The sequence below is a fragment of the Gopherus evgoodei genome, chromosome 1 (genome assembly GCF_007399415.2).
Source record: "Gopherus evgoodei ecotype Sinaloan lineage chromosome 1, rGopEvg1_v1.p, whole genome shotgun sequence".
NCBI classification, from domain to species: Eukaryota; Metazoa; Chordata; order Testudines; family Testudinidae; genus Gopherus; species Gopherus evgoodei.
The window spans coordinates 367,961,326-368,093,255 of NC_044322.1; the positions used below are offsets into that span (position 1 = coordinate 367,961,326).

Sequence of the window (131,930 nt, forward strand, 5' to 3'; positions counted from 1 at the left end):
GTCGGTTGTCCTTGACGCTGGGCGTTGCCCTTGGGAGGGGGTTCTCCCAATTCCCCCTTTGGGAGGTCCCAGGATGACTCTCTCTCTGCATCGCGGCGGGCCTGTTACTTTGGGACTCCTCCCTGCCACTCCCCGACCGGCTCCTCACAAACTCATCAGCCAGCCGCCCTGCATGTCGCGGGTTCTCTGGCTTTTGGTCCCTCAACCACAGCTTCAGGTCGAATGGCCACCGCTCATACAGTTGCTCCAGTACCAGCAGTTTAACCAAGTCCCTCTTCGTCTGGGCCCCATCTGCCCACTTGCTGGCGTATCCCTCCATGCGGACGGCTAGCTGCAGATGAGACCTCAGGGGTTTTATCCTGACTCCAGAACCTCTCCCGGTACATCTCAGGAGTCAGCCCAAACTCGCGCAGCAGGGCCTGCTTGAATAGTTCCTAGTTCCCTTTCTCCTCCTCTCCCAGCTGGCGGTACAATGCCACGGCCTTGGGGTCCAGTAAAGGGGTGAGAACCTGGAGCCTGTCTGCCGGAGCTACCAGGTGCAGCTCGCAGGCCATCTCAAAGGCATCCAGGAAGTCATCCATGTCCTCCCCCTCCGTATGCTGGGCCAGGATGCACTTCTCAAAGCTCCACACAGTCCTGGGCCCCCCCTCACTCACTGTAGCCGGGGGCTCGCTGCCCCTCAGCCTCGCCAGTTCCAGCTCATGCTGACGCTGTCGCTCTTCCTCCTCCAGTTCCCGCTGTCTTTGTCTCTCATGTTCTCTCTGTTGCTCATGATCCTCCAGCTCTCTCAGTTTTAGCTCTCTCCCCCATTCCAGCCGCTTCTGATCCATGGATGCCAAGCGTCGCCAGGAGGATCCCCTGCTGGCCGGGGGGGGGGGGGTCACGGTGCCCTCGGTATAACACTGGGATCCTCCTCGCCCTTCCCCTAGGCCTAGGAAGGGGGGGTCTCGGGAAGCCCTCATCCGCCGGCTGACCACTCCCAGCGGGGACAGACACTGGTGCCCGCGCTGCATCTGCCCGGCTGCTTCTCTCAGAGACAGGGCTCCGTTCATTCATGCGGTCGCCCTGCTCCAGCTGGGCAATCAGCTGGTCCTTGGTGAGCCTCCCCAGGCGCAACCCCCTCTGCTTGCACAGCTCCAGCAGGTCACACTTGCGCCGCTTGGCATACATCTTCCTGCTGGCCACTCACAGGCTGGGGTGCTCACCGCTCCCCACGGTTTCCAGGGGGACCCCTAGTGCACCAGCCCTTCGTGAGGTCACCACCTCTCTGCCAGGGTCGAGCTGCAGACTCCTCCGCCCCTGGGACCGCTCGCTGCAATCCCCCGGGGGACCCTGTTACTGCAAAGTCCTTCTCACTGGGCACACACTCCCCGGGGTTAACCACCCCTTCATTTTACTGCTCCCCAGTCACTTACTGCAGGAAGCTCTGTCCACGGGGTGCATTATCTCCCGCCGCTGCCACCAGTTGTCACGGAGTGTGGGGGAGTCCGGCCCTGCACCCCTCTTCCTGGGACCCACAGTGACTCTCAGCCAGCCAGTAAAACAGAAGGTTTATTGGACAACAGGAACGCAGGTTACAGCAGAGCTTGGAGGCCCAATTAGGGCCCCTCAATCGAGTCCTTCTGGGGTTCAGGGTCTTTGGATCCCAGCTTAGGATTCCCTTAATTCCAACCACCCAGCCCAAAACTGAAACTGACCTGCCCCTCCTCCAGCCGGCCCCTTCCTTTGTCCATCTTCCCTGGCAAAGGTGCTGACACCCCTCCCCCCCACCTGGCTCAGGTCCTGTCCCTCACCTGAAGTCCTCCCCAGCTCTCCCGTTCCCCACACAGACAGACCCTACTCCATCACACAACGGTTGGGGTTTTTCGCACTTGGCTGGTGGTGGTGTTCACCATGGCGAGGTCAGAGAGAAATTGTAATCTTGGGGGTTTATTACCAGCCTGGAGTGGCCAGTGTTAATCCTTGTGCTGCCACCCCCCATCCGTACTCAAAGTGCCAGAGTGGGACTCAGCCTTGACACCTGTGAATATGTCCCCATTGACCTCCCACCTTCCACTCCCACTGGGGTCAGAGGGCCTGAGCCCAGCAGGTACAAGCAGACCTAGCTGCTGGGCTTGGGGAGAAGCTCGTCTGCCATCCCTCCCGGGCCAGCTCTGACCCAGGAGCTGGCTGGGTGACCGCTTCCTCTCCGAGCCTGCATTACCGGCTGTCTTCTCTTTGCCAGCGCTGGCTTGGGCCAAGATTTCCTTTCATCTTAGGCATCGCACCAACTTGTGTCCTTTTGCACTGCTAATTACATCTCAGGTCCCATGGAGGGGGTCTGCTTTTGTAGGCACCCTCCATTGGCTTCCTAGAGTCCCCTCTCTGAGAGGTCGCTGGGTGACTCTCCCTCTGAATCCCTGCCTTGGGTCTCCCCACATCCCAGGTCTGCTGTTTATAAATTCATTTGCCAGCGTACCTGGTCCACTAGCCACATGTCCAGGCTTGGATCCTAGGATTGGCCCTGGGGCCCCAGAAGGGCTGTGTCTGTCCTCCCTCACCAGCCCTTGGTCTCTGGCCAGCTCAGTGGTGGGAGAACAGCCCCTGCTCCCTGGGGACAGAGCCCTCTCAGCTGTGCCTGAGGCCGACTCGCCTCCCCGGTCCTGGGAAGGACGCTTGTGGCGCAGCCTTGGCTGGGGCTGGAGTCCCATCCTTGGGATCTGGCTTTGCCAGGCACAGCAGCAGCTGCCTTGAGGCTTCCTGGAACGAGAGCTACTGAACGCTGGCTCGGATTCCAGGACAAGCGTGATGACAGGTAAGAAAGATGCAGCGGTGTGACCGTGGGCCATGCCCAGCCAAGACAAACACGGAGAGGTTGGCAGGCCCTGCGCTGGGCCGGGAGACGAGCCAGGATGCTGCCGTTAGAGACAGGCTGGGTAGAGACAGAGCCACAGAAATGTACCGGGCTGTAACTCCGGCGGCCCCAGCGCTGTGATCCTGGGGCCCTGGCTGCAGCAGAGCATTTAGGGGCTGGCCAGCATCTCGTAGGTGGGATCAGAACAGGGAGGGCACAGCTCAGCTGTTTTGAGTGTCAGGTCCCAGACTCCAGAGCCAGGGTCCATCACTGGAGTGCTGCCGCAGCCCCTTGTCCTTCCAAGCATGATGGTAAGGTGCGGTTTGCAGGGTGGGGCTCCTGGCCAGGACCGGCTCTGAGGACGTGGGGAATCTGCGTCTGGATGAGTGAGGAATCCTGGTCAATCTGATGAAACTTCTGCGTCACCGACTGCCCATTGAGTGTGAGTCAGCCATGGGCCGGCAGAGCCCTGACCCTATTCCCCGACCCCAGAAACAAAGTCATTAACCTTAGTGACGGGACTGTCACCAGACAACAGGTCTGCTACAAAGGGTGCCAGTGTTGGGCAAATTCCAAAGGGATTCCAATATCAAAAAGGGACAATCCAGGGAACTGCTGTTACCCTGCCTTGGGGCCGGGGTGCAAGGCTGGATGTGTCAGTAAACAGGTTACACACAATCCCTGCCAGCCTGCATGGTTTCCTGGAAGGTCAGGCTGTCAGACAAAGCGGGGGGATACTGGAGTCGTGCTGCCGGATGACGGGCTGGTTGACAAAGGCACCACACTTTACACTTGGCTGCCGCCACGGCATGTGACTTAGCAGCACAAGACATCCTGCCTTGCATGGAAGGAACGGGGCACATGCTAGCTGGATTAGACGCTGGCCCCCTGCCAGATCTGTCAGTGGGGAGCAGCAGGGAGCCAGGCCAGCGCAGCGGGTTCCCCAGGGAGCAGGCCGGGGGCCAACGCTAGGCACTGCTTTTATGAACCAGCTAGAGGATGATTTAGGCTTGCTGCTGGTCAAGTGTGCGGAGGACACACAGGCTGGTACAGAATGAGCTGAATCCCCTGGTTAAATGGTCACAGCTCATCCACAGGCAGCTCCAGTCCCCTCTTCTGCTGGGCAGGCCCTGGGGACTCTGAGTGGGGAGCAGAAGGCAACACCCCAAAAGTACTGACGCTCCCGCCAGAGTCTCCCCAACTCCCCAGTACAGCCGTTTGTTTCCACTCCTGGCAGCTGAGAGCAGCTTTCTGAACTGCGACAGGGTGAGATACAGACTAACATGGCTACCCCGATATAGGGTGAGTGATCCCTGCCCCCAGGGGTACTGGGCGTCCCTCCCCAACCTTAGAAAGAGGGGAGTGCACATGGGACATGGATCTCTGACACGCCTGGGGGCAGATCAGCAAACAGGCATGGGACTGTCTGAGCTGGAGGCTGGCGCCAGCCATGGAGCAGGACCCACACTCCCAGCACGGCTGCAGCTGACGAGAGCCTCGCACGACTAAGGGGAGCAACCTCGCTCCAGTGCAGCCTGCTAGGGCATCTGCAGCAAGCGCCCTGCCTCCAGCACTCGGGGTGCACTTCCCGGAGGCTGTGGCAGGGCTGGAGAGCAGCGGAGGGGTCCAGAAACCATCCAGGGGCTGGAAAATAAGCCCTCTGGGGCGAGGCTTTGGGAGCCCGACCTGTCCAGAGAGGCAGTTGGGAGATGACTCCATCGCTGAGCCCACCTCACCCTGGCCAGGCAAGTGGGGGGCTCCTCAGCCTGGCCCACAAAGAAACAGGATCCAAGGGCTGGAAGTTGGAATCAGCCAATGGCCCCTTGAAATGAGACTGGCTCCGAGGGGAGCAAACCTTGGAGCAGCTGATGGGGCACGTGGCTTGGAGGCTGGAGGAGATTTGAGGCCTTTGTGAAGGCCCTGATCCATCCGGCTCCTGGGATTCTCCATGGGTGTGTGAGAGACAGAGAGAGAGAGTCAGGATGAGCACAGAGGGCTCTGCTGGCCTTAGTGTCTATGAAGCTGAGCCAGGAGCCCAAAGGGACTGCGGTGACAGGGCAGGGGTTTAACAAGCCGCAGGAAGCTGGAGGCAGGGCAGAGGAAGGGGGCAGGGGGGCAGAGCAAAAAGTGGGGCAGGGTTTCATTTTCAACAGAAAAATTCTGGCTGCTAGGAACTGCAACTTCCTTAATCAAGCCACGTTCACCACATCCCTCATTTACAGCAAACTGCCCGCCAGCTACCGTGGAGATGTGTCTCCAGGAATCTTTCAAAGCAACAACTCATCTTTCACTGAATTCAGCCCTTACCCTCTTCACCTGGGGCTCGCTCCAAGGGAACATTTTCCTGAGCAGTAACAGGCTCCGTCAGGGTCTCACTCACCTCCAGAACTACCTCTGGCACAACTGATACATTCGCAAGTAGCATAAACTGAGAAGCTCCACAGACAAAGAACTGGAGAAAACCTTTTCCTCACCAGACAAGCAATCGGAGACCTTTCCTCTGACCCAGCACCCAGGACTGGCTTCACATGACACCTGGAAAGTGAGACAGGTCCTTTCCCGGGAGAGCTGCCACTCCCAATAGGTCTGCGGCTCTTCTCCACAAACTGTGCCTTACTACGCCGGTGCTTTGCCACCACAGCCCAGCCAAGGAAGCGGGCCGTCAGCGAGGACAGGCTCCATGTTTCGGAGCAGCCCGGCAAAGGGGGACCCTGGACCTCAACGAGGCCTTGGCCCAGAGGCGGCTCCCGTGATGAGGACACTGAGGCAGAGGAGGGGGTCCCGGCGTTCCTGCTTTGCCTAGAACTGTCTAAAGGAACGAGTGGCTGTGTGCTCTGGTGGCTGCTAACCCAGAGAGCCCTTGGGGATTTCTGAGCCTGCGCCCAGGGCATGGGCCAGAGGGGCCCAGGGAGGAGGACACTGCTGCACCCTGCCCAGGCCCTAGGAAGTGCACAGCACATGCGCCTGGCCCATTCAGACCCACATCTAGCCTGGTGACACCTCCCAGCCCCAGGGAGGGGGGAGGGGGTTTCTGTGCATGACCCCTCCCTGGGAGTTGGCAGCCCCTGGAAAGCTCAGGGAACCCTGCCGAGAGAAGGGCTGAGCACCAGGCCTAGAGCCCGGCTCTCCTGCCCCCCAGGCGGGGCCCTCACCCTGGGTCACGCTGCCTCTCCAAACACCCCACTTCTGACACCAGCCTGGGGGAGGCAGCGCCACACAGAGCACAGTGTCCGCGCTGGGGTGGGGGAAATGCCACAGCAGTGCTGAAGGGCAGGCGTGCTCCGGGATCAGTGCATGCACAGCTCCCCCGGTGCGAGCTCCCCGTGCGAGGGGCAGACAGCAGGAGCGCACGAGTCAGTGGGTTTAGCTCCTGCTCAGAGCCACGATTCCCAGGTTCCAATAACTTGCTGGGTGACTTTAGGGCACAACCTTGCATGCTCTGTGCCTCAATTTCCCCATATGAGATTGGCAGGACAGCTGGCAGCCCGCTGGACAAAGCCCAGAGGGGAGTTGCTGTTGGGGTTTCACCTCCTCACCCCTGCTGGGGGGTTGCAGCAGCCATCCCTCACTGGCAGTCTGGGCCCCCGCACACGGGGGCCTTGCTGGGCCCTGTGGGGCTGCCCTGCTCTGTCATCAGCAACCCCCCCTTGGTTCTGCATGCAAGGGGTGGGGGCTCCCCCCAAGGTACCAGGCCTGGGGAGCTGGGCATGCTGAACGCAAACGCCCAGGTATCTCTACTCACTGCCCTAGATGGGCACCGTGTTAACCCTTCAGAGCTGTTAACACGCTGCGGGCGTGGGGAGGGCCCGGAGCACAGCTGGAGCAACGCTAGTTATAGGCACAGAAGGTGCCAGCCCAGGGGCCCAGCCAGCCCCATTCTCTCTGTCGGGGCCAGAAGCCCCACAATGGACATGACTGGGGACATTCCCCTCCCCATCCAGGGAGGGGCAACGCGGGCTGCAAAGCAGGGCGTTTCTCTTGTCTCCTAGCTGGTGAGGCTCTGATTATCCATCCTTGTTTGAACCCTGCTAAGTGCTTCGCTGCAGAGTATCTAGTGGCCGAGAGTTCCACAGGCCACGGTAGTCCCTTCGATGGGATTTCAGCCATTCATCGATGCTCCGGCCAGAAGGGACCATTCTGAGCACCCTGCCTGTCCTCCCACAGAACAATCTCATTCGCCGAATGGCCCCTGGTTCTCGTGGGAAGGGGGGGGGGGTCAGAGTTTCCCCCCATCCCATCCCCTTGTACTCACCCCACTGTCAGGAGTTCCCAGGCCTCAGTCAGGTAGTCCAGGACAGCACCCAGCTCTCTCCCTGCCAGGTTGCCAGTTCTCAGGCCCAAGGTTCCCGGCTGTCTGGGCCGGATCCTGCTCAGAGGCCCCGAGTCCAGGCAGCGGGATGCCGGCCACTGGTGGAGGGGGAGCAGCTAGCGAGTTTGCTCAAAAACAAGCAGGACCTGCTCTGGGCTCAGTCTGCCTGACTCAGACAGCCCCAGCACGATCCCCGCCCCAGCCATGCAGCGAGACCGAGACCCCCCGTGAGGTTGCTGGTGCCAGCACTCAGCCAGCACTAGGGACCCGGCTGCCAGCAGCCCCTTGACATGTCTGGGCGGCAGAGAAAATGAAACTTACTCTGGATCAAATGGAGACAACAGCAGGATGGGAAAATTCCCTGCGCCAACCACAGCCCCCTGCCAGCCCAGCCGTAGGCTTCCCCGCAAGCTCAGCTGGTGCCCCTCACTCCCGACCCGCAGCCCCGGGGGTTCTCTGAAGAGAGACAGCCAGCTGGGACAGCCAGCCGTGGGGTGTTGTGATGAACCCCCGACTCACAATGGGTCGCTCAGGCCCAGTCAAGCCCAGCCCAGGAAGGCCAGCGCCATCGTCAAAGCAGAGTTTACTCCCCCAGCGCTGGGGCAGAGACAGTCACAGCATAAGGCCTGTATGGCCTGTGGAGAGGGGCCCCCATGACGATTGACAGACCTTGCCCCCCTCAGGTACCCCAGTGTCCGCTCCCCACCCTGGTCCCACAGCTCTGCCAGGCCCCAGCCCTGCTCCTCTCGCTCTGAGCGCCTGGGAACAGGCGGGGGGCCCATGGGCCCTACAGGGACGGCCCGGGCTGGGCCCAGCCACATATTGCCAGGGTTGATCCTGCGCCAGGCCCTGGCCAGGGAATGAGGGTTAAGCCAGCAGCCACTGGCTCCCCGCGGGCAGGGGCATTCGCCGGACCCCACTGCTGGGTGCCAGTCCCCTGCCAGCGGGAGAACCAGGGCACACGAGGGAGAAAAACACCCCGTTAGCTAGAGTCCAGCAGAACAGTCCCTGCCATGGGGGGTGGGGTGGGCGAGGCCAGGCCAGACCCCTCCCCCCATCACAGTGCCCCAGATGAGCAAAGACGAGTCCTGGTTCTTCCCAGGTTAAAAAAAGTGAAGATTTAAATTAATACAAATCTGAGAAACCAAAAGAAGAGGATGGGCCCCCCCACCGCGGGGTGGCAGAGGGTGCAGGCACCGCCCGGCACACACGGAGCCCCTTGTGGGGGGCAGGCTGGCACTGCTCTGTGGTGTGACAGTCCCCCCCGGCGGCTCTGGGGTGCTCAGCTCTCAAACCACTTGCTCCTCTTCGCCCCAGGGGCGCTCGGGGCACTGCCCAAGATCTTCCGCTTGTACTGCTCCACCAGCTGGTCAAAGCGGGCCTCCGCCCGGCCCCCCACCAGCTTCCGCCTCTTCCCCGGCGCCTGCGAGGGACAGAGAGGGCGAGGCCTGGCTCAGCACCAGTCTCCCGAACCGGGGCAGAGGAGCCAGAGCCAGGGGCTGCAGGTGCCAGCTCAGGACACGTCCCCCACCAGCTGAGGCAGTAGCGGGAGGGCCAGTTCCTGTGCCCAGCAGGAGCTGCCGTGGGGCACGGAGAGTTTCTGCGCCCCCACCCTTGGGAAGTGGTGCACTGGGGGGGTGTCCCAGGGACAGGCCCAGAAGGGTTAGCGGGGCGGGGAGGAAGGAATCCTGCAGGGGTCGGAGTGAGCGGGCTGGAGGGGGCAGGTGGGGCGAGGGGAGGGGGCTCCCGAGGTTTTGAGGAAGGAGGTTGGGATCCCTCAGTGATGGACAGGGCGCGCACTGCCCAAGGAACGGCCCGGCGGGCACAGGATGGGTACTGGGACGGGTGGGAGGAGAGGGAGGTGGGCTGGGAGGTGACATGCAGCAGGAAACGCAGCCAGGCCAAGGCACAACTGGGCCAACAAGCGTCTCTCAGCGCTCGCTGTGATGGGACGTGCCAGATCCGACGGGCAGGGGGCTCTGGGTGCCGCCCCCACGAACCCGCAGGGCGCCCGGCCCGGCTGTTTGCAGGAATCCAACCCCAGCAGGACGCTCTCCCCTACATCCAATCCTGCTGCGGCAGCCCCCCCAGATGGACAGGACCGGGCACCCCGGGTCTGCCCTGCCCGAACCCCCCTCACCTGTCTGGGCGCCACTCTTTGCTTCTCGTGCCGTCGCTGGCTGGTCTGGGCCTTCGGCTTCTTCGGGGCTGCCGGCTTGCCCCTGTCGCGCTGCCTGGGGTCAGAGCCGAGAGCGTGAGCAACGGGCCCTGAGCCTGGCGCTTTCCCACTGCCCCCCTGCCCTCCAGGCCTGCTGGTCCCAGACCAGGGAGAGACCAGACCCCCTCGCGCACACACCACCTCCCCGGGCCCGGCTCCTACCTGATCTTGGGCCCCCGGTGAGTCGGCAGCGTCAGAACCTTCCTACGCTTCTTCCCGTCCGGCAGCTCCACCTGCTCCACCTCCGCCTTGGTCTGGAACCCAGCCCACGGGGTGCCGGCCCCCTGCCCCTCGGGGCTCCGCTTCCTGGGATTCTGCTGCCCCACGGCACCTGCGGCATATCCCTGCCCCTTGGGGCCCAGGGCGTCTTTCTGCCCCTTGGTGCCCTGCGTCCTGGGGCCCCTCGGGTCCTTCTGCCTCTGGGGACCTGGGGCACCTCCCTGCCCCTTGGGGCCCAGGGCATCTTTCTGCCCCTTGGGGCCCTGCGTTCCGGGGCCCCTCGGGTCCTTCTGCCTCTGAGGACCTGTGGCGTCTCCCTGCCCCTTGGGGCCCCGCTTTCTAGGGTTCTTCTGTCCCTTGGGGCCCGGGGGCAGCTTCTGAGGCATCTCCGTAGGCCCAGTCCCCCGGGGAGGTCCTTGCCCCTCTGCTGCTTGCTTCTCCCTCAGCTTTTGCTGCACAAAACAGAAGGTGAGTGTCCCCTGCCGGCGCGCGCGGGTCATTCGGGGATCCTGGCCCCAGCACTGCCAGGACCAGCTGCCCCAAGTCCCCCACCCCCACCCCGGCACAGCTGGCTGCTGGCACCCGCCTGGGTGGGAGCTGCCACCGACGCAGCAGGTACCATCACACCAGGACGCCAGGCTGGGTGGGCCAGGGCTGCTCCCCACACCCGAACCCTGTGATGCCAGCCCCGACCCTGTGCCCCCCAGCACATCACCCCCACCCCGGGCTTGTGATGCCATCCCTGTCCCTCCCCCGGCCACTGCTGACTCCCCACGCCCCCGACACCAGCCCCAACCCCGTACCCCCCGCCATTGGCCTCCCCCCATCCCTCCCTGCACCAACCAGTGTGCGCCCCCAGCCACTGCCCTCCCCCGCAGCCCTGCGACATCAGCCCCCCAACCCCATCCCGCGCCCTCCAGCCAGCTGCACTTCCCCGCGGGACAGGGAACGTGCCCCCTGTCCCCAGGGGTGCATGCGGGATCGCAGCCAGGGAGGAGCTGTGACACCTACCAGGCTGCGCTGGGCCCGCTGCTCCTTCAGCTCCAGCTTCCTGCGGTCCTCCAGCGAGAACTCCACGATGGGGCGCTGTGGGGCAGAGCCCGGTCAGCGCACAGGGACAGGTACTGAGTGGGAAGTGTCCCCTGCCAGACCCCCAGTGTGCTCCTCCCCACCCCACAGCCAGTGCACCCCCCTGCAGCTGGGACCCCCAGCCCCCTGCCAGACCCCCAGTGTGCTCCTCGCCACCCCACAGCCAGTGCATCCCCCTGCAGCCAGGACCCCCAGGCCCCTGCCAGACCCCCGCCAGACCCCCAGTGTGCTCCTCGCCACCCCACAGCCAGTGCACCCCCCTGCAGCTGGGACCCCCAGCCCCCTGCCAGACCCCCAGTGCGTGCTCCTTGCCACCCCACAGCCAGTGCACCCCCCTGCAGCCGGGACCCCCAGGTCCCTGGCAGACCCCCAGTGCGGGCTCTTCGCCACCCCACAGCCAGTGCGCCCCCCTGCAGCCGGGACCCCCAGCCCCCTGCCAGACCCCCAGTGCAGGCTCCTCGCCACCCCCAGCCCCCTGCCAGACCCCCAGTGTGGGCTCCTCGCCGCCCCACAGCCAGTGCACCCCCCTGCAGCCGGGACCCCCAGGCCGACCCCCAGTGCGGGCTCCTTGCCGCCCTACAGCAGGTGCGTTTCACCCCCACCCCACGCTTCCCCCTTCCAGCCGGGAGCCCCTCACCCCGACTGGCACCTAATGTGGGCACCTCACCCACCTCCATACCTGGTGCATTCCACCCCCGCCCCACACACCTCCAGCCCTCAGCTCTCTGGGTGCTGGGACACCAGCCCCCAGGAGCTGCCAAGGACCCTGCAGTCGGCCCACGCGGGCGGCCCCCACCTTGTGCGGCCCGAAGAGCTGTGGGTTGTTGTTGGTGTGGCGCAGGGCAGCCAGCGCGTGCTCGTGCTTCTCGAACTCCACGAAGGCGTAGCCCAGAGACTGGCCCTGGCCCTTCTCCACCGGCGCCGTCCGGTTCCGCATCACCCGGCACTGCAGAGACAGGAGAGACGCATCCGGGATCTGCTGGGAGCCCCCACGGCACATGGCCCAACCCACAGGCCCTCGCTAATGCCCCAGTATGGGCCTGCCAGCTTCCCTTTGCAGCTCTGGACTGACCTGGCCACCCATGGGTCAGGGGAGCCCCTCGCACTGGGACCCCTAGAGCAGCCCCCGCACCCCCCTCCGAACCTGCCACTGACCCGCCTGGGACCCCAGGGGCCCCTCGGCCGAGCAGGAGCCTGGAGTTCTGAGCACATCACTGCGCAAAACGCTCAGCCCAGCCGCAGCCTGGGGGCTCCTGCGAACCTCGTCCACACCCCGCTCCTCACCGCCCCACGGCCAGCGTCCCCCCTCCAGCCGGGAACCCCAGCACGGCTCCTCACCGCCCCACGGCCAGCGTCCCCCCTCCAGCCGGGAACCCCAGCGCGGCTCCTCACCGCCCCACGGCCAGCGTCCCCCCTCCAGCCGGGAACCCCAGTGCGGGCTCCTCACCGCCCCACGGCCAGCGTCCCCCCTCCAGCCGGGAACCCCAGCGCGGCTCCTCACCGCCCCACGGCCAGCGTCCCCCCTCCAGCCGGGAACCCCAGCGCGGCTCCTCACCGCCCCACGGCCAGCGTCCCCCCTCCAGCCGGGAACCCCAGCGCGGCTCCTCACCGCCCCACGGCCAGCGTCCCCCCTCCAGCCGGGAACCCCAGCGGGGCTCCTCACCGCCCCACGGCCAGCGTCCCCCCTCCAGCCGGGAACCCCAGCGCGGGCTCCTCACCGCCCCACGGCCAGCGTCCCCCCTCCAGCCGGGAACCCCAGCGCGGGCTCCTCACCGCCCCACGGCCAGCGTCCCCCCTCCAGCCGGGAACCCCAGCGCGGCTCCTCACCGCCCCACGGCCAGCGTCCCCCCTCCAGCCGGGAACCCCAGCGCGGGCTCCTCACCGCCCCACGGCCAGCGTCCCCCCTCCAGCCAGGAACCCCAGCGCGGCTCCTCACCGCCCCACGGCCAGCGTCCCCCCTCCAGCCGGGAACCCCAGCGCGGGCTCCTCACCGCCCCACGGCCAGCGTCCCCCCTCCAGCCGGGAACCCCAGCAGAGCTCCTCACCGCCCCACAGCCAGCGTCCCCGCTCCAGCCGGGAACCCCAGCGGAGCTCCTCACCGCCCCACGGCCAGCGTCCCCCCTCCAGCCGGGAACCCCAGCGCGGCTCCTCACCGCCCCACGGCCAGCGTCCCCCCTCCAGCCGGGAACCCCAGCGGGGCTCCTCACTGCCCCACGGCCAGCGTCCCCCCTCCAGCCGGGAACCACAGCACGGCTCCTCACCGCCCCACGGCCAGCGTCCACCCTCCAGCCGGGAACCCCAGCGCGGGCTCCTCACCGCCCCAAGGCCAGCGTCCCCCCTCCAGCCGGGAATCCCAGCGCGGGCTCCTCACCGCCCCACGGCCAGCGTCCCCCCTCCAGCCGGGAACCCCAGCGCGGCTCCTCACCGCCCCACGACCAGCGTCCCCCCTCCAGCCGGGAACCCCAGCGCAGGCTACTCACCGCCCCACGGTCAGCGCCCCCGCCCCCAGCCGGGAACCCTAGCGCGGGCTCCTCACCGCCCCACGGCCAGCGTCCCCACTCCAGGCGGGAAACCAAAACTCCAGCACGGGCCCCTCACCGCCCCACAGCCAGTGTTCCCCGTCCAGCCGGGAACCCCAGCGGGGCTCCTCATCGCCCCACAGCCAGCGATCCCCCCCTCCAGCCGGGATCCTCAAAAGCCCAGCACGGGCCCCTCACTGACCCACAGCCAGCGTCCCCCCTCCAGCCGGTAACCCCAGCGGGGCTCCTCACCACCCCACAGCCAGCATCCCCCCTCCAGCCGGGACCCCAAAGCCCCAGCACGGGCTCCTCACCGCCCCACGGCCAACATCCCCCCTCCAGCCGCGAACCCCAGCGGGGCTCCTCACCGCCCCACGGCCAGCGTCCCCCCTCCAGCCGGGAACCCCAGCGCGGCTCCTCACCGCCCCACGGCCAGCGTCGCCCCTCCAGCCGGGAACCCCAGCACGGCTCCTCACCGCCCCACGGCCAGCTTCCCATGTCCAGCTGGGAACCCCAGCACGGCTCCTCACCGCCCCACGGCCAGCTTCCCATGTCCAGCTGGGAACCCCAGCACGGCTCCTCACCGCCCCACGGCCAGCGTCCCCCCTCCAGCCGGGAACCCCAGCGGGGCTCCTCACCGCCCCACAGCCAGTGATCCCCCCCTCCAGCCGGGACCCCCAAAACCCAAGCACGGGCTCCTCACCGCCCCACAGCCAGCGTTCCCCCTCCAGCCGGGAACCCCAGTGGGGCTCCTCACTGCCCCAGAGCCAGCGATCCCCCCCTCCAGCCGGGACCCCCAAAACCCAAGCACGGGCTCCTCACCGCCCCATAGCCAGCGTTCCCCCTCCAGTCGGGAACCCCAGCGGGGGCTGTTCACCGCCCCAGTGTCACTTCCTGTCTTCAGGCTCCAACTGCCACATGCCCATTTTCCTTGTCGCCGCCTCCACAGCCACCGACCCGCTCTCGACCGGCCGTGGCGACAGCACCGCACCCCCCCAGCGCCACCCCACGCCGCAGTGGTGCGCACCTGGCCCGATCACCCCTCTGTACTTGCTGCTCCTGCCAGGATCAGCACTGCCGGCGGATGCACACAGGGCTCTGTGCGCGGGCACCATGACACACACGCCAAACAGCTCAGGTTGGCACGCGCGGCCCCCGAATCAATCCAGGCCCCGCCCCAGTGCAGCCGAGGGCTGAGCTAGCAGCTCACTGCAGTTCCCGCAGAGAACACCTGGTGTCACCTGCGATCCACCTGGCAGGGGCTGGGCGATACGGGAGCCGGCTCAGCCCCCCAGCACTCCCCCACATAGCCTCCCAAATCAGATCCCTCTTCCCCCCAATAATTCCCCAGCTCAGTAGCCTGTCCAGCTGCTCCCCCCAGCAGGGATTCACCTCCTTGATGCGCAGGCCCGGTCCCCCACCGGCGGCGCGCAGCAGGAGCTGCCGGAGCTGCTTGTCGTCCACGGCCTTGGGCAGGTTGTGGATGCAGAGCCGCGTGCGGGACACGAAGATGTTCTGGTCCTTCAGCTTCTGGCGTTTCAGCTCCTCAAACTGGGAGAGGGCAGGTGCCGGGAGGGGGTTACAGGGCAGGCCCAGCACAGCGTCCCCGGCCACAGAGCCCTGCCCTCCGCTACAGCCAGGGGACAGAGGGCCCAGAGCAACTCCCCCCACCGCCAACCTCGTGCCCCCTGTAGGGGGCCCCGCACCCTCCCACTGCCAGCCCCGTGCACCCTGTGGGGGCCCCGCGCCCTCCCACCGCCAGCCCCGTGGGGGCCCCGTGCCCTCCCGCCGCCAGCCCTGTGCACCCCGTGGGGGCCCCGTGCCCTCCCACCGCCAGCCCAATGCACCCCGTGGGGGCCCCGTGCCCTCCCGCCGCCAGCCCCGTGCACCCCATGGGGGCCCTGTGTCATCCTGCTGCCAGTCCAGCGCCCTGTGCCATCCTGCCGCCAGGTGGCTCTTGCCAAGCAAAGCCTGTGCCTGTTGTACCTCCCCTGGGAGTGGGCAGCCGGAGCCCACTGGCAGGGATGCCCCCACCCACTCACCCGCACTCTCTTGGCCATGTCAGACGTGCTGACACCCTCGGCGGCCTGGGTGCCGGCCCGGATTACTGCAAGGAGAGGGAGGAGCCATTAGAGCCGCCCCAGGGACCGCTCGGGGCCCCACGGTCAGTGCCCCACAGCGAGGAGTTACGCGTCCTGACGGGGCCCACCAGAGAGAGGCAGCAGAAGCTGGGACGCAGACTCCCGCCAGCTAGGAGCTGGTGGGCAACAAGGAGAAACTGGATCTTTTCTGCTCTCTGGCCTGAGGGGCAAAGAGATGCCCACTCTGCTTGGCGTGGGTCAGCCCTCGAGGACACAGGGAGCTGCTTAGCCTCTTTGGAAACTGGAGAGGGTTTCAACCTGTTTTCAACCTTATCAGTCCCTTTCCTTAGCTACTAACCGTCAGTCAGCATGTTACAGGCCTGACTACCCCCGGCCCGGGGAAGTGACTGGCCTTCTGGGCCTGGGAGGAAGCTGAAGATTGCTGGGATAGTTGGCGGAAGGGACCAGTGTGAGGCAGGAGGGAGCGGGGCGGACTGACCGGGAATGTGTCTAGTTTTACTGGCACTGTCTGCATGGGGGATGGGAGAGCAGGGGGTGATACCTGAGCCAGGAGGGGGTGGGCCCAGGTGACACCTTTGCCGAGGAGGAGCCGGGGGAGGGGAGTGAGTCAGCTGGAGGGGGGGTTCAGTTTTGGGCTGGCTGGCAAGAGGCAGGAACCCCAAGTCTGGGGTCTAAGCTCCTTGCCCCCCAGAGGGACCCGACTGAGGGGTCCTGGTTGTACCTACAAGCCTTGCCTGAGACTGTGTTCCTGTCGTCTAATAAACCTTCTGCGTTACTGGCTGGCTGAGAGTCACGGTGAATCGCAGGAAAAGGGGGTGCAGGGCCCTGACTCCCCCACACCCTGTGACAACCAGCTATCGCCCAGCCCAGCTCCCCGGGGGACAGACTGGCAGGGCCCTGGGGGACTGCCTGGGACCACGTGCTTGGACTGCTTTGTGCTTGTTCCAGGGGGTGAAATCTAATCACAGGACATGCTGACAGGCTGGGGCGTCGCCTGCCCTGAGCTCGGCTCTCCCAGCCGGGAGTCACTCCAGGACTGCATGAACTAGCCGGGGCACTGGGGGGTGCAGTACGTCCCCTTCCAGGTCCCGGGTGTGTTCACAACTGAGAGGGGGAGACTCAGCAGAGGGGTCCCGGGACCCTGGCACTAGGAGGCACACAGAGGGTTTCCCAGGGAGCCAGGCAGCACAGCAGAGGGGGATCTGTCTGGCCCTTTCCAGCAGGCAGCAGTGCCCATCGCCCCGGAGCCAGGTAACTCACAGCCTTCCCGAGCCAGGTACAGGTTGCGGGTGCCCGTCGGCTTCTTCACCTTCTGGGCTCGCAGCTTCTGGGCCTCGTCGCGGCTCACGGCCAGGTCCAGGTGCAGCCGGCGCCCGCCCAGCCGCAGTCCCCCGCCCTGCGAGGGAGCCAGACAGCCAATGAGATGCTGGGGATGGGGCAGCGGGGGGGAGCCAGGGAGGAGGGGAGAAGTCAGTCCTCCTCCCACCCCTATGGAGGATGCACTGGGGTGCGTTCAGAGCCACGTGCGCCCCTACCGAGGGGGGGCAGGGCTCTCCCCCCACCTCAGCCATGTCAGATGTGGGCCCACCGGAGTGCCAATGGTCTCGGGACTCCCCTGCACCCCACTCACCTCGCTGTCGTCCTGGGCAGCCTCAAGGCATTTCTGGGCGGCCTCCTGGGTGGTGAACTGGGCGAAGGCGCAGCCTGGAAAGAGACGCGGGGTGAGATCCCAGCCGGGCACGAACCAGGGCAGCCAGGACACGGTGCCAGGCACAGCCTGTCCCACCAGGGCCTCCATGGAGCGAGCTATGGGTCCCACCCCCGGCACTGCGCACCCCTCTGCTCTCCAGCACTGCATGCCCTACTGCCCCACCCTCTAACACTGCATGCCCCCCTGCTCCCCAGCACTGCACACTCTCCTGCCCCACCCGCTTGCACTGCGCACCCCCCAGCACTGCGCACTGCCCTGCTCCGCCTCCCGGCTCTACGCACTCCCTGCTCCCCAGCACTCGGACCTCCCCTGCCCTGCGCTCCGGCACTGCACATCCCCCTACACCACAGCACCCAGGCCTCCCCTGCCCCACCCCCTTCCACTGCGAACCCCCCTGCTCCCCAGCACTCGGACCTCCCCTGCCCCACGCTCCGGCACTGGGCACCCCCCTGCGCCACAGCACCCAGGCCTCCCCTGCCCCACTCCCTGGCACTGCACAGCCCCTGCCTGCCAATACATCCCTCCCCAGTCCCTCCCGCCAGCTCCCTGCCAGGGACATGGCTGCAGCAGAGGCCTGAATGACGCACTGGCAGCGACGGGGGGGGGGGGCCTGTTTCCTGGGGGGCCCTGGCAGGGTCTCCCTTGGCCCGAGGGAGGTGTTACCTCTGGAGTGCTCCGTGTCCGGGTGCAGGACAATGCGGACGTACTTGAGGTCCCCAAACTGCTCCAGCATCTCACCCAGCTCCTCCTCCTCCGTGTCAAAGGCCAGGTTCCTGCCGGGTGCACCAAACGTGAGGCCGTGCCACTGCCTGCAGCTCCCCCAGCAGGACCTACTGCCCGCCACTGACCCAGCCGCCCACGTGGCCCCAGCAGCCTCAGAGGAGATGGTGGCAGCCAGCTGCCCTGCATGCCCAGGCCAGGCCCTGCCCTCTACCAGGGGCTCTCCAGGAAGGGGTGTAAGTGCCCCGCTCCCCACAGACACCCCCTAAGAAGGGGAGAGGAGACACTGACTGTTCCCAACAGCAGGGCGGGGAGAAAGAAGGGTCCCGTGGCACAGGAGGGCACAGCAGGGGGAATGGAGGGTCCCGCAGCAGGGGATGTGTTGGAGGGGTTCCCCAGCTCAGAAAGGCGCAGTGGGCCAAGAGGAGGGTCCTGTGGCAGGGGAAGGGGAGGACCCTGCGGCACAGAGTGGGTACAGCGGGCAGAGGGGAGGGTCCTGCAGCACAGAGGAAGCGCAGGGAGGGCGGCAGGGTTAGCATGCTCAGCCCTGGCAGAGCCCAACTCTGATGGGCAGAGCACAGCTCACTTCACACTCCTGCCATGGGGCCAAGGAAACGGTCGGTGGGGGAGTCTCCCCCAGGCAGGGAGCGGAGTGGGGAAAAGCAGAGTGTTCCGGGGAGCGGGGTGGGACTCCTGGTGTCAGCCCAGGAGCAGGGGGAACTGTGGCAGTCACCTCCACACACATACAAGCTCCGGGTCAAACACCCCGCTATTCCCTGGGAAAGAGCATGTCCCCAAGGCTAGGCAGTGAGCCCCATATCCGCACTCTGGTACCCCCACACTTCCCAGCAGCAGGCAGCTTCCCCTGCCTCTCAGAGGCCTGTGCACCCCCCGCCCAGAGCTCCGGCCGTCAGAGGTGCTCATTCCGCGCCAGGCGGTCTCGTGCCAGGTCACTAACCCACCTGATAAAGACAGTCCTCCCCTCGGTGACGTCAGACGGCTGCTTCAGGCCCTTCTTCCTCTTCCTGGCCACGTTGGCATCTAGAACAAAGCGAGGTAGAGTCCTGGGGACCGGGTGGGGGCCATCCGGGGCAGCTGCTTCTCACCACGGCAAACCCATCAGCCATGCAGTCAGTGCCCCAGGCACATGATCGCTCCGGTGAGCTCGGCAACCGGGCCCCAGACTGGGCAAGGAACAGGCTGGGTTCTCCGCTCCCCCTGCCAGTCGCTGGGGCGTGACAACGCGGGAGGGTCCCTGCCAAACCTTCCCTCTCACTAACGCAGCAGGCTGCGGGAGGAACCACTGGGCATGGCTGGCACAGCCTGTGACGTTATTCTTATAATCTGGGACCATATAGAACATGGTTGCAACCAAGGTCCTGTAGTGGCACCAAATCTTATGTAAAGGTGGTCATATAAGGTGTCTATGACTAGGCTATGGGTTGCTGGTTAGGATTATGCTGTCTGTATGCGTGTGTCATTTTGTAGTTCAAGTTATGAATATTGGCTGTACACTGTCTGTATTTCAAAAGCGTGCTGTGCTTCTGAGAAACATCCCAAACAAATTGGTGTTAGCTCTGCCTAGCCTGCTAGATGGGCCATTAAGGACCATCAGCTACACAACTGACCCATTGAGAGGAGGCAGATATGCCTTGTAACCCAGCAAAGTATGCAGGGACTTGCCCATGTGACTCCAGACTCCATTTTGCTGTAATTTCCACAGTAAGGACAAATTGGTTCTTACACCTGGAGGCGCCCATATAAGGCTCATGCCCTGTCTCCATCTTGTTTTCAGTCCTCCTTCTTACCTCTGGAGGGACTTTGCTACAAGCTGAAGCTCTACACAAGGGCCTGATGACCCATCCCAGTGGGGGATGTTCTCCAGAGACTTGATTTGAACCTGCAGTTTACTCCATCACTGCCACAAGCCTGAACTAAGAACTTTGCCATCACTGGATGGAATTGATTCCATTTAACCAATTCTAGCTCTCATCTCTATCTTTTTCCTTTTATGAATAAACCTTTAGATTCTAGAGGATTGGCAACAGCGTGATTTGTGGGTAAGATCTGATGTGTGTATTGACCTGGGTCTGGGGCTTGATTCTTCGGGATCGAAAGAACCTTTTTCCTTTATTGAAGTGTTGGCTTTCATAACCATTCATCCCAGGACGGTTGCACTGGTGGTGATACTGGGAGTCTGGAGTGTCTAAGGAAATTGCTTGTGTGACTTGTGGTTAGCCAGTGGGGTGAGACCAAAGTCCTCTTTGTCTGGCTGGTTTGGTTTGCCTTAGAGGTGGAAAGCCCCCAGCCTTGGGCTGTAACTGCCCTGTTTGAAGCGATTTGTCCTGAATTGGCACTCTCAGTTGGGTCCCGCCAGAACCGCATCATCACACAGCCCTTTCACCCCTCTGGGCTAGGCGGGTCCCCTGGGTACAGCCTATGGGGGGGAGGGGGTGTTAAAGGGTAAGGAGATATTAACCAAGGCAAGGGCAAAGCACCCCGTGTGCTACCCCCTGGGTCACTTAGGGAGACAGTGGCAGAACCAGGAACAGAACCCACAGCTCCAGTCTATCACTCAGGGACCCCTGGATGCCCTCAGCAGGGGAACAGGGGACGCACAGTTTTACGGGGACCCCATGGCTGGATACAGGCACAGTAAGTCCCCACAGGGCGGCACGCGAGGCCTATGTCGAGAAACGCGCTGGATAGACTTCAGGAGGAGCTGTGCTCCGTGTGACACTCAAGTGTCCGGGCTCTAGAACAGATGGGATGGTTTGACCGGACACATGACCGCTGGTTCCCAATATTCCCGCCTGCTGCCGCTTGCCCCCTCCTCTGGGCTGTTGTCGCTATGATCCTAGTGAAGCGCTGCGTGGGACGCCGAACACTGACCTGCGGCGATGTGGGCACGCTGGGCTGTGCTGGTCCCTGGGGAGCAGTGGATCTGGGAATGCTGCGAGTGGCCAGAGCAGGGGCTGGGGTTGCCTGTTGCTAAGCGCAGAGGGACAGCGAGGCCTAGTGGGGAGCTGACCCGCAGCCGGCACACACAAGGCTCCCGCACACTAAGGCCAGTGGGAAGTGAGGCACCTCCCAGCCCCAGGTAGCCCCAGGACACCTCACGGAGGCCCAGTCCGGAGCCCTGCCTGCCCAGGGTTGCCCTCCAGGTGCCCAGTTCAACGCTGGCCAAGCAGCAGCTGCTCCACGACTCACGTCACCGCCCCTCAGTCCGAGCTGGCTGGGACCACTCGTCCCATTGCTCCCACGTGCGTGTTCCCGTCACTGCTACGACTCACCGCTCAGAGGGTCAGGGCTCCTGGCCAACTGGGCGAGTCCTGGCGCGTGGGGTTCAGCCATGGGGCACGTACGCAGGGCTCGGGCTGGCGAGCAGCCACTCCCAGCAGGCCGGCAGCCCCCAGGAGATCCCAGCTCCTTTGTCCTAGCCAGCAGCCAGGCTAGGTCCAAGCAAAGCGCCCCAACGTGGTAACTGAACAAACCTTCATCGTCCTCCTCTGAGCCTGCAGTGCTCTCGCCCGAGCCCTCAGGCTCTTCCCTCTCCGCCTCGCTCCCATCCTCTGCCTCGCCCGCAGCCTCGCCCACCTCCTCCTCGCTGCTGTCTGCGCGGGCGGCAGCGGTGCCCTTCCCGAGCCTGTAATAGCGAGAGCCAGGCTGAGCATCCAGGAGAGCCGCTGCCCCGCTGGCAAGGAGCAGAGTTGGGAGGGCAGCACATGCTGGCGGGGGGCCTGGGGGGCCAGAGGCCCAGCTGCTGCTAGTGCAGCACCCAGGGTCCTACGCAGTTCGAGGCGGCAAACTCCCGAGCAAAGAATGGGGGCGAAGGAGAAAAATAGAGGGGACAGAGCAGCACCGCAGGGAAAGCCAGGCCCTGCCAGCCATCCCGGCCATCGCCATGGGAACCATGCCCAGCACCATAGGCAGAGCCAGGCTCTGCCATCACCATGGGAACCATGCCCAGCACCATAGGCAGAGCCAGGCCCTGCTAGCCAGCCCGGCCATCACCATGGGAACCATGCCCAGCACCACGGGCAAAGCCAGGCTCTGCCATCACCATGGGAACCATACCCAGCACCATAGGCAGAGCCAGGCCCTGCTAGCCAGCCCGGCCATCACCATGGGAACCATGCCCAGCACCACAGGCAGAGCCAGGCCCCACCAGCCCAGCCATCACCATGGGAACCACGCCCCGCACCACGGGCAGAGCCAGGCCCTGCCATTGCCATGGGACACACGCCTACCACCCTGGGCAGAGCCAGGCCCCGGCAGCCCGGCACCCTGGGCAAAGCCAGGCCCCGGCAGCCCGGCCATTGCCTTGGGACACACACCCAGTACCATGGGCAGAGCCAGGCCCCGGCAGCCCGGCCATTGCCTTGGGACACGACCAGCACCACAGTCTCCAGGTGCCTCCATCAAAGAGTTTAAGGGGAGATGTGACAAGTGGAAACCATCTCGGAGGAAGGAGTTAGGAGCATGGGGGTCGACCACAGCAAGTGAGCCCCCAGGAGCTGCCAACGAGAACGACCCTATGGTGTCATAAAGCAGCCCTGGCTCATGGAGCTGTGCTGCACCATGACCCGCTGCCCGAGGGCCATGTCCTGGTCACACAGGTCGCTGATGGGACACACAGAGGTGTGGGGTCAGCACAGATAAGGCTCCCCATGAAGACACCCCAGATCCAGCCAGCCGCACCCTCTGCAGCCCAGGAGCAGGTCAGTCACTCACTCACCGTCCTGGCACCCATGAGCTGGACAGCTCCTCCGATCCCAGCGCTTCACCTTCCTCTTCCTCCTCACTGGCGTTCTCAGAGCCAGAGTCCTGCTGTTGGGCTTGGCTGTGTTTCTCCTCCCTGTTCCCTGGGGTGAGAATCGCCAAGGGAGATGAGCCAGCTCCACGCAGGGCAACAGCGCCCCCACTCCCAGAAATCGGGTTTCATTACCCTCATTTCCCTCAGGGCAGTCAGAGCCACTGCGGCTAACAACGGCACAGGAAGAGCCACACGTGGCAGGGAGAGAAATTCAGCCAGGAACAAGATGGTTCCTCCCCATGTGATCCAGCCTCACAGGCACTCAGGGACATAACACCTGTGGCAGGGAAGGGCCACTGACTGCCCTGTGTTATTGACGGGAAACTGAGGCAGGGTCACACAGCGGCTGTGGCAGAGCTGGGAACAGACTCTAGCTCTCCTGAGCCCCATGCCAGCGCTCTAGTCACTGGGCCACCCTCTTCCTGAACCGCAAGGCAGAACAGCCCGCGAGCCCCAGGTCCTGTCCCAGTGCCATTCGGCTCACCCGTGCTGCGGTACTGGTGGAGAGATGGGATGGGGAGGCCCAAGGTAGTGGAGTCGGCCAGGCAGGACAGCTCAGTGCCCCAGCTTTGGTTCTCAGGACTCTCAGGGGTGTTTCGGAGGTGTTCAGGTGCACTGCCCCTTGCGGCCGTTATCACTGGGCACTCAGCCCGTGTACTCCGAACAGCACCCAGCCCACGTCCCCCCAGCTCCCCTGCCTGACACAAGGAGGTAAACAGTGACGAAGCGGGGGATTTTCTTAGTGCTTTGATGAACACTGTGTTGGTCTCGGTTTCCCTGTATGCTGCGTGTGTAACAAGGGGGTGGGAGAAGGAGTCTGTTGATACAGAAGATCAGGTGTGACCTCGCCTAGCAGCTGGGACCCCGGACAACGGGCTGGAGATTAGATTCTCTACCAACTGGTGACGGGAGGAGCAGCCTAGCGTGGAAACTGGCCAGTAGGACCGTGGATGAGGAGAGAGGACCCTGTGACCTGACCAGCTGATTCCAGCCAGTGAGGGCACAAGGATGGAAGAGAGCGGACCCAGGCAACCTGTTTGCCTGGGACTGAAGGCAAGGCATGGAGGCAGGGCTTGCAGGCAGGTGACAGAGGGTGGTTGGGAGGAAGGAGATTGCTGCTGGACTGGAGACAAAGAGTGGCCTGAGCCCCCTGGATGGGGACAGACCCAGAACGACTGGGCTGAGAGTTGCTAGGCCCGTGGGCCCGGAGAACTGCCTGTGCTGGGTTCAGACGCCCAACAAACCCTTCAGTTTTATGCTGGCTGAGAGTCACTGCAGCTAGAGACCGGGGGCGGGGGAGACAAAGCTCCCTCTGGGTGTGGAGGCCCCAGGGGTCCAGCGCGATTGAGAGTGAGAGAGAGGCCTGCTGAAGGCTCACAGGTACAGTCCCAAAGAGCCTAATGCCGGACAAAGTGTAACCTTCATGGAAGGCCGTCACACTGAGGGAGGTTCCTCCCAGAGACTGTATGGAGATGAGAGAGCCAGGGCCTGTGAGTCCATGACAGTAACCAACCAGGCAGCACCCACCCAGCCACGTCATGGAGCAGTAACTTCCACATGCCTGTGAAAAGCAGCCGCCCATCCCAGGGCGGGTAGCCGTGCTGCCAACGCCCGGACGGCTGCAGGTCACTCACCGGAGGGAGGTCCTGCCTGCATGGCTCGGTACTTATCCTTGGCCACCGCCCAGTCCACGGCCACCGTGCGCCCTGTGGGAGACAAGGAGAGCTGCCAGGAGAGCCAGGCCCAGCTCGCTGGGCGAGCAGCACTGAGATGGGCTAACCCAGCCAGCTAGAGCAGAGCCCAGGGGACAGTGCCAGGAGGTGCCTTCACTACTCCCCCTCCGGAGCCAAGTGCAGGACGTGCCCCCAGAACCGAGCCGCAGCTCCAGCGCAGGGGAACGGTTTGGCAGTTCCACAGAGCCGCTGCCTCAGCTTTCCTTCAGGGCTGATGACAGCTGGGCTCCAATGAACCCTGGGAGGCCAGTATAAGACTCTGCAGTGGACAAACCACGGGCGCCTTCCCCGGAATCCCAACGCCGCAGGCTAGCTCTGGAGGAGCCTGGTGCATGGCGGGGGACAAGGGGGCCCTCACCTTTGATCTCCTTCATGTTCATCCCTTTCAGGGCCTTCCCCGCTTGCAGGATGTTCTTGAACTGAACGAAGGCAAAGCCCCGCATCTTCCCGTCTGTAAAAGATCAAGGCTCAGGGCTCAGAGTGCACTGGGCCAAGGGCAGGGAGCCAAGGGCTCAGCAATCCCCTTCAGGACATGCCCAGGGGATGCCCCAGAAGCTCAGTCTAGGCATGCTGGGAAGACTCAGACACTGTCCAGTCTAGCAGACCCCAACCTGGCATGCGCCAGCCCCACCTTCCCCCATTCCTGCTTCTTGTTTAGCACATACAAGGATCCTGTGGTAGAAACGCTGCCGCTTGGGACACGGACACAAGCCCCAGGGAAGAGCCTTCGCCAGCCCGTGGAGGACACAGGAGCTACCAAGAAGGCAGCACAGTCAAGCAGCCAGGCTGCTGTGCTGGGAATCCGAGAGCTGGGGTCTCTTCCTGCTGCCTTGTGGTGCCCTGGAGGGAGGTGCTCCCCGTCTGTAACATGGGGGTCTCGCTTGGAAAGGGCTTCACCAACAGGCCTGGTGTCTAAGATACCAATGGCCGGGACGATCATGTGCCAGCTCTGACGTTTGGCATCCAAACAAATGACCTGAGCCCCCAGAGGCCCCTGATTTCCCCCGTGTGGAGACATGGGCTCCCCCTCGCTGGTAGCCGACTAAGCCCTACCTGTTTTCCTGGGAATGTTCACCTCCAGGACAGCTCCAAAGGGAGAGAACAGAGCCTTCAGGTCATCCTCTGAGCACTGGGGAGAACGGGGGGGTCAGACTGAGGAAGCAGGAGCAACGCAGCTGGAGGCCTCACCCCAAACACACGCAGCTGGGCTGAGCGAGGGGGGTTACAAGCCCTCTCCCACCAGGTAACTAAGCTTCTGAGCTCACCAGGAACACAGGGGCTGGTGTAGTGCTCTGCGCTGCCAGCTCCATGGGGTGATGGGCTGGGGGGGGCCGGGCAGCACTGTGCGCAGCCCGCTAGGAAGGGACGGTGCCCTTGGTGCCCACTGTGGATTATCCATGAACGGCTCTGAAGCCAGTTCCAGCCCATGCCAGTAGAAAAGCAGCGACGGTGCCAGATTACAAACCCCAGAACCCTTCAGAAGTGACTCCCAGCAAGTGCCACCTCCCGCCTCATTTCACTGCTCAGCTGTAGCTCCGTGCCAGACACAGACAGTATCAGAGCCACTGCACGTCCGAGCCTGAGCCCTGGGCTGTCATCTCGCCTTGCAGAGCCGCCTGGCACACCGCAGGGCCAGTGATCCTGCTCATCGCTCCTACCTTAAAGCTCAGGTTGCGGATGATCAACCTGGCTTTCTTGGGGGCCCCTTTTGGCTTTTTCGGCTTCTGCTCTTCTGGACGGGTCTCCGGGGTGTCTAATGAACAGAGAGCAGTGCAAGTGAGCACAATACTGCAGGGCCTGCCGGCTGTGCTGCCATGTGGCTCCCTTCAACACATGTATCTGCAGGCATGAGTTACTGAACCCAGGGCAGTCTCTGGAGAACCCTGAGCCCTGACCAACACCCACCCCACTCTCCCCCCAGCCTAGGGGCCTGGACACCCCAGCCATGTACCGGGCAGAGATCACAACGAAGGACACAGCAGCCACGGGACGAGAGGTTTCTTCCCCAGCAGCACTATGACACTAGGGCCGCCCTTGGCTGGCCGGCGTGGCAAGGGAGCTAGGGAGGAGCTCTCCGCAGACAGGTGCCCATGTCACAAAGCACACTAGCACAAGGGGGACTAACTGGCCCTGGCACCGTCCCCTCCACAGGGGCATTCCTGCCAGGGCAGAGCTGAGACACATTGGGGGGGCAAGGGGGACTCGCATAGACACTGCCCGCAGCGCCCCCACGCGGTGGGCAGAGAGAAGAGTCCGTCTCCAGCAACACAGAGCCAGCACCCACGCCGACAGGCGCCAAGCTCCCAGAGAGCAGTTTGCTTTGCAACGCCAGGATCTGTGCTACCAGCGCCACCATGACAGAGCCACTGTTCCCAACTCACCCAGCTGCCGCTGCTTCTTCTCCCTCAGCTTCTTCTTCGCAACAGCCACCTTGATCTCATGGCCTTCGAAGGTGGTGACCTCCCTGAGGGCTCGCTGGGCATCCTCCAGCAGGGAGAACGTAACATAGCCAAACCCACGGCAGGTTTCACTGCCTGCAAAAGACAGGCAGCGTGACCGGCACCTCACCAGGCTCTGCCAAGGGCCCCTGGGGGCAGGTGAGGGGCTCTGGGTGTTCTAAGACACCAGGTTTTGCAGTGACAAGGCCCCTTTGCAGGAAGCCACAAAGCTGCTGAAACCCTTTTCTGCTAGGATGGGTCCAAGCTTCTTCCTGACTCTCAGGGCTGCCTAGCGGCCACAGAGCAACAGGAGGGATGACACGGGGTGTGAGGGCTGGGACAGGGTCTCCCAGGGCCAAGGATCCACTCCCCTCCCTGCCTGGAACAACTCATGGAGACTCCAGGAGATGAACTCGAGACTCACCTTCTCCCCCAATCCCCTGAGATCTTCCAGATGCAGCCCCCTGCACACACACCCCTCACCCCCCCAACACTCCAGGCCTCCCCTGCACTCCCCACCAGGCCTGGGTCCCACTCCCCCATCAGAGGAACCGGGCTCTTTCCCTGCCCCAACTGGGGGCCCCAAGACCCAGTTCCCTGCTTGCTCCCTGGGGACCCCGGCACTCCCTACCCGAGCTCAGCCTGCTCCCTTCTCCCACCCTATCCCACCCTCAGGGGCGCACAGCTCCTGCTTCCCCCTGGCTTGCTCCCCGCTCCCCAGGCCCTCACCCCATAGCGCCAGCTGCCCCCAACCACCACCCCCCCGCCCCACCTTTGCGGGTCACCACGAAGCAGCGCCTGAGCGGGCCGAGCCGGCCGAAGAGCTGCTCCAGGCCGGGGCCGCGGGCCGAGGCGGGCAGGCCGCGCACCAGCAGGGTCAGGCCGGCCATGGCCCGGGCTCCGCGCCGCTCAGCGCCCGCCCCGCACGCGCTGCCCCCTGGGCGCCGCCATCTTGCGAGTCCGGCGCGAAACGGCTCCGGCCGGGAACGCGCGGCCGCCGCGGGGTTCCGGGCCTGGGGGGCGGGGCCGTGCCCCGCTGGGGGGAGGGGCGGCCCTGCATTTCGGTGGGTGAATTTACTGGGGACCTTTGACCCTGGTCTCCCATAAGGGGGGGAGGGGAGCTTCCCTGAAAGGGGGCGAAACCAGGATACCCCCCACCCCCCATTAATTAATGGTACCGCTCTCGTGGCTGTAAAGCCCATCTAGGGCACCCCAGGCATGGGGCTGGGGCAGGGGCAGGGGCAGGGGCAGGGGCAGGGGCAGGGGCCGGAGCCGTGCAGCGCAGCAGCAGCGGGTGAGTGGAGAGGGGCAGGGCCGGGAGGAGACCCCCAGCCAGGGGATGTGAACCCCCCAGGCTGGGGAGAGGGCCACCCTGGGGCTCTGCAGGGTGCTGCTCCCTCGCACACACACCCCTTTGCCAAGGGGCTGGCTAAGCTGACGTTTATACAATGCAGCCTCTAATTGGGAGTGACTCCAGTGTGGGGCCAACCAGGCGACACCCAGAGCCTGATTTTAACAGGCCGAGAACACGCATGTTCCCAGGGACGTCAGCTGGAAACCAGGCTCCCGGTGCCTGAAGTGGGGCTCAAAGCGCCCAGTGTGCCGGCCCGATGCGAGACCCTCGCTCCAGCCTGATCTCCCCCACGGCCCCGGCTGAGCATGTGGCTCGGGCTGCCCTGGATGGAGAAGCTGCTGCTGCCCCCCAAGCTAGAGCACGTTCTCTCTGGGAGCCAGAGGAAGCACCACGCCATGTCAGTGCCTGGTTCCAGGGTGGGAAGAAGGGTCCTCTCCTTTCAGCGTCTCCCCTGTCGCCCTGGGGACAAAATGACTCCTGATCCAATGGCCCGTGATGTCCCCTGGTTTCTTTTCCAGTTTGTCAGCCGCAAACCCATAGCTGGCAAGAGCCGGCCTGTCTCATGCCTGGAACATGGGCTTTGTCTTCTGTCCTTGCGAGGGGGCAGCGGGCTCCTCTGGGGTTTGCTCTGCTTTCCAGAGGTGTTTTTTGTCCTAGGGTTCCCAGCAGGCCGGGAGGGCCAGATCTGCCAGGGTCACAGGCTCTGCCTGCTCCGGTGATGTGGCCGAGGTCACGTGCAGCTCCCAGCTGGGGCCCCTTGTGGAGTGATTGGGGCTGTGCAGGGGGTGGTGCTGGCACAGTCCCTGCTCTCTACATCCCCACTAGGGACAAGCTTCGGAGACCCTGGGAGCAGAGACCCTCTGCCCAGACCTGCTGGCAGCAGAAAATGGCCACCGGAGGAAGGGTGCTGTCCTGGTCAGTGAAGGCAATGACTGCTGTGTCCGGCAGCGGGCAGCATGGCCCAGCCAGGGGTGTGCAGGAGTAGGAGTGAGCCGAGCGCCCGGAGCCCTTTGCACCCTAGAAGCGGCTGCCCCCACGAGCTGTTGCTAGTGCCCCCCCCCCCCCCCCCGGCACCAGCCCAGGCAAACCCTAGTCCTGACCCAGCGCACGGCAGTCAGTTGGAACGGGGGGATCCCGGGCCAGCCCAGGGTTCATCCACCTGCCCGGGGCCAGAGGGAGGGGAAAGAACTGGCCTCACCCTGAGGGACCCCTTCCTCGGCCTCTCTGGGGGTCAGTGGATGTGACACCTGCTGACCTGAGACCCAGTAAACTCATTGCCCTGAAGCATCATTGGGTTGGAAGGGGACCCAAACTCCCCCCCCCACCCTGACGGCAGAAGTCCCAGCAGCTCGGGGGCCTTGGCACTGGGACAGAGCCAGCTCCCAGGAGGGCACCCTGGCCCCGGGCGAGTTCGTGGAATCCGTGGGCACGGGGTGAGTGGCTCATACACCTGCCTCCCCACCCCTCCCAGGGTGTAGAACTGATGAATGAAATTGTTTTTAATTGTTCACTTTATTAATGTAACTTCTGTTCACCATTCACTACACGTGCCTACATTGTAACTTCTGTTCACCATTCACTACACGTGTCTACATTGTAACTTCTGTTCACCATTCACTACACGTGCCTACATTGTAACTTCTGTTCACCATTCACTACACGTGTCTACATTGTAACTTCTGTTCACCATTCACTACACGTGCCTACATTGTAACTTCTGTTCACCATTCACTACACGTGTCTACATTGTAACTTCTGTTCACCATTCACTACACGTGTCTACATTGTAACTTCTGTTCACCATTCACTACACGTGTCTACATTGTAACTTCTGTTCCCTGTTTGCCATATTGTAATTCAAACCCCATTTTAAAACACTCACTCCATTTGTAAAAGCTTCCTCCAACCTTCATGTTTGCAAACCCTGCTGTTCTCTTATTAGTTTAGTTTAGATGTGTGACTGAGGTATGTATGGATGATGGAATCAACCTCCAGCCCCAGCCTGTCCTGATGAAACAGAGTTCAAACCCCACTGGCTGAAGATACAGACAAGAGCCCTAACAAAGTAAGCAGAGTCCACCCTAAAAAGAAAAGGTACAATAGAAGGAAGATCAAAGCCAGGTCAGAGGCTGAAAGTCACACCTGCAATTGACTGGTGATCAATCACCAAACCCAGAGGCAGCTTGACACAGCAAGACCTATAGACTCTGGATTCAAACTAAAGCCTACAAAAAGGATGGGTGAGATGGAAGACTTTGGAGGGTAACATTCTGCTGCCAACATGGAAGGGCATCGGTGCAGGCTCAACAGAGACCCAGCTTGTCCTTGTGCCCGGCTTTCCTGGCCAGTTACTGCCACAAGCTACAAACCCAAGCTGCAAAATCAAGCCACAAACTCAAGCTATGTCCAGGACTGGTAACTATGCAGCAACTGCAGAACATCTCTGTGTGTGTGTGTGTGTGTGTGTGTGTGTGTGTGTGTGTGTGTGTGTGTGTGTGTGTGATTAAGATATTAGTTATTGGTCATAAATCAAATTGTTATCATAATAAATGTGGCATCTTTGTCTTGCCCCCTGAAAAGATCCTGTGTAGTTTTGTCTGTACAACAAGGGGAGGCAACAGGCCCTTTCACCCACAGGCCTCAGTCCTAGCTCCAGATTGCAGAGAAGTTCTGGCACCACTCTTTGGGACTCAGAGGCCATTTATCTGGCTTCCTCTGCTATTCTGCCCACCCCCCAGCCGCCTGCCCCATCACGCCCTGTCTGCCCTTGGATGGATTTTCTCCCTGAGCCTGGGAGCAAAGGCAGGTCCCCAGACAGGGCTCTCAGGCAGGAGGGAAGAGGCACTTTTCATTCTGTCCGGCTGGCCGGGTGCGTCGGGGGTTGGCCATGCCACCAGGGAGGCCAGACATGGACTGAGTTCAATGCTAGTTAGGAGATTGGGAAATCACAGGCTCAGAGGAAGAAACAACCCCCAGCGGGTTTCTCACTCACGAGTCAAGGCAACAGTTTGGGGGGTGCTGGGGGCCCCAGAGAGACACCCTGGATACCTCCCTGAGCAGGCAAGCTGCCAGCGTACCTTGTCTCATGAAGGGCAGATCCCAGCCATGGGGGCTGTGAGGTTATTGACATTATCTGTAACTGAACAGATCACTGTTGTGACAACTGTTCTACATTTGCAGCAAATATTTGTAGAAAGGTTGTCATGTAAGGGGTCTATGGAGAGGTTCTGATTTGCTGGTTAGGATTATGGTGTCTGTATGTGTGTATCATTTTGTAGTTGAAGTTATGAATCTAAATCTAAAGGTTTATTCATAAAGAGAAAAAGATAGAGATGAGAGCTAGAATTAATTGGTTAAATGGAATCAATTCCATCCAGTGATGGCAAAGTTCTTAGTTCAGGCTTGTAGCAGTGATGGAGTAAACTGCAGGTTTAAATCAAGTCTCTGGAATACATCCCCGGCTGGGATGGGTCATTCAGTCCTTTGTGCAGAGCTTCAGTTTGTAGCAAAGTCCCTCCAGAGGTAAGAAGCAGGATTGAAGACAAAATGGAGATGAGGCCTCCGCCTTATATAGGCTTTCCCAGGTGTAAGAACACTCCTTTGTTCCTGCTGTGGAAAGTTACAGCAAAATGGAGTTTGCAGTCACATGGGCCAATTTCTGCACACCCTGCTGAGTCACAGGGCGTAACGGCCTTCTCTCGATGGGACAATTGTGTAGGTGATGGTCCTTAATGGGCCATCAAGCAGGCTAAACAGAGCTGACACCAACTTGTCTGGGATCTTTCCCAGTAACACAACACAAGTTTGCAATACAGACAGCATACAGCCAATATTCATAACTTCAACTACCAAAATGATACAGACATCATAATCATAACCAGTAATCCATAACCTGGTCTTAGACACCTTATATGACCCCATTTACCTAGGATTTGGTGCCACTACAGGACCTTGGTTGCAACCCATGTTCTATATGGTCCCAGTTTATATCAATAACGTCACAGGGGCTTGGTCCTTTGGATCGAGAGAACCTTTTTTCTTTACTGGGGTGTTGGTTTTCATAACCATTCATCCCAGGACGAGTGGCACTGGTGGTGATACTGTTGGGTCTAAACTTTTGGTGAACTTTGGGGAGCCAAAACACACCCAGACTGGCTGTCTCTGGATAATCCTTCCTGAACCCTTTTGAACAAAACACTGACCTGCAAACTACTCATGACACCCCCTTTCTCAAGTAGCCATTAGCCTTTATCTCTATGCATTTACTTGTTAACTTGCTTTTCCTGTAAAATCTTGATTGATTATGCATGACCATTATCTTTTGTTAATCACTTTGTTTACTTCTGTGTATAAATATTGATGCTCACCCCCAATAAAGGGGCCACACTTAATCTAAAGCTTTTAGAGCTAAGGATAGTGTGAGCCCGTTGATCAACGCATTGGTGTCTGGTCTCTGACAGAATTGTGTGCCCCATACCAACTCCGCACGAACTCGGGTGCTGGAGAGGTGAGTGAGGACTTGCTTTATTTACCTAACAATTTGGGGGCTCGTCCGGGATTCCTTCTGGTGCGGTACCTCTGTCCAGTGGTCAGACCACTCATATATGAATTGGCAAAGCGCCACAGGAGATTTCTCCCAGCCAATTCAATATTGAGGGGTCGTGTATTGGACAGCAGGGTAAACGCCAGTTGGAGGGCTCCTGTCAGACACCATGGGTCAAGGGACTAGCGTGCCTCTTGAGAGTCCGTTGGGGATTGTAAATAAGTTATGGAATGAAGGGAAACTCCCAGTACAGACAGGAATGTCTAGGAAGAAGTTGTACACACTATGTGTAAGGAATTGGACTGGGTATACCACGGTATTGGCCGACCCGGAGATGAGGTGGCCTTCGTATGGCTCTTTCGAACAGGCTGCCTTAAGAGGAGTAAAGAGCCAGATCGAAAAAGACCATCCGGGACAGTTATGTTACTGGTTTTGTTGGGACACAGCAGCAGAGCTGTGGAAATCTTTAAAAATTATGGCAGTCAGGTACTCTCCCGAGAGTGAACCCCCTCCAGGTTATTTCGATGAAGGGTGTAGACCACGGCGTGTTTTGACTCGTCAGCTGGTCCCCTCTGCACCTGCCCCTATTCCTCCGCAGGGGGACTCTCTCCATGTAGCAGAGGGGAATCTGCAGGATCCCAAATTGGAATTTCTGCAGAAGGATGAGGAGGAAATGAAGGGGCAAACCTCGGGAGGAGTAGTTACTAGGCTAATGTCCAAGCAGATACAGCAGGGTGCATGCCCCCCCCCCCCCCCGAGGATAGCCCAGAGGATGTCCCCGTCAAATCTCTTGCGAGTAATAAAAGTATAGTCAGAGAGATGCCTTTACAGGTGCACGATCAACCTTATATGGGCAATGATGGACGGTTACAACATGCTAATATTGTGGAATATAAAGGATGGCTAGAATGGGATTTGAAAGAGTGGGGACGGTTGTCAGGGTCTTTTGGGGAAAATCCCCGAAAGATCATAGAACTTCTAGAAAGATTGTTTTTAAGTTATAATCCTACTTATATGGATGTGGATCAGTTGTTAAGTAGAGTTTTGACCGGAGAGGAACGTAGTAGATTGTGGATGGCAGAAAGGACATGGGGAGATAGCAATGCAGTTAAACTTACTTGGATGGATAGGCGGGATCTGGCCGCTGGCTGGAATCCCCTAGACTGGACTCAGCCAAGGCTGACTCAGCTGCGAACAGATCGAGAGCGATTGTTAGAGAGACTCAAGGAAATGGCTCGCCGCTCGCCTAATCAGGCTAAGTTCATGCAGATTCGGCAGGAATCTGATGAGCCGCCCAGAAAGTTCTGGTCGAGGCTATTGGAGGGGGCCCGAATGTTCACTCAGATGGATCCCGAGAGAGAAGCAGACCACCCTACTCTTATTTCGTTTTTTGTGAATCAGTCGGTGCCCCCTGTAAGGGATTACTTCTTAAAGTTTCGCCCTGGTTGGGGAGGTGAGTCAGTCACTTCAGTGTTGGACGTAGCTGATTTTGCCTGGGAGAAAGAAAGGGAAAGTAGTAAAAAGAAAGAGAAAAAGGAAGAATATAAGCTGATGGCTTTAGCTTTTCACGGCGGTGTTCGAGGCAAAGGCCGTGGCCGTGGCAGGGGATTCCAGGGTGCTCGGGGAAGAGGGTCCTGGCGACCCCAGCCATCAGGAAATTGTTTTCAGTGCGGACAGCCCGGTCACTTTAAACGGGAATGCCCCTGGGGATGCCCAGAGGGTCTGGGTGCATCCGCAGATGCTTACACAAGTGAGGAATACACCCCTGCACCACCAGCTCAGCCCATCCCCCAGGCCTGGATCAACTACGGGAAACAGCAGCAGCCGCAGCAAACTCAGCCTCCTCAATGACGGTACCCCGGGGGCGAAGGCAAACAATGTGATGGTCTTATTTCCTTAATGTCTTTAGCCGGCTCCTTTCTCACTTTCTCCCCTCCCAGCAAAGAGCCTCGTTTAACCCTTTCAGTCCAGGGACTGCCTGTCTCTTTCCTCATTGATACTGGGGCTACTTTCTCTCTTTTAAATCATGCCCCCTCTCCCTGGCTATCCTCTGAGGTTAAAACTGCGACTGGGGTGGAGGGCAACCCACAGTCTCTGGGACTCACTTTGCCTTTGAATGTTGTTTATGCTGATAAATGTTTTCCTCACCGTTTTCTTTTTTCCCCAGCTTGTCCGATCCCAATTGTTAGGTAATAAAGCAAGTCCTTACTCACCTCTCCAGCACCCGAGTTCGTGCGGGAGGCTATGGGCACACAATTCTGTCAGAGACCAGACACAAATGCGTTGATCAACGGGCTCACACTAACCCAAAAGCTTTAGAATAAGTGTGGCCCCTTTATTAGGGGTGAGCATCAATATTTATACACAGAAGTAAACAAAGTGATTAATAAAAGATAATGGTCATGCATAATCAATCAAGATTTTACAGGAAAAGCAAGTTTAACAAGTAAATGCATAGAGATAAAGGCTAATGGCTACTTGATAAAGGGGGTGTCATGAGTAGTTTGCAGGTCAGTGCTTTGTTCGATAAAGGGTTCAGAAAGGATTATGCAGAGACGGCCAGTCTGGGTGTGTTTTGGCTCCAAAGTTCACCAAAAGTTTAGACCCAACATTCCTCCATTTGTAGCTTTGAGATAACTATTAATCAAAAAGCTACACCCTATTTCAAGATCTCAAGGGCCGCTTGGCAATTTCAGCCTGGGCCAATTTGAAGAGAGTAAGGCTTTTAGCTGAAGTGGGAAAAGAATAAACTGACTTACATGAGTTTATGAGGGAGGGGACACACTGAATACAGCAACACAGTATTATAAGGACTACTATGGCCCCAACAACACCCACCAAGAGGTTTTTAACCCACCCAAGTCCGGGCAGCCAATTCCATAAGGCTCCCCACCAATCATAAGGTGGCTGGCCAGAGGAGTAGTTTTTAGCCATTTCCCTTAGGTGTTTGGTACGTTGAAAAGTGTCAGAGTAGGTGTTATTTACAAAAACACAGCATTCTTCATTTATGAGGGCGCAAGTTTCTCCCTGGGCTGCTAACATCATATCTAAAGCCATTCTGTTTTGCAAAGCCAACTGGCGCAGCTGGGACATTTCCCCGGCCTGGTTCTCAAATAGGGTTGCAGTTTTATTGGTCAAAGATTCTAATAGTCCCTGTAGACGGATGATAGCACCCTTCAAGCTAGTGTGACCAGCCCACCGCTGCCAGGACAAACCATCACGGAGATTAATATCTCTGTCAGTTTTACGAATGTTACGAACGTGGGGAAAATGAGGGGGAGTGAGGGAGATGCGAGAAGGCGGTGCTAGCCATGCCAAATAACATGACCCTGCCCAATCAGGGGAGAGAAAATAATAAGCCTTGGGCCCGCACACCCAGTATGTTCCATATAATGCGTTTTGGGTATTCCATTTCTCAAAGTAGGAGGTAACCCACCACCCGGTGTACCACTGTTCCCCTGGTAACGCAGAGGGGTCGTTGTGTGAACTGCAGAGGCACAATTTGGTAGTGTGGTCCTCAAAGGGCAGTGTAGTACTGCTTGAGCAGTTGTAGAAGGCAATTGTGTATCCTTTAACAATTAGTTGGACACCCTCTGAGCAGGGCTTTTTTAAAAACTGACTCTGAAAACCTGCCCCTCCATGAAAAAGTTGAAAAGGTTGGATCGGGGTGAGGGATCCACATATGGGATAAGTGGGATGCGCAAGGATTGAAGCCAAGATTTTTACTAAAGGCGGTGCCATTAAAATATATGTTGCATTTACTTGTTCCCACAAAAGTTGACCCTCTTTTTTTAACAAAACACAGTGATCCTGTTTGATTGGTTACCCTGAGATATTTGTTAATTAGCACTTCTGTTTTGTCCCATGTAAGATTGGGTTGGACTGGATCTTTTATTCTAGTCGGTGGCATCCAAGTCATATTAGCAGTGGTTAGGGGAATGGGTGTGAAGGGGAGTCCCTGTGCTGCATTTACTGGAAAATGAGTACATACCCAGCAATTACTTCTATTTTCTAAAATACGAGTTTTAACCTCGTGGGAATATCTAATAAAAGCATTATTTTCATAAGCAGAAAATAAACTAAAAAAGCATAAAAAACATACAGTTGTCAGAATAAAGGGTCCTCTCATTTTTTCCGAGTTAATTTAAGTCTAATGTCTGAGAGAGGTAAGCTGGTCCACTGGTCGAAGGCAGTGTCCTCAGTGGTGACAAGAGCTGCTGGTCCGTCACTGTGGTCCACTACAGCTGGCTTGACGTGGGAGTGGTGGATCCAAGATTTGCGTCCTTTCAGGAACACTGCAGTCTGGGTTGTCAAAAGAACCTGGTGGGGTCCAGTAAACCTTGGCTGGAGGGTGTCGTCACGAAGGAACTTTTTGGCCCAGACGAAGTCCCCTGGTTGGAACGGGTGGATTTTTTCCTCCAGCGGCACGGTCTGGGAAAACTGCGAGGCTTTCCAAAGGGTACGGAGGCGAGCCTGTAGGGAGAGAAACTGACACGCGGTCATATGATCCCCTCCCAATAGTGAAACATCAGCACGTGGTAGCGCCCCGCCTTTGAAAGGGGGGTGTCCATAGCGCAGTTCAAAGGGGGATAATCCCAATGCGCGGGTTGGGCGAGTACGAAGGTGAAACAGGACCAAAGGAAGTACCTGAGGCCACTTTAATCCTGTTTCCTGACAGTATTTAGCCAATGTAAACTTAAGTTCCCTATTCATACGCTCAACTTTCCCGCTAGACTGGGGGTGGTAGGGTGTATGAAAGGAGTGTGAAATGCCCAGTCCTTGTTCTAAATGGCCAAGGACATGACCAGTAAAGTGAGGTCCGCGATCTGAGTCGAGCACAAGAGGGATGCCAAAACGGGGTACAATATCTCTAAGGAGAATCTTCGCCACTGTGGCAGCAGTACAATTAGCAGTAGGAAAAGCTTCGACCCAGGAAGTCAGAGGGCAAACCAAAACAAGGAGGTGCTTTTTCCCAAAAGCCTTTGGCATATCTGCAAAATCAATTTGAAGATGTTGAAATGGAGCAGCAGGCGGAGGTCTTCCACCCTTAATTTTGTTAAGAGGTGGAGCAGGTCCATTACGCTGACATGTGCTGCATGCTTTCACTATTGATAGGCAATAGGGTTGAATGCCTGGAGCATACCAAAAGCGAGCGATAGTGTCCACGAGGGCGTGCGTGCCGTAGTGACCCCCTTTATCATGGTGCCAGCGAACTGCCACGGGGTATGTGGAGCGAGGGAGGCAGGCTCGGCCATCTGGCATAAGCCAGGTCCCTTTGACCAGAGTGGCCCCGAGGCTCTCCCACGATTGTAGTTCAGCAGCGGGTACTGGTACGGGGTGCGGTGGAGTAAAGGAGGAGGTTGCAATAGCCAATGTGGGCATGGCTAAAGGTAAGGTGGCAGCCTTCTTGGCGGAGGCGTCAGCCAGGGCATTTCCACGGGTAACGGGGCTACTATCTTTAGTATGGGCCCGGCAGTGAACTACAGCCAGGACAGAGGGTTTTTGGAGGGCGTTCAAAAGCTTGTGGATGAGGGGGAGGTGCTGAATGGGTTTACCGGCAGCTGTCTGGAAACCTCGAAACTTCCAGAGGTGGATATGACAATGCACAACTCCAAAAGCATATTTGCTATCAGTAAAAATGGTAACGGTCTTACCAGCGGCCAACTGGCAAGCTTGGGCCAGGGCATAGAGTTCAGCGGCTTGGGCTCCCCAGTTGCCTGGCAGTGAGGCGGCCTCTTGAATGTCCCATTCAGAGGTGACAGCATAACCAGTGAAACGCTTGCCATTAACATAGAAGGAGCTTTTGTCCGATAAGAGGATGCAAACAGGTTGTCCCTTATCTGTAAGATGCTGGAAACTACTTCCACACAGTCGTGCTGATCCTGGAGGACTGGCAGGTCAGGAAGCAAGGTAGCTGGATTAAGGGGTCCACACCTTTCAAAAATTAGGTTAGTGTCTTTTAAGAGTTTGGCCTCTAGCTGTTGCTGACGATGGGCCGAAAAGACTTGGGTTGTGCCCCTACGCAGAAGGGCTGACAAGGCATGAGAGGTCCAAACCATGGTAAAATGACCCAGGGTTAGGCTCTTTGCCTTTGTGATCAGCAGGGCAGCTGCTGCCAGAGTCCGGGTGCAGGATGGGGTTTTCTGAGCGACAGGGTCGATTTGCTGAGAGTAAAAAGCAAGCGGGAAATGGTGGGGCCCGCTCAGCTGGGTAAGGACACCACTAGCAATTCCGCCCCTCTTGTGGACAAAAAGGTGAAAGGGTTTGCTGTAATTGGGGGGGCGGAGAGACATGGAGGAGGCCACACTGTCCTTGAGTAACTGAAAGGCTTTAATAGTGTCCGGGGACCACTGCAAAGGGTCAGGAGCAAGGTTAGCAGTGAGTCGGTGGAGCGGTTTGCTTAACTCCCCGCAGGACGGCAACCAGGGGCGACAGAAGCCAATTAATCCTAAGAAACCTCGAAGTTGTTTCTTGGTGTTCGGTAGAGGGCAGTTTTGAATAGTCTTTATGCGGGCTGGGTCCATCTGTTTTCCCTCTGGGGTTAACAGGAAGCCCAGATATCGGACCTTCTGTGAGACCCACTGAATCTTTTTAGGGTCTACCTTGTGGCCTCTGGTGTGTAGGTATAATAAAAGTGCCTTACCATCGATGCGGAGGGCAGCTTTTTCGCGATTACCTAATAGGATGTCATCTACGTATAGGACCAATGTGGATCCCTGCGGACTGGTGAAACCTTCCAAGTCGTGGCGGAGGCACTGGCTGAAAATCGTGGGGCTGTCTCTGTAGCCTTGAGGAAGTCATTGCCAGACATAACTTTGTCCCTCCCAGGTGAAACCAAAGAGATACTGAGAGTCTGGGTGCACAGGAATGCTGAAAAAAGCTGATTTTAAGTCAATAACAGTGAACCACTCAGCATCCCAGGGGATTTGGCTGATGATAGTAGCTGGGTCAGGGACTACTGCATGAAGAGGGACCACATACTGATTAACAACTCGTAGATCCTGTACAAAGCGCCAACGAACAGGGTCTCCGTTCTTTTTAGGAGGCTTTTTGACAGGCAGTATAGGGGTGTTACAGGGAGTGCGCTGAGGGCGGACTAGCTTTTGTGCAATGAATCCCTCGATAATGGGGCGGATGCCCTCCCGGGCTTCCAGCGACAGGGGGTATTGAGGGACTGACGGGGGGGGTTAAGGAAGGCTTCACCTGAATCCTTACGGGTTCTGCCGAAAGGAGCAGGCCAACATCAGTGTCAGAAATTCCCCAGAGGGTTGAAGGCAAGTCAGTGAGGTCAGGGGAGAGAGAGAGGGGTGTTTCCCAATTACCCTGAGTAGGGGCCGAATCTCCTAACACTGTCATCAATAATCCTACCCCTTCAGGAGTGCAGGTTAAAGTAGCCTCAAGCTTACAGAGTAAATCCCGGCCCATCAAAGGGATCGGACAAGCTGGGGAAAAAAGAAAACGGTGAGGAAAACATTTATCAGCATAAACAACATTCAAAGGCAAAGTGAGTTCCAGAGACTGTGGGTTGCCCTCCACCCCAGGCGCAGTTTTAACCTCAGAGGATAGCCAGGGAGAGGGGGCATGATTTAAAAGAGAGAAAGTAGCCCCAGTATCAATGAGGAAAGAGACAGGCAGTCCCTGGACTGAAAGGGTTAAACGAGGCTCTTTGCTGGGAGGGGAGAAAGTGAGAAAGGAGCCGGCTAAAGACATTAAGGAAATAAGACCATCACATTGTTTGCCTTCGCCCCCGGGGTACCGTCATTGAGGAGGCTGAGTTTGCTGCAGCTGCTGCTGTTTCCCGTAGTTGATCCAGGCCTGGGGAATTGGCTGAGCTGGTGGTGCAGGGGTGTATTCCTCACTTGTGTAAGCATCTGCGGATGCAACCAGACCCTCTGGGCGTCCCCAGGGGCATTCACGTTTAAAGTGACCAGGCTGTCCGCACTGAAAACAATTTCCTGATGGCTGGGGTCGCCAGGACCCTCTTCCTCGGGCACCCTGGAATCCCCTGCCACGGCCACGGCCTTTGCCTCGAACACCGCCGTGAAAAGCTAAAGCCATCAGCTTATATTCTTCCTTTTTCTCTCTACTTAACAACTGATCCACATTCGTATAAGTAGGATTATAACTTAAAAACAATCTTTCTAGAAGTTCTATGATCTTTCGGGGATTTTCCCCAAAAGACCCTGACAACTGTCCCCACTCTTTCAAGTCCCATTCTAGCCATCCTTTATATTCCACAATACTAGCATGTTGCAACCGTCCATCATTGCCCATATAAGGTTGATCATGCACCTGTAAAGGCATCTCTCTAACTATACTTTCCTCGGGGGGGGGCATGCACCCTGCCGTACCTGCTTGGACCTAAGCCTAGTAACTACTCCTCCCGAGGTTTGCCCCTCCAATTCCTCCTCATCCTTCTGCAGAAATTCCAATTTGGGATCCTGCAGATTCCCCTCTGCTACAAGGAGAGAGTCCCCCTGCGGAGGAATAGGGGCAGGTGCAGAGGGGGCCAGCTGACGAGTCAAAACACGCCGTGGTCTACACCCTTCATCGAAATAACCTGGAGGGGGTTCACTCTCGGGAGAGTACCTGACTGCCATAATTTTTAAAGATTTCCACAGCTCTGCTGCTGTGTCCCAACAAAACCAGTAACATAACTGTCCCGGATGGTCTTTTTCGATCTGGCTCTTTACTCCTCTTAAGGCAGCCTGTTCGAAAGATCCATACGAAGGCCACCTTATCTCCGGGTCGGCCAATACCGCGGTATACCCAGTCCAATTCCTTACACATAGTGTGTACAATTTCTTCCTAGACATTCCTGTCTGTACTGGGAGTTTCCCTTCGTTTCATAACTTATTTACAATCCCCAACGGACTCTCAAGAGGCACGCTAGTCCCTTGACCCATGGTGTCTGACAGGAGCCCTCCAACTGGCATTTACCCTGCTGTCCAATACACGACCCCTCAATATTGAATTGGCTGGGAGAAATCTCCTGTGGCGCCTTGCCAATTCATATATGAGTGGTCTGACCACTGGACAGAGGTACCGCACCAGAAGGTATCCCGGACGAGCCCCCAAATTGTTAGGTAATAAAGCAAGTCCTTACTCACCTCTCCAGCACCCGAGTTCGTGCGGGAGGCTATGGGCACACAATTCTGTCAGAGACCAGACACAAATGCGTTGATCAACGGGCTCACACTAACCCAAAAGCTTTAGAATAAGTGTGGCCCCTTTATTAGGGGTGAGCATCAATATTTATACACAGAAGTAAACAAAGTGATTAATAAAAGATAATGGTCATGCATAATCAATCAAGATTTTACAGGAAAAGCAAGTTTAACAAGTAAATGCATAGAGATAAAGGCTAATGGCTACTTGATAAAGGGGGTGTCATGAGTAGTTTGCAGGTCAGTGCTTTGTTCGATAAAGGGTTCAGAAAGGATTATGCAGAGACGGCCAGTCTGGGTGTGTTTTGGCTCCAAAGTTCACCAAAAGTTTAGACCCAACACTTTGATGGGCCGGGATTTACTCTGTAAGCTTGAGGCTACTTTAACCTGCACTCCTGAAGGGGTAGGATTATTGATGACAGTGTTAGGAGATTCGGCCCCTACTCAGGGTAATTGGGAAACACCCCCCTCTCTCTCCCCTGACCTCACTGACTTGCCTCCAACCCTCTGGGGAATTTCTGACACTGATGTTGGCCTGCTCCTTTCGGCAGAGCCCGTAAGGATTCAGGTGAAGCCTTCCTTAACCCCCCCGTCAGTCCCTCAATACCCCCTGTCGCTGGAAGCCCGGGAGGGCATCCGCCCCATTATCGAGGGATTCATTGCACAAAAGCTAGTCCGCCCTCAGCGCACTCCCTGTAACACCCCTATACTGCCTGTCAAAAAGCCTCCTAAAAAGGACGGAGACCCTGTTCATTGGCGCTTTGTACAGGATCTACGAGTTGTTAATCAGTATGTGGTCCCTCTTCATGCAGTAGTTCCTGACCCAGCTACTATCATCAGCCAAATCCCCTGGGATGCTGAGTGGTTCACTGTTATTGACTTAAAATCAGCTTTTTTCAGCATTCCTGTGCACCCAGACTCTCAGTATCTCTTTGGTTTCACCTGGGAGGGACAAAGTTATGTCTGGCAATGACTTCCTCAAGGCTACAGAGACAGCCCCACGATTTTCAGCCAGTGCCTCCGCCACGACTTGGAAGGTTTCACCAGTCCGCAGGGATCCACATTGGTCCTATACGTAGATGACATCCTATTAGGTAATCGCGAAGAAGCTGCCCTCCGCATCGATGGTAAGGCACTTTTATTATACCTACACACCAGAGGCCACAAGGTAGACCCTAAAAAGATTCAGTGGGTCTCACAGAAGGTCCGATATCTGGGCTTCCTGTTAACCCCAGAGGGAAGACAGATGGACCTAGCCCGCATAAAGACTATTCAAAACTGCCCTCTACCGAACACCAAGAAACAACTTTGAGGTTTCTTAGGATTAATTGGCTTCTGTCGCCCCTGGTTGCCGTCCTGCGGGGAGTTAAGCAAACCGCTCCACCGACTCACTGCTAACCTTGCTCCTGACCCTTTGCAGTGGTCCCCGGACACTATTCAAGCCTTTCAGTTACTCAAGGACAGTGTGGCCTCCTCCATGTCTCTCCGCCCCCCCAATTACAGCAAACCCTTTCACCTTTTTGTCCACGAGAGGGGCGGAATTGCTAGTGGTGTCCTTACCCAGCTGAGCGGGCCCCACCATTTCCCGCTTGCTTTTTACTCTCAGCAAATCGACCCTGTTGCTCAGGGAACCCCATCCTGCACCCGGACTCTGGCAGCAGCAGCCCTGCTGATCACAAAGGCAAAGAGCCTAACCCTGGGTCATTTTACCATGGTTTGGACCTCTCATGCCTTGTCAGCCCTTCTGCGTAGGGGCACAACCCAAGTCTTTTCAGCCCATCGTCAGCAACAGCTAGAGGCCGAACTCTTAGAAGACACTAACCTAATTTTTGAAAGGTGTGGACCCCTTAATCCAGCTACCTTGCTTCCTGACCTGCCAGTCCTCCAGGATCAGCACGACTGTGTGGAAGTAGTTTCCAGCATCTTACAGATAAGGGACAACCTGTTTGACGTGCCACTGGACAATCCCGATTGCATCCTCTTCTCGGACGGAAGCTCCTTCTATGTTGATGGCAAGCGTTTCACAGGTTATGCTGTCACCTCTGAATGGGACATTCAAGAGGCCGCCTCACTGCCAGGCAACTGGGGAGCCCAAGCCACTGAACTCTATGCCCTGGCCCGAGCTTGCCAGTTGGCCGCTGGTAAGACCGTTACCATTTTTACTGATAGCAAATATGCTTTTGGAGTTGTGCATTGTCATATCCACCTCTGGAAGTTTCGAGGTTTCCTGACAGCTGCCGGTAAACCCATTCAGCACCTCCCCCTCATCCACAAGCTTTTGGACGCCCTCCAAAAACCCTCTGTCCTGGCTGTAGTTCACTGCCGGGCCCATACTAAAGATAGTAGCCCCGTTACCCATGGAAATGCCCTGGCTGACGCCTCCGCCAAGAAGGCTGCCACCTTACCTTTAGCCATGCCCACATTGGCTATTGCAGCCTCCTCCTTTACTCCACCGCACCCCGTACCAGTACCCGCTGCTGAACTACAATCGTGGGAAAGCCTCGGGGCCACTCTGGTCAAAGGGACCTGGCTTATGCCAGATGGCCGAGCCTGCCTCCCTCGCTCCGCATACCCCGTGGCAGTTCGCTGGCACCATGATAAAGGGGGTCACTACGGCACGCACGCCCTCGTGGACACTATCGCTCGCTTTTGGTATGCTCCAGGCATTCAACCCTATTGCCTATCAATAGTGAAAGCATGCAGCACATGTCAGCGTAATGGACCTGCTCCGCCTCTTAACAAAATTAAGGGTGGAAGACCTCCGCCTGCTGCTCCATTTCAACATCTTCAAATTGACTTTGCAGATATGCCAAAGGCTTTTGGGAAAAAGCACCTCCTTGTTTTGGTTTGCCCTCTGACTTCCTGGGTCGAAGCTTTTCCTACTGCTAATTGTACTGCTGCCACAGTGGCGAAGATTCTCCTTAGAGACATTGTACCCCGTTTTGGCATCCCTCTTGTGCTCGACTCAGATCGCGGACCTCACTTTACTGGTCATGTCCTTGGCCGTTTAGAACAAGGACTGGGCATTTCACACTCCTTTCATACACCCTACCACCCCCAGTCTAGCGGGAAAGTTGAGCATATGAATAGGGAACTTAAGCTTACATTGGCTAAATACTGTCAGGAAACAGGATTAAAGTGGCCTCAGGTACTTCCTTTGGTCCTGTTTCACCTTCGTACTCGCCCAACCCGCGCATTGGGATTATCCCCCTTTGAACTGCTCTATGGACACCCCCCTTTCAAAGGCGGGGCGCTACCATGTGCTGATGTTTCACTATTGGGAGGGGATCATATGACCGCGTGTCAGTTTCTCTCCCTACAGGCTCGCCTCCATACCCTTTGGAAAGCCTCGCAGTTTTCCCAGACCGTGCCGCTGGAGGAACAGATCCACCCGTTCCAACCAGGGGACTTCGTCTGGGCCAAAAAGTTCGTTCGTGACGACACCCTCCAGCCAAGGTTTACTGGACCCCACCAGGTTCTTTTGACAACCCAGACTGCAGTGTTCCTGGAAGGACGCAAATCTTGGATCCACCACTCCCACGTCAAGCCAGCCGTAGTGGTCTACAGTGATGGACCAGCAGCTCTTGTCACCACTGAGGACACTGCCTTCGACCAGTGGACCAGCTTACCTCTCTCAGACATTAGACTTAAATTGACTCGAAAAAAATGAGAGGACCCTTTATTCTGACAACTGTATGTTTTTTTTTATGCTTTTTTAGTTTATTTTCTGCTTATGAAGATAATGCTTTTATTAGATATTCCCACGAGGTTAAAACTCGTATTTTAGGAAATAGAAGTGATTGCTGGGTATGTACTCAATTTCCAGTAAATGCAGCACAGGGACTCCCCTTCACACCCATTCCCCTAACCACTGCTAATATGACTTGCATGCCACCGACTAGAATAAAAGATCCAGTCCAACCCAATCTTACATGGGACAAAACAGGAGTGCCAATTAACAAATATCTCAGGGTAACCAATCAAACAGGATCACTGTGTTTTGTTAAAGGAAAAGGGTCAACTTTTGTGGGAACAAGTAAATGCAACATATATTTTAATGGCACCGCCTTTAGTAAAAATCTTGGCTTCAAGCCTTGCGCATCCCACTTATCCCATATGTGGATCCCTCACCCCGATAAGACGGTTACTCACCTTTGTAACTGTTGTTCTTCGAGATGTGTTGCTCACATCCATTCCAGTTAGGTGTGCGCGCCGCGCGTGCACGTTCGTCGGAAACTTTTTACCCTAGCAACTCCAGTGGGCCGGCAGGTCGCCCCCTGGAGTGGCGCCGCCATGGCGCCCAATATATATCCCTGCCGGCCCGCCCGCTCCTCAGTTCCTTCTTGCCGGCGACTCCGACAGTGGGGAAGGAGGGCGGGTGTGGAATGGATGTGAGCAACACATCTCGAAGAACAACAGTTACAAAGGTGAGTAACCGTCTTTTCTTCTTCGAGTGATTGCTCACATCCATTCCAGTTAGGTGACTCCCAAGCCATACCTAGGCGGTGGGGTCGGAGTGAGAAGTCGCGGCATGGAGCACTGCAGTTCCGAAGGCCGCATCCTCTCTCGACTGCTGGACCAGGGCGTAGTGGGAAGCAAAGGTGTGGACCGATGACCAGGTCGCTGCCCGACAGATTTCCTGGATGGGCACACGGGCCAGGAAAGCCAGCGACGACGCCTGCGCCCTGGTAGAATGCGCAGTCACACGGCCCGTAGGGACATGGGCCAAGTCATAACAGGTCCTGATACAGGACGTAACCCACGAGGATAACCTCTGGGAGGAGATAGGAAGCCCTTTCATACGGTCCGCTACCGCCACGAAAAGCTGGGGGGATTTGCGGAAGGGTTTGGTCCTCTCTATGTAGAACGCGAGAGCTCTACGGACATCCAGCGAGTGGAGCTGCTGCTCCCTGCCTGAGGAGTGAGGTTTTGGGAAAAAAACCGGGAGGAAAATCTCTTGGTTGACGTGGAAGGCTGAGACCACCTTGGGTAGAAAGGCAGGGTGTGGTCTAAGCTGCACCTTGTCTTTGTGGAAGACCGTGTATGGGGGGTCCACCACAAGGGCTCGGAGTTCCGACACCCGTCTAGCTGAGGTGATAGCTACTAGAAAGGCAGCCTTCCAAGAGAGGTAAAGCAGGGAGCAAGTAGCTAACGGCTCAAAGGGGGGGCCCCATGAGCCGGGACAACACCAGGTTAAGATCCCAGGTTGGAGCAGGGGGACGGACGTTAGGGAATAACCGTTCCAGCCCCTTAAGGAATCTCGACACCGTCGGGTGAGAAAAAACGGAGCGACCGTCCGCACCCGGGTGAAAGGTGGAGATAGCTGCCAGATGGACTCGCAACGACGATAAGGCCAGACCATGTTCTTTGAGGGACCAAACATAATCTAAGATTTCGGATACCGAAACTTCCATAGGGCGGAGATTTCTCTCTACGCACCAACAGGAGAAGCGTTTCCATTTTGCCGAATATGTGGCTCTTGTGGATGGTTTCCTGCTGCTCAAGAGCACCTCTCTCACAGGCGTGGAGCAGCGCAGCTCGGAACCAGTTAGCCACGCAGGAGCCACGCCGCTAGGTGCAGCGACTGCAGGTCTGGGTGACAGAGGGACCCGTGGTCCTGGGTAATCAGGTCCGGATGAAGGGGCAGGGGAACTGGGTCGGCTACGGCCAAGTCTAGCAGCATGGTGTACCAGTGCTGTCTGGGCCATGCCGGGGCCACCATGATCACACGAGCCCTGTCTCTGCGCACCTTCAGGAGGACCTTGTGAACCAGAGGGAACGGAGGAAACGCATAGTACAGGTGGGTCGACCACTGGATGAGGAAGGCATCCGCTATCGACCCCGGCTCCCTGCCCTGAAAGGAGCAGAACGCTTGGCACTTCCTGTTCCCCTTGGACGCAAAGAGGTCCACCCGGGGATAACCCCACCTCCGGAAAATGGAGAGAGCGACGTCCGGTCGAAGGGACCACTCGTGTGACAGGAAGGATCTGCTCAATCGATCCGCCAGCGTGTTCCGTACTCCGGGAAGGAAGGAAGCCCTGAGGTGAATGGAGTGGGCTACGCAAAAGTCCCAGAGTCGTATCGCCTCGAGGCACAGGGAGGAGGACCTGGTGCCGCCCTGCTTGTTGATATAATACATGGTCGTCGTGTTGTCCGTGAACACGGCTACACAACGACCCTGAAGCTGATGACAAAACGTTTGGCAAGCAAGGCGGACCGCTCTCAACTCCCTCATGTTGATATGTAGCCCCACCTCCTCCTGGGACCATAGGCCCTGCGTCCGCAGGGTCCCTAGGTGGGCCCCCCAGCCTAGATCTGAGGCATCCGTTGTCAGGGATACCGAGGGCTGAGACGGGTGAAAGGGAAGACCCGCACACAATACGGACTGGTCCACCCACCAGCCGAGGGAATCTAAGACCTTCTGGGGGACTGTGATTAACATGTCTAGCGGTTGCCTTGGTCTGTAATGACTGATAAGCCACAGCTGGAGAGGCCTCATGCGGAGCCGAGCGTAGTCGGTCACAAAAGTGCACGCCGCCATGTGGCCTAACAGGGTTAGACATGTCCTCACTGACGTCAACGGGGCTGACCGCAAGCGTTGAACGATCGCCGCCATGGTCTGGAACCGCTGCCGAGGCAGCGAGGCCCTGCCCACAGTGGCGTCCAGGACGGCCCCGATAAATTCCACCTTCTGAGTGGGCCTCAGGGTGGACTTGTCTGTGTTTATCAAGAGGCCCAGACTCGCAAACATGCCGGTGATCACGCGGACATGGCTGTACACCTGCTGTTCCGACGTGCCCCGAATCAACCAATCGTCCAGATAAGGGAACACGTGGACACGGTTGCGCCGAAGATGCGCCACGACAACTGCCATGCATTTTGTAAACACCCTCGGGGCCGTGGACAGGCCAAACGGGAGGACCGCAAATTGATAATGACGAGCCCCCACAACGAAGCGGAGGAAGCGTCTGTGGCGTGGCCAAATGGCAACGTGGAAATACGCGTCCTGCATGTCGAGGGCGGCGTACCAGTCTCCCGGATCCAGGGATGGAATGATGGTCCCCAGGGATACCATGCGGAACTTCAACTTCACGAGGTATTTGTTGAGTTCTCGCAGGTCGAGGATAGGCCTGAGGCCCCCCTTGGCCTTGGGGATCAGAAAATAGCGGGAATAAAACCCCTTGCCTTTCTCGTTTTCGGGAACCGCCTCTATAGCTCCTTTGCTGAGGAGCGTCCGCACCTCCTGCCGAAGGAATTGCTCGTGAGAGGGGTCCCTGAAGAGGGACGAGGAAGGAGGGCGGGAAGGAGGGAACGAAACAAACTGCAGGCGGTACCCCGTCTGCACCACGCTCAAGACCCAGCGGTCCGATGTTATTTGGGACCACGCCGGGAGGAAAAACGAAAGGCGGTTGGAAAACGGAGGGGAAGGATCCGTAGGGGAAACTGTTACTGCGCCCTCGAGCGCACCTTCAAAATGAAGGCTTAGGACCAGGCGGGGGTTTTGAGGAGCCTTGGTTCTGCCCCCCTTGGTTCCCCGACTGCCTGCGCCTCCCGTTCCTGCCGCGGCGCCTGTAAGGGTCCTGCCGCTGGCGGAACTGGGAAAACGGCCGACGGTGCTGCTGTTGCTGCGGCCTAAAGGGTCTACGCTGTGTCACGGGGGTGTGCATCCCGAGGGACCGCGCAATGACCCGGTTGTCCTTTAAACTCTTAAGTCTGGGGTCTGTCTTATCGGAAAACAGGCCCTGGCCTTCGAAAGGAAGGTCCTGTATCGTGTGCTGGAGCTCTGGCGGAAGGCCGGAAACCTGCAGCCAGGAGATGCGACGCATCGTAACTCCTGACGCGAGGGTACGGGCAGCCGAGTCCGCAGCGTCCAAGGAGGCTTGCAAGGCCGTGCGCGCGACCTTCTTGCCTTCGTCCAAGATGGCCGTGAACTCTTGGCGAGCATCCTGTGGCAGCAGCTCCTTAAATTTGTCCACTGCCACCCAGGAGTTAAAGGCGTATCTGCTCAGCAGGGCCTGTTGGTTAGAGACCCTGAGCTGCAGCGCCCCAGCCGAATACACCTTACGGCCAAGGAGGTCCATCCGCCTGGCTTCTCTGGATTTGGGGGCCGGAGCCTCCTGGCCGTGACGCTCCCTATCGTTCACCGATTGCACTACCAGTGAACCGGGAGTCGGGTGAACATGTAAATATTCGTACCCCTTAGAAGGGGCCATGTACTTCCTCTCGACTCCTTTCGCTGTCGGAGGGATGGAGGCCGGGGACTGCCAGATAGTATTGGCATTGGCCTGAATGGTCCGTATAAACGGCAGGGCGACCCTGGTGGGAGCATCGGAAGAGAGGATGGTAACAATTGGGTCCTCTATCTCCGAGACCTCCTCTGCCTGCAGACTCAGGTTTTGAGCCAATCGCCTGAGGAGGTCCTGGTGCGCCCTGAGATCCAGCGGGGGGGGACTGTTGGAGGAGGTACCCGCCACCGCCTCATCCGGGGAGGAGGATGATGAGACCCCAGGCACAATAGTGTCCAACTGAGGGTCTTCCTCAGCCCTCGCCTCTGTCTCCGGAGCCGCAGCGGAGTCCTGCTGTTTGGACCCTTCGTCCCCTTCTGGGGAGGGAGGGGGGCGAGACAAAGAGGCTTCAGGGGCCCTACGCTCCGCAGTCGCCGGCCTAGCAGGGAGCTGCTGGGGGCCCTGGGCCTGATGGTACGCCCAGGGTGTCCAGAATCCCCACTGTGGGGGGCCTTGGTCCTGCAGCGGCGGATCAGCAAACAGCGCCGCCTGCCGGTCGGTGCCCAGCGCATAGCCGCTGTCCGTCTGGGAGGACACGGACGGCTGCCTGGAGGGCCACGGCGGGGCCGACCCTGGATGGTACGGGTCTGCGCGGGCCGGCACGGAGGATCGTCTCGGTGCCGGGGACCGGTGCCGGGAGTCATAACGGTGCCGGGACCGGGACCGGGATCTGTCACGGTGCCGGGCGCTGCTTCGGGACCGGGATCTGTCACGGTGCCGGGCGCTGCTTCGGGACCGGGATCTGTCACGGTGCCGGGCGCTGCTTCGGGACCGGGATCTGTCACGGTGCCGGGCGCCGCTTCGGTGCCGGGACCTACTACCAGCTCGGTGCCGGGAGATCGACCGGGACCGGGACCTGCCACCAGCTCGGTGCCGGGAGATCGACCGGGACCGGGACCGGGACCTGCCACCAGCTCGGTGCCGGGAGGTCGACCGGTGCGGCGAGTAGCGTCGGGACCTGCTCCTGGAGTCGCGGTGCCGGTGTCGACTGGAGCCTGACCGCGACCGTCTCGATGCCGACCGGTGCCGCGAGTGCGACCGGTACCGCTGAGGGGAGCGGTGCCGGGACTGCGAGCGGCGTCGGGATCTGGAGCGCCCAAGACGTCGGGGCCTGGATGGCGAACGACTGTCCGAGGGCGGTGCCGACATCATGGGCTTGCCTCTGGACGTGACCCGCACCGGAGGAACCGGGGGTGGCAGCCGAGTAGGCTCCGTCAGGGCAATAAGGTCCCGAGCCGAGGTGAAGGTCTCCGGTGTGGATGGGACCATTATCTCAACCCCAGATCTCATGGGGGAGCTCGGCGGCACCGGACTCAACAGACCCGCCGGGCCCGGAGTCAACGGTGCTGACGGTGCCGGCGGCGCCGCGGCCGATGTCGAGGCCGGGCGTTCAAGCCGGGTCTGCCTGGCCGGAGTATTAGACTTCGACGGCCTAGGCACTGATTCCGGTGCCGGAGAAGGTCGGTGCCGAGGAGTCTTCTCGGTGCCGGAGCGATCCGGTGCCGGTGCCGAAACCACGGTCTGCGAAGTCGACGGGTCAAGTGCCGCCTCCATTAGGAGAGTTCGGAGCCTCTGATCCCTCTCCTTTTTTGTCCTCGGCTTAAAAGCCTTACAGATGTGGCACTTGTCAGATCTGTGCGATTCCCCGAGGCACTTCAGGCACGCTTCGTGGGGATCGCTGGTAGGCATGGGCTTCTTGCAGGCCGCACACTGCTTGAAGCCTGGCGAAACAGGCATGAGCCTGGCGCCCGGTGCCGGGAAGGGCTAAGCCCCCCGGCCAGGAACTACTTAACAGCTATTTACTAAACTATCTACTTAACAATACTAATTAACAACTATCTATAGAACTAGAGATAAGCGATAAACAAGCGATAGAAACTAGGAGAGCTAGGGACGTGGAGGACAGCTATGCCGCGCTCCACAGTTCCAACGACCGACACGGCGGTAAGAAGGAACTGAGGAGCGGGCGGGCCGGCAGGGATATATATTGGGCGCCATGGCGGCGCCACTCCAGGGGGCGACCTGCCGGCCCACTGGAGTTGCTAGGGTAAAAAGTTTCCGACGAACGTGCACGCGCGGCGCGCACACCTAACTGGAATGGATGTGAGCAATCACTCGAAGAAGAACCAACCTTTTCAACTTTTTCATGGAGGGGCAGGTTTTCAGAGTCAGTTTTTAAAAAGCCCTGCTCAGATCTCAAGGGTGTCCAACTAATTGTTAAAGGATACACAATTGCCTTCTACAACTGCTCAAGCAGTACTACACTGCCCTTTGAGAACAACACTACCAAATTGTGCCTCTGCAGTTCACACAATGACCCCTCTGCCTTACCAGGGGAACAGTGGTACAACGGGTGGTGGGTTACCTCCTACTTTGAGAAATGGAATACCCAAAACGCATTATATGGAACATACTGGGTGTGCGGGCCCAAGGCTTATTATTTTCTCTCCCCTGATTGGGCAGGGTCATGTTATTTGGCATGGCTAGCACCGCCTTCTCGCATCTCCCTCACTCCCCCTCATTTTCCCCACGTTCGTAACATCCGTGAAACTGACAGAGATATTAATCTCCGTGATGGTTTGTCCTGGCAGCGGTGGGCTGGTCACACTAGCTTGAAGGGTGCTATCATCCGTCTACAGGGACTATTAGAATCTTTGACCAATGAAACTGCAACCCTATTTGAAAATCAGGCCGGGGAAATGTCCCAGCTGCGCCAGTTAGCTTTGCAAAACAGAATGGCTTTAGACATAATGTTAGCAGCCCAGGGAGGAACTTGCGCCCTCATAAATGAAGAATGCTGTGTTTTTGTAAATGACACCTACTCTGACACTTTTCAACGTACCAAACACCTAAGGGAAATGGCTAAAAACTACTCCTCTGGCCAGCCACCTTATGATTGGTGGGGAGCCTTATGGAATTGGCTGCCTGGATTTGGGTGGGTTAAAAAACTCTTGGTGGGTGTTGTTGGGGCCATAGTAGTCCTTATAATACTGTGTTGCTGTATTCAGTGTGTCCCCTCCCTCATAAACTCATGTAAGTCAGTTTATTCTTTTCCCACTTCAGCTAAAAGCCTTACTCTCTTCGAATTGGCCCAGGCTGAAATTGCCAAGCGGCCCTTGAGATCTTGAAATAGGGTGTAGCTTTTTGATTAATAGTTATCCCAAAGCTACAAATGGAGGAATGTTGGGTCTAAACTTTTGGTGAACTTTGGGGAGCCAAAACACACCCAGACTGGCTGTCTCTGGATAATCCTTCCTGAACCCTTTTGAACAAAACACTGACCTGCAAACTACTCATGACACCCCCTTTCTCAAGTAGCCATTAGCCTTTATCTCTATGCATTTACTTGTTAAACTTGCTTTTCCTGTAAAATCTTGATTGATTATGCATGACCATTATCTTTTGTTAATCACTTTGTTTACTTCTTTGTATAAATATTGATGCTCACCCCTAATAAAGGGGCCACACTTAATCTAAAGCTTTTAGAGCTAAGGATAGTGTGAGCCCGTTGATCAACGCATTGGTGTCTGGTCTCTGACAGAATTGTGTGCCCCATACCAACTCCTCACGAACTCAGGTGCTGGAGAGGTGAGTGAGGACTTGCTTTATTTACCTAACAATACTGGAAAACTGGATTTTCTAAGGGAATTGCTTGTGACTTGTGGTTAGCCAATGGGGTGAAACCAAAGTCCTCTATGGCTGGTTTGGTTTGCCTTAGAGGTGGAAAAACCCCAGCCTTGGGCTGTAAGAGCCATGTTTGAAGCGATTTGTCCTGATTAGCACTCTCAGTTGGGTCCCACCAGAACCGCATGGTCACAGGGGCGCTTTGTTTTGTTGGCCCAGAGCATCTCTAGTGCACCAGGGCTCGGTCCAGCTTGTGGGTAACGATCTGATTGTCTAGGTGATCATTTGCTTCCAACCCTTCGACGTGCTAGGCCCAGTGGTTAAGCACCCGGCCCCTGGTGTTCCCGGGAAAGGACGCTGGTTGGGGCGTTCTGCGCAGCGGGGACCTGAGTGGGGGCTGGGAATGCTGCTTGTGCCCAGAGGAAGGAGGGGGCAAAGGGCAGGTCGGAGCGAGCTGCCCCCAGCCCTGGGGGCCCGGGAAGGCTGCGCAGGGAGGCTGGGCTGGAGCCCAGGAAGTAAGAGCAGCAGAAATGCTCTTTCCCACTTCAGTAGGTGGGGAAGGGGGAAACGACATCACAGGGCCCTCAGCGCCTTCCTTGTAGTGAACCCTGCCGCTGTCCTCCTGCCCTCCATCCCCATCCGCAAGGATCATCCCTCCATCCACCCATCCCCAGAGACGCCCACCATCCCATACCCACCCAGCGTCCCTCCCTCCATCCTCATAGCCCCTCCATTCCCATCCCCGCAGATCATCCCTCCATCCACCCATCCCCAGAGACACCCACCATCCCATACCCACCCAGCGTCCCTCCCTCCATCCTCATAGCCCCTCCATTCCCATCCCCGCAGATCATCCCTCCATCCACCCATCCCCAGAGACACCCACCATCCCATACCCACCCAGCATCCCTCCCTCCATCCCCATAATCCCTCCATCCCCATCCCCGCAGATCATCCCTCCATCCACCCATCCCAGTGTCCCTCACCCCATCCCCACAGATCATCCCTCCATCCACCCCCAGCATCCCTCCATCCACCCATCCCCGCAGATCATCCCTCCATCCACCCATCCCCAGAGACGCCCACCATCCCATACCCACTCAGCGTCCCTCCCTCCATCCCCATAATCCCTCCATCCCCATCCCCGCAGATCATCCCTCCATCCACCCATCCCAGTGTCCCTCACCCCATCCCCACAGATCATCCCTCCATCCACCCCCAGCATCCCTCCATCCACCCATCCCCAGAGACGCCCACCATCCCATACCCACTCAGCGTCCCTCCCTCCATCCCCATAATCCTTCCATCCCCATCCCCAAGGAACATCCCTCCATCCACCCATCCCCAGAGACACCCACCATCCCATACCCACCCAGCGTCCCTCCCTCCATCCCCATAATCCCTCCATCCCCATCCCCGCAGATCATCCCTCCATCCACCCATCCCCAGAGACGCCCACTATCCCATACCCAGTCAGCGTCCCTCCCTCCATCCTCATAGTCCCTCCATTCCCATCCCCGCAGATCATCCCTCCATCCACCCCCTCCATCCACCCATCCCAGCATCCCTCACCCCATCCCCACAGATCATCCCTCCATCCACCCCCAGCATCCCTCCATCCCCCCATCCCCACAGATCATCCCTCCATCCCCCCATCCCCAGAGACGCCCACTATCCCATACCCACTCAGCGTCCCTCCCTCCACCCTCATAGTCCCTCCATCCCCATCCCCACAGATCATCCCTCCATCCACCCCCTCCATCCACCCATCCCAGCGTCCCTTACCTCATCCCCACAGATCATCCCTCCATCCACCCCCAGCATCCCTCCATCCACCCATCCCCGCAGATCATCCCTCCATCCCCCCATCCCCAGAGACACCCACTATCCCATACCCACTCAGCATCCCTCCCTCCATCCTCATAGTCCCTCCATCCCCATCCCCACAGATCAACTCTTCATCCACCCCCTCCATCCATCCATCCATTCATCCCAGCATCCCTCCCCCATCCCCAGAGACACTCACCATCCCATATCCACCAAGCGTCCCTCCCTCCATCCCCACAGATCATCCCTCCACCCACCCCTAGCATCCATCCATCCACCCATCCCAGCATCCCTCCATCCATCCCTAGAGACACCCACTATCCCATACCACCCAGCGTCCGTCCTTCCATCCCCATCCCCACAGATCATCCCTCCATCCACCCTCAGCATCCATCCATCCACCCATCCCATTGTCCCTCCATCCATCCCCATAGTCCCCCCTCCATCCCCATGGATCATCCCTCCATTCACACCCAGCATGTTTCCATCCCTCCCCATAGACACTCATCGTCCCTCCATCCATCCCATAAACACCCACCATCCCTTCCCCCATCCTCACCAACCATCCCTCCCTCCATCCCCATCCACACCCACCATCCCCACACACCCATCCCATTGTCTCTCTTTCTCTCTGTGCCCATTACCTTGACACTGCAAACTTGCAGCATGTGGCTCCCCCAGTGGTCACTGATTTCAGCCTCTATCCGGGATGGGGCGGGGGAAGGGATTTTGGTGTCCTCTCTGGGGCATGTCTCACCCTTTGGGGTCTTGGCTCTGTGCTGTGCCCGGGTGAACCTGCTGGTTGAGCAGCAGGGTGGTGGGCTGCCCCAGGCTGTCTCTGCTGGCCTGGATCCAGGATCAGGGGCTGGCTCTGGGTATTGGCAGAGCCGGGCAGGGCTGGGCAGTGCACCAGGTGCTGTGCTCTGGGGCTGGGTGAGGCTGGGCAGTGCACCGGGTGCTGTGCTCTGGGGCTGGGTGGGGCTGAGCAGTGCACTGGATGTTGTGTTCTGGGGCTGGGTGGGGCTGGGCAGTGCATTGGGTGCTTTGCTCTGGGGCTGGGTGAGGCTGGGCAGTGCACCGGGTGCTGTGCTTTGGGACTGGGTGGGGCTGGGCAGTGACCGGGTGCTGTGCTCTGGGGCTGGGTGAGGCTGGGCAGTGCACCGGGTGCTGTGCTCTGGGGCTGGGTGAGGCTGGGCAGTGCATTGGGTGCTGTGCTCTGGGGCTGGGTGAGGCTGGGCAGTGCATTGGGTGCTGTGCTCTGGGGCTGGGTGGGGCTGGGCAGTGCATTGGGTGCTGTGCTGTGGGGCTGGGTGAGGCTGGGCAGTGCATTGGGTGCTCTGCTCTGGGGCTGGGCAGTGCATTGGGTGCTTTGCTGTGGGGCTGGGTGAGGCTGGGCAGTGCATTGGGTGCTGTGCTGTGGGGCTGGGTGAGGCTGGGCAGTGCATTGGGTGCTTTGCTGTGGGGCTGGGCAGTGCATTGGGTGCTGTGCTCTGGAGGGGGCTGGGCTGGGCCCTGGGCGGTTGCCCATCACAGCACCGTCAGGGTAATTAAAGCAGCTGCGGGCGCGCTGGCAGGCCTGTGATGCAGCCCGGGCAGGATGCAATGGGAACCCCTCAGCTTGTCACTTGGAGCACAAGCGAGTCCCTGGGTGCCAGGCGGAAAAGGGAAGCACAGCAGAATTTCCAGGCCAGGAATATTAACGCCCTGCCAGGCAGTTCACTGTTGACCTTCCCAGGAGCACAGAGCTCGTTTGCTCGTTTCATTTCTAATTGCCACGCTTCCTCGTTAGTCCTAGCAGCCTCGCTCAGCCCGGATGCCCTGCTGCACCCCCCATGCAGGGGAGTGAAGGGCATTTACCCTGCTCAGCGCCACGCTCTGCACCCAGCCTATGGGCCGGGGCTGATCCCTTCTGAGTGGCACGGCAGTGCTGGCTGCAGGCCTGTCCCCGGGCCTGCCGGGGGCTCATCGCCCTCCCCCCGGCCTGCGATTGCTGCGGAAAAACTCCGCTGTGGAGCGGGAGAAGAGAGGAGCGGCCATGCTGGGGCAGCCGGGCCCAGTGTTCTGTCTCCGGCACAGCAGGGTGGGGTGGACACTTGCCCACATGTGCCTCTCCTTGCACAGACCCTCACCCTGCCCCATTCAGCGCTGCCTGTGGGCACTCGGCTGTGCCAGCGACAGGGCTGGCTAGCCAGCGGGACTCGAGCAAGAGGGCAAGGGCTGGGCAGCTCCCGGGGCACCCTGCCCCCCCCCCCAGTGTCACCCTGGATCACCAAAGGCAGCAGGCGTTTGCCCACAGCTGCCACCGAGGCCTGTTGCACCCTGCTTCTCACAGCCCCGCTCTCCCGCTGGAGCCCAGCCTTGGCCCTGGGAGCCCCCCTCACAGCTGCTGGCCCTGCCTCGCAGAGCCCGCCAGCTGCAGCCCAGCCTTGGCCCTGGGAGCTCCCCAACAGCTGCTGGCCCTGCCTCGCAGAGCCCCCCGCCACCACTGGAGCCCCGCCTTGGCCCCAGAGCCCCCCTCACAGCTGCTGGCCCTGCCTCGCAGAGCCCCCCAGCTGCAGCCCAGCCTTGGCCCTGGGAGCCCCCCAACAGCTGCTGGCCCTGCCTCGCAGAGCCCCCCGCCACCACTGGAGCCCAGCCTTGGCCCCAGAGCCCCCCTCACAGCTGCTGGCCCTGCCTCTCACAGCCCCCCAGCTAAAGTCCAGCCTTGGCCCTGGGAGCCCCTGTGATGGAGTAGGGGCTGTCTGTGTGGGGAGTGGGAGAGCAGGGGAGGACTTTAGGGGATGGACGATACCAGAGCCTGTAACCTGAGCTAGGTAAGGGAGGGGAAAGGTCAACACCTTTGCCCGGGAAGGGGGACAAAGGAAGGGAGCGGCAGGAGGGAAGCAGTTTGAGTTTGGGCTTGGGGCTGTGTGGGCGGAATTCAGGGTATCCTAGCTAGGATCCAAGCACCCTGAAAGCCCAGAAGGACTCGGTGGAGGGGTCCTGACTGTGCCTGCAAGCTCTGCTGTAACCTGTGTTCCTGTTGTCCAATAAACCTTCTGTTTTACTGGCTGGCTGAGAGTCACTGTGGGTCCCAGGAAGAGGGATGCAGGGCCGGACTCCCCACACTCCCTGACAGCCCCCATCACAGCTGCTGGCCCTGCCTCTCAGCCCCGCTCCCCACTGGAGCCCAGCCTTGGCCCCAGAGCCCCCCTCACAGCTGCTGGCCCTGCCTCGCAGAGCCCCCCAGCTGGAGCCCCGCCTTGGCCCCAGAGCCCCCCTCATAGCTGCTGGCCCTGCCTCACAGCCCCCCAGCTGGAGCCCAACCTTGGCCCCGGAGCCCCCCTCACAGCTGCTGGCCCTGCCTCTCTCAGCCCCCCAGCTGCAGCCCCGCCTTGGCCCTGGAGCCCCCCTCACAGCTGCTGGCCCTGCCTCTCTCAGCCCCCCAGCTGGAGCCCAGCCTTGGCCCCGGAGCCCCCCTCACAGCTGCTGGCCCTGCCTTCCCTGCAGGCCGAAAGGTCACTATGGGCCCATCCTCTGCTGCCTTCAGGGGAGTGATACCTGCCGCCCGCCGGGGGTCTGCCTGACGCATTGTGCCAGTCCCCAGCCCAGGGCATTCAGATGGGGTCCACTGGGCACCCCAGTGCTGGGCAGCAAGACATCGCCCGATTGCCTAACACTGACCCCCCGGGGCACCCTGTCTCCCTGGCTGCACGTGTGTTTCAGCTGGACGGGGACGGGGCTCTGCGGTACCCCACGGCGGGTTCCAGGGTCCCAACACTCCCTGCCGGGCTTCAAACCAAGGGCCCCCTATGTGACAGTGGGGCACCGGGAACCCCCCATGGCTGGCTCTGCCCATGGCTGTCAATGGGCACCCCCCCCCCCCCCCCATGCTGGCTCTGTCCAGGGCTGTCAGGATGAGCGCAGACCGCCTCCCCCCGTGGCTGGCTCTGCCCATGGCTGTCAGGATGAGCGCAGACCGCCTCTCCCCGTGGCTGGCTCTGCCCAGGGCCGTCAGGATGGGCACAGCCCCCCCTCACTCCCCCCCCCCCCGTGGCTGTCAATGGGCACAGGCCTCTCCACCATGGCTGGCTCTGTCCAGGGCTGTCAGGATGGGCACAGACCCCCCCCCCCCGTGGCTGGCTCTGCCCATGGCTGTCAGTGGGCACAGCACCCCCCCCATGGCTGTCAAAGGGCACAGCCCCCTCCACCATGGCTGGCTCTGCCCAGGGCTGTCAGGATGGGCACAGCCCCTCCACCCCACCCCCCATGGCTGGCTCTGCCCATGGCTGTCAGGATGAGCGCAGACCGCCTCTCCCCGTGGCTGGCTCTGCCCAGGGCCGTCAGGATGGGCACAGCCCCCCCTCACTCCCCCCCCCCCGTGGCTGTCAATGGGCACAGGCCTCTCCACCATGGCTGGCTCTGTCCAGGGCTGTCAGGATGGGCACAGACCCCCCCCCCCGTGGCTGGCTCTGCCCATGGCTGTCAGTGGGCACAGCACCCCCCCCGTGGCTGTCAATGGGCACAGCCCCCTCCACCATGGCTGGCTCTGCCCAGGGCTGTCAGGATGGGCACAGCCCCCCCCCCCCCCGGTGGCTGGCTCTGTCCAGGGCTGTCAGGATAAGCACAGACCACCTCCCCCCGTGGCTGGCTCTGCCCATGGCTGTCAGTGGGCACAGCACCCCCCCCCCCGTGACTGTCAATGGGTATGATGCAGTAGGGACTGTCTGTGTGGGGAGTGGGAGAGCAGGGAGGACTTTAGGGGATGGACGATGCCAGAGCCTGTAACCTGAGCTAGGTAAGGGAGGGGAAAGGTCAACACCTTTGCCCGGGAAGGGGACAAGGAAGGGACGTGGCAGGAGGGAAGCAGTTTGAGTTTGGGCTTGGGGCTGTGTGGGCGGAATTCAGGGTATCCTAGCTAGGATCCAAGCACCCTGAAAGCCCAGAGGAGTGGCAGGAGGGAAGCAGTTTGAGTTTGGGCTTGGGGCTGTGTGGGCGGAATTCAGGGTATCCTAGCTAGGATCCAAGCACCCTGAAAGCCCAGAAGGACTCGGTGGAGGGGTCCTGACTGTGCCTGCAAGCTCTGCTGTGACCTGTGTTCCTGTTGTCCAATAAACCTTCTGTTTTACTGGCTGGCCAAGAGTCACTGTGGGTCCCAGGAAGAGGGGTGCAGGGCCGGACTCCCCCACACTCCGTGACAACTGGTGGCAGCGGCGGGAGATAATGCACCCCATGGATGGCGCTTCCTGCAGTAAGTGACTGGGGAGCAGTAAAACGAAGGGGTGGTTAACCCCTGGGAGTGTGTGTCCAGTGAGAAGGACTTTGCAGTAACAGGGTCCCCCGGGGGATTGCAGCGAGCGGTCCCAGGGGCGGAGGAGTCTGCAGCTCGACCCTGGCAGAGAGGTGGTGACCTCACGAAGGGCTGGTGCACTAGGGGTCCCCCTGGAAACCGTGGGGAGCGGAGAGCACCCCAGCCTGTGAGTGGCCGGCAGGAAGATGTATGCCAAGCGGCGCAAGTGTGACCTGCTGGAGCTATGCAAGCAGAGGGGGTTGCGCCCGGGGAGATGCACCAAGGACCAGCTGATTGCCCAGCTGGAGCAGGGAGACCGCATGAATGAACGGAGCCCTGTCTCTGAGGGAAGCAGCCGGGCAGATGCAGCGCAGGCACCAGTGTCTGTCCCCGCTGGGAGTGGTCATCCGGCGGACGAGGGCTTCCCGAGACCCCCCCCCCAGGCGTAGGGGAAGGGCGGGGAGGAGCCCAGTGTATACCGAGGGCACCGTGACACCCCCGGCCAGCAGGGGATCTGCCCAGCGAAGCTCACCCCCCAGCAGGGGATCCTCCCGGCAACGCTCGGCATCCGTGGAGCGGACGCGGCTGGAATATGAAAGGGAGAAGCTCGAGTTAAAGAGGCAAAAGCTGAAGGAGAAGGCGAAACAGCGTGAACATGAGCTGGAGGAGAAGGAGAAACAGCGTAACCATGAGCGGGAGGAGAAGGAGAAACAGCGTAAACATGAGCTGGAGCTGGCCCGGCTGGCAAACAGTGGGGCCCCGGCTGTGGTGAGTGAGGGGGGACCCAAGCCTACAAAGAGCTTTGATAAGCACTTGCTGCCCCGGCGTAAGGAGGGGGAGGACATAGATACCTTCCTGACGGCCTTTGAGATTGCCTGCGAGCTGCACAGGGTTGACCCTGCAGACAGGATCGCAGTTCTCACCCCCTTACTGGACTCCACAGCCGTGGAGGTGTACAGCCGACTGAAAGGGGCGGAGGCAGGGGACTACGAACTGTTCAAACAGGCCCTGCTCCGCGAGTTTGGGCTGACTCCGGAGATGTACCGGAAAAAGTTCCGGAGCCAGCGTAAAACCCGTGAGGTCCATACCTACAACTGGTCAACCGGGCGCAGGGGTATGCCCACAAGTGGACGGCTGGGGCCCAAACTAAAGAGGACCTGCTTGACCTATTCATACTGGAGCACCTGTACGAGCAGTGCCCGTCCGACCTGAGGCTGTGGTTGATGGACCAGAAGCCGGAGAACCCGCAGCATGCAGGCCAGCTGGCCGACCAATTTGTGGACAGTCGGGCAGGGGATGGCCGGGAGGAGTCTCGAAGGAGCAGGCCTGCCTCAACGCAGAGAGAGAGTCATTATGGGACCTCCCAGCGGGGGCCTATAGAGAACCCCCCCAAAAGGGGAACATCCAGTGGCAGGTCCCTCCGACCCACTCAAGGGGACCCACGAGATATGGGCTGCTATCGCTGTGGCCAACGAGGTCACATAAGGGCCCAGTGCCCCAAGCTCAGGGACAGACCAAGCAGACCCAACCCGCAGAGGGTGGACTGGGTAAAAACCCAATCGGAGGAGGGGCTACATTCCCAGGAAAGGGGGGCTGGCAACATACCACCGGCGGATGCTCCAGGTTCCGGGTTTTTGGTTTACCGGGTGGGCGCGGGGCTGCCTCTCCGGAAAGAGTGCATTGTTTCCCTGGAAGTGGATGGGAGGAAGGTCACTGGGTACTGGGACACGGGCGCAGAGGTGACGCTGGCCCGGCCCGAGGTGGTGGCCTCAGATCGGATGGTGCCCGACACCTACCTGACCCTGATGGGCGTAGGTGGGACCCCATTCAAGGTACCCGTGGCAAGGGTACACCTGAAATGGGGGGCCAAGGAGGGCCCCAAGGATGTGGGGGTACACCAATATTTGCCCACTGACGTGTTAATGGGAGGGGACCTTGAGGACTGGCCTAGTAACACCCAGAGTGCCCTGGTCATGACTCGTAGTCAGAGTCGGCAAAGGGCACTGCTCCCCGACAACGGGGAAGGTACTCGACCCGAGGTGCAGGACCCTAACCCAGGGAGCGGGGAACGCCCAGGGGCACGGTTCAAAGAGGCTGCGGCCTCAGACCCAGCCAGCAAGAGAGAGCCGGTCCCCATCCCTGTCCCAGCTGCTGAGTTCCAGGCCAAGTTGCAGAAAGATCCCTCCTTGCGGAAGCACAGGGACCGGGCTGACCTTAGTGCGGTACAGACCATGAGGAGAGGTTGCAAGGAGAGGTTCCTGTGGGAGAAGGGGTTCCTGTACCGAGAATGGGCTCCCCCAGGGGAAGTAGAGTCATGGGGGATCAGGAGACAGCTGGTGGTTCCCCAGAAGTTTCGTCACAAGCTGCTGTACCTGGCTCATGACATCCCTCTCGCAGGGCACCAGCGAATCCGGCGCACCAGGCAGAGGCTGCTACAGAACTTTTACTGGCCTGGGGTCTTTACCCATGTCCGACAGTACTGCCAATCCTGTGACCCCTGCCAGAGGGTGGGGAAGGCCCGGGACAAGGGGAAAGCGGCTTTGAGGCCTTTACCCATCATAGAAGAACCTTTCCAGAAGGTGGCCATGGACATAGTGGGACCCCTCAGCAAGACGACCCGGTCAGGGAAGAAATACATCCTGGTGGTGGTGGATTTTGCCACTCGCTACCCCGAGGCGGTGGCCTTGTCCTCTATCGAAGCAGACACAGTGGCAGATGCGCTGCTGACAATTTTCAGCCGGGTGGGGTTCCCCAAGGAGGTCTTAACGGACCAGGGGTCCAACTTCATGTCGGCCCTGCTCCGGTCCTTATGGCAGAAATGTGGGGTCCAGCACAACTGGGCCTCAGTGTATCACCCCCAGTCCAACGGGCTGGTAGAAAGGTTCAACGGGACGCTGAAGATGATGCTAAAAACATTTATGAACCAGCACCCGCAAGATTGGGACAAGTACTTACCTCACCTGCTGTTTGCGTACAGGGAGGTACCCCAGGAGTCTACCGGGTTTTCACCTTTCGAACTGTTGTATGGAAGGCGGGTGAGGGGGCCCCTAGACCTGATGAGGGACGAGTGGGAGGGGAAGGCCGCTCCCGAGGGAGAGTCAGTGGTGGAGTATGTCCTGACCTTCCGGGAAAGACTGGCCGAGCTCATGGGCCTGGCCAGGGAGAATCTGGCCCGAGCCCAGAGGAGGCAGAAGGTCTGGTATGACCGCACAGCACGAGCCCGTGCCTTCGCCACCGGGGATCAGGTGATGGTTCTCATCCCCGTGAGGAGAAACAAACTCCAGGCCGCCTGGGAAGGGCCCTTCAAGGTGATCAAGCAACTGAATGAGGTAAACTATGTGGTGGAGCTGTCAAACCGGGCACATCACCGTCGGGTGTACCATGTGAACATGATGAAACCATACTATGACAGGGGGAATGTGGTGTTGGCCGTGTGTGGACATTGGGAGGGGCAGGGAGATGACCCCTTAGTAGATCTATTCCCTGGGACAAAAGCTGGTTCCCCCCTGGAGGCGATTCCCCTCTCTGATCAACTGACCCCGGGCCAGCACGCTGAGATCAGAGGGGTGCTGCATCTGTACCGACAGCTGTTTTCCAACCAGCCTGGACGCACTAATTTGACTGTCCACCGGGTGGAGACCGGGTCACATCCCCCTATAAGATGCTCCCCTTTTCGGGTCACTGGGAAAACTGCCCAGGATCTTGAAAGAGAGGTCAGGGACATGCTGGCTTTGGGGGTGATCCAGCCGTCTTCCAGCCCTTGGGCCTCACCAGTGGTGCTTGTCCCCAAGAAGGATGGGTCAATCCGGTTCTGTGTGGACTATCGAAAGCTCAATGCCATCACCGTATCTGATGCCTACCCTATGCCCAGGCCTGACGAGCTCCTAGACAAGCTGGGAGGTGCTCGGTACCTTACCACTATGGATCTTACCAAAGGCTACTGGCAAGTGCCGCTGGACGCAGATGCCAGGCTGAAATCGGCCTTTATCACCCCTCTGGGGCTCTATGAGTTTCTGACCCTGCCCTTCGGCCTCAAGGGAGCGCCGGCCACCTTCCAGCGCCTGGTGGATCAGCTACTGAGGGGGATGGAGAGTTTTGCTGTGGCGTATATTGACGACATCTACGTCTTCAGCCAGACCTGGGAGGACCACATGTCCCAGGTTAAACAAGTCCTGGACCGACTCCAAAAGGCTGGGTTAACAGTAAAGGCGGAGAAGTGCAAGGTGGGGATGGCTGAAGTATCTTACCTGGGCCATCGTGTGGGGAGCGGCTGCCTGAAGCTGGAACCAGCCAAGGTGGAGGTGATCAGAGACTGGCCTGCTCCCCAAACCAAAAAGCAGGTCCAGGCCTTTATTGGGATGGCGGGGTACTATCGAAGGTTCGTGCCCCACTTTAGTGCCATAGCCGGCCCCATCACTGAACTGTGCAAGAAGGGGAAGCCAGACAAGGTGATCTGGACTGAGCAGTGCCAGGAGGCTTTCCGGGCGCTGAAGGAGGCTCTGGTTAGTGGCCCAGTTCTGGCAAACCCAGATTTTGACAAACCCTTTATGGTGTTCACTGATGCCTCAGACACGGGACTGGGGGCAGTGTTAATGCAGGAGGATGAAAAGGGGGAGAGACACCCCATCGTGTACCTGAGTAAGAAGCTGCTACCCCGGGAGCAAAGCTACGCGGCCATCGAGAAGGAATGCCTGGCCATGGTGTGGGCCCTTAAGAAGCTGGAGCCATATCTCTTTGGGCGACACTTCACCGTGTACACCGACCACTCTCCCCTGACCTGGCTGCACCAGATGAAAGGAGCCAACGCCAAGCTCCTGAGGTGGAGCCTGCTCCTGCAGGACTATGACATGGACGTGGTCCATGTGAAGGGAAGTGCCAACCTGACAGCGGACGCGTTGTCCCGGAGAGGGGGCCCTGAACTTCCCCAGGTCACTGGGCAGAGTGACCCCGCTTAGTTCAGTCTCGAAGGGGGGAGAGATGTGATGGAGTAGGGACTGTCTGTGTGGGGAGTGGGAGAGCAGGGGAGGACTTTAGGGGATGGACGATGCCAGGGCCTGTAACCTGAGCTAGGTAAGGGAGGGGAAAGGTCAACACCTGTGCCCCCGAAGGGGAACAAAGGAAGGGAGTGGCAGGAGGGAAGCAGTTTGAGTTTGGGCTTGGGGCTGTGTGGGCGGAATTCAGGGTATCCTAGCTAGGATCCAAGCACCCTGAAAGCCCAGAAGGACTCGGTGGAGGGGTCCTGACTGTGCCTGCATGCTCTGCTGTAACCGGTGTTCCTGTTGTCCAATAAACCTTCTGTTTTACTGGCTGGCTAAGAGTCACTGTGGGTCCCAGGAAGAGGGGTGCAGGGCCGGACTCCCCCACACTCCGTGACAATGGGCACAGCCCCCTCCACCATGGTTGGCTCTGCCCAGGGCTGTCAGGAGGGGCACAGCCCCCCCTCACTCCCCCCCCGTGGCTGGCTCTGCCCAGGCTGGAGGCTGCATGGTGCAGCCGTGTAACGCCCCCTGCTCGTGCCCGACCAGGACCCCAGCTGCTCCTGTTGATAAAATACTTTATTAATGCAGGGGGAGGAGTTTCCGGGGGCCTGTCACCGCCGCTAGGGGCTTTGGACTCTGGAGCACAAACCAAGAACCTACCTCATTGCTAATACAGGGGTCAAAGTGTGGGCCCAGCCCCGCCCCTCCTGGGGCTGGGAGGGAGCGAGGGAGGCGGTGTTGGGTAGCAGGCGGGGGGGTGGGTTATGGGGCACATCTAATAGACACTGAGCCACTTCCAGGGAGCCAGGGCGAGAGCCGAGTCCCTGGGCCCCTTACCAAGAAGCTGTGGGCCCAGGCTGTTGGGAGCCCGCAGTCCCTTCTCTCCCCCAGCAGGGAGCGACCTCTCCTGGTCACAGAGCTGCAGCCCCTATGGCCGGCCACGGGCTCCCCCCACCCCATCTCGGGCGGGGGGGCACGGAGCAGTGCCGCATGGGCACTTGCGGGGGGGGGGACGTTGCAAATCTGCTCCGGTCTGAGCGCCCTCCGCTGGAGGGCATGGGCCATGCATTGGCTCAGACCAGAGGGGACCCCCGTCCAGAGGCGGGAAGGGCCCGTCCCACCTAGCACCATGGGGGGAGATGTGGGGTTCAGGGCCGCCCTGGCTCCTTCTGCGAGGCCGGCCCACTGGGGAGGTGGCAGCAGCGGGGCCAGGGCAGCCCCTCTCCCTACAGGTCGATGGTGTCACTGCTGACGCTGAGCGTGTCGATCTGCCGGCAAACGTCCATGAACTCCTCCTGCAGCAGAGCCGTGTCGCCCGCCGGCAGCTCCAGGACCAGAGAGTCCAAGGACTCCTGGGAGGGCTGGGCCAGGGGCAGGTACGGCCCTCCGGGCGGTGGTGGGGACCGGCGGGGGCTGCTCTTGCCCTGGCCCTGGGGCAGCTTCGGCTCGTACGCAAAGGAAGACGCACAGGTGGTTTGCTCCAGGCTGGGGCACAGGACCAGGGAGGAGCCGTCCAGGGAGTGTCCATAGGGGGAGCTGGAGCAGTGGCTGCTTCCCCTCCACCTGCCCGGGGAGCAGAGGAGGGTGTCAGGCGCGCTGGTCGCCGGGGACGCCTCCCCATCCCCTCCCTGGGGCAGGGCTGTCTCCAGCTCCATGCAGGAGGAAGTCCGGTACAGGCCACGGCTGGCTGGCGCCTCCCCTCGCCCCTCGCACTCCTGCAGGCCGGGGCTCTGGAGGCTGAGTGCCAGGGTGCTGGACCTGGCGAGGGCGCCGGCGGGCTGGAAGAGGCTGGTAGGGATGAGGGCCTCGCTGAACAGGGCCTCGTCGATGCTGCGCCGCAGGTTGATGGGTGACGGGGGCCGGAAGTCAGCGGTGGGGTCACCGTCCATGGCCATGCTGATGATGGAGGAGGTCTTCGAGCCGTAGCCACCCTTGAGGCGCGTCTCTGAGGCCCTGGCAGCCCCAGGACTGTGGGCACCGCAGTCACCCGTGGCCCCGTCCGCACTCAGGCGGCTCCCGACCAGGGCGTAGAGCGGCAGGAACTCAGAGTCGCTGCGGGCGATGGTGTCACACGTCACCAGCTTCTCGTGCTGCGCCATGGCCCACTGGAAGTTGTTGGGCAGGACGGGGGCCTTCACGGGGCCGCGGAAGAGTGTGCCCCAGGAGTGCACGCAGGGGGGCTCGTGGGAGCAGACCAGGGGGTACAGGCCCACCAGGGCCAGGGGCAGCCCGGTGCCCACCTCGCAGAGCCGGCAGCCCAGCTGTAGCGACCACCAGGGCCAGGGCCCAAAGAAGCCCGGTGGCAGACCATAGCCCAGGGCATGCAGGACGGTGTAGGCCTGCAGGGCAGCACTCAGCAGGGCGAAGCAGGCGGCCAGCAGGGTTGTGCGCGCGGCCCGGCTCCAGTCGCCAGCGTTGGCGAAGGGGCAGTGGCTGAGACGCTCGGTGGGCGGCGTGGAGCTGTGGAGGTTGTAGCTCTGCGCGGTGTCCGCCCGGCCCAGGCAGTAGAAGGCGAGGAAGGCGAGGGAGAGGAGGGCGGCCAGAAGGGCGTAGGCCCCCCGTGAGACCAGCAGCAGGAAGGAGAACTGGCGCAGCAGGTCCGCGGCCAGGACGGCGCCCACGGCCACAAAGAAGTGCAGCAGCACCAGGGAAGCCAGGCAGCCGGGGTGCCGGAAGCGGGTGCGCGAGAGCTTGACGCGCGAGCGGGCGGAGAGCAGCAGGAAGGCCACGGCCAGGGCGGAGGAGAGGCAGGGGAAGGGCAGGTCGTGCAGCAGCAGCGAGGCGAAGGCCGGCAGTCGCTCCTGCTGCCCGTAGGCGTCGTAGAAGAGCGGGAAGGCCCGGGCAGTGCCGGCCACCAGCAGCAGCAGGTCGAGGGCGGCCAGGAAGGTGCAGCCAGCCGGGCAGCGGACGGGGAGGCAGGCCAGGCCCAGCAGGGAGAGCAGGGCCAGCAGGCTGAAGAGGGAGCCGGCCCCGTAGACGTGGGCTTCCCAGGCGAGGCCCCAGTCGGCCATGGCCGTGTTCCAGTCTGCGTGCAGTGTGACGAAGAGGGGTGGGGAGGGCAGCAGGCGTGGCACCGGTGGGACCTCGGGCTCAGGGCTGGGGGAGCCGCACTCCTCTGGCTTCTCCGGCGTGCATCTGGGCCAGGCGGCCAGCGCCCCCTCGCTGCCAGGAGAGGGGCCGTGCCGGCCAGGGGCCGGACCTGGGGACGAAGGAGACAGAAAGGCCATTAGCATGGGGCACGGGCAGACCCAGCGCCAGGGCCCAGCACCGGCAGGGAACGCAGGTCTTCGTGGCGTGATGCCCACAAAGCCCACCCCCTCCTGGCTCTCAGGGGCCAGGACCAGGAAACACACCATTCACACAATCCCGGTGCCCCATGGAGCTGAGCAGCACCGGGGGCCTGGCCACGGGGCGGGGACCACGAGGGGGGCACCAGGAGCAAGGTAGGGGTGATGGAAACAGGCTGTCTTGCCTCTCTGCCATCCACAGAGCACGCACCAGCCCCAGAGTGCATGCACACACAGACACACAGACACACACACAGCACGCACCAGTCCCAGAGCGCACGCACACACAGACACAGACACACATACACAGAGCATGCACCAGCCCCCGAGTGCATGCACACACAGACACACACACAGCATGCACCAATCCCAGAGCGCACGCACACACAGACACAGACACACAGAGCATGCACCAGCCCCCGAGTGCATGCACACACAGACACACACACAGCACGCACCAATCCCAGAGCGCACGCACACACAGACACAGACACACACACACAGAGCACGCACCAGCCCCAGAACGCACGCACACACACAGAGAGCACGGACCGGACCCAGAGCGCACGCATGCACACACACACACAGAGCAGACCAGCCCCAGAGCGCATGCATGCCCCCTGCACACACACAACCAGCCCCGAGCGCTTCCGCACACACACGCACACATACACACACACACACACCAGCTCCAGAGGGCACACGCACTCACACACACACCATGGGTGGCGGGTAGAAAAGGCTCTGCCTTCCCTAGTGCTGCCGCCAACCTGCTGCTGGACAACTGTGCCACTGTGCCCCCCCCTTCCCCGAGACACCATCCGTCTCCTCAACCCACCCCGCCCGAAGAACCCTGCTGCGTCCCTCCTCCTCCGTGGACTGAGGAGGCTCCGCCAGGCACTGCTGGGGCAGGCAGCTTGGCGAGGGGGGGGCACCTGGGAAGCCCAGCAGCTTGGTCTGGTGTGTGGGAGAGGGAGCCGTGGTTTGGGGTTTTTTCATTCTGGGGGTTGGGGGTTGTGGGGTGCAGGGGAGGGACCTTGGCAGGGGATGGGGCCAGCGGGCTAGCCTCTCCAGGGCGGGGGTTTTACTGCCACCCATGGCGCACGCACATACAGGGGGAAGGCACACCGGCCCCAGACCACGCACCAGCCCACAGTGCACAGAGCATGCACTGGCCCCAGTGTGCAGACGCGCACACAGAGCACACACAAACACACGCAGCACACACTCCAGCCCCAGAGTGCACACACACACAGAGCACGCACTGGCCTCAGAGCATGCAGACGCAGACATAGAGCACACACACGCAGAGCACACTCCAGCCCGAGTGCACATACACACAGAGCACGCACCAGTCCCAAAGCGTGCAGACACACACACAGAGCACTCACACGCACACGCAGAGCACACCCCAGCCCCAGAGTGCACATGCACCAGCTCCAGAGTGCACGTACACACAGAGCACACACTGGGCCCAGAGCGTGCAGATGCACACACAGAGCACGCACACACACACACACACAGAGCAGACCCCAGCCCCAGAGTGCACATACACACAGAGCATGCACCAGTCCCAGAGCGTGCAGACGCACACACAGAGCACACACATAGACACACACGCACAGAGCACACCCCAGCCCCAGAGTGCACATGCACCGGCCCAGAGTGCACATACACACAGAGCACGCACTGGGCCCAGAGCATGCAGATGCACACACAGAGCACGCACAAACACACATGCAGAGCACACCCCAGACCGAGTGCACACGCACCGGCCCAGAGTGCACATACACACAGAGCATGCACCAGTCCCAGAGCGCGCACACACACACAGAGCAATCACCGGCCCCTGAATGCAACCCCCCCCACACCTCAGTGTGCACACACACGCACAGAGCACACACGTCTCCCAGTGCATACACACACATGCTAATGTACCATCACCTGTGAGACGCTCCCACTTAGACACTCACAAAACCCACGTGCAGACACAGCTTTGTGTGTGTGCATTTTGCACTTGACTATGTGCCCCTCTGGGGGGCTAAGGGGGGGGCTCTGAAACCTAGCCAGGCCCCACAGTGAAAAGGCCCCAGACTGGGACATGGCGACTGCCCTATTCAGGCACTCAGGTCAGGCTGTGCAACCCTGTCCCCCCACCCCGTGCAGAACACACGGCCACGCACACCCCTGCGTTATCTGCGCCTGCAGCTGGAGAGCAGCCAGCCAGGGACTCGCTGTTCTGGAGATAAAACATGAAAGCAAATAGCCCCTAATCCAGGGGCCTTGGGGCCGCAGAGCTGCTGGCAGAACATGCAGGGCTGCTGGCTGAGCCCCTGTGCACTCGGGATGGGGGGTGATGTCAGCTCAGGCGGACCCCCCATGCCGCTGGGCCAGCACAGCAGGGACGGTTGCCTGCCATGCACGGGGTGGCACATGGCGCTGAAGGGGGGACCCCAGGGAACCCCATGCTCACTCCAAGGCCGCAGACAGCCCCAGGGCTCCTCAGTGACAGCTGGCTTGGGTCCCTCCCCAAGCAGGAGGGGGTGCTGCTATGCACCCCCCATCCCTGCCATGAGGAGAGCTGGGTGCCTCCTTCTCCCTGCTGGGAGAGGCCACCTGCCCCGGATGCTCCAGGCAGGGCGGACAAGCAGCACCAGGCTGGGTCTGGGCACAGCCATGAGACCACCCAGGCAAGCGCAGGGTGCAGTGATCCATGGGCACATCTGAGGGGCCTCCCCACTCTGCCCGGGGGCAGGGGGCTGAGAAAAGCCTCTGCTCTGCAGCAAGCACAGCACCCGCTGGCAGCCCCGTGGGCGCTGGCGTGGGGGAGGGGAGGCTGGCGGGGCTCAGGAGCATTGTTGGCAGCCACAACGGGCTGGGCCTGGGCTGCCTGTCGGGCTGTTTGTGTAGCCAGGGGCTTCTCCAAACACAGCGGCTCACACAATGGCTGTGGCTCCGCAGGGCCTGGCGGGAAGCGGCGGGACAGATGCCAATCAGCGATCGCCCCAACGCCGACACAGCCCCCCCAGCGGGCTGCACTGGGGCTGACCGAGGTGCCCCTCGGAGCTCAGCCCAGCCCTGCTCTCGGGGGCAGGGCTCCAGCAGTGCAGGGGATCCTGGCTCACCCTGCCCCCTGCTTTGTTTAGAGTCTAATCCAGGGCTTTGGCCAGGTTCAGATCAGCACCAAGTGCCTTTGGAGCCCCCTCTTCGCTGGATTAGTTCTGGCATCTCTCAATCCGCCGCCCGTTTGCATCACTGCAGAGGAATTTGCCATGGAGCCGGCTGTCTGGCCCCTGGGCCGCGCCGCGGTCAGGGCTGTGCAGCCACCTGCTGCAGTCACAGCCTGGCCTCCATGCTATGCACATGATCATCCTGCCCGTGCTGGCCAGTGCCATGGCCCGGGGGGGGGGGGCAAAGCTCAGGCCTTGGGGTCTGGAGGGCTATGCCTGGCCATGCCACTGAGACGGTGGGACCTGCCCCTCTCCAGCCCTCTGTCCATGAGAACGCTCCCATCCTCGTTCCTAACGTGCTGAGACAAAGGACGAGAGGCACAGGGTGGGCTCAGTATTATCCTCAGCCGGGGCCCCACTGGCCCCAGCCGCATGGCAGCCCCATCCCCCTGCATGGAGCTACAGCTCTGGGGTCCCGGGGGCACTCGGCTCGCAGGCGCCCTGCGACGGACTCTGCTAAAGAGAGCGACCAGCCAGCTCCCCGATGGGCAACCCGACAGCCTCAGGGGCTGGGCAGCACCATGTGGGCCTTGGCACAGTGAGGGAACGCGGCTGGAGGGGTGGCGGTGAGCTCCTTGGGAGGGTTGGCTACAAAGCTCCTCCCAGTGGGGTCCCCCTATGGAACAGAGGCACCTGGGGAGGGCTCCTCGGGGTGCTGTGGGGGGGTGGAGGGAAACCAGGGAAGATGCAGCAGAGGCTGGGGAGGGGAGGAGCTGTCAATGCCGAGCTCAGCGCGGGAGCAGCTGCAGCCCCAGAGCCGAGGAATTAGGAGGAAGGGCCGGTGTGAGAGGTGCGGCTCCAGGAGGTGGAGGGGCCTGACCCCGAGAGAGAGTGGCCCCCCAAGAAGGACTGTCGTACTGAAAGGGGCACCCCCCACAGACCGCATGGGGCCAAGAGTGGGCACGATCTGTGAGTCCGTGACAGTGGGCATGCCCCACCCAAACCAGCGCCAGGCTTTCCAAAGGTTTCCCCCACCAAGTGGGCACAGCTTCACTCTACTAGACCCCCGCCTCCACCTGCAGAGGGGAAGGGCCCCTCCCCACGCCTGGCCTGGGATGAGCAGAGATTCCTCCAGCCCAGCGTCTCAAAGCTCCGGCGGGTCCCTGCAGGCCCGGCCTGGGAAGCTCTCACCAGACAATCTGGGAGAAGACTCGTAAGAGGACATAGGGCAGCTTTCCCCAGAGAGAGCCCCCGGGATGAGACCCCCAAGGCAACAGGGACACCCTCCCTGCTCTCGCAGCTGAGATGCGGATCAGCAAACTTGCAAGGGTGTCAAAATGGAGGATGGGGGGAGGGGAAGAGGGAAGGAGGCCGGGAAAGATCGACTGAGTGGCAGAGGGTCCCAAGCCAAGTGCTTGGAGAGCTGGCTGGGTGCTGCAGCTCCACATTGACGCTGCTGGGAAGCCATTCAATATTTTACCCTGGTTATTTTGCTGGGCTGGGGGCTGGGCAGGGAGGTGGGGGCGAGAGGGAGCCATGAGCCCCCCAGAACACCTGGCCCTGTTAAAGAAGATGACCCCGAATCCCATTCTGAAAGCAAACTCTGTATTTCCCTGCCCAGAAGGTGCTAGACGGAGCGGCGGGGCAGAGGCTGAGTGAGGCAGCTCTCTATGGACTCAAAGACAGTGTAGGGGTCTTGGTCTGCGTTGACGTAGACAGCATCCTCATAGAACTCCTCCAGGTCCGCGACATGCCGGCCATACAGATCCACCTGCACCTCCAGCTTCTCCGCCGCGTCCTGGGGGTTCTGCCGCAGGCGCCAACACAGCTCCAGGCTCGGGGCCGGCTTGTACAGGTGGTGGTAGCGCTCGCCCGTGACGGGGTCCGTGGCCCGCTGAGAGACCCGCTCCAGGATGGCCTCCATGGGCAGGGTGAGGAAGAAGACCCGGTTGGGGATGAAGCCGGTGTTCCTCAGCAGCTCGGCCTGGTCTGCGTCGCGCGGGAAGCCATGCAGCACCCAGCCGAAGGCCACGCAGTCCAGCTTGCCCAGCCGCTCCCGCAGCACCTTCAGGACCAGGTTATCTGCCACCGGGCAGCCACTCTCGAAATAGGGCTTGATGAGCTCCCCAATCTTCGACTTCTCCGCCACAGCCTCCTTCAGCAGCTGCCCGCAGCCCACATTGACCAGGCTGTATTTCTGGGCCAGCAAGGCGGCCTGCAGGCTCTTCCCGCTGCCAGGGGGTCCGCAGAGCAGGACCCGGGGGGTGAAGGGGGCAGCCGAGCGGGGCTGGCTCTCCACGAACTTCAGCACCTGGGAGAAGACGTCGGCGCAGGGCTGGTCAGCATTGACGGTCCGGAGGTTCCCCCGGTAGGACTGGAAGATGCCCTGGATGTAGCGGTGATACTCCAGCAATCGCTTGGCTGTGGCCTGCTCCGAGCAGCCACTGGGCTGCACCAGGCGCTGCTCCACCGCGGGGTCGGTCGGCCAGTCAAAGGTGGTATGGTACACCTCCGCGCTGACGGGGTCCAGGCGCCTGCCTAGGTTCCTCTCCACCAGCACGGTGTCCGGCGCGTAAAGCACCACCACGTGCCGTGGCATGATGCCGGAGGTCTGCAGCAGCAAAGCCTGCTCGCGAGTCTGGGGGAACCCATCCAGGACCCAGCCCTCCCTGACGCAGTCCACATCCAAGAGGCGATCCTGGAGCAGGGCGACCCAGAGCTCGTCGGGGATCTGCTCCTGCCGCTGCTGGTAGCTCTGCGCCTCCTTGGCCAGCACCAGCGTCTTGTTGGACAGCAGCTTCTTCTGGCTGAGGTACGAGGCGTTGAGGTGCTTGCAGAGCCACATGGCAATGGTGGTTTTCCCGGCGGCTGGGGGGCCCAGCACGAACACCCTGGGCACGTGGTCGCTGTCCTGCTTCAGGTGGTCTACCATGAAGGAGATGGGGTCCTCGGGCTGGTGGATGAGCAGGGCCTCCACCATGCTTTGCATCAGCTGGAAGACACCGTGCTTCTCGGCATATAGGGCCATGGCGGGGGGGATGTGGGGCTTGGCAGCGACATCCATCTCTCCCTGGCTGCTCTGGGCGACTCCTCGGCAGGATTCCAATCCCGGCCCCGGGTTGCCCAGCAGCTGCCTGTGACATCACAGAGCACGGGAGTGGCGGGTGGAATGCAGCTCCCTGCAGCAAGCAGCAATCCTGAATCGCCCATGAGTGCACAGGCACAGGCTGCCTTCGTGGCTGGGGGCTCCTGTGGGCCCCAGTGGCCGGGCCGGCTAGCAGAGGGCTGGCTGAGCCGAGCCCACTGGAGCGGGGATACCGGCGGGGGAAGAGGCACTTGCTGCATCCACCCTAGGCTGGGGACCACGCAGCCACAGTGGGGGCTGGAAATCAGAGAGTGGCGGTGCCAGGCAAGGGATGATGGAAGAAGCAGCGGCAGCACGGTTCCCAGGCCATGCCTGTCCAGCGGGAGGTCGTCTCTGCCCGGCTGCGCTGCCCTTCTCGGGAGGCTGAGCCAGGGACACGGCGTGACTGTCGCCGCCAGAGCTGCTGTCCTCACCCCTGTCCAGATCCATCTGTCACCTCCACGCAGGCGGCTCTTACCTGGGCTGACGGGCTGCCACCAAGCATTTCTCTGCTCGCTGCACCCGGGGCGCTGCTGCACCCGCCTGCCTGCACCTGGAAGGGAGTGTGCTGGATGGAGGCTAATGCTGCCTGGCACCTGTCAGCCTGGGCACGCAGAGGATGGCAGCTCTCGTTCCATCTCCCCATGGGATGTGACAGGCTGCCCCGGCCCTCCGCAGAGAGCCGGCAGGGAGCCGAGTGACCTTCAGGGGTGCAGCTCCTCCAGGTCCAACCGCACTCAGCAGCCTACCCACGGTTATCGCCAGACACTGTCCTGGCCCCACCGGCCACAGGCTAACAGGAGGGTGAGGGGAATACAGAAAGGGGGTGGGGCAGAGCGGGGAGCCCCAGGGGAACAGGAGAGGGGACGAGGGAGTGCAGTGGGGGCAGAGGGCAGAAGGAGACAGTGGGGTTAGGAGGGGCTGAGGGCAGCAGGACGGGGATGGGGAGCTGGGGAGCATATTCTGTGCGCTCTGACCAGACTTCATTGCAGAACCCTCCAGGGGCAGAACGGTTCCAGCCAGCCCAGTCCGGCCCCAGTGACTTTCCTGCTGCTGCTAGATCCAGTCATGGAAAGCTCCCCAAGGGCTGGCAGCGAGGGGTGTGCGGCCAGAAGCCGCCCCGGGCCAGCAGGGCGGCCTGACCCTCACAAATCCCTCCCCACCCCTCCCTGCTCTGAGACATGCCGGGATTCATGCAGCACCTGGGGGCTGATCCCTCTGCACTCAGCCGTAGACGGGGGGGCCCCCCGGGCAGGGAGCTGGCCAGGACTCCCGGGTTCTCTCCCTGGCCTTGTCAGACCAGCATCTCCAGCAATTGGTAGAGGAGCCAGCTTATCAAGAGGCTCTGGTCACAGCGTGGGGCAGACCCAGCTGCATTCCTCTCTCCGGGCCCCTGTTCCTAGTGTTAGCCCAGCCTGGAGCAGCGTCCCAGCCAGTCCCCCCGCCCCCCCTGCCCCCAGCCCAGCCCAGCCTGGAGCATCACCCCAGCCAGTCCCCCCCCCCCGGCCCCTGCCCCAGCCCAGCCTGGAGCAGCGCCCCAGCCACCCCCCCCACTGCACCCCCAGCCTGCCCAGCCTGGAGCAACGCCCCAGCCAGCCCCCCTCACTGCACCCCGGGCCAGCCCAGCCTGGAGCAGTGCCCCAGCCAGCAACCCCCACTGCACCCCAAGCCAGCCCAGCCTGGAGCAGCGCCCCAGCCAGCCCCCCTCACTGCACCCTGCACCAGCCCAGCCTGGAGCAGTGCCCCAGCCAGTCCCCCCCACACTGCATCCCAGGCCTGCCCAGCCTGGAGCAGCGCCCTAGCCAGTCCCCTCATCCCTCACCCCCCTGCCCCCCGCACTCCCGGCCAGCCCAGTCTGGAGCAGTGCCCCAGCCAGTCCCACCCCCCCCACTGCATCCCGGGCCTGCCCAGCCTGGAGCAGTGCCCCAGCCAGTCTCCCCCACACTGCACCCTGGGCCTGCCCAGCCTGGAGCAGTCCCCCGGCCAGTCCCCCCCACATTGCATCCCAGGCCTGCCCAGCCTGGAGCAGCATCCCAGCCAGTCCCCCCGCACTGCACCCTGGGCCTGCCCAGCCTGGAGCAGCGCCCCAGCCAGTCCCCTCATCCCCCTGCCCCCCGCACTCCGGGCCTGCCCAGCCTGGAGCAGTGCCCCAGCCAGTCCCACCCCCCCCATTGCATCCCAGGCCTGCCCAGCCTGGAGCAGTGCCCCAGCCAGTCCCACCCCCCCACACTGCATCCCAGGCCTGCTCAGCCTGGAGCAGCATCTCAGCCAGTCCCCCCGCACTACACCCTGGGCTTGCCCAGCCTGGAGCAGCACCCCAGCCAGTCCCCTCATCCCTCATCCCCCTGCCCCCCGCACTCCCGGCCTGCCCAGCCTGGAGCAGTGCCCCAGCCAATCCCCCCCACTGCACCCTGGGCCTGCCCAGCCGGGAGCAGCGCCCCAGCCAGTCCCCTCATCCCTCATCCCCCTGTCCCCCGCACTCCCGGCCAGCCCAGCCTGGAGCAGTGCCCCAGCCAGTCCACCACCCCACACTGCATCCCGGGCCTGCCCAGCCTGGAGCAGTGCCCCAGCCAGTCCCACCCCCCCCACTGCATCCCGGGCCTGCCCAGCCTGGAGCAGTGCCCCAGCCAGTCTCCCCCACACTGCACCCTGGGCCTGCCCAGCCTGGAGCAGCCCCCCGGCCAGTCCCCCCCACACTGCATCCCAGGCCTGCCCAGCCTGGAGCAGCATCCCAGCCAGTCCCCCCGCACTGCACCCTGGGCCTGCCCAGCCTGGAGCAGTGCCCCAGCCAGTCCCCTCATCCCTCATCCCCCTGCCCCCCGCACTCCCGGCCTGCCCAGCCTGGAGCAGTGCCCCAGCCAGTCCCCCCCCCACACTGCATCCCGTGCCTGCCCAGCCTGGAGCAGTGCCCCAGCGAATCCGTCCCCTCCGGCACCCCACACCCAGGCCTGCCCAGCCTGGATCAACGCCCTAGCCAGTCCCCCCATGCTGTGTCCCCCCCCCCGCACCCCAGGCCAGCCCCACCGGCCCCTCCCTGCACTGCTGGGAACCCCACACAGGCTACAGAGGCAGGGAAAAATATCCTCCCATGCACCTGGGCCTTGTGCAACACCCCACTGGCCGTAGGCCCTTGCAGGCCCCGCCAGCCCCCACCCCCAGACCTGTCGAGCCGGCTCCCGGGCAAAGGTCTTACACCCCCCCCCCCGCCGTCGGGGAGATGCCGAGATAGCACCACAGGCGTGGCTGAGTCCACAAGGGACTTGCCCCAGCCCCTGGCCGCTCAGCCCCCTCCCATTAACCCTTCACACCCCCTGCTCTCAGCATCGTGCCTCGTGCCCGGGAGGGGCCTGAGCCATGCGAGGGCGTGCGCCATGGGCCCAAGCAGGAGGACAAGGCCCTGGGCGCACTGTAGCGAGAGAGCCGGGGGAATCCTGCAGGCAGGCGGGAGGCCGGGCCCCGCCCTGGCTGGGGTCCTTGCTTGGACCTGACAGTCCACATGTTTCCTGCTGTGTGAATGAGGCAGCGTGGGCATGGGCAGGGGGGGAGATTGGGGTCAGGCGGGGGACATGGGATGCTCTGGGGCCCAGCTACCTGTACAGAAGTCGTATGTGTGCCAGTGTATACCAGGGGGTATCGGGGCATTGAGGTATCGGGGCACACTGAGGGAGTGCTGGGTGTGTACCAGGGGATGCACTGGGGGATAGATCACGCTGGCCAGTCTGTGTGCTGTGTGTGTGTTCGTTGGGGTGTTTATCACTGCAGCATTAGGGGCATCAGAGGGGGGCATGGGGAGTGTTTGTTGGGGGATCAGGGGGTGCACTGGGTGTGCATTGGGGGTGGGCTGCATTACTCTGTGTGTCTCGGTGTCTCGGAGTACACAGGGTGTGTATGGGGTGTGTATGAGGGCTGGGGTGCATTAGTGTGCGTGTATCGGAGTGCACTAGGGTGTGTATCGTGGTGTATTGGGGGTGCACTGGGGTGTGTATAGGGCATGCACTGAGTAAGTACCGGGGTGTGTATCAGGGCTGGGGTGCGGGGGCAGCTCATGGAGGAGCCCTGTGGGATCCCCGCCCAGGAGCCAGACCTGCTGCTGGCTGCTTCCGGGGCGCAGCGCGGTGCCAGGGCACGTAGGGACTGCCCCAGCCCCACAGGACAGGCGGGTCAGCCCAGCGGCTCACCTGGCTCCGTGGCATGGGGTGGAGAGGGGCTGGTGTCTTGGGGCTGGTCCCAGACGCCACCTGTGCTGTTCCTCTCCTGGTGCCAGTCTGGGGGCAGCGAAGGGCCAAAGAAACCTGCAGGGAGAAAGTAAAGGCCAGGCCTGGTCAGCAGGGGGGCCAGGGACCCCCCACATGCACACGGAAAGGGGAACGGCTTGGCTCTGACAAGAGGAGACCCCCCGACACACACACATATAGGTCCTCGGGGGCTGCTCGGGACAGAGCCGTCAGCAGCAGGTGCCCAGCAGGTAGGGAGGGGTTATGGGCCTGTTGCAGCCAGGCCTGGCTCTAATTCAGCCCAGACGTGTGTGACCCATGTATGAGAGAGAGGCCATGGTACACAGACCGTCCCGTGGCCCCCCCCCACCATGCCCCCCGCAGAGAGGTCAGGCACAGAGAGCCCCAGGAGCCCCGGAGGGGGTCCCGCCTGGCCCTGCCACTGCCCATGGCATCTCTCAGTCGCCCACCGCATGGGGACCATGCCCTCCTCCGGGACGAGGCCATGGAGCAGGGAAAGGATGAAAATGGCCCCAGTCCCCCCTTACATACACAGGCTCCACCCCAACCAGCTCTCCGGGTTTTGACCGGAACACCTGATCGAAACGGACCCTGGTGGCTCCGGTCAGCACCGCCGACCAGGCTAGTAAAGGTCTGGTCAGCGGTGGTGCAGGGCTATGGCAGGCTAGTCTCTACGTGCCCTGGCACCACGCTGCGCCCCGGAAGCAGCCAGCAGCAGGTCTGGCTCCTACGCAGGGATCCCACAGGGCTCCTCCATGAGCTGCCCCTGCCCTAACTCCCTGCCGCAGCCCGGAGCCCCCTCCTGCACCCCAACCTCCTGCTCAAGCCCGTAGCTCTCTCCTGCATCCCAAACCCCTCATTCCCAGTCCCACCTAGAGCCTGCACCCCCAGCCAGAGCCCTCACCCTCTCCCACACCTCAACTCCCTGCCCCAGCCTGGAGCCTCCTCCTGCACCCTGAACCCCTCACTCCCAGTCCCACCTAGAGCCCGCACCTCCAGCCAGAGCCCTCACCCTCTCCCGCACCTCAGCTCCCTGCCCCAGCCTGGAGCCTCCTCCTGCACCCTGAACCCCTCACTCCCAGTCCCACCTAGAGCCCACACCCCCAGCCAGAGCCCTCAGCCTCTCCCACATCTCAACTCCCTGCCCCAGCCTGGAGCCTCCTCCTGCACCCTGAACCCCTCATATCTGGCTTCACCCTGGAGTCTGCGCCCCTCACCACCTCCCGTGCCCCAGCCCATATAAGTGAGTGGGGGTGAGGGAGAGCGAGTCACTGAGGGAGGGGAGATGTAGCGAGCAGGGGTCGAGGCCTCGGGGAAGGGGCGAGGCTAGGGTGTTCGGTTTTGTGCGATTGGAAAGGTGGCAGCCTGTGATGAAGTGGGAATGTTCTTAATGTTTCCTCTGAATACTGTGTAGGTGCCTCAGTTTCCCCTATGCATTTCTTAAGTCTCTAGGAGTGGGATAAAGGCCAGTGTGCATAAATGGCCGACACTCTTTCTCTTGGCAACGAATGACCGGGGCCCTTCCCCCGAGAAAGGGGATGCTAAAGGTGTTGGAGACCAAAGAGGTCAGGTGACCTCCTGGCCCGGGAAAGAGACACAGCCCAGAGAGGAGGGGCTGGGAGGGGTTTCAGTTTGGGGCTGGCTGGGGACAAAGGGTGAGTGCAGACGTGGGGATCTGGCTTGTGCTCCCCCCATAGGGGTCTCATTCTCTGTACCTACAAGCTCTGTTTTAGACCCTGTTCCTGTCATCGACTAAACCTCTGTTTTACTGGCTGGCTGAGAGTCGCATCTGACTGCGACATGGGCGGGCAGGACCCTGTGGCTGTCCCAGGACCCCGCTGGGGTGGACTCGCTGTGGGAAGCGCACGGAGGGGCAGAGGATGCTGAATGCTCCAAGGAGAGACCCAGGAGGTGAAGCCGTGTGAGCTTCTTGCCCTGCAGACAGTCTGCTCCAAGGGAGAGGAGGCTCCCCAAAGTCCTGCCTGGCTTTGTGGGGAGCAGTTCCAGAGCAGCGCCAGGGGACTCCATGACACAGCCCTACACGTGTCAGGCTCCTGACTCTGGGCAGGGGCTGCTGGTGGCCATGCAGCTCAGTGTGGGGGAGTGAAGGGGAGGAACTGGCTCCAGCCTTGGGGCTCCGGGGTGCTCGGCTCCGCTGGTCAGGAAGCGAGCACCGAGGGCTGCCAGGAGACGGTGACTCAGCCAAGAGCTGCTGCGGAGGCTGCTGCCCGCTGAGGCCATCAGGAATCTGGGCCCCAGGATTAGCGCTCCATCCCCCTGTGCCTGACGGGCCACGGTCCCCACTCCCACGCTAGCCCCGGGGCTCCTGCCTGGGGCCGTTTGGTGGCTCTGCTTGAGATGGGTCTGGGGCAGGCGTCTGCACTGCAACCTCTCCATGACTGGTGCTGATAGCGCCACGGGCACCTTCAGGGGCTGGACGGGCTGTGGGGGATGAGCTGCCCTGCCCACAGACAGGGCCCAGCTGGGCCACGGGGGCCTGCTCCGGGGTCAGTTCCCCGATGCTAATCCAGCCCCTTCTGCAGCACAGAGATGGAATGAAATCACTCCCTAGGGCTGGGGCTGCTGTGCTCGGACCCCAGGGGAACGTCCGGCTGCAGCCAGTTCCGCCACAAGAAGCACAGATCATATCTGTGCACACACACGTGTATGCACCCCACACAACCTCGCACACCTGCAGATGCAACCTCGATACACAATCTCGCACACCTGCAGACCCACACACGCACCTCACGCCCCCTGATACACACCCAGCAAACACACAGACCCCCCCCTGCCCACACAGTTCACATGCCCGCCCGGTACACACATGGCACAATCTCACAGACGCACACACAACCTTGCACACAGCAGACCTCCATGCATAGCTCACATGTACCCCCAATACACACCCAGCACAACCTGACACACAGACGCAGACGGCCCCACACACCTCACATGCACCCCGATTCACACATGGCACAACCTCGCACACATGTAGACCCACACACACAGCTCACAGACACCTGATGCAACATGGCACAATGTCACAGATGCACACACACAATCTTGCACACACACAGACCCCCACACACAGCTCACAAGCACCCCCAATACACACACAGCACAATGTCACAGATGCACAGACAATCTCGCAAACACGCAGACACTCATGCACAGCTTGGTTTAAAAGCCAGGTGCAATGGTTTGCTCAAAGTGCTGCTCTGGGAAAGGTTTCGGGGCAGGACACTGCTCTGCGGTGCCCAGGAGGCTGGACTAGATGATCATAGTGCCCCAACACTGCCAGTACATTAGTCTGTGTGGTGCGAGCACCGTGCCCCGGGCTCCTCGTGCGAGTGCACATCTAGGGGCTGGGGCACCGCGGATGTGTGGGGAGCAGAGCAGAGCAGAGATAAGCCCCTCCCCGTACTCACTGGAGGTGCCCAGCTTGCTGGCGATCTCCGAGATCCCTGCCTTCAGGCTGGGGAGCAGCGGGTACTTCCACCTAGTGCCCGGACCCTTGCCCCCCCTGGCAGGCAGGACGTGGGTGGGGGGCACGCCCACCTCCTGGTCCAGCCCCGCCATCAGGTCAATGTTGATGTGGAACTCCAGGCCCTGGCTGCGCCCCCGGGGGGAGCTGGCAGGGGTGGGCTGTCTGGCAGCTGGCAGCATCACGTCAGGCTGGAACGAGGAGAGTCGGGCCGTGGGCACCAGCTCCAGGAACTCCGACTTGAAGGGGGTGGTGCTCGGCAGGCGGCCCCTGGGGCTGCTGCGGAATCGAGGAACTGGGGAGCCATTCCCGTCTGCGGCGGCCTCACCCCAGCTCCTGCGCGATGCTTCGTCTGCAGAGCCGGTCGCCAGCCACCCTGAGCCGGGGGCGGAGGACGAGCCGGACAGGGCCTCGCCGGGCATCAGGAAATTAGCAGAGGAGATCGGGTCCGCCGTGTCGGCCGGGGGCAGGTCTGCAAGGGCCGGCTCAGCGCTGGGACCTGCCGGCTGGAAGCTGCCCTGGCTCTTCACCTTGATCTTGAAGTTCAGGCCCAGGTTGAGGGAGAGCAGGGGGTCCGCGCCCCGGGCCAGCAGCTCCGAGGCCATCAGAGGGGCCTTGGGCAGAGCTCCCTGGGCAGCAGAGGGGAGCTGGGCCCTGGCACCGGTTCCGGCAGGCGGCGGGGTCTGACGCATCTCAGCCAGGGCCCCAGTGGCCGAGGAACCTGGTGGCATCAGGAACAGGAGCACTAGCAGGGCCCACATGGCCCCGGTCTCAGCGAGCGGCAGCAGGGAGGACGCTGGCACGGGGCAGAAGCAAACAGGCCTAGGGAGAGGGGGCAGGAGGTTGAGCATTAGTGTCATGCCAGGAAAGGTCGGAGAGCCTGGAACAAGGGACTGCAGATCGACCCCACCCCACGGCAGCCGGCCCGGCCACGGGCCCGGCACGTCCCCACCCCACGGCAGCCAGCCCGGCCACGGGCCCAGCGCGTCCCCATCCCATGGCAGCCGGCCCGGCCATGGGCCCAGCGCGTCCCCACCCCATTGCCCATTCAGAGTAGAAAATGTTCTTCCACCCAACCCACCATTGACCTGCGGGACTCCCTGCCACAAGATTTCCCTGCAGCTGATGCTTGGCAGGACTCACAGAGAACAAGGCCGTCCTGAGGAACCACCATAGACAGCTCTGAAAACCCCAGCGCCTGGGCAGGGGTGGGAGGCAGAAGCCCAGTGCTCAGGAGGAGCCTGCCCTGGGGTAGATCGTCCCACCATTGCTATGGGAGTGTGGGCGGGGCGGGGAATTCCTGCCCTGTTCTCTGGAGCAGCGGGTGCTGGCCACTGGTAAAGGGAGGCACTGGGGCATGGTGGGCTCTGGGCCAAGCCATTCAGACATCGGCTGTGTGCCCACCAGACCCGGGGTGGGAGTCGAGGCAAGGTTAACCCTCTCTCGCCCAGCAGAGCTGCCCCGTCCCCCCCATTTACTGACCAGCCACCCAGGTCTGAGTGCGGTGCCACAGACAGCCCCCCCTCTCGGCACTGCCCCCGGCCGTCCCACCCCTCAGTCCCCCATTGATCTCAACGATTCTGGGGCCCCGTGTTTCCCTGGGTCTGAAGCCACCTGCACAGCTGGGGCGTGGCCAGGAGCCGCGTGTGCCTGTGACCTACTGGCTGGCACAGACAGCAGCTGCACAGTGGCATTCTCAGCCCCGAGGGACAGCAGGTCCTGGGTGCGCTCCCAGCTAGCCAGCCCTCTCCCTCCCTCCCGAAACACATCCCTGGCTCCAGTCAGACACAAGAAGCCAGGACACGCATTCCACAGGGACCCTGCCCACTGAGTCACGCTCTATCTGCGCTGCTGTTCATCTCCAACACGTCTTGTAATCCTGGGGAAAAGCCAGAAAACAAAGCGTGCTCCTAGGGGGCCAATATTCAGAAATGGCAACGGGGAACGATGGGAACGTCGACATTGCAGTAAAACCCCCAGGCCTGGCCCGTGCCAGCGGACTTGGGCTCATGGGCTCAGGCTGCGGGGCTGTTTCATGACACCGCAGACTTTTGGGTTTCAGCTCTGGGACCCTCCCACCGTGCAAGGTCCTAGACCCCACACTGCAGCCTGCGTCGAAACATCCACACTGCAGCTGAGCCCAAGCCTGAGTCAGCGGGCACCGGCCAGCCGCCCGCAGGCAGCGCAGACGGACCCCAAGGGCAATCCCAGGCAAAATCCTGGAAAACCAGCTACAGGATTCAACTACTTGAAGAATAAACATAGGAACACTTCGCCTATCCTGTTCATGCCCTCTGGGGCACCTGGCCCTGGCCACTGTCGGCAGACAGGACACTGGGCTGGATGGACCCTTGGTCTGACCCAGTGCGGCCGGTCGTATGTTCTTATGTTCTTATCCTATTTCCTGCCATTCAGCCTGGCGTTATGGAAAACAGGTCTTGTCAAACAAACCTGATCTCAGTTTCTGACGAGCTGATGAGTTTGGTCAATAAAAGCGACTGTGTAGCTGTGATGCATTTGACGTGTGGCTGAGCACCGCACAGCATCCTGCTCACGCCAGGAGCACTGCACAGGATCCATCGAGCACATGTTAAATGGATTCAGACCTGGCTAACCAACAGATCTCAGAAAGTGGTTGTCAAAGGAGACTCACCATCGAATGGGGGGCGGGAGGGAGGTTCTACAGAGACAGGCCTGGCACTGCTCAACGTTTGCATCGGGGATCTGGCAGGAAATCCAGAATCACTGCTGATACAAAGTGCAGACGACCCAGACGTCCCCGGAGTGTAAATGAGAGGGACACAGCAGCCACACAGTGAATCAGGATCACTTGAGAGCCTGGCCCCATTCAAACAAAATGGGTTTTAATACAGCCAAAGGCAAACGCATTCATCTAGGCCCAAGGACTGCTGGCCACACTGCAGCATGGGGGGCTGTGTGCTGGGGAGCGGAGACTCTGAAGAGGATTTAGGGGACAAACAACTCAACATGAGCCCCAGATTAAAGCTGTGGCCAAAGGGCGAACGTGGCCCGTGGACATATGTAGCCGGGAGCAGTCAGGAGGAGCAGGCAGGGGATTTTCTCTCTCTACCCAGCACTGGTGAAGCCGATACAGGATCCCAGAACGTCCAGTTCTGGGGAGCAGCACATTTTTAAAAGAACGTTAAAAAATTGCAAAGGGTGCAGAAAAGAGCCACAAAAATGAGTTGTGGGCTGGAGCAAATGCAGGACAGGGCGAGACCGACAGAGCTCAATACAAAACAGGGTTGAGAGGCGAGCTGACAATATGGTGTGTGCGTCTTGTCCCAGGGAGAAGAGACCCAGCCCCAACGGGCTCTGCAGGCTAGCGGAGAACGGCAGAACAAGAACCAGCGGCTGGAAGCTGCAGCCACTCAAGTTCAGAAGAGGTAGTTTCTCCATCCCCTCAGCGCTTCAAATCCAAACTGTGCCTTTTGGGACGAGGCGTTACCCCGACACGAGTGCTTAGGCTCAATGCAGAGCTACCGGGATGCAACGGGACAGCCTGCGACACGCAGCTCAGAGCAGAGGATCCAGTGCTCCTTCTGGCCTTAACCACTATGAATCTACAAACAAAGCATTATTGTCAAGTTGGAGATTTTCACTCGTGGAGGCTGCATCTTAGGAATTCCCTGACCAAACAACCCTAAATTTGCATCACGAGCTCCCCGGCAGCCCCTGAGCTACTCCACCAATTTTCAAACTGATCAGATGATGCAGGCAGATGCTACAGAACATAAAAAATTCATCTTTCAACAGAAACACAGCTGCAAGCGTCACTAGCCCACAGCTCCAGGCCTCCCAGCCTATCCCCCGCCCCTCGGTCTAACCCCAAGATCTGTCTCCTGCGCCCCTCCACCACCTCCTTAACAGCTCCACAAGCGCTGCCCATCACCGTGCCCCATCACGCTGAGCCTGCCATTCACCCAGCTCTGCCAAGCGGCTCCAAGTCGGTGGGGGACTGGGCTGCCGCCAGGTATCCAGACTAGAGCAGCTCCATTTTGCAGCTAGAGTCAGATGAGAGTCCTGCACACAGCTTGTGTGTGTGTGTGTGTGTGTGTGTGTGTGTGTGTGTGTGTGTGTGTGTGTGTGTGTGTGTGTGTGTGTGAGGGGGGGGACAATGAAAGGGAAGGAGGGGTCCCCATGACTCAACAGACCCCTCCCTATTGCCACCAACTCCAGGTCAAACCCCAGCCCAGGCTGAGAGGGCAGCGCCCACCCCTTCTGCAGAGAAGAGCAGCTCCCTGCAGCTCCCAGCCGCCTCTCACTCGTTAGACATCACCTCCCGCACCCCATCTCTCGCAGAGCCTCGGACCGGCAGGGCTACCCCGCTGCACACAGCCCGCGCTGACGGCGTTCCCTGCCCCTGAGCTCTGCAGCCACCTCTGCAGATCCTGCCCCGAGGCGGTGCCTGGGCTCTGCGGCAGGGCTCCGGTGCCCGAGGGGAAGGCTGAGAGCGCTGGGGAGGGAAAGGTGGCTGTGACATGAGCTCACCCCAGGCAGGAGCTAAGAGGAAGCCAAGGCCCCGCAGGGGGCCAGAGTAACACCCCCCCTTCCCCGTCTCTGTCAGTTCTGTAGCAGAGAGACCCTTCCAGCAGCAGGGAACCCGCCCGCCTCCCTCCCCCCATCCTGCCCCATGGCCTGGCCCTCCCCACACACAGACAGCAGGGGGAATGCAGCCTCCCTGCCTCGCAGGTCTGTGACCCTCACACACGTGGCTGCCCACTGCTGTTCCCCCGAGTGTCTGTGCCCACAGCCACGGGCGGGCGAGAGAGCCTGGCACCAGGCAACCAGCCCCCTGGCGCTGGGGTGCGGAGCCCACAGGAGCCAGGGAACGGCAGCAGCTGCTTCACCAGAGAAAGGGGCTGGCTCCTGCAAACGGGTGCAAAGCACAGTGGGTAGAGTGACCATACACCCCATTTTGGCTGGGACAGTCACTTTCCGTATGTGCCGTTTGGTTTTGCCGCTTCCAGACATTTCTTGCTTTTAACGGCAACATCGCAGCATCTTTAGCCTGGCACAGAAACTTTCATCATCCGCTGCCCCAGTGTATTGTGAGAATAGTGCAAATCTTTACACCCACGAAAAAAGAAATCTGGCCAATCCATAAATAGACTGGCCAGGCCGGTCGAACACCGGCCGGGGGGTAACCCTAGAGCCAGCGTGGCTGAAGGAAAAGGCAGAGCAATGAAGTGCATTGGTGGGCTGCAGAGGGCTGCAGGTGGGGCGTGAGGGACACTGGCAGAGCTGGGTGGGGAGCTCAGGGCTGCAATAGGTGTGGGGGGTGCTGACTGGGACTAGGGGGAGCAGAGTGCTGTGGGGAGGGACAGCAATAGCAGGGAAACTGCAGGTCCAGATCCAAGCGTGTTGACAGGTTTGTGACAAGGCCTAGAACAGCGATTCCCCCTCAGGGCGCCTTAAACTCACTCTGGATGCATGGGGATGGAACAGGTCACCTCAGCCAACAGAGAGCGGTCGAAACCAAGGCCAGGCCAGGCCAGTGTGATCTCTGCATCTCTGAGCATTGCCAGCTCACGCAGTGTGTGCATGTGGGTGCATACGCGTGGTCTGGGTATGCGTGTGCACGCAGTGAGCATGTCTGTTGTGTGGGGGCGCGTGCACGCAGTGAGCATGTCTGCATGTGTGTGTGCACATTGTGAGCGTGTCTCTCTCTGTGTGTGTGTGCACGTGGTGGGCATGTCTGCATGTGGGTCCGTACACGTGTCTGTGTGCGCGTGCACGTGGTGAGCGTGTCTGTGTGTGGGTGCACACACATGGTGGGCGTGTCTGTGCGCGTGCACGCAGTGGGCATGTCTGCATGTGTAAGCATGCATGTTGTGGACGTGTCTGCACATGTACACGGTGTATGCACACACGTGTCTGCCTTCCAGCCATCCAGCCCTCTCAGCCTCCTGCTGGCAGTAACTGCCCTACCCCTGCACCCGCCCCCGACTGATGGGTCTGGAGCCGAGCCTCCATTCCTGCCTGGAGCCGACTGCCCAGGGTGGAATCCAGCCTGGCCTCCCTGGCTCCTCCAGCCCACCATCTCTGCAGACAGTTTAGGGTGGTGGGCAGGTGAGGTTCACCTTGCAAAAGGGGCCCCCAGCACTCAGAGGGAGGCTGCAGCCCCAGCAGTTCTAGGGTCTCCACATTCTGGCGTCTGTGTCGCCCAGCAAGGGGTGAGCCAGGTGCACCAGACCCCTTGGGGCTGCCGTCTGTCCCCCAAAACCGACCTCCCCGCCAATGCAGCCGGTACCTCCCCCAACTCCAGCCGTGCCCAAGCGACCCCGCAGCTAGGGGGCACAGAGGAAGAGAAATCAGCAACAGCCAACAGCGGGCGGCTCCAGATCCCTGTATGGAGCGATGGCGCCCGCAGAGACCTCCCCCCATGACCCTGCCCAGCAGAGCTGGACTCTCCCCAGACACAGCAGCAGCGAGATGGAGAACTCTCAATGCGATGTGCGACCCCATCCGGAGGGGTGGGGGCAGACCTGCCCCGACAGAGCCACGAGGGGCCTTTCCCCCACTCTCCCAAGTCTAGGGCCCACCAGGCTGAGGGTCTGCAGGTGCCTCTGTCCCGCGGGGGGGTATGGTCACTCCTGGCCCCGTGCCCACGCTGATGCTCTCCTCTCCAACTGATTCAGCACGCAGCGGCGCAGCCTCAATCTTTGTGACAGGCCCTGTTTCAGCGGCGTCCCATCAGGAGCTGTCAGATGGCAACTGCCTATCGGAGCCTTGGTGGGAACAGATGGGACATGACAGGACCCAGCGCAGCCCGTCCTCCCAACAGGCAGCGACTCGGGGTGCAGTGCAATGGGGACAGTTAGCCTGCCATCCCAGCCGGCTGCAGGTACCCGCTGGGCACAGAGCCTGCTGGGAAGCTAGGCTGTGCTGCAACCCATCTGGGTGGGGCACGGGCACTGACACAGCCCTACGAGATGCTGCCCCCCAGAGTCAGGGACGGGAGCCCACGGGCAGGAACTGGAGTCCTGACATTGGACAGCGCGGGAGGAGACCCAGCCCCCCAGTGCTCCACAGAGAACCCCCCCCCCCCCGTGCCCCACAGAGTCCCCCCAGACACCAGCCATTCCCTGTGCTGCTCAGGACCCCCGCAAGCCCCAGTCCCTCTCAGAGGCCCTATGGGATTGTGAGGAACTGGGAATGTTCTTAATGTTTTCTCTGAATACTGTGTTGGTGCCTCAGTGTCCCCATGGCAGTTCTTAAGTATCTGGCAGAGCAAAGGGCCAGTGCACCTAAATGCCTGACACTCTGTCTCCTAGCAACTGATGGCCTGGGCCCCTCCCCTGCAAAGGTGCCAGCTGAAGGTGTTGGAGACAAAGGGATCAGGTGACTCCGTGACAACTGGTGGCAGCGGTGGGATGTACTGCACCCCGTGAATGGCGCTCCTTGCAGTAAGTGACTGGGGAGCAGTAAAACAAAGGAGGGATAATGAGGACCAGGCGTGCTGAAGGCTCAGAGAGGGACGGTTTCAGGGGGCGGTTAACCTCTGGGAGTGTGTGACCAGCGAGAAGGACTGTTGGAGTAACGGGGTCTCCCTGAGGACTGCAGCGAGCAGTCTCAGGGGCGGAGGAGCTTGCCGCTCGACCCTGGGAGAGAGAAGGATTTTGCAGTAGCAGGGTTCCCCGGGGGATTGCAGGAGCAGTCCCAGGGGCGGAGGAGTCTGCAGCTCGACCCTGGCAAAGAGGTGGGGATCACGAGAAGGGCTGGCACACCAGGGGTTCTTCCTGGAAACCATGGGGGAGCCAAGAGCACACAGGCTTGTGAGTCCAGAGCCACTTGGGAACGGTGAAGTAATGGCCTATCACCATCTCCTTAAGAAGGACATTGTGATCCTGTGCACAAAGAGAGGGTTACGCATGGGGACGTTCACCAAGGCACAGTTAATCGTGCAGTTGGAAAAGAAGCACCGCTCTGAGGAGCAGATTCCTGGCCCAAATGGGGCTACAAAAGGATCTAAAAGCAGCTGGAGCATCAGCCAGGCATCCCCGGGAGTCTGGTCCCCAATCAGACGAGGGTCTTCACGATTGGGTTCCCCATCAGGAGATTGGAGACGGATGGAATGGGAGCAGAGCCCGAGAGAGCGACAGGACCGTGAGAGAAAGCAAGAGCCTGAGGAAAAGCTGCAGGAGAAGCAGCAGCAGCGTGGACTCGTGATGGTGGAGCAGAGGGACATAGGGGGCTGCCCAGGGGTCAGTGGGGAAACATGCCTGCAGGGGCGAGACCCTGGGACAGAGAGAACTGTGGTGGTGCAGCCCCAGATGCTGAGGGACTGTGGGACCAGGGTGAAGTTCCCTGGGGTGAAGCCCCTCGCCCTGCCTATGGCCCAGATCCCTGTGCAGACCCAGGAGGGGTCGGGCTGGCTGGTGGTTGGGGTTCTCCAGGATATCGGCTGGAAGGCCCTGTTGGGGGGTGACTGTCTCCCCATGGGACAGAATCCAGGCCCCACTCCTGTAACGGCCGAGGGTTTAAATTCAAATCCAGGAAACCAATTGGCTAGGATGGAAATGGTCAGTGAAAATGCAAATAACCTGGCTGGCAGGGGGGAGGGGCTGCTGGGCTCAGGATACCTGCCTACCTGTAACCAGCCCCCTGGGGCTGAGAGGGAGGGAGAGATGCTCCCCGCCCCCCTGCACACCGGAGAGGGGGCTCACGCTGGCTCTGATGCTGGGACCAGAGCAGAGAGCTCGCTGCCTGCCCCCACTGGGACAGCAAGGGCAGCGCTGAGCACGGGGGGAGCTGAGATCCCAGCTGAGTGGGGGGACACCCGGGCAGGGCAGGTCAGCTGCCAACCAGGTTTGCCTGGTCCAGACGTGCTGCTGGGAAGTGATTACACAGCAGGGAGGGAGCTACCAGGGACAGGGCTCAGGGGGGCTGTGACCCCAGGCCCAGCCAGCGAGAGGGAGCAGGTCCCACTCCCTGCCCCAGCAGCTGAATCCCAGACCGAGCTGCAGAAGGATCCCTCCTTGAAGAAGCTGAAAGAACTTGCTGGCCACAGCGCTGCAAACCCCCTTGGGGAAGGCTGCAGGGACAGAGTCCTGCCGGAAAAGGGATTCCTGTACCGGGAATGGGCTCCCCAAGGGGAACTAAAACTGGGGGAAATCGGAAGACAGCTGGTGGTGCCCCAGGAATCCACAGGGTTCTTCCCTTTCGAGCTGCTGGATGGGAGGAAAGTGAGGGGACCCCTGAACCTGAAAAGGAAGAATTAAATAAAGAAGGGGGAAGACCCCCAGGGGGATCTCTTCCCTAAGGTGGGAAACAATCTCCCCATCAGGTGTTCCCCATTCAAAGTCACTGGGAAAGCAGCCCAAAACCTGGAAAGAGAGGTCAGGGACATGCTGGCTTTAGATGGGATCCAGCCATTTTACAGCCCATGGGCCTCACCCATGGGGCTGATCCCCAAGCAAGACAGAATAATCTGGTTTTATGGGGGCTATCAAAAGCTTAAAGCCATCACAGTGTCCGATGCCAACCCCATGCCTAGGCCTGGAAAAATTCTAGACAAGCTGAGAGGGATGAAGAACTTGGCCCTGGCAGACACTGTTAACATGTGCATCTTTAGCCAGACCTGGGAGGAACAGGTGTCCCAGGTGAAGAGGGGGCTGGGCTGCCTCAAGAAGGTGCAACTAATGGTAAAAGCTGACAAGTGCAAGGGGGGATGGCAGAGGTGTTGTGTCTGGGCCACAAGGTGGGAAGCAGCTGCCCAAGCCCAGAGCAGGCAAAGGCCAAAATGGGGGCTCTTAACCAAAAAAGCCCAAATCACAAACCAAAGGGCTGGAAAAAAACCCAATCCCAGCTTAAACCCCAGGGGTATTGGGGTGGCAAAGGGTGTGGGCTACATAAACCTTCCCACATGCGGTCTGCAAGTGCCATCAAGCACACCCGACCTAAGGGAGGGTATGAGACTGGACTGTCCTGGTGTAACTCACACCAAGAAATGGGAAAGATGCTGGGGCATCCATGGGAACCTTGGTGGGTTCAAACTTCCCTAGGTCACTGGCTGGAGTGACCTCGCTCAGTTCGGTCTCGAAGGGGGGAGAGATGTGACGAACTGGGAATGTTCTTAATGTTTTCTCTGAATACTGTGTTGGTGCCTCAGTGTCCCCATGGCAGTTCTTAAGTATCTGGCAAAGCAATGGCCAGTGCACCTAAATGCCTGACACTCTGTCTCCTAGCAACTGATGGCCTGGGCCCCTCCTCTGCAAAGGTGCCAGCTAAAGGTGTTGGAGACAAAGGGATCAGGTGACTCCGTAACAGGGATCCCTGCCCCTCCTTGTGCTACAGCCAGTGACTGGCATCAGAAGCAGAGGGGCAGGGAGACTGGCCTGGCAGCCGTGCCCGCACACCTGTCTTGCCAGCCCAGCCGGGCCGGGTCCAGCTCTGCCCTGAAGCACATGAGCAGCCCACTCGGTTCTGGCGCCTGCCGCCCTGTCAGCCCAGGACTTGCCGCGGCGAACTGCCAGGCTCCCCAGCTGGGGCAGGGCACTGTGCAGGGAGGATGCTGGGGATGCAGCGGAGAGCAGAGGGAATGCTTGGTTGGGACGCGGTAGGTCAGAGGTAGGGGGCAGGGTCCGCCTGCTCTGGCCAGATCCCCCAAAGCCTGATTGATGGTCCCCTCTGACATGCTGCCGGTTACATGGCGTGCTCCATGAGCCATTGTGCATAGGCAGAGTGTGCGACAGGCATGCGACAGGTGTGCGACAGGCGTGCAGGCCGGTGACCTCGCAGGGGGAGACTAAGCCCTAGAGGGCCAGGAAAAAGAAGCAGGAGCAGGCCAGGAACAAAGCGTGCTCTGCTGTGGGGACCCCAGGCTCCCCATGAGGTCAGCCAGTGAGGCCTGGTCCTTCCAGGGCAGTGCCTGAGCCTGATTCCACGGCTCGGCCCTGGGACCCGGCCATGTTCGGGGGGCACAGCTGTGTGACATGCAGGGGAGACGCCTCACGGAGGCTGCGGGACACAGACAGACCCTCAGGCTCCAGAGCTCCCAGACTAGCCCAGCCCGGGCTGCCTGCTGCCCCCGCGCCCTGGCCTGGCGACTCCACGCAGAGGACGGGGGAAGTCACTGCCAGCAGGGCCTCGAGAAGCAGCGTCCAGTGCTCTGGGGAGAACCCCAGGGGCTGCTGGGAAACCAAGTGAGGGCAGGGGCCCAAAGAGAGAAGCAGGACCCAGCGGGGGGTGGGAGCACACCTGGGAGATATGGGCACAGGTGCCCGTCATACCCGCCTTTGGCCCCAGGCTCTGTGTTGGGCTGGAGGTCGGGGCAGATGTGCAAGACGTCAGGGCCACACCCCCGGGACGCGGCTCTTTGGCATCGACTCCAGAGCCAGGCCCAGAGACACGGGATGCTCCAGCCGGCGTCCACACCCCAACCTGCGGAGCAGGAAATCCGAGCCCAGCGGCACTCAGGGAGCAGCCTCAGGGCGCAAGAAATCAGACCCAGGCCCCAGTCCACATCCCTGCCTGGAGCCACCTGCACTGCAACCTGCGCAGCCAGCCACAGCAGCAGCAATCCCTGGCCCGGCCCCGGCTTCTCCTGCCTGGCGCTGGGCCCCGGCTTCTCCCTGCTCCGAGCCTGGGGAAGAGCCAGGAGCTTCTGCCAGCCCCTGCCCTGCAGCCCCTCTGCATGTCCCGGGTCGGAGCCACCCGGGGCTGCCTTTGCCCATGACGGAGACATTACACACACACCCCATCCCCCGTGCCACACACCACGCCACACCGCGCACCTCCACATGCTGGCGCACAAGCACTCTCTCTGTGCGCACCGTCACACCCGCCCATATCACACACACCGCCCGTGCCTCACACCGCGCCACGCTGCGCACCTCCACATGCTGGTGCACAAGCACTCACCCTATGTGCACCGTCACACCCGCCCATATCACACACACCGCCCGTGCCTCACACCGCGCCGCACCGCGCACCTCCACATGCTGGTGCACAAGCACTCACCCTGTGTGCACCGTCACACCCGCCCATATCACACACACCGCCCGTGCCTCACACCACGCCACGCCGCGCACCTCCACATGCTGGTGCACAAGCACTCACCCTATGTGCACCGTCACACCCGCCCATATCACACACACCGCCCGTGCCTCACACCGCGCCACGCCGCGCACCTCCACATGCTGGTGCACAAGCACTCACCCTATGTGCACCGTCACACCCACCCATATCACACACACCGCCGTGCCTCACACCACGCCGCACCGCGCACCTCCACATGCTGGTGCACAAGCACTCACTCTGTGTGCACCGTCACACCCGCCCCGTATCACACACACCGCCCGTGCCTCACACCGCGCCATGCCGTGCACCTCCACATGCTGGCGCACAAGCACTCACCCTGTGTGCACCGTCACACCTGCCCCGTATCACACACACCGCCTGTGCCTCACACCGTGCCATGCCGCGCACCTCCACATGCTGGTGCACAAGCACTCACCCTGTGTGCACCGTCACACCTGTCCCGTATCACACACACTGCCCGTGCCTCACACCGTGCCATGCCGCACACCTCCACATGCTGGTGCACAAGCACTCACCCTGTGTGCACACCCCATCACACCCGCCCTGTATCACACACACCGCCCGTGCCTCACACCACGCCGCACAGCACACCTCCACATGCTGGTGCACAAGCACTCACCCTGTGTGCACCGTCACACCTGCCCCGTATCACACACACCGCCCGTGCCTCACACCGTGCCATGCCGCACACCTCCACATGCTGGTGCACAAGCACTCACCCTGTGTGCACACCCGGTCACACCCGCCCTGTATCACACACACCGCCCGTGCCTCACACCATGCCGCACACCTCCACATGCTGGTGCACAAGCACTCACCCTGTGTGCACCGTCACACCCGCCCATATCACACACACCGCCCGTGCCTCACACCACGCCATGCCGCACACCTCCACATGCTGGTGCACAAGCACTCACCCTGTGTGCACACCCCGTCACACCCACCCTGTATCACACACACCGCCCATGCCTCACACCATGCCGCACACCTCCACATGATGGTGCACAAGCACTCACCCTGTGTGCACCGTCACACCCGCCCATATCACACACACCGCCCGTGCCTCACACCGCGCCGCACCGCACCGCATACCTCCACATGCTGGTGCACAAGCACTCACCCTGTGTGCACCGTCACACCTGCCCATATCACACACACCGCCTGTGCCTCACACCATGCCACGCCGCACACCTCCACATGCTGGTGCACAAGCACTCACCCTGTGCGCACACCCCGTCACACCCGCCCCGTATCACACACACCGCCCGTGCCTCACACCACGCCACGCCGCGCACCTCCACATGCTGGTGCACAAGCACTCACCCTGTGTGCACCGTCACACCCGCCCCGTATCACACACACCGCCCGCACCTCACACACAGCATACCCCATCACACACACCCCGTAACACACATGCAAACATCCCCTAAACCACACACACAGCACACTCCATCACACCTGCCCTGTAACACACATGCACATGCCCCCTGAGCCACACACACAGCACACCCCATCACACACGCACACACATCCTAAACCACACACAGAGCATACTCCATCACACCTGCTCTGTAACACACATGCACACACCCCCTAAACCACACACACAGCACACCGTCACACATGCCCCGTAACACACACATACACCCCCTAAACCACACACACAGCACTCCCCATCGCACACGCACCCCCCCAAACCAGACACACAGCGAATCCCCCGTAACACATAGTGTAACATTCCCCAGTCACACCCACCCTATAGCCTGCACACACACACACTGTAAACCACACACACAGCACACTCCCCATAACACACACATGTAACACCCATCATACCCACCCCATAACACATGCACACCGTAAACCACAGAGTGCACCCCCTGTAACACACACACACACAACACCCTGTCATACCCACCCCATAACACACACATGCACAAACCATAAACCACACACAGCACACACCCCGTAACACACACTCCACCGTGTAACGTCCCTGTCACACCTGCCCCAGCACACACACGCACACACACCTTAAACCACACAGAGCGCACTCCTGTAACACACACACAACGTAACACCCCGTCACACCTGCCCCATAACACACACGCACACAAACCATAACCCACACATAACACATCCCCCATAACACACACACCACAGTGTAACGTCCCTGTCACACCTGCCCCACAACACACACGCACACACCGTAAACCACACACACAGCGCACCCCCCATAACACACACACAATGTAACATCCCCCAGTCACACCCACCCTATAGCACACACACACATCACACACCTCTGTAACACACACAATGTAACACCCATCACACCCACCCCAAAACACACACACACCGTAAACCACACACACAGCACACCCTCTGTAACACACACATCACAACATAACACCGTCACACCTACCCCATAGCACTGTGTAACACCCCCAGCCACAAAGCGGTGGTGACACCACACAGCATCACACACAGCTTCACACCTCCCCACATAAAGTGTCACACACACACAGTGTCACCCCCCACACAGTGTCACCACACATACACACACTGTCACACAGTGTCACCCCACACAGTGACACACTTTCCCAAGGTGTGTCTGGAGAGCTGTGCCCGGGGAGCCCTTTCCCTGCTCCCCTCCCCTGCCTTACTGCCTCTGGCTCCCCCCCACGTCAAGGGGGACCCCAGGGCTGGAGCTAACACGGCCCCGCTCAGCGCTGCCACTAGCGAGGTCCTGAGACTCGGGACATGGCAGAGGATCCTGAGCGCCTCGGACTGGCCAGCTGGGAGCGCGCTGAGCACCCAGACCCACGTCCCTGCCCCGCGGCAGCCCGGCCCCGGCCCAAGGGGACCCGGCCCCCGGGGATCGGGTCAGAGCTCTGAGTCCAGCCACAGCTCCAGGCTGGCTCTGCGCAGAAGGTCCCCTCGGCTCCCCCCAGGCCAGAGGTGCCCAGCTGTGTGTGTGTGTGTGTGTGTGTGAGCGTGTCTGCGATTCGCTGTGGGACTGTGATTGTACGTGTGTATGTGGCTGTGTGTGTGTGTGTGTGAGCGTGTCTGCGATTCGCTGTGGGACTGTGATTGTACGTGTGTATGTGGCTGTGTGTGTGTGTGTCTGCGATTCGCTGTGGGACTGTGATTGTACGTGTGTATGTGGCTGTGTGTGTGTGTGTGTGTCTGCGATTCGCTGTGGGACTGTGATTGTACGTGTGTGTGTGTGTGTGTGTGTGTGTGGCTGTGTGTGTGAGCGACTGACTGTGCGGCTGTTCGCCTGTGACTGTGAGTGTGTGTGTGTGTGTGTGTGTGTGTGGCTGTGTGTGTGTTTTCTCCCCCTCTCCTCTCTCCCCCCTCGGCTGCTGTCCCTCAAGCCTCTCTCAGTATTACACGCACATACCGGCTCACTCAGACGTTTGCTTGTGCGCACACTGCTCCACTCACCCTCACACTTGTGCGCACACACACTCGCGTGCACACTCACCCTCACACACGCCCCCCCCCCCCCGCAATGACTGTCTTGAACGTGCAGGAAATACCGAGAACGGGCTGTGGGTTCTCCCGAGCCCCGGCCGGACCCCCGCACTCTCGCCCTTGGGGGTCACTCGATCGCCCCCCAGGATCCCCCGACCCCGCGGAGCCCGGTCCCAGCGCGCGCTCACCGTGTGCCGGGGCCCCGGGAGGGACCCTCCGCGCGCCGCGACCCGGGGCTGCAGCCGGCGAGGAGCAGCCCAGCCTCGGCCTCCCGCGCCGCCGCCGCCGCCGCTAGCTCCGTGCCGGTGCCTGCGTCTGGCTGCGAGCGCCCCGGCCCCGCTCTGCCTCCTGCGCTGAGCCCGCGGGGCTGGGGGCGCGGCTCGCCCCGCCCCGTGCACCCACCGCACAGCCCCGTGCACACACACTGCCCCCCCGCCCCGTGCACCCACCGCACAACCCCGTGCACACACACTGCCCTCCGCCCCGTGCACCCACCGCACAGCCCCGTGCACACACACTGCCCCGTGCACCCACCGCACAGCCCCGTGCACACACACTGCCCCGTGCACCCACCGCACAGCCCCGTGCACACACACTGCCCCCCCGTGCACCCACCGCACAGCCCCGTGCACACACGCTGCCCCTCTGCCCCGTGCACCCACCGCACAGCCCCGTGCACACACACTGCCCCCCCGCCCCGTGCACCCACCGCACAGCCCCGTGCACACAGACTGCCCTCCCGTGCACCCACCGCACAGCCCCGTGCACACACACTGCCCCCCCGCCCCGTGCACCCACCGCACAGCCCCGTGCACACACACTGCCCCCCGTGCACCCACCGCACAGCCCCGTGCACACACATTGCCCCCCCGCCCCGTGCACACACCGCACAGCCCCGTGCACACACACTGCCCCCCGCCCCGTGCACACACCGCACAGCCCCGTGCACACACACTGCCCCCCGTGCACACACCGCACAGCCCCGTGCACACACACTGCCCCCCCGCCCCGTGCACCCACCGCACAACCCCGTGCACACACACTGCCCTCCGCCCCGTGCACCCACCGCACAGCCCCGTGCACACACACTGCCCCGTGCACCCACCGCACAGCCCCGTGCACACACACTGCCCCCCCGTGCACCCACCGCACAGCCCCGTGCACACACGCTGCCCCTCTGCCCCGTGCACCCACCGCACAGCCCCGTGCACACACACTGCCCCCCCCGCCCCGTGCACCCACCGCACAGCCCCGTGCACACAGACTGCCCTCCCGTGCACCCACCGCACAGCCCCGTGCACACACACTGCCCCCCCGCCCCGTGCACCCACCGTACAGCCCCGTGCACACACACTGCCCCCTGTGCACCCACCGCACAGCCCCGTGCACACACATTGCCCCCCCGCCCCGTGCACACACCGCACAGCCGCGTGCACACACACTGCCCCCCGCCCCGTGCACACACCGCACAGCCCCGTGCACACACACTGCCCCCCGTGCACACACCGCACAGCCCCGTGCACACACACTGCCCCCCCGCCCCGTGCACCCACCGCACAGCCCCGTGCACACACACTGCCCCCCCGTGCACCCACCGCACAGCCCCGTGCACACACAGTGCCCCCCCGTGCACCCACCGCACAGCCCCGTGCACACACACTGCCCCCCCGCCCCGTGCACCCACCGCACAGCCCCGTGCACACACACTGCCCCCCCGTGCACCCACCGCACAGCCCCGTGCACACACGCTGCCCCTCTGCCCCGTGCCCCCACCGCACAGCCCCGTGCACACACACTGCCCCCCCGTGCACCCACCGCACAGCCCCGTGCACACACACTGCCCCCCCGTGCACCCACCGCACAGCCCCGTGCACACACACTGCCCCCCCACCCCGTGCACCCACCGCACAGCCCCGTGCACACCCACCGCACAGCCCCGTGCACACACACTGCCCCCCGTGCACCCACCGCACAGCCCCGTGCACACACACTGCCCCCCCGTGCACCCACCGCACAGCCCCGTGCACACACACTGCCCCTCCGCCCCGTGCACCCACCGCACAGCCCCGTGCACACCCACCGCACAGCTCCGTGCACACACACTGCTCCCCATCCCGTGCACCCACCGCATAGCCCCGTGCACACACACTGCCCCCCCGCCCCATGCACACACCGCACAGCCCCGTGCACACACACTGCTCCCCCGCCCCGTGCACCAACCGCACAGCCCAGTGCACACACACTGCCCCCCCGTGCACACACACTGCCCCCCGTGCACCCACCGCACAGCCCCGTGCACACACACTGCCCCCCCGTGCACCCACCGCACAGCCCCGTGCACACACACTGCCCCCCCGCCCCGTGCACACACACTGCCCCTCTGCCCCGTGCACACACCGCACAGCCCCGTGCACACACACTGCCCCCCCGCCCTGTGCACACACCGCACAGCCCCGTGCACACACACTGCCCCCCCGCCCCGTGCACACACACTGCCCCTCTGCCCCGTGCACACACCGCACAGCCCCGTGCACACACACTGCCCCCCCGCCCTGTGCACACACCGCACAGCCCCGTGCACACACACTGCCCCCCGCCCCGTGCACCCACCGCATAGCCCCGTGCACACACACTGCCCCCCCACCCCGTGCACCCACCGCACAGCCCCGTGCACACACACTGCCCCCCCGTGCACCCACCGCACAGCCCCGTGCACACACACTGCCCCCCCGCCCCGTGCACCCACCGCACAGCCCCGTGCACACACACTGCCCCCCCGTGCACCCACCGCACAGCCCCGTGCACACACGCTGCCCCTCTGCCCCGTGCACCCACCGCACAGCCCCGTGCACACACACTGCCCCCCCGCCCCGTGCACCCACCGCACAGCCCCGTGCACACACACTGCCCCCCCGCCCCGTGCACCCACCGCACAGCCCCGTGCACACACACTGCCCTCCCGTGCACCCACCGCACAGCCCCGTGCACACACACTGCCCCCCCGCCCCGTGCACCCACCGCACAGCCCCGTGCACACACATTGCCCCCCCGCCCCGTGCACACACCGCACAGCCGCGTGCACACACACTGCCCCCCGCCCCGTGCACCCACCGCACAGCCCCGTGCACACACACTGCCCCCCCGCCCCGTGCACCCACCGCACAGCCCCGTGCACACACACTGCCCCCCCGTGCACCCACCGCACAGCCCCGTGCACACAGACTGCCTCCCGTGCACACACCGCACAGCCCCGTGCACACACACTGCCCCCCCGCCCCGTGCACCCACCGCACAGCCCCGTGCACACACACTGCCCCCCGTGCACCCACCGCACAGCCCCGTGCACACACAGTGCCCCCCGTGCACCCACCGCACAGCCCCGTGCACACACACTGCCCCCCCGCCCCGTGCACCCACCGCACAGCCCCGTGCACACACACTGCCCCCCGTGCACCCACCGCACAGCCCCGTGCACACACGCTGCCCCTCTGCCCCGTGCCCCCACCGCACAGCCCCGTGCACACACACTGCCCCCCCGTGCACCCACCGCACAGCCCCGTGCACACACACTGCCCCCCCGTGCACCCACCGCACAGCCCCGTGCACACACACTGCCCCCCCACCCCGTGCACCCACCGCACAGCCCCGTGCACACCCACCGCACAGCCCCGTGCACACACACTGCCCCCCCGTGCACCCACCGCACAGCCCCGTGCACACACACTGCCCCCCCGTGCACCCACCGCACAGCCCCGTGCACACACACTGCCCCCCCGCCCCGTGCACCCACCGCACAGCCCCGTGCACACCCACCGCACAGCTCCGTGCACACACACTGCCCCCCCGCCCCGTGCACACACCGCACAGCCCGTGCACACACACTGCTCCCCCGTCCCGTGCACCCACCGCACAGCCCCGTGCACACACACTGCCCCCCCGCCCCATGCACACACCGCACAGCCCCATGCACACACACTGCTCCCCCACCCCGTGCACCAACCGCACAGCCCCGTGCACACACACTGCCCCCCCGTGCACACACACTGCCCCCCGTGCACCCACCGCACAGCCCCGTGCACACACAGTGCCCCCCCCGCCCCGTGCACCCACCGCACAGCCCCGTGCACACACACTGCCCCCCCGCCCTGTGCACACACCGCACAGCCCCGTGCACACACACTGCCCCCCCGCCCCGTGCACACACACTGCCCCTCTGCCCCGTGCACACATCGCACAGCCCCGTGCACACACACTGCCCCCCCCGCCCTGTGCACACACCGCACAGCCCCGTGCACACACACTGCCCCCCGCCCCGTGCACCCACCGCATAGCCCCGTGCACACACACTGCCCCCCCGCCCCGTGCACCCACCGCACAGCCCCGTGCACACACACTGCCCCCCCGTGCACCCACTGCACAGCCCCGTGCACACACACTGCCGCCCCGCCCCGTGCACCTACCGCACAGCCCCGTGCACACACACTGCCCCCCGCCCCGTGCACCCATCGCACAGCCCCGTACACACACACTGCCCCTCACAGCTCTGTGCACACACAGTGCCCCCCCGCCCCATGCACCCACCGCACAGCCCCGTGCACACATACTGCCCCCCCGCCCCGTGCACCCACCGCACAGCCCCGTACACACACACTGCCCCTCACAGCTCTGTGCACACACACTGCCCCCCGCCCCATGCACACACCGCACAGCCCCGTGCACACACACTGCCCCCCCGTGCACCCACCGCACAGCCCCGTGCACACACACTGCCCCTCCGCCCCGTGCACCCACCACACAGCCCCGTGCACACACACTGCCCCCGTGCACCCACCGCACAGCCCCGTGCACACACACTGCCCCCCCGCCCCGTGCACCCACCGCACAGCTCCGTGCGCACACACTGCCCCCCGCCCCGTGCACCCACCGCTTAGCCCCGTGCACACCCATACATCTCACAGCTCTGTGCACACACACTGCACCCCCTGCACCGTGCACACTCACTGCACCCCACACAGCCCAGTGCACACACACTTAACCTCCCACCCCGTGCACACACTACACAACCCGGTGCGCGCACACACATCTCACAGCTCTGTGCACACACTCTGCACCCCTAGCCCCATGCACACTCACTGCACCCTGCACAGCCCAGTGCACACACACTGAACCCCCACCCCGTGCACACACCGCACAGCCCTGTGCACAAACACACACCTCACAGCTCTGTGCACATACACTGCAGCCCCAGCCCCGTGCACACTCACTGCACCCCGCACAGCCCAGTGCACACACACTGAACCCCACGCCCCGTGCACAGAACCCCCGCCCCGTGTACACACCACACAGCCCCGTGCGCACACACACATCTCACAGCCCAATGCGCACACACTGCACCCTCTGCCCCATGAACACACACCCCAACCCCCTTCACCCCATGGGCACACACTGTCTAGCCCTGTGCACAGCCCTGTGCATGCATCCCCACTGCATGGCCCCATGCACACACACTGCACACTCCACCACATGCACACACACACTGCACAACCCAGTGCACACACACTGCACCCCCTGCCCTATGCACACACACTGCATCCACCCTGCCCCATGCACACCCACCCACCGCACAGCCCAGTGCACACACATTGTACCTCCCACCCATGCGTGCACATGCAACACAGCCCTGTGCACACACACTGCACCCCGCCCCGTGCATACACACACCGCACAGCCCAGTGCACACACACTGCACCCCCACCCCATGAACACACACCCTGAACCCCTACCCCGTGCACACCCACCGCACAGCCCGGTGTGCACATGCACACCACACATCCCTGTGCACCCACACTGCACCCCCACCCCATGCACACACACCTCGACCCCCTCCACCCCATGCACACATACTGTCCAGCGCTGTGCACACACTGCACACATCCCTACCCCGTGCACACACACTGCACACACCCTGTGCACACACACACTGCACATCCCCTGCCCCATGCACACACTGCCCTTTACATACCCCCCACCCTGTGCACACACTCCACACACCCCATGCACACACACTGCACACTTCTGTGCACCCACACACCCTGCACATACCCTCCTTCCCATGCACTCACCTCACCCTGTGCACACACACTGCACATCCTGCCTACCATATATATTAGACATCACCCCCTGCACCCTTACAGGGCCGGCTCCTGGCACCAGCATTCCAAGCTGGTGCGTGGGGTGGCAATCTGCAAGGGGCGGCAGTCCCTCTTGTTTTGCCCCGAAGCAGCTCGCCGAATTGCCGCCGCGGATAGCGGGGGGAGTCCGTGCGCCGTTAGGGCAGCATGTGCGTTTCCGCAGTGGCGGCAATTCCGCAGCAGCTTCTATGTTTAGCTGTCTGCGGCCACTTCAGCTAAACATAGAAGCTGCCACCGAATTGCCGCCCCTGTGGAAACCTGCCTGCCGTCCTAATGGCACACGGACTGCCCCTACCGTCCAGGGAGGCAATTCGGCGCGCTGCTTGGGGCGGCAAAAACTGTAGAGTCGGCCCTGACCCTTTATCCTGTGCACACACGCACACACTGCACAACCAGCTGTGCCCTGCCCAGCACACACACACTGCACACTGCCCTACACACAGCTCCAAGCACGCACTGCATGCAGCCCTGTGCATACATGCACACTGCATACCCTGCCCTGCACAGACTTTGAACAACACAATCCTACCCTGAAATCACCACCCCCACCACATGCACACTGCTCCATGCACATAGACACACCCCACACGCTCCACCCCATGGACCTCCCACATGCACAGCCTACCCCCACGCACACCCTGCACACACACACACTCCCACACTACACCCACACACATTACAAACCCCACCCTTTGCACATGCACACCTTGTCCCACACGCCCACACACTACACACACTGCCCTGCCCTGTGCATGCACACACACCTCACTCCCACACTGCACACCCTGATCTGCACACACTGCACCCCCCCACCTCACACTCTTTTCCTACCGCACATCACAGATGTATGCACACCTGCACACACACACACGAGCACACACCCCCTCCTCCCAGGTGCCACACACCCTTCCTACTAGAGCAGGCACACATACTCTGGGGGTATGTGGGGAGGGCTGGGCTGCGAGGGGTTAACCCAGCTCCCTGGTTATCGAGCAGGGAACTGGCTTCTGTCAGTGCAGCAGCAGCTGGGGGGGATTTACCTGCTCACGGCAAAGGAATCCCTGGCCCTGGTGGGAGAGGGCCGAGGCTGCGCCTGGATCACACTCACGGCCCCTGACACAGACTAGCTGCTCAGCCACAGCCACCAGCGGGTGCCTCCGAGGGCCCTGGAATGGAAAGAGTTAACCCAGGGCATCCCCACCTCCAGCCAGGGGCCAGGCCGGTCAGCCGGACCCAGGGCCCAGGCAGGCAGGGGACCCGCAGCAGGGACGGGCTCTTTTCCCTGACCCCTTGTGTCACGGACTCACAGATCGTGCCCACTCTTGGCCCTGTGCGGTCTGTGCAACAGCCCTTCTCGGGGGTTCACTCTCTCCCAGGATCAGGCCCCTCCACCTCCTGGAGACGCACCTCTCTGAGCCTTAGCACACCTGTTTCTCGCCGTGGGCCCCCTCAGGGAGTCTATGCGCTCTGGACCCCTGGGCCTCCTCACCCCCGACGGGGTTGATGCCCCCTGTTCTCTAGACCAGAGTGACTCTCAGCCAGCATAAAACGGGAGGGTTTATTGAGAGTTGACCCCAGCACAGGAAACTCTCAGGGCTTCAGGCCTGGCCTCTCTCAGCCCAGCACATCCCAGTCCCCCCGCAGCCAGGCGGGATCTGCCTGCTCCCCCTCTCCAGTCAAGAGCTCCCCCTGCCTCCCAGCTGCTTCCGATATCCCCGGCCCCAAGCCCCCTCTGTCCATTGTCTTGTCTCCAGGTAAACAGGGTCGTAAACAGGGTGGCCTCGGTCTCCTCTCTTCTCAGCCCACCTCTGGCCCCTCTGGCTGGAAGTGGCTGGTCAGGTCACTGGGGTCCTCTCTTCGCAGCCCATTGTTCTCCCACTGGCCAGAACCGGCTGTGACTCCTGAGCTGGGTCTCCAGGGCACCAGGTCACCAGTCGCTGGGGTCTCCATCCTCTAGGCCATCTGCCGGGGTCCCAAGTTCCCTCTCCGGTCCCCTGTACCAACAAACTCCCTCTCCCCTCCCCTCATTAAACCAGTAACACCTGGAACACTGAGTCTCACCCCTTGTGCATGCAAACTGCGGGAAAACACAAAAAAAACCTCAAGAACTACCCCCCCCCACTCCGTCACACCTTGTGTGCCAGGCCCCCTCCCGCTGCAGGCAGCTCTGGCTGGGGCACTCACAGCAGGTCTAGGAAACTGCCAGGGCACATGGGGAGGCAGCAGGAGCCAGAACTGGGCCAGGATGCCAGGGAATTCACAGAGACGCCTGCAGATAGTGCCAGGGGATCATTCCTGGCCACCACAGTAAGGACTAAGCCTGTCCATCTCATCCAAGCTGGGGCACTGCCACCAGAGGTGAGAACGCCCCCTCCTGAGCCCCCCAGCTGGCTCTCTGCAGCAGAGTGCCCCTCACGCCATGCTGGGGCAATGGGGTCTGCTCTGACTCACTCCCGCCCCCCCCCCCCCACTGCTCTGTGCAGCACAAGCAGTCAGCACTGCTGTGCAGGGGATGCAGAGCCCAGGAGGAGAATTCCTGGGGGACAGAGAGATTTTATATCTGACACCAGCGAACCTCAGATGCCTTTTCTCTGCTGCGCTCTGCTCCTCTGACCGGACCAGGAGCCAGCCCAGGCACTGTGCAGCAACCCGTTGGGTCACAGAGCGAGGCGGTGCACCATGCTCTCTCTTGGGGACTTTACGTTGGTTCTTTCTTGTTTTTCCTGACTCTAGCCCAAAGGCTGTCAGAGGCTGAAAGTCCTCGTGGCTGGAAACAGCCGGACTAGGACCCCGGAGCCCCGTGCACTCAGGATACAGTGTGGCTCGAGGGGGAGGAGAGTTGAGGCAATGGAGCCGAGCAGCGCTGAGCTCATGGGGAAGGGCTCCCCAGAGGGTCCTCTGGACACACTCCTGTGGCCACGGGGGCTCAAGCCACGCTGGGGAGAAGAGCAGGGAGCAGCTAGGAGCGGAGGGAACAGGAGTCCCCACGCTAGGAATGTAGCCAGGGGGTGGACGGCTGCTCCCAGCCCAGGGCCACAGGCTGCAATGGCCAGATACTGCCCCGCTTAACACCCTGCTGCCAGGCCAGAGCTGTAGGACCCACAACCCGGCCACAGCCCCGACCAGAGGCTGAGTGGGGCTAGGAGGAGCTAGAGCAGCTCTCGCAAGGGACTACGGCAGCTGGGTCCCTGGGGATCCACCCAAGAGCCAGAACTGCGTCAGCATGGGGGGCAGGGACCCCTGATGGCAGGACAGGCAGAGCAGGAGCATCTGGATGGGCTAAGGGGGAGAAGGCAGCCTGGGAGCACCAGAGCTCCAGTGCCTCTTCTCTCCTCACGGCACCCTGAGCGGGGAGGGGGGGACGGGGGAAAGGCGATGGGTTTAGTGCAGCCACTTGGGCACGGCTCTGCCAGGGGAACCAGGTCTCCCCAGCGCATTCCAGGGGGTCTGCACTGGTGGAACAGTCCCATCTCCTGGGGGCAGGATGTCAATCGGGACTAACCCCCCGGATCCAGATGCCTCGCTCGGCCCGGTGTCAATCGGGAGCAACCCTGTGTCATGGAGTCACCGGGCGATGCTCTGGAACTGCTCCCCACCAAGCCAGGCAGGACTCTGGGGAGCCTCCTCTCCCTTGGAGCAGACTTGTTCAGGGCAAGAAGCTCACACGGCTTCACCTCCTGGGTCTGACCTTGGAGCATTCAGCATCCTCTGCCCTTCCGTGCACTTCCCACAGCGAGTCCACCCCAGTAGGGTCCTGGGGAAGCCACCGGGTCCTGCACCCCCACTTTGCAGTCAGACGTGACTCTCAGCCAGCCAGTAAAACAGAGGTTTATTCGATGACAGGCACATGGTCTAAAACAGAGCTTGTAGGTACAGAGAACCGGACCCCTCGGCCGGGTCCATTCTGGGGGTCACCCACGTCTGCACTTCACTCCTCATCCCCAGCCAGCTCCAGACTAACAACCCCTCCCAGCCCCTCCTCTCTGCTCAGCCCCTTTCCCGGGCCAGGAGGTCACCTGATCCCTTTGTCTCCAACACCTTCAGTTGGCACCTTTGCAGGGGGGGGCCCAGGCCATCAGTTGCTAGGAGACAGAGCGTCAGGCATTTAGGTGCACTGGCCCCTTCCTCTGCAGCAATCACACACCCTGATTCCACCACCTAGATATTGAGAACTGCCATGGGGACACTGAGGCATCAACACAGTATTCAGAGCAAACATTAAGAACATTCCCAGTTCGCCCAGACACCTCGCTCGGTTCAGTGTACTCGGGAGTGACCCCGCAGAGCCGGATGCCTCCCTCGGCCCGGTGTACTCGGGAGTGACCCCACGGAGCCGGACGCCTCGCTCGGTTCAGTGTGAATCGGGAGTGACCCTGCAGAGCCGGACGCCTCCCTCGGCCCGGTGTACTCGGGAGTGACCCCACGGAGCCGGACGCCTCGCTCGGTTCAGTGTGAATCGGGAGTGACCCTGCAGAGCCGGACGCCTCCCTCGGCCCGGTGTACTCGGGAGTGACCCCACGGAGCCAGACGCCTCGCTCGTTTCAGTGTGAATCGGGAGTGACGTGCAGGGTGCGGGGGAGGAGTGTCTGTGGGGCATGGGACTGATGTGATCCTGTGGCAATGGGCCCAGCACCACACAGCAGTTTAGGACAGGAAAAGGCAGCACCGGTTTAGCTTTAAACAAACTCCTTTGTAGACACCCTGACTTCGATTCAAACCTGCCCTCCGTGGATTCAGGTGTTGACCCACACATGTCCACACTGGGCTCAGCACTATTAACCCCCCCGCTTTGAAATCCCCCCATAGTGAAGCTGGTGCAGCGCTGCAGGGACACGGGGCCAGGGCAGCACCCTGCCCCAGGCACTGCATGCAAAGCCCCCCAGGCCATGTGCGCAGGGCCCTGGAGCTCATGCCCCGGCTGCTGTGAAAGGCGGCAGGGGCACTGGAACAGCCTAGCAGGATGGGCCCTGCTTTACTTCTCCCTGGGACGCAGCTGCAGCCGCAGCCGAGCACCCACTGTCACGCTGAGCACGGGGGCAGTGTGGGTCTCTGAATGGAGAGCGCCCCCTAGCGAGCCACCCCCCCTGCAGCACAGCGCCCCTAGCGGTGGCACCAGTGTCTGCACTGACTGAGGGGAGAGCGCCCCCTAGCGAGCCACCCTCCCTGCAGCACAGCGCCCCTAGCGGAGGCACCGACGTGTGCACTGACCCAGAGGGGAGAGCGCCCCCTAGTGAGCCACCCTCCCTCCAGCACAGCGCCCCCCAGTGGAGGCACCGGCATGTAAACTGACTCAGAGTGGAGAGCGCCCCCTAGCGCCCCCTAGCGGAGGCACCGGCCTGTGCACTGACTCAGAGGGGAAAGCACCCCCTACTGCAGCGCCACCACCAGTTCCTGAGACCCAGCAGCCCCGCGCGTAGTCACCTGCTTAGTGCCCCCGGGCTCCCTGTCTGGGCCGAACGAGACGATGCGCCCGGGGCCTTTCTTGTAAGACAGCAGGAGGGAAACCCAGCTCCAGGGTCTGCCCCGCCCCCCCCCCCCATGTAGAAGTCCCACAGTGGGGCCGGGTGGGACGATTGGGCCGGGTAGCTCCTGAGCCAGGCCCGTGAGGTAATGGCTGCCCAGGGACCGGGGTGACCTCACCCTTCAGAAGTGCCGAGGACTTTCATCTGGGGACGCCCTGTGCGCCGAGCAGGGGGGGCAGGGAGCCCTGGCGAGCCTGAAAGGAGCTCCTGGAGCCGCTGGGAGGGGCACTCCTGAGAGCCGGGTTCAGTGAGCGCGGACGGGGGGCGGGGCTGGAGCCAGCCCAGGTAGGAGCCGTCCACACCTGCTCCTAGGGGTTTGGGTGCCTGCAGTAACAGCGAGGGTCTGACCCTGCCAGGCACCCACTGGCATCAGTCCCACTTGGGCACAGAGCGGGACCCCCTTCCACCCATGGGCAGGAGGGCAGCGTGCGGTCTGGGATCCATGCCCACCTGGCCCCGTGGTAGCGAGAACCTAGGGGAGTGTGTGGGGGGGTGTATGGGAACTCAAGCCCCAGCAGCGGGGGTGGGGGACAGGCCCCCGGAGATCTGGAGGAGACAAGTGCTGTCATGGACAGGCCTGGGGGCTGTTCCCAGGTCACATACGCACCCCCACCCCGGCAGGTCTGACTACACAGGGCCTAGGCCTGAATTCTGAGCCCTGGCAGAGCTCCAGATGGGGTGGGGGAGCTGGGAGCTTCAGCGGGGCTTCCCAATAGAACCATAGGCCTGGAAGGGCCCTCGAGAGGTCTCTAGTCCAGTCCCCTGCACTCACGGCAGGACTAAGGATTATCCAGACCATCCCTGACAGGTGTTTGTCCAACCTGCTTTTAAACATCCCCAGAGATGGAGATTCCACCACCTCCCTGGGCGATTTATTCCAGTGCTTAACACCCTGGCAGTGAGGACGGTTTTCCTAATGTCCAACCTAAACCGCCCTTGCTGCAATTTAAGCCCATTGCTTCTTGTCCTGTCCTCAGAGGTTAACAAGATTTTTTTTTCTCCTCCTCCTTCTAACAACCTTTTATGTTCTTGAAAACTGTTCTCATGCCCCCCTCAGCCTTCTCTTCTCCAGACTAACCACACCCAGTTTTTTCAATCTGCCCTCAGAGGTCACGTTTCACGTTTTCCAGACCTTTGATCATTTGTGTTGCTCTTCTCTGGACTTTCTCCAGTTTCTCCACATTTTTCCTGAAATGCGGTGTCCAGAACTGGACACAATACTCCAGCTGAGGTCTAACCAGCGCGGAGTAGAGCGTAAGAATTACTGCTTGTCTCTTGTTCACAATATTCCTAATACAGCCGAGAAGGATGTTTGCTTTTTTTGCAACAGCGTCACACTGTTGACTCCTATTTAGCTTGTGATCCCCTCTGACTCTCTTTCCACAGTGCTTCTTCCTAGGCAGTCAGTTCCCATGTTGTATGTGTGCAACTGATTGTTCCTTCCTAAGGGGAGCGCTTGACAAAGGTCAGGCTTGACAAAGCCCTGGCTGGGATGATTTAGTTGGGATTGATCCTGCTCTGAGCAGGGGGGTTGGACTAGATAGCTCCTGAGGTCCCTTCCAACCCTGATATTCTATGATACGTTGCAATTGGCCTTATTGAATCTCATCCTATTTACTTCAGACCATTTCTCCAGTTTGTCCTGATCACTTTGAATTTTATTCCTGTCCCACAAAGCGCTTCCAACCCCTCCTGGTTAGTGCTGCAGAGTGGAGGGGCCCTTATCCTGGGCACCGTTGGGTATGTGGCACTAGGTGCAACCTTGCATGCTACAACTCGTTGGCTCTGAGGCCACTGGAGGAAGCTAGGTGCTGCTGCAGGACAGCTTTGTGGGAGCACATGGGGCCAGATCCTCAGCAGCCATCACACAGGGTGGCTCCAGGGCCCGGGAGGGAGCTGTGCTGGTCCCTGGGCTTCTGGTCCTGTGCGTGGATTCAGCATCTCTCGGCAGGCCAGCGTGAGTGACCCCTCAGACTCTGAGCACAGGGTCGATGGGCATTGATTTGGGAGTGCGCTGGCTCTGCGGGATGCAGGGAACTAGGCCAGTGCTTCTGCACTCACAAATGAGCTGTATCCAGGCCAGAGCCAGACACTCTGAACACGGCAAACACCAAGAACGTGCTGGAAGGAGGTGGCAGCCTGGAGTCTCCCAGCTGGACGGCCCTCGGGCTGACAGCACTTAACAGGGGCACTGGCAGGGCTGGGAGCCCCTCGCCCCACGGCCCAGGACAGCTGCTGCCTGAAGTGCTTCCCCACGGGAGCCATCCAAGATGGAGGCTCCTGGGGAGCTGTTCCTAGCGGGGGAGCGGTAGAGGAGCAGCTCCCCTCAGGGTGGTGGGGGTGGAGGTGTCAGTGTGGGAACACGCTGCAGCAGGGCACCCCTAGGGATCCATTGCCTCTGCTGGCAGATCCGTCGGGGAAGCCCAGTTGTGACATGGAGCTGCCATGGCTGAGACCTGCCAACTCGTCTCTCCCCAGCCGTGAACATCTCGCCAGCTGGTGCCAGCTATCATCGCCGATGACCCAGGACCTCTGGTTTCCTCCAACGCGGGGCTGGTGGGTGGGAACATCTCCCATAGTGTCGTCAACATCTGGCCCCCGCCTGCCCTGGGCGATGTCCTGGGGACATGCTTAGGGGCAAGGCCCTGGCCTCCCTCTTCCCAAGGGCTCTGCTGAGAGCAGCTCACCCAGTATCTGACCCAGCAGCTCGGGCTGTAGAAAGGAACCAGGCCGATGCCAGGCTGTGGGGACAGGATGGGAATGGGTAGGTGGGTGGTGTTACCCCACCCCACAACATTCCCCACGCCTGCTCCCCCAGCCCTGGGTGGCTCAGTCCCCACTGCTGCAGGCTGCGGCCCTGCACCTCCTGCCCCACGTCTCTCACAACGGCTGCCTTGGCCTGGGAGCCGGTGCCGCACAGAGCCTAGTGTTACACACTTGTCCGCCAACATGCTGGTGCGAGGGCTGCACGGGCCGCGCAGAGAACATGCTGGGGGCTGCGTGCTGCGGAGATGGGGGCTCCAAAGCACAGCAGGGTGCAGTGACCCCTGAGCGCTGGAGCCGTGCACAGGTCTGTGCGCCAGGGCCGTGCCAGCCACCCCCCTTGCCCGCTGGGCACCAGGTCTCTGGCAGCCCCATTGCTGAGCCCTTCGGAGCGCACCCGCCTGCCACACACAGCTGCTGAGCAGCAGCCAGCGCTCGCCAGGTCACCACTGCGCCAGCTGCCCTGTCGGCTCCCACAGCACAGGCCTGGCGCCTGCTCCCATCCACAGCAGCACCGACTCAGGAGAAACCCTGTGGCTTGAGCCTGGAGTCACGGAGCAGAGTCTGGCCCTGAGGGCGGCACTGGAGACGGGGCTCCGGAGGCTTCAGCTGGCAAGCCCAGTGCTGACGGGCTCCCTGGTGACAGTTTAATCCCTCCCTACACCCACGACCCTGCAGCCTGGCAGCCCACCTGCCCTGCCGGTGGCCAGGGCCAGTGGCTGCTGGCACAGTGAGATAGGGCTCCCACAGCAGCCAGAGGCCAGACTTTCTGCTTCCCTTCGCCTCTGAAATTTATCCAGGCGCCTGCCATTGAGAGCGACCCTGCTGAGCCAGAGCGTGGAGGGCGGCCAGCCTGGGACCCACATGCCGGAACGGCTTGGGGAGCTCATGCAGACAGGTGGGGCTGTCTCTGCCCCCTGCTAGCCAGCTGACGACCTGTGAGGCGCACCTGCGGGCTGAGCGGGCGAGCTGCATGCTATGAAGCCAGCTATGGCACCTCCTGGCAGCTGCGCTGGCCTGGTCAGATGGCAGTGGGCACATGGAGGGGAGCAAAGGGCTGTGGGCATGTGAATACCCACTTCTGCTGCATGGAGTGCAGGAGCGACAAGCTGACCGTGCAGGCAGAGAGGAGCCAGGGAGCAAGATGCAAGGAGAGGTTGTGTGGGGCAGGCGGCCTGTGACGCTGCAGGGCGGGGAGAGCTTGGAGTGGGGCACAGTGGGGTGGTAGGTCAGCAGGGTGGGGAGCAGGGAGAGATGGGGGGCAGGGGGCCTGTGATGCTGCAGGGCAAGGGAGCTGTGGAGGGGGGCACAGTGGGGCAGTAACTCAGCAGGGCCACTCCCCAGCTGTCCCCCCTACAGTGACTCCATCACCTGCCCAGTGATCCTGCCCCCCACCTCACACTCAGTCACGCTGTCCTCATGCCCCACCCCCACTGTGTCTCGGCCCTGAATCCCCCCCACAGTGACTCTGCCTCCCGCCCGCCAGGCTGTGGGACGGGGGGTCTCTCACAGTGCATTAGCTCTGCTCTGCTGGAGCCCGGTGCAGCAGGATTCCCATGGCGATAACCGGACACCAGCCGCGCTGGGGACTTTAGGCGCCGGGTAATTTATAGAGCTGGGGCAGGGAAGGACAGGCCCCCGTGCAGGGTTGGAAGCAGCTGCCCCCAGAGCCGGAATGGGGGTAGGGCCAAAGACGGCTGGGAATCGATCACTGCCCAGGCCCAGCCTGTGCCCCATGCCAGGACTCCTGCTTGGGCGGGACCATGCCCCTGGGGCATGCCAGCCAAAGCAGGGCACCGCGGAGCAAAGGGCAGGGCTCCCTGGGGCAGGAGGGGCTGCCTGCGGGGGCAGGAGCCAGGGCGGGCATGGCTGGATGGGCCTGCCCCACACTGGGCCCTCCTGCAGGGCCTAGGCATTGGTACTGGGGTTCTTCCCCATCCTACCCTGCAGCCCAGCCTGGCGGTGACATGGGGCCCTGCTTGGCCCCCTCAAGCTGGGGGCTGGAGCTGGTGCCCTTGGCTGCCAGGCCATGGGGGTGGGTCGGTCCCCTCTCATGCCCCCTTTCTGCTCTGGCACGTCCCTGGGTGTGGAGTCAGCAGGTCGCTCTGAGCGGCGCCAGCTGGGGATGGGGCTCTGGCTTTTAGCACTCAGGTGCTCTGAGCAAGATGCTCCACACTGGGGTCAGACCTATCACCAGGCACAGCGGCCCCCCCTCGTTTGCGGCTGTGCTCACAGCCAGAGAGCTGGCCTCTTCCTAGTGCCCAGCTGCAGGTGCACATGCAAATACGCCATGCATGTGTGCACACACGCATGTGCACACCCACACACATTCACATGAAACATGCACACACATGCAAAACACACACCCACACACACCACTTCACCAAACGCACGCCCTCATGCACACACACACACATACACCCACACAAAATGCACACCCACGTGTGTGCATGTGACAGTGCTGCGCGTGGGAGCCAGCTGAGGTCACTCAATTAGGCTGAACTGCAAACAGAACGGGGCAGATAAACCCCAGAAGCTGGTGGTTATTCCAATACTTAGATTTACCAAGCCAGCCAAAACAACTTCTATAATACCTCACTGGTTACTCAGAAGTCCAAACAATGCAGTTCCCTTAAAGTGCCCAGCCTCAGGCCTCCATCCAGACCCACCTATCAGGTATGATGATGATTCCTGCAAATCTTATCATACAAAAGAAAAGGCTCTTCCAATCCCAAAGGATCAGCCACAGACCCAGATTCAATTACAACTTAGATCTTACCCAAAATACACGCTTAGAGCCAAGTCTTATTAACTAAGCTAAAACTTAGTAAAAAAAGAAAAGAAAGAGAATGTTGGTTAAAAGATTAATATACAGACAGACTTGAATTCAATTCTTGAGGTTCAGATACACAGCACAGGTGATCTTGTAGTTGCCAAAAGTCCGTAAAGAAATAGTCCAGAGGTTACAGTCCAATGTGCATATTCAGGGTGGCTCCAGTCAGTGACTGGGGATCTCAATCCTTGTGGTTTACGGTTTCCCCCTCTTGAAACCCAAAGCAGATCTGAGATGAAGCAGGATTGTGGCCAAGGGTTCTTATACATTTCCAGCAGTCTTTTGGCCTGAGAAAATAATAGGCTTAACTCACCTTCCAAACATAGAGGGGTAGCCATGTTAGTCTGGATCTGTAAAAGCAGCAAAGAATCCTGTGGCACCTTATAGACTAACAGACATTCTGGAGCATGAGCTTTCGTGGGTGAATACATGCATCTGACGAAGTGGGTATTCACCCACGAAAGCTCATGCTCCAAAACGTCTTTTAGTCTATAAGGTGCCACAGGATTCTTTGCTGCTCTTCCAAACATCCTGGCAATTAGCACAGGGGAATTTATCCATTAAACAGTTCAGATGCAGGTTACCACAACCTTCAAAGAGACACATAGACAATAACACTATTTCACTCAAGTATCATCATAAATGTTAATATTCCTTTTTTGATCTTTGAATTAAAGCTATAGCAATAGACAAGACTTGTTTGCTGACATCACAAGACCTGAGCAAACATCTGCCCTTGAGATCTCTAACAATGCAGACTTGCATTTCAAAGCTCTGTTCATTTACATATCTTCCTAACCAGTCCTTAAGGTTCACCCATGGGTCAGATCAGTCTGAGTTAATTAACTCTTTCTGGCCCTGTCACCTTCCAATGAGATATTATATCACACTCATAACGTCACAGTGCACAATGCACAGGCCGCCTGATAGTGGAGAGGCCTGGTTCAGACCTAGGGAAGCAGATGCATTATGAATACCCAGCATGGCCAGCTCCGGGGGTTTTGCCGCCCCAAGCAGCCAAAAAAAAAAAAAGACACGATCGTGATCTGTGGCAATTCAGCGGGAGGTCCTTCGCTCTGAGCGGGAGCGAGGGACCCTCCGCCGAATTGCCGCCGAATACCTGGACGAGCTGCCCCTCTCCGGAGTGGCCGCCCCAAGAACCTGCTTGCTAAGCTGGTGCCTGGAGCCAGCCCTGATGCCCAGGGCCCCCTGCCCCCTAGATCAGAGGTCAGAGCTGAGCCCGTAGTACAGATCCAGGGGGGTGGGGAAATTAGCCCCCTTGGCTTCTAGCAGCCCAGAGCCTTTGCTGGGGGCCTCAGTCCCCATCCCCAGAGTGGCACCAGCTGCTGTGCGGTCCCATGTCTGAGTGTTGGTGCCACCAAGTGGCTAACAAGCATCATGGCCTCTCTGGGCCTGCAACCGGGGAGAGGCAGGCAGGGAAGCCGGGTTCACCCAGGCTGGGCCTAGCAGCAGCAGGTCAAAGGGGGAAAATCATGTGGAAATTCGTTTTTCATGCTGAGGCATGAAATTCTGTCTGTTCACCTCCATGCCTCTCCAGCTGTCTGGAGTACCCCTGAGTACCTTGCTGCCCGCCAGGCGATCCCTAGAGCCCCCCAGCCAGGCTCTGGGCCTTGCTGTGTCGGGTGCTAGAAGAGCAGACAAAGGGGGCGGGGGGAACAGGCCCTGAGATGGGACGGGAGCTGGGCACAGAACCCAGGAGTCCTGGTTCCCAGTTTCATTGCGACTCTAGGACTGTTGAGGTGGCACGTCCCACCTTGTGCTGTGCCTTGGGGCTCTTTGCAAAGCTCCTCGGAGACCACGCAGGGTGCAGGCGGCTTCCTCGCTGGGCGGGACCCTGCTACGGGGTGGAGGGGGTTGGCAGCAGCCACAAGGGCCCCCCCACGCACCCCCTGCTGCCTCAGCGCTGGGCTTCCCCCTCCCCCCCACCAGTCCCCTCTCCCCACCCCCCTGCCGCCCCAGCCCTGGGCTTCCTCCTCCCCCCCCCACCAGTGTCCCTCCCCCACACCTCCTGCCGCCCCAGCCCTGTGCTCTTCCCACCCCACCTGCACCCTCCGTCCGCCGCAGCCCTGGGTCACTGGTAACTCGCTCCCAGGGTGGGTCATTCAGCAGGAATTTTGGATGTGCACAGACCACAGACAGGATTGATTCCCATATGGTTACAGAGCTGCAGTGAAGTGGAACAATTTTCAGCTTGTGTGATTGGAGGATCTCTGGATGCATAGTATAAGACTAGCAAAGAATCCTGTGGCACCTTATAGACTAACAGACGTTTTGGAGCATGAGCTTTCATGGGTGAATACCCACTTCCTCAGATGCATGTAATGGAAATATCCAGGGGCAGGTATATATATGTTTGCTAGCAAGCAAGCTAGAGATAACGAGGTCAGTTCAATCAGGGAGGATGAGGCCCTGTTCTAGCAGTTGAGGTGTGAAAACCAAGAGAGGAGAAACTGGTTCTGTAATTGGCTAGCCATTCACAGTCTTTGTTCAATCCTGAGCTGATGGTGTCAAATTTGCAGATGAACTGAAGCTCAGCAGTTTCTCTTTGAAGTCTGGTCCTGAAGTTTTTTTGCTGCAGGATGGCCACCTTAAGGTCTGCTATAGTGTGGCCAGGGAGGTTGAAGTGTTCTCCTACAGGTTTTTGTATATTGCCGTTCCTAATATCTGATTTGTGTCCATTTATCCTTTTTCGTAGAGACTGTCCAGTTTGGCCAATGTACATAGCAGAGGGGCATTGCTGGCATATGATGGCGTATATTACATTGGTGGATGTGCAGGTGAATGAACCAGTGATGGTGTGGCTGATCTGGTTAGGTCCTGTGATGGTGTCGCTGGTGTAGATATGTGGGCAGAGTTGGCATCGAGGTTTGTTGCATGGATTGGTTCCTGAGCAAGAGTTATTATGGTGTGGTGTGCAGTTACTGGTGAGAATATGTTTCAGGTTGGCAGGTTGTCTGTGGGCAAGGATTGGCCTGCCACCCAAGGCCTGTGAAAGTGTGGGATCATTGTCCAGGATGGGTTGTAGATCCTTGATGATGCATTGGAGGGGTTTTAGCTGGGGGCTGTATGTGATGGCCAGTGGAGTCCTGTTGGTTTCTCTCTTGGGTTTGTCTTGCAGTAGGAGGCTTCTGGGTACACGTCTGGCTCTGTTGATCTGTTTCCTTATTTCCTCGTGCGGGTATTGTAGTTTTGAGAATGCTTGGTGGAGATTTTGTAGGTGTTGGTCTCTGTCTGAGGGGTTAGAGCAGATGCGGTTGTACCTCAGTGCTTGGCTGTAGACAATGGATCGTGTGATGTGCCCGGGATGGAAGCTGGAGGCATGAAGGTAGGCATAGCGGTCGGTGGGTTTTCGATATAGGGTGGTGTTAATGTGACCATCACTTATTTGCACCGTGGTGTCAAGAAAGTGGACCTCCCGTGAAGATTGATCCAGGCTGAGGTTGATGGTGGGGTGGAAGCTGTTGAAATCATGGTGGAATTTTTCCAGAGTCTCCTTCCCATGGGTCCAGATGATGAAGATGTCATCAATGTAGCGTAGATAGAGAAGGACGAGAGTGGACGAGAGCTGAGGAAGCGTTGTTCCAGGTCGGCCATGAAGATATTGGCATATTGTGGGGCCATGCGGGTGCCCATAGCAGTGCCACTGATCTGGAGATATATATTGTCATCAAATTTGAAATAGTTGTGTGTAAGTATAAAGGCACAGAGCTCAGCAGCCAGTTGTGCTGTGGCATCATCAGGGATGGTGTTCTTGACAGCTTGTATTCCATCTGTGTGTGGGATGTTTGTGTAGAGAGCCTCTACATCCATGGTGGCTAGGATGGTGTTTTCTGGGAGGTCACCAATGCATTGTAGTTTCCTCAGGAAATCTGTGGTGTCGCAGAGATAGCTGGGAGTGCTGGTGGCATAGGGTCTGAGTAGAGAGTCCATATATCCGGATAGTCCTTCAGTGAGAGTGCCAATGCCCGAGGATTTCTGGGTTTGTGGATCTTGGGTAGTAGATAGAATAACCCTGGTCAGGGCTCTAGGGGTATGTTGATTTCTTCTGGTGTTAGTGTAGGGAGTGTCCTGAGTAGATGCTGTAGTTTCTTAGTGTATTCCTCAGTGGGATCTGAGGGAAGTGGCCTGTAGAATTTGGTATTGGAGAGTTGTCTGGCTGCCTCCTTTTGATAGTCAGACCTGTTCATGATGACAACGGCACCTCCTTTATCAGCCTCTTTGATGATAATGTCAGGGTGGTTTCTGAGGCTGTGGATGGCATTGCGTTCTGCACGACTTAGATTGTGAGGCAAGCGATGTTGTTGTTCCACGATTTCTGCCTGTGCACGCCGGCAGAAGCATTCAATGTATAGGTCCAGGTTGTCATTTCGACCCTCAGGAGGAGTCCATGTGGAGTTCTTCTTCTTGTGCTGTTGGTGGGAGGGCACCTGTGTATCAGTGCACTGTTCAGTGTTGTCCTGGAAGTATTCTTTGAGTCGGAGATGGCGAAAGTAGGCTTCCAGATCGCCACAGAACTGTATCATGTTGGTGGGGGTGGCAGGGCAGAAAGAGAGTCCCCGAGATAGGACAGACTGTCCTCCATGAATGAGGAAAAGTTGAGGTGCCCTTATTATTCTTTTGTTCCACTCTTTCTTTCTCTGGGGAATATGCCAATGCAGTATCACTGTCTTCCTTTTAAACGAACGGCAATGGCTGTTGAAAATAGCAATTCCAGTCCCAATAACCACTGGGAAGCATTTCGTGCTCAATTTTATCCTACTTTTCCTACAGCAAGTTACAGTGGATCAGTGTATTTGATTTGGGAGAAATGAAGTAACAGCTGCCCAAACTGAGCTTGAGCACTCCTGAATTTTGAGGTGATCAAATCTGGAAGGCAGGTGCTGGGTGTGTGTGTAGGGGGCTGTGGGCTCCGCAGGGGAGCACGGCAGCATGCATGCAGCAGCGTGTATGGTGCTGCGCGGAGCCAGACAAGCTGGTCTGAGTGGCATGGAAAGCGGGCTGGGGGGTCGGAGAAGGGGTCCAAAAGGAAAACTGTGTTCAAAGGGAAACTGTGCCCACTAGAGCAGCGTATGTGAAGAACAGCACCTGCAGCAAACCTCTGGAGCTGGCATGCGTTGATTTCTTGTCTTTACACGTGGACAGGAGGAGTGTTGGGAACATTCTCATAGCGCCTGACCATTTTACCCGGTATGCGCAGGCTCATCCCACACGTGACCAGATGGCCACCACTATTGCTCGAGTGTTTTGAGGAAATATTTTTCAGTGTATGGAATCCCAGCTCAGAGACAGTCTGAACACAGCAGGTCTTCAAGAGTCCCCTTCTGAAGGAGGTGCTAAGGATGGCAGGAACTAGGACAACAGCTGATCACCTGCAAGGTGACCTTCAGCCAGAGGATATGCTGGGCTGGGACTTTATGTCCAGAGCAGGAGGCAACCTGAAGCCAGTATGTTGCATTTTTGGTGCATGCCTACAAGGCCACAAAGAAAGATACTGTGGGAGTCCTATCTCCTGATGTGTGGGTGAGAAACAAGATTACCCACAGATCGGTGCTTCAGGGGACCAGAGGGTGGAGAACGCTATGAGACATCAGCAGTATGTTTCCTGGCTGAGAGGAAAGCTGTGGAATGCCTATCGCTGGGCAACAGCTGCTGCCCACAAGACCGCAGTTAGTGACAAGCACCGGTATGATGCGAAGGTGCGTTCGCAGGAGCTCCAGCCAGGGCACAGAGTTCTGCTGGGAAATTTGGGTGTTGCTGGCAAACACAGGATGGCTGACAGATGGAAGGCAATACAACCTCAGGGTGGAAAAGCTGCCAGATCTTCTGGTCTACAAGATTAAACCCAAGATGGGGCCCAGGCAAATAAAGACAGTGCCTAGAAATCTCTTACTGCCTGTGGGGGAATTGGAAGGTGCCCCTCATGGAACGGACCATGACATGGGACCTGGGCAAAAAAAGGGGTGCTGGACCAAATCCACCATGCACAGTGTGCCCTCTGGGGCCAATCCACCCTTACCTAGCACATCTGAGAGTGAGTCTGAAGAGGACAGTACCATGGAGACCAGATTCTGGCCTCAAATCAGCTGAACCCACTGAGTGCTCCACCTCTTCAGCCCTAAACCCCAGGGTGGAAGCATTTAGGCCTGTAGCTAGCACCTCACCCCGCCACCACCAGCGAGCCCAGCCTGGGGCAATGCGCCTGCCCCACCAACATTCCCAGGCCTCCTGCAAGGAAACAGGCCAGTGATGATGCACCTCAGCTGTTAGACACTGTGGACATAGAGGTGGAAGGAAGCTCCCGCCCCCATGCCACCCCTTCTCCCAAGGTCCTTCCCAATCTCTTCCCACCCCTGCCCTCCCCCAGGGCAGACTGACCTCGCTTTGCCTCTCCTGTCCCCACTTCTCCTGCCAGTGCCTCCTGCACGCCACTGGCAGGCAGGAGGGGGAGAAGCTGATTGGTGAGGCCCGCCGGTGGGTGCTGAGCACCCACTCTTCCCCCCCCGTGGGTGCTGCAGCCCCAGAGCACCCACAGAGTCAGCCCCCATGTGATTGTCCGCACCACGCTCTCATGGACTTACAGGCCTCATACTCGCTTGGTTCTGGGCAGCCCCTGGCAGTAACCCTTTCAGTATGCTAGCCCTGGCATGGGCCTGCTGGTCAATAGGGTACCCGATCTCTAGGCAGCTGGGCTGGAATAGTTTGTACAGTGGGGGTGCTGTGATCCATTGAACTAACCTGTACATCATGGAAGCCTGGGGTGCTGCCACACTTCCCGCACTCCAAGTCGTAGAATCATAGAATATCAGGGTTGGAAGGGACCTCAGGAGGTCATCTAGCCCAACCCCCTACTCAGAGGGGGACCAACTACCAAACAGATTTTTGCCCCAGATCCCTAAATGGCCCCTTCAAGGATTGAACTCACAACCCTGGGTTTAGTAGGCCAATGCTGAAACCACTGAGCTATCCTTCCTTCCATGTCAGAACCCATGTCTCCAGGCTGTTATCAGGGTTCAGACTTCTAGGTGAGGTTACACCTGGTTCTCTGCAACAAACACCCTCCCACCACCTTGTTACACACGCAGTACACAGGGAAACTGACACACACAGCACTCGTACAAATCATTAAGTAAATCCCCCACTTCGTCACACATACAAAGAGTCTCAAAACTTCTCCGTGGTGGCCAATTCCAAGGCCAAGAACTCCAGCTTGCGAGTGGGTGTCACGGAGTGTGGGGAGTCCGGCCCTGCACCCCTCTTCCTGGGACCCACAGTGACTCTTGGCCAGCCAGTAAAACAGAAGGTTTATTGGACAACAAGAACACAGGTTACAGCAGAGCTTGCAGGCACAGTCAGGACCCCTCCACCGAGTCCTTCTGGGCTTTCAGGGTGCTTGGATCCTAGCTAGGATACCCTGAATTCCGCCCACACAGCCCCAAGCCCAAACTCAAACTGCTTCCCTCCTGCCACTCCCTTCCTTTGTCCCCCTTCCCGGGCAAAGGTGTTGACCTTTCCCCTCCCTTACCTAGCTCAGGTTACAGGCCCTGGCATCATCCATCCCCTAAAGTCCTCCCCTGCTCTCCCACTCCCCACACAGACAGTCCCTACTGCATCACATCTCTCCCACCTTCGAGAATGAACTGAGCAGGGTCACTCTGCCCAGTGACCTGGGGAAGTTCAGGGCCCCCTCTCCGGGACAACGCATCCGCTGTCAGGTTGGCACTTCCCTTCACATGGACCACGTCCATGTCATAGTCCTGCAGGAGCAGGCTCCACCTCAGGAGTTTGGCGTTGGCTCCTTTCATCTGGTGCAGCCAGGTCAGGGGAGAGTGGTCGGTGTACACGGTGAAGTGTCGCCCAAAGAGATATGGCTCTAGCTTCTTAAGGGCCCACACCATGGCCAGGCATTCCTTCTCGATGGCCGCGTAGCTTTGTTCCCGGGGTAGCAGCTTCTTGCTCAGGTACACGATGGGGTGTCTCTCCCCCTTTTCATCCTCTTGCACTAACACCGCCCCCAGTCCCGTGTCTGAGGCATCGGTGAACACCATAAAGGGTTTGTCAAAATCTGGGTTTGCCAGAACTGGGCCACTAACCAGAGCCTCCTTCAGCGCCCGGAAAGCCTCCTGGCACTGCTCAGTCCAGATCACCTTGTCTGGCTTCCCCTTTTTGCACAGTTCAGTGATGGGGCCGGCTATGGCACTAAAGTGGGGCACGAACCTTCGATAGTACCCCGCCATCCCAATAAAGGCCTGGACCTGCTTTTTGGTTTGGGGGGCAGGCCAGTCTCTGATCACCTCCACCTTGGCTGGTTCCGGCTTCAGGCAGCCGCTCCCCACCCGATGGCCCAGGTAAGATACTTCAGCCATCCCCACCTTGCACTTCTCAGCCTTTACTGTTAACCCAGCCTTTCGGAGTCGGTCCAGGACTTGTTTAACCTGGGACATGTGGTCCTCCCAGGTCTGGCTGAAGACGCAGATGTTGTCAATATACGCCACGGCAAAACTCTCCATCCCCCTCAGTAGCTGATCCACCAGGCGCTGGAAGGTGGCCGGTGCTCCCTTGAGGCCGAAGGGCAGGGTCAGAAACTCATAGAGCCCCAGAGAGGTGATAAAGGCCGATTTCAGCCTGGCAGCTGCGTCCAGCGGCACTTGCCAGTAGCCCATTGGTAAGATCCATGGTGGTGAGGTACCGAGCACCTCCCAGCTTGTCTAGGAGCTCATCAGGCCTGGGCATAGGGTAGGCATCAGATACGGTGATGGCATTGAGCTTTCGATAGTCCACACAGAACCGGATTGACCCATCCTTCTTGGGGACCAGCACCACTGGCGAGGCCCAAGGGCTGGAAGACGGCTGGATCACCCCCAAAGCCAGCATGTCCCTGACCTCTCTTTCAAGATCCTGGGCAGTTTTACCAGTGACCCGAAAAGGGGAGCATCTTATAGGGGCATGTGACCCGGTCTCCACCCGGTGGACAGTCAAATTAGTGTGTCCAGGCTGGTTGGAAAACAGCTGTCGGTATAGATGCAGCACCCCCCTGATCTCAGCGTGCTGGCCCGGGGTCAGCTGATCAGAGAGGGGAATTGCCTCCAGGGGGGAACCCGCTTTGGTCCCAGGGAATAGATCTACTAAGGGGTCATCTCCCTGCCCCTCCCAATGTCCACACACGGCCAACACCACATTCCCCCTGTCATAGTATGGTTTCATCATGTTCACATGGTACCCCCGATGGTGATGTGCCCGGTTTGACAGCTCCACCACATAGTTTACCTCATTCAGTTGCTTGATAACCTTGAAGGGCCCTTCCCAGGCGGCCTGGAGTTTGTTTCTCCTCACGGGGATGAGAACCGTCACCTGATCTCCAGTTGCGAAGGCACGGGCCAGTGCCGTGCGGTCATACCAGACCTTCTGCCTCCTCTGGGCTCGGGCCAGATTCTCCCTGGCCAGGCCCATGAGCTCGGCCAGTCTTTCCCGGAAGGTCAGGACATACTTCACCACTGACTCTCCCTCGGGAGAGGCCTTCCCCTCCCATTCGTCCCTCATCAGGTCTAGGGGCCCCCTTACCCGCCTTCCATACAACAGTTCAAAAGGTGAAAACCCGGTAGATTCCTGGGGCACCTCCCTGTACGCGAACAGCAGGTGAGGTAAGTACTTGTCCCAATCCTGCGGGTGCTGGTTCATAAATGTTTTTAGCATCATCTTCAGCGTCCTGTTGAATCTTTCCAGCAGCCCGTTGGACTGGGGGTGATACGCTGAGGCCCAGTTGTGCTGGACCCCACATTTCTGCCATAAGGACCGGAGCAGGGCCGACATGAAGTTAGACCGCTGGTCCGTTAAGACCTCCTTGGGGAACCCCACCCGGCTGAAAATTGTCAGCAGCGCATCTGCCACTGTGTCTGCTTCGATAGAGGACAAGGCCACCGCCTCGGGGTAGCGAGTGGCAAAATCCACCACCACCAGAATGTATTTCTTCCCTGACCGGGTCATCTTGCTGAGGGGTCCCACTATGTCCATGGCCACCTTCTGGAAAGGTTCTTCTATGATGGGTAAAGGCCTCAAAGCCGCTTTCCCCTTGTCCCGGGCCTTCCCCACCCTCTGGCAGGGGTCACAGGATTGACAGTACTGTCGGACATGGGTAAAGACCCCAGGCCAGTAAAAGTTCTGTAGCAGCCTCTGCCTGGTGCGTCGGATTCCCTGGTGCCCTGCGAGAGGGATGTCATGGGCCAGGTACAGCAGCTTGTGACGAAACTTCTGGGGAACCACCAGCTGCCTCCTGATCCCCCATGACTCTACTTCCCCTGGGGGAGCCCATTCTCGGGACAGGAACCCCTTCTCCCACAGGAACCTCTCCTTGCAACCTCTCCTCATGGTCTGTACCGCACTAAGGTCAGCCCGGTTCCGGTGCTTCCGCAAGGAGGGATCTTTCTGCAACTCGGCCTGGAACTCCGCAGCTGGGACAGGGGTGGGGACCGGCTCTCTCTTGCTGGCTGGGTCTGAGGCCGCAGTCTCTCTGCACCGTGCCCCTGGGCGTTCCCCGCTCCCTGGGTTAGGGTCCTGCATCTCGGGTCGAGTACCTTCCCCGTTGTCGGGGTGCAGTGCCCTTTGCCGACTCTGACTACGAGTCACGACCAGGGCACTCTGGGTGTTACTAGGCCAGTCCTCGAGGTCCCCTCCCATTAACACGTCAATGGGCAAATATCGGTGTACCCCCACATCCTTGGGGCCCTCCTTGGCTCCCCATTTCAGATGTACCCTTGCCACGGGCACCTTGAATGGGGTCCCGCCCACGCCCATCAGGGTCAGGTAGGTGTCAGGCACCATCCGATCTGAGGCCACTACCTCGGGTCGGGCCAGCGTCACTTCTGCGCCCGTGTCCCAGTACCCAGTGACCTTCCTCCCATCTACCTGCAGGGAAACAATGCACTCCTTCCGGAGGGGCAGCCCCGCGCCCACCCGGTAAAAGAAAAACCCAGAGTCTGGAGCATCCCCAGGTGGTACATTGCCAGCCCCCCTTTCCTGGGAATGTAGCCCCTCCTCCGATTGGGTTTTTACCCAGTCCACCCTCTGCGGGTTGGGTCTGCTTGGTCTGTCCCTGAGCTTGGGGCACTGGGCCCGTATGTGGCCTCGTTGGCCACAGCGATAGCAGCCCATGTCTCATGGGTCCCCTTGAGTGGGTCGGAGGGACCTGCCGCTGGATGTTCCCCTTTTGGGGGTTTCTCCATAGGACCCCGCTGGGAGGTCCCGTGATGACTCTCTCTCTGCGTTGAGGCAGGCTTGCTCCTTCGAGACTCCTCCCTGCCATCCCCTGCCCGACTGTCCACAAATTGGTCGGCCATCTGGCCTGCGTGCTGTGGGTTCTCCGGCTTCTGGTCCACCAACCACAGCCTCAAGTTGGATGGGCACTGCTCATACAGGTGTTCCAGTATGAATCAAGCAGGTCCTCTTTAGTTTGGGCCCCAGCTGTCCACTTGCGGGCATACCCCTGCGCCCGGTTGACCAGTTGTAGGTATGTGACCTCACGGGTTTTACGCTGGCTCCGGAACTTTTTCCGGTACATCTCAGGAGTCAGCCCAAACTCGTGGAGCAGGGCCTGTTTGAACAGTTCGTAGTCCCCTGCCTCCGCCCCTTCAGTTGGCTGTACACCTCCACGGCTGTGGAGTCCAGTAAGGGGGTGAGACCTGCGATCCTGTCTGCAGGGTCAACCCTGTGCAGCTCGCAGGCATTCTGAAAGGCCGTCAGAAAGGTATCTATGTCCTCCCCCTCCTTACACCGGGGCAGCAAGTGCTTATCAAAGCTCTTTGTAGGCTTGGGTCCCCCCTCACTCACCGCAGCCAGGGCCCCACTGCTCGCCAGCCGGGCCAGGTCCAGCTCATGTTTACGCTGTTTCTCCTTCTCCTCTCGCTCATGTTCACGCTGTTTCGCCTTCTCCTCCAGCTCTTTCCTCTTTAACTCGAATTCCTCCCGTTTCAGCTCCCTTTCATATTCCAGCCGCGTCCGCTCCATGGATGCCGAGCGTCGCCGGGAGGATCCCCTGCTGGGGGGTGAGCTTCGCCGGGAGGATCCCCTGCTGGCCTGGGGTGTCACGGTGCCCTCGGTATTCACTGGGCTCCTCCCCGTCCTTCCCCTAGGCCTAGGAAGGGGGGGGTCTCGGGAAGCCCTTGTCCGCCGGCTGACCACTCCCAGCGGGGACAGACACTGGTGCCTGCGCTGCATCTGCCCGGCTGCTTCCCTCAGAGACAGGGCTCCGTTCATTCATGCAGTCTCCCTGCTCCAGCTGGGCAATCAGCTGGTCCTTGGTGCGTCTCCCCGGGCGCCACCCCCTCTGCTTGCACAGCTCCAGCAGGTCACACTTGCGCAGCTTGTCATACATCTTCCTGCTGGCCACTCACAGGCCGGGGTGCTCGCCGCTCCCCACAGTTTCCAGGGGGACCCCTGGTGCACCAGCCCTTCGTGAGGTCACCACCTCTCTGCCAGGGTCAAGCTGCAGACTCCTCCGCCCCTGGGACTGCTCGCTGCAATCCCCCGGGGGACCCTGTTACTGCAAAGTCCTTCTCACTGGGCACACACTCCCAGGGGTTAACCACCCCTTCGTTTTACTGCTCCCCAGTCACTTACTGCAGGAAGCGCCGTCCACGGGGTGCAGTATATCCCACCGCTGCCACCAGTTGCCGCCGCTGCCACGGAGTGTGGGGAGTCCGGCCCTGCACCCCTCTTCCTGGGACCCACAGTGACTCTCAGCCAGCCAGTAAAACAGAAGGTTTATTGGACAACAGGAACACAGGTTACAGCAGAGCTTGCAGGCACAGTCAGGACCCCTCCACCGAGTCCTTCTGGGCTTTCAGGGTGCTTGGATCCTAGCTAGGATACCCTGAATTCTGCACACACAGCCCCAAGCCCAAACCCAAACTGCTTCCCTCCTGCCGCTCCCTTCCTTTGTCCTCCTTCCCGGGCACAGGTTTTGACCTTTCCCCTCCCTTACCTAGCTCAGGTTACAGGCCCTGGCATCGTCCATCCCCTAAAGTCCTCCCCTGCTCTCCCACTCCCCACACAGACAGTACCTACTGCATCACAGTGGGGTAGCGAGTCTTGCTAGCAGACTGTCCTCGGCTGGCAAAGGCCACAGGTTTATTTGCCCTCCACTTCCTGGTACAGGATGGCTCCCAAGCCCTCCAAACTGGCATTGAAACGGTTTGCTTGGGTCAGCGAAGACTAGGATGTGAGCGTGAGTTTAGCAATTAACGATTTCTCAAAAAGCCCTTTCACATCTCTCTTCCCATCAAGGCCCAAAGAGCTCTAAAAGGCCGTAGCATTTCTGCTCAGGAGGCTTTGGCGACCTCTCCTGGCTCCTGGTTTTAGATTGTTCTTGCTGGATGGGCAGCAGTGAAGTACGTGGGTCACATCGTGTCCCAAGAAGGTGTGAATACTGACCTGGATAAAATAGGCCTGGTAAGGTCATTCAGAGGCTTTACAATAGTAGCATAATTCTTCACAAACCTGCGATAATAGCTGCTAAATCTGAGAAGTGTCTTGAGTTCTTTGTAATGACTTGGACATGGCCATGTAGCGAGTGCTTCGATTTTATCTGGGTCAGTACTCACACCTTCTTGGGACACAACGTGACTCATGTACTTCACGGATGCTCTGCGAAACTGGCATTTATCAATCTAAAGCTTCCGTCCATAGGCCTCCAGCCTGTCAAGCACTTTAAGAAGTCTCACTTCATGTTCTTCCAAACACAATCAGGTCATCCGAATAAACTAAGGCTCAAGATAAGTTCATGTCTCCCACAACTTTCTCCATAAGATGTTGAAATGTGGCAGGTGCTCCAGAAATCCTTTGGAGCATGTGTTCAAACTGATAAAACCCTAATGGGCAGATGAAGGTTGTCTTCTTATCTTATGCTCCCAGAGGGATCTGGTAATATCCTCTTTGAAGATCCAATCCTGTGAACCACAGCCTAAGGTACCTTTGTGATGAAGTGGGACTGTTCTTAATGTTTCCTCTAAATACTGTGGGGGGGTGTGTCAGTTTCTGGCTGACCCTCTGTCGCCTGGCAACTAATGGCCAGGTTCTTCCCCCTGCAAGGGGATGCTAAAGGTGTGGGAGAACAAAGAGGTCAGGTGACTTCCTGGCCCGGGAAAGGGGCTGAGCAGAGAGGAGGGACTGGAGGGGGTTTCAGTTGGGAGCTGGTGGGGGACTGGAAGTGAGGGTAGACGTGGGGGTCTGGCTCACTGCCCCCAGAATGGACCCGGCCGAGGCAGGGCCGGTGCAACCATGTAGGCAGACTAGCAGTTGCCTAGGGCGCCGAGATTTGAGGGCGCCAAAAAGCGCCCCCCAATTTTTTTAAAATGGTTGAGCAGCCGCTGCTGCTGGGACAGAGAGGGAGTCTGAGCTGCAGGCGGCAGCCGGCAACCCAGGACGTCCCCTGGGTTAGGGCGTCCCCTGGGTCAGGGCGCCACTGCGGCAGCCCGCAGTCCAGGGTATCCGGAGGGGACGGCAGGCAGCTCCCGTGGAGCTGCCGCAGTCGTGCCTGCAGACGGTCGTCTGCTCGTGCGGCTCCGGTGGACCCTTCACAGACACCACTGTTGCAGCTCTACTGGAGCCGCGGGACCAGCGCGCGGGGCAGCAAAATTGCCGTCTGCCTAGGGTGCTCAAAACCCTAGCGCCAGTCCTGGGCCGAGGGTTCCGGTTCGCTGTATCTACAAGCTCTGTTTTAGACCCTGTTCCTGTCATCGAATAAACCTCTGTGTTACTGGCTGGCTGAGAGTCACGTCTGACTGCAAAGTGAGGGTGCAGGACCCTCTCTGCCCAGGGGAGGTCCTGGGGAAGCCACTTGCCGTGGGAAGTGCACAGAGGGGCATACAGTGAATGCTCCAAGGAGAGACCCAGGAGATGAAGCCGTGTGAGCTTCTTGCCCTGCAGACAGTCTGCTCCGAGGGAGAGGAGGCTCCCCAAAGTCCTGCCTGGCTTGGTGGGGAGCAGTTCCAGAGCAGCGCCCAGGGACTCTGACAACCTTGTACTCAAGGCATGGTGTACCAGTCACCTGCAGTACAGTGTTCAGGGTGCAGTAGTCAATGCACAGATGGATTTTTCCCATTCTTTTCACAGACCACAACAGTGGGGGAAGCGTATGGGCTGCGAGATTCTTTAATGATGCTGTTCGCCATCAGCTCCTGAAGATGCTGCTGCAGGTTTTCCATCTCAGAGAAGGCAACCTTCCCAGACGTCTCCCCGATTGGCCGGGAGTCCTGTAGTCGGATGTTGTGTGTCAGTCCTTTTGGGCATCCCATGAGTGAGAATTCCTTGGGACTTCCACAAAGGTTCTTCCTCAGGCGATCTGTCCACTCCTCAGACACCAGCAAATCCCTGAAGTCAAACTTTGCAGGTGTATTGATGGAGCCTCAGCTGCACGCTGGGGTCTCAAGATGGTTTCAGGCTCAAAGAGGCCTGCTACCTTCTGCCCTGGCTTCACAACAACATCACGGCTTGTGTCATTAGCAATCAGCATGATCACCTTTTCCTGGGCTCCAGCAGGCAGGGCTATGACTCCACTGGGGACCTTCAGGGAGCCCTCCCTCAGCTGGCTGCTCTACCATTGCCAGTGCCCCTTTACCGCCTTTCTGCCAGGTACTCATGACAAGCACTTTTTGCTCCATCCTCGCAGGCACTACAAAGGGGGCCGTGCAGAGCATCCACAGAGTCGGCGCCTATACCCATTGGTAGCTCAGCTTTTCCCCTTTTTAGTGCTCTCAGTTTTCCTATAGGCTTCAGCATAAAGCATATGACTCAGAGACTGGTCCCCAGCCCATTGCCTGCAGTAATCCATGAGTACCTTGGAGACTGGAGTTGGTCCCTATTGGCACAGACACCTCAGAGATTCCTTTAGGGTCAGGGCATATAATGCTGCTGTGTCACCTCGTCTTATCCCAGTGACCGCCTCTGGGAATCCCAGGTGCACCACAACGTGCCCTCGGTAGGGGTCTTCCTCCATGCTGAGGCCAC

At 60.5% G+C, this 131,930-nt stretch overlaps 2 protein-coding genes and 1 pseudogene across 4 annotated transcripts; all 3 read right to left on the reverse strand.

Moving 5' to 3' along the window:
• Positions 1-8,245: 8,245 nt before the first annotated feature.
• Positions 8,246-27,597, reverse strand: RBM28 (RNA binding motif protein 28). Of its 2 annotated transcripts, XM_030539017.1 has the most exons (20): positions 27,480-27,597; positions 26,651-26,803; positions 25,928-26,022; positions 25,323-25,398; positions 24,628-24,720; positions 24,171-24,242; positions 22,459-22,585; positions 21,215-21,366; positions 18,683-18,761; positions 17,664-17,773; positions 16,920-16,993; positions 16,550-16,685; positions 15,230-15,294; positions 14,580-14,738; positions 11,465-11,614; positions 10,591-10,665; positions 9,874-10,031; positions 9,523-9,777; positions 9,283-9,376; positions 8,246-8,565 (listed from the first exon to the last, which is right to left on the reverse strand). In XM_030539017.1, the coding sequence occupies exons 1-20, from the start codon at positions 27,595-27,597 to the stop codon at positions 8,425-8,427; spliced, it is 2,382 nt and encodes a 793-aa protein (XP_030394877.1). In that variant the 3' UTR covers positions 8,246-8,424. The 2 variants fall into 2 exon arrangements, with proteins under 2 accessions (XP_030394877.1, XP_030394786.1); XM_030538926.1 differs by having other exon boundaries at positions 9,523-10,031.
• A 38,760-nt stretch (positions 27,598-66,357) lies between these two features.
• Positions 66,358-98,805, reverse strand: PRRT4 (proline rich transmembrane protein 4). 2 transcript variants are annotated; one of them, XM_030554587.1, is made up of 4 exons: positions 98,793-98,805; positions 83,003-83,880; positions 79,515-79,628; positions 66,358-68,954 (listed from the first exon to the last, which is right to left on the reverse strand). In XM_030554587.1, the coding sequence occupies exons 2-4, from the start codon at positions 83,817-83,819 to the stop codon at positions 66,982-66,984; spliced, it is 2,904 nt and encodes a 967-aa protein (XP_030410447.1). In that variant the 5' UTR covers positions 83,820-83,880; positions 98,793-98,805; the 3' UTR covers positions 66,358-66,981. The 2 variants fall into 2 exon arrangements, with proteins under 2 accessions (XP_030410447.1, XP_030410439.1); XM_030554579.1 differs by lacking the exon at positions 98,793-98,805 and adding an exon at positions 87,003-87,072.
• LOC115647793 lies at positions 73,840-75,276 on the reverse strand (annotated as a pseudogene).
• Positions 98,806-131,930: the final 33,125 nt, after the last annotated feature.

Excerpts from the sequence above, each read along its gene's own strand:
- RBM28 (XM_030538926.1), bottom strand. The coding sequence starts at position 27,597 with ATGGCCGGCCTGACCCTGCTGGTGCGCGGCCTGCCCGCCTCGGCCCGC. Across the intron at positions 26,023-26,650 it reads GAAGAAGCAGCGGCAGCTGG|ACACCCCGGAGACCCGTCCA; the intron begins GTGAGTTGGGAA and ends TCTGTTCATTAG. Across the intron at positions 9,377-9,522 it reads CACCGGGGGCCCAAGATCAG|GCAGCGCGACAGGGGCAAGC; the intron begins GTAGGAGCCGGG and ends CTCTGACCCCAG.
- PRRT4 (XM_030554587.1), bottom strand. The coding sequence starts at position 83,819 with ATGTGGGCCCTGCTAGTGCTCCTGTTCCTGATGCCACCAGGTTCCTCG. Across the intron at positions 79,629-83,002 it reads CAGCAAGCTGGGCACCTCCA|GTTTCTTTGGCCCTTCGCTG; the intron begins GTGAGTACGGGG and ends TTCTCCCTGCAG. Across the intron at positions 68,955-79,514 it reads ACCCCATGCCACGGAGCCAG|GTCCGGCCCCTGGCCGGCAC; the intron begins GTGAGCCGCTGG and ends CTTCGTCCCCAG.